Source organism: Mobula hypostoma, chromosome 19 (genome assembly GCF_963921235.1).
Source record: "Mobula hypostoma chromosome 19, sMobHyp1.1, whole genome shotgun sequence".
Taxonomy (NCBI): Eukaryota; Metazoa; Chordata; class Chondrichthyes; order Myliobatiformes; family Myliobatidae; genus Mobula; species Mobula hypostoma.
In genome coordinates this window covers 12,266,122-12,410,300 of record NC_086115.1, presented here as the reverse complement: position 1 = coordinate 12,410,300, position 144,179 = coordinate 12,266,122, and the positions used below count along the sequence as shown (strand labels likewise).

The following is a 144,179-nucleotide window of genomic DNA, read 5'->3' as shown; positions in this document are numbered from 1 at the left end:
CACCCAGCTGAAAATGGGTACTGGCAAAATGCTGGGGGTTAACCTCGTGTTAGACTGGCGTCCGGAGTCTCATACTCTCATTCGCTTCACGCCATGGAAACCAGCATAAGCACCGGCCTGATGAGCCTATAAGGCTCGGGACAGACTTTAACTTTAACAATACGCCTTCAGTGACTTTAGCTCGGCATTTAATATGATCATCCCTCAGAAGCTGGTGGGTAAACCATCATCATTGGGTCTCAACACCTCTCTCTCTAACTGAATTTGGACAGAAAGGGCACTGTCAGTCCACGTTGGCAGAAAGATCTCTAGTTCCATCATGCTGAGCACTGGTGTTCGCCAGGGCCTTGTTCTTAGCCCACTGCATTGCTTGATCCAGTTCAACGGGAATCATCAGGTTCGCTGATGACGCGACAGTGGGTGGCCTCAGCAAAATGACGATGAGATGGCGTATAGAGAGGAGGTGAAGTTGCCAGCAGAATGGTGCAAGCACAACAACTTGAGTCTCAAGGTGGACAAGACCAAAGAGATGATAGTGGACCTTAGGAAGGTACAGGTTGACTACTCCTCACTGCACATGAACAGCTCCTCTGTAGAGAGAGTTAGGAACACCAGATTTCTGGACAGTCTCATCTGGTCCCTCAACAACACCTCTTTAGCCAAGGAAGCACAGCAGCATCTCCAATTACTGAGGAGACTAAGGCGAGCAAAGCTTCCCCCTTCCCCTATTTTTACCAATTTTTGCAGGGGCTCTATTGAGAGTGTCCTGGCCAACTGTTTCGCTGTCTGGTATGGGGAATTACAAGGCATCTGACCACAACAAGAACTGCTGAGAGGATCATCGGGGTCTTCCTTGCACCCGTCAAAGATTTTAGGAGCGTGTATACACAGGATCTTTAGCAATGTCAATGATGCCTCCCGTCTATCGAACAATCTCGTTGACCCCTTCCCCCCTACCAGAAGGCAGGAGGTACCATAGCATTTGGACAAGAATTGTTACGAGGGGAAACAGCTTCTTCCTGCAGGCCGTAAGTCTACTGAACTCTCTGCCAGCACCCAGCTCTCATCACACCTGAAGTTCAAGTAGCGTTATGTTGTTTACTTTTTAACGTGCGATAAATGCACCTTAATATTAATGCAGTTATAAAGAAGGCAAGGTACTTCATTGGCAGTTTGAAAAGATTTGGTATGTCAACAAATACAGTCAAAAGCTTCTATAGTTGTACTGTGGAGAGCATTCTGACAGGCTGCATCACTGTCTGGTATGGGGGGGCGGGGCTACTGCACAGGACTGAAAGAAGCTGCAGAGAGTTTTAAATTTAGTCGGCTCCATCTTGGGTACTAGTCTACAAAGTACCCAGGACATCTTCAAGGAGCGGTGTCTCAGAAAGGCAGAGTCCATTATTAAGGATCCCCAGCACCCAGGGCATGCCCTTTCTCACTGTTACCATCAGGTAGGAGGTACAGTAGCCTGAAGGCACACACTCAGCGATTCAGGAACAGCTTCTTCCCTCTGCCATTTGATTCCTAAATGGACATTGAGTCCATGAACATGACCTCACACTTTTAATATATATTATTTCTGTTTTTGCGGGAGTTTTAATCTATTCAATATATGTATACTGTAATTGACTTACTATTTATTTATTATTATTGTTTTTCTTCTTCTATATTATGTATTGGATTGAACTGCTGCTGCTAAGTTAAATTTCATGACACATGTGGGTGACAATAAACCTGATTCTCTCTTCTTCTAATTTATTTCTGGCAATATTACTTTGTGTTATGTGCGTGAGTTATACAGTATATACTGGGTTGTGCACCTTGATCTGGAGGAATGTTGTTTTGTTTGTCAGTATACATGTATATGGTTGAATTACCATAAACTTAGAACATAGAACATAGAACAGTACAGCACAGTACAGGCCCTTCGGCCCACAATGTTGTGCCGACCCTTAAACCCTGCTTCCCATATAACCCCCCACCTTAATTTCCTCCATATACCTGTCTAGTAGTCTCTTAAATTTCACTAATGTATCTGCCTCCACCACTGACTCAGGCAGTGCATTCCACACACCAACCACTCTCTGAGTAAAAAAACCTTCCTCTAATATCCCCCTTGAACTTCCCACCCCTTACTTTAAAGCCATGTCCTCTTGTATTGAGCAGTGGTGCCCTGGGGAAGAGGCGCTGGCTGTCCACTCTATCTATTCCTCTTATTATCTTGTATATCTCTGTCATGTCTCTCATCCTCCTTCTCTCCAGAGAGTAAAGCCCTAGCCCTAGTTGAAACTTGAGCTTGAACTTGCTGGAAACCCACGTGGTCACAGGGAAAATGTACAAACTCCTTACAGTCAGCAGCAGGAATTGAACCTGGCTCGCTGGCACTGTAAAGCATTACGTTAATCGCTATGCTACTATGCTGCCCGAGCAAACAGCTGGAAGGGCTCAAGTGGATCCAGTACTGCGAGTGAGGAGGAAGAGTAGGGATTGTCAATGTCTCGGGTTGAAACCTCAGACTCATTCCTCCTTAGAACACCTGGAGAATAAAGACGCATACATAAGGCTCCTTTTCATTGACTACAGATCTGCCTTTAATACCATTATTCCAAATAAACTGATTCCTAAGCTCCGGAACCTCGGCCTTAGCACTCAGATCTCCAGCTGGATCTTCAACTTCCTCACAGACAGGACCCAGGCTGTAAAAATAGGGGACAAGCTCTCCTCCACAATCACTCTGAGCACCGGTGCCCCACAAGGCTGTGTACTCAGTCCCTGCTGTACTCATTGTACACCTATGATTGTGTAGCCAAATTTCCATCGAACTCAATATATAAGTTTGCTGATGACACCACAATTGTAGGCTGTATCTCGGGTAATGATGAGTTTGAGTACAGAGAGGAAATTAAGAACCTGGTGGCATGGTGCGAAGACAATAACCTATCCCTCAACGTCAGCAAGATGAAGGAATTGGTCGTTGACTTCAGAAGGAGTAGCGGACCGCACGACCCATTTACATCGGTGGTGCGCAAGTGGAACAGGTCAAAAGTTTTAAGTTCCTCGGGGTCAATAACACAAATGACCTGACTTGGTCCAACCAAGCAGAGTCCACTGCCAAGAAGGCCCACCAGCGTCTTTAATTCCTGAGAAAGCTAAAGAAATTTGGCCTGTCACCTAAAACCCTCACTAACTTTTATAGATGCACTGTAGAAAGCATTCTTCTCGGGTGCATCACAACCTGGTATGGAAGTTGCCCTGTCCAAGGTCAGAGGAAGCTGCAGAGGATCCTGAACACAGCCCAGCACATCACACAAACCAATCTTCTGTCCATGGACTCACTTTATACCGCATGCTGTCGGAGCAGTGCTGCCAGGATAATCAAGGACACAACCCACCCAGCCAACATACTTTTCGTCCCTCTTCCCTCCAGGAGAAGGCTCAGGAGCTTGAAGACTCATATGGCCAGATTTGGGAACAGCTTCTTTCCAACTGTGATAAGACTTCTGAACAGATCCTGACCCAGATCTGGGCCGTACCCTCCAAATATCCGGACCTGCCTCTTGGTTTTTTTGCACTACCTTACTTTCCATTTTCTATTTCTATTTATGATTTATAATTTAAATTTTTAATATTTACTATCGATTTGTACTCCAGGGAGCGTGAAGCGCAGAATCAAATATCACTGTGATGATTGTACGCCCTGGTATCAATTGTTTGGTGACAATAAAGTATAAAGTATTCATCCTTACAGTAATCTGTCCCACACTAATGTTAATTTACAGTTCCTGATTAACCTATATCATAGGATGTCTCCCACACGCTCTGATACTTATTGGCACATTGTAAATACACATGGTGCCACTGCCGGCGGTCTAAGGTCGTAGGTCAGAGGAACGTGTGGCGATAAAGATGGTATGTGCAGTAGGACTGTAGACTTCTGGGAAAGACAGGAGAGATGCAAGCTCGCCTAGCTCCACCTGAACTGGAAGGGTCCATCACCCTTTAGATATAGACTGTAAGACAAAGGAGCAGAATTAGGCCATTTGTCCCATCGAGTTTGCTCCACCATTCCATCATGGCTAATTTGTTATCCCTCTCAACCCCATTCTCCTGCCTTTTCCCCATAACCTTTGATGTCCATAGTCATCAAGAACCTATCAACCTCCACTTTTAATGTACCCAGTGATGTGGCCTCCACAATGAATTCCAAAGATTCACCACCCTGTAGCTAAAGAAATTCCTTCTCATTCCTGTTCTAAAGGGACATTGTTTTATTCTGAGGTTCTTTCCCTCTGGTTCTAGACTCCCCCATTATAGGAAACATCCCCTCCACATCCACTTGTCACCTTTCAATAATCTATAGGTTTCAATCAGATTCCCCCTGTCGTTCTTCTAGATTCAAATGAGTATAGGTCCAGGGCCAGCAGATGCTCCTGGGGGAGGTGTGCTCATGAAATGAGGAAGGGTTTAAATTCAGCAGCAAATGAGACACGGCAACACTTTCAGTACGCTGGATGAACTCAGCAGGTCGGGCAGCATCAGTTAGAAACGATGAGTCAACGTTTCGGGCCGGAACCCTTCATCAGGACTGAAGAATGAAAGATGGGAAGGATTTGAAGAATACTTGTAGCATCAGTTGAAAGACCAGTAATTTGAAAGACAAAGGGGTTCGGGAGGGGAAGGAATGACGTCATAGCCCTTGAAACGATGGGTGGTAGAAGAAGGAGGCGAAACCATGAGGGAGCTAGGGGAGGGGGTGGAGTGAAATAGGGATAGAGGAAGGGAGGAGGAGGGAATTACCGGAAGTTGGAGAATTCTATGTTCATACCAAGGGGCTGGAGACTACCTAGACAGTATATGAGGTGTTGCTCCTCCAACCTGAGTTTAGCCTCATCATGGCAGTAGAGGAGGACATGTATGGACATATCTGAATAGGAGTGGGAAGCAGAGTTGAAGTGGGTGGCTACTGGGAGATCCTGTCTGTTGTGGCGGACGGAGTGGAGGTGCTTGACGAAGCGGTCCCCCAATCTGCGTCGGGTTTCATCGATGTAGAGGAGGCCACACCGGGAGCACCGGATGCAATAGATGACCCCAACAGACTCACAAGTGAAGTGTTGTCTCACCTGGAAGGACTGTTTGGGGCCCTGAATGGTTGCAAGAGATGAGGTATAGGGACAGGTGTAGCACTTACGCTTACAGGGATAAGTGCCAGGTTGGAAGTCAGTGGGGAAAGATCAGATCTCCAACCTGGCACTTATCCCTGTAAGCGTAAGTGGTACACCTGTCCCTATACCTCATCTCTTGCAACCATTCAGGGCCCCAAACAGTCCTTCCAGGTGAGACAACACCACTTGTGAGTCTGTTGCATCTATTGCATCCGGTGCTCCCGGTGCGGCCTCCTCTACATCGGTGAAACCCGACGCAGATTGGGGGACCGCTTCGTCAAGCACCTCCACTCCATCTGCCACAACAGACAGGATCTCCCGGTAGCCACCCACTTCTACTCTGCTTCCCACTCCCATTCAGATATGTCCATACATGTCCTCCTCTACTGCCATGATGAAGCTAAACTCAGGTTAGAGGAGCAACACCTCATATACCATCTAGGTAGTCTCCAGCCCCTTGGTATGAACATAGAATTCTCCAACTTCCGGTAATTCCCTCCCCCTCCCTTCTTCTATCCCTATTTCACTCTACCTCCTCCCCCAGCTCCCTCATGGTTCCGCCTCCTCCTTCTACCACCCATTGTTTTCAGGGCTATGACATCAATGCTTCCCCTCCCCCACCCCTTTGTCTTTCAAATTACTGGTCTTTCAACTGAAGCTACAAGCATTCTTCAAATCCTTCCCCATCTTTCATTCTTCAGTCCTGACGAGGGGTTCCGGCCCGAAACGTCGACTCATCATTTCTAACTGATGCTGCCCGACCTGCTGAGTTCATCCAGCGTACTGAAAGTGTTGCTTTGATCACAGCATCTGCAGATTATTTTGTGTTTAAAATGGGACACAGGGTAGGTTTACAGTCAACCATAAAAGGATAGCTAGAATGTAGAACAGTATCAGCATAGTACTGGCCCTTCAGCTCACAATGTTGTGCCAACTTTTTAACCTAATCCAGGATCAATCTAATGCTTCCCTCCCACATTGTCCTCCATTTTTCATCCATCCAGGTGCCTACCTAAGGGGCTCTTTTATGTCCCTATGTATCGGCCTCTACCATCACCCCTGGCAGTACATTCCATCCACCCACCACTCTGTAGAAGAGAAACCTCTGACATCCCCCTTAGACTTTCCTCCAAGCACTTTACTGTAGGGTTATGAGTGACGCACACAGCTGCTAGAGGAACTCAGCAGGTCAGGCAGCATTTATGGAAAAGAATAAAGAGTCAACGTTTTGGGCCAAGACCCTTCACCAGGACTTGTTTTTCAGGAAGAAAAGCCACGATGAACAGTCTTGGCACGAAATGTACCAAACTCTTTATACCTCTCCATAGATGCTGCCTGACCTGTTGAGTTCCAACAGCATTTTGTGAGAGTTGCTTTGGATTTGTAGAATCTTGTTTCTTTACTTTAAAATTCTGCTCACTCAAGGACATATCCACCCCGGTAAAAGGTGCTGGCTGTCTTCTGAATATTTGCCTGTTATACATTGCTATCTGGACATGCTCATATTTATTCACTCCAAAGAGAAAGGTCCTAGCTTGCTGTACCGCTCCTAAGACATGCTCTCGAATGCAGGCCACATCCTGGTAAATCTGCTCTGCACCCTCCCTAAAGCTTCCTCCTCCTTCCTATAATGAGGTGACCAGAACATAACCACAAGACTCCTCATGCAATTCCCATACTGACTCGCATTTCTAATTCTTGTTTCTAGGCCTATAATACCCGGCGTTTGTTCTGGTCTCAGGAGATTGACACTGAAGTAGTTCCAGATTCAGATGGAAAGGAAGTCATCGGAGATACCCAAGTATGAATCCACCACAGGCAATCAACCCTGCCACCACATAGCACCCTCTACCTGCTGTCGAAAATCCTTTCACTCCCTGTCCTGCTCCTTCCTACTAACCCTACCTCCTCCCTTCAGCTCCAGGTGTAGAGGGAGCTTCACTCTGTATTTAATCTGTGCTATCTCTGTTCTGTGAGTGTGCGATGGGACAGTGTAGAGGGAGCTTCACTCTGTATCTAACCTGTGCTGTCCCTGTCCTGTGAGTGTGCGATGGGACAGTGTAGAGGGAGCTTCACTCTGTATCTAACCCGTGCTGTCCCTGTCCTGGGAGTGTGTGATGGGACAGTGTAGAGGGAGCTTCACTCTGTATCTAACCCGTGCTGTCCCTGTCCTGGGAGTGTGTGATGGGACAGTATGGAGGGAGATTCACTCTGTATCTAACCCGTGCTGTCCCTGTCCTGGGAGTGTTTGATGGGACAGTGTAGAGAGAGCTTCACTCTGTATCTAACCTGTGCTGTCCCTGCCCTGGGAGTGTGTGATGGGACAGTGTAGAGGGAGCTTCACTCTGTATCTAACCCGTGCTGTCCCTGTCCTGGGAGTGTGTGATGGGACAGTATGGAGGGAGCTTCACTCTGTATCTAACCCGTGCTGTCCCTGTCCTGGGAGTGTTTGATGGGACAGTGTAGAGAGAGCTTCACTCTGTATCTAATGTCTCTGCCCTGGGTGTGTGTGACATGATGTCCTTGTTCCTTGTTGAGAAGAGACTCTGTTTGGGAGAGGAGTAAGGACACGTCTCTAACTGGTGTCTCTCTCTGCTGCTTGATCTAGACCTGTCTTTTGCCCGTGGCGGAGGGAAAGCATCAGGATCTGAGATATATTACTGCTCAGTCAGTGAGTATCATTTGCACACAGAGCCACACCCGTCATTCAACAACCTCACTCATACAAAGTAGAACCATGCAGCATAGTACAGACCCTTCAGCCCACAATATTGTGCTGACCTTTACAAACCTACTCCATCATTGATGCATCCACTGCCAAGAAGGCAGGATGTCCCAGTGGGTCTCCACTTCCATTTGAGTTCCCATTCCCTTCCTGACGTGTCTGTCCATTGCCTCCTTTACTACCTTGATGGGGCCATTCTCAGGTTGGAGGAGCAATACCTCATATAGTCTCAAATGTGATGGCATGAACATTAACTTCTGGTACGTTCTCCCCTCCTGCTCTCTTTTTCCATTCCCTATTCTGATTCCCCTCTTGCCCCTTCTCATCTCCTCACCTCCCACTGGTGCCCCTCCTCCTTCCTTCTCTTCCATTGCTCACTCTCCTCTGCTATCAGTAATTCTTCTTCAACCCGTTATCTCTTCCAGCTACCCCCTTCCAGCTTCTCAATTCATCTCCCCTCCCTCACTCGCTCACTTTACCCCTCTCCTGCCAGCTTCTCTTCTCCCTCTCTCCTCCTCCTTAATCTGGCTTCTGCCCAGTCCCTTCCGGTCTTGATAAGGGGTCTCGGCCTGAAACATCAGGTGTTAATTCCCCTCCATAGAAGCTGCCTGACCTGCTGAGTTCCTCCAGCATTTTGTGTGTATTACCTTCCCGCCTACACAGCCAATAACCCTCATCTCCACACGTTCCCTTCACCATCTGTCCCCTTCACTTCTCTTTGCCCCCTCTTCACTCAACTACTGTCTCCATTCTTTCTTCATCCTCCCCCTTACTTCCGTTCCTGCTCTTCATTCTCCTTCACTCCCCATCCCACTTCAACCCTCCCTCACTGTTATTGGCCTCCTTCAAGAGGACTGTTCAAGAGCTGATAACAGTGCGATTGAAGCTGTCCTTGAGCCTGGTGGTACGTGCTTTCAAGCTTTTGTATCCTCTGCCCGATGGAAGAATGGAGTCAAGAGAATGTCTGGGCCGGGTGGAGTCTTTGACTGTGCTGGCTTCTTGACTGAAGCAGTGAGAAGTATCGATAGAGTGCATAGAGGGACGGCTGGGTCCTAAACCAATTATCAGTGACCAACTTTAGGGAGCAGATTCTCCACAATCTGTCTCATAATCAACATCATTTAAAATGTGGTCATTATAACTTCATAGTCCTTGCTGTGCATAGAATGGTGTTGTGTTTCTTGCTTGCTCCTCTCTGTCTATTTTCTCTCCTCCTGATCTACCCAGTTCCTCCTACATCCACCAAGCACTCTGTTTCTTTCCTCTAATCCATCCCCCCCATCATCCACACACACTCCTCCCACGGGGTTCCCTCTGCCCCTGTTCCTATCTACCCTCACTTGGTTCCATGTTCCACCTTCCTCTCCAAACAGATTCCACCATCTGCCCTTCGTCACCTCCACTTGTCATCTCCCAGCCTCTGTCTCTATTCCACCACCCCTCCTCACCTGGATCCACCCATCACCTCCCAGCCTCTGTCTCTATTCCCACTCCTCCCTCCTCCATCTACCCATCATCCCTCCTCACCTGGATCCACCCATCACCTCCCATCCTCTGTCACTACACTCATTCTCCCCTTAACCATCTGCCCATCATCTCTCCGCACTGGATCCACCCATCATCTACCGGTTCTTGCTGTCCATCTCCCCACCTCCTCTCACCTCTTTATACTGGCCATTTCCCCTCTATCATTCGGTCCTGATCAAAACATCAGTTGTCCATTCCCCTCCACAGATGCTGCACAACCTGCTGAGTTTTTCCGGTCTGTTCCTTCCTCTAGATTCCAGTCTCTGCAGTCCCTGGTGTCTCCGCTACTAGCCCCTGACTGTCTGTAAATGACCTTGGGGTTGACTTGGGAAACACCTGTTGCTTTGTGTGATGGAGCAGTGGTCTCACAGAGGCTCGGGGATGTTTTGCAGGTGGCAGCTTTGCTCGTTGGGGACTTTGATCATCTTATTGATGGCTGCATCATTGTGGATTGTCGTTACCCTTATGAATACGAGGGGGGGCACATTAAGGTATGTTGCTTACACGTGCACGCCGATTCGTGTACGTTAATGTGTGTATTTGTGCTCTTTGTAGGTGTGCGTGTGTGGCGTGAATGCATGAACTCTGCTTGTGTGTACATGCATATGGGCGAAGCGGCTAGTGTAACACTAATACAGCACTAGCAATACGGGTCAAATCCCACTGCTGTCTGAAAGGAGTTTGTACATTCTCCCTGTGATTGCTTAGGTTTCTTCCCAGTGCCCTGGTTTCCTTTCACATTCTGAGAATGAATGGGTCGGTAGTTTAATTGATCACATGGATATAAATGCAGGCTCATTCCCCTGGAAGTGCCCGCAATTATAAAAAATAAAAATAAACATTGGCTTTCCCCACTCTAACCTCTTACCTCTTCTCACCCGCCTATCACTTCCCCCTGTGTCCCCTCCTCCTTCCCTCTCTCCTTTGGTCCACTCGCCTCTCCTATCAGATTCCTTCTTCTCCAGCCTTTGATCTTTCCCACCCATCTGGCTTCACCCGTCACCTCCCAGCTAGCCTACTTCCCCCCACCCCCCCACACATTTTTATTCTGGCATCTCCTCCCTTCCTCCTCAGTCCTGAAGCAGGGTCCTCGCCCGAAACGTTGACTGCCTACTCTTTTCCACCGATGCTGCCTAACCTGCTGAGTTTTCATCCAGTATTTTGGGTCTGTTGCTCTGGATTTCCAGCACCTACAGACTTTCTCGTGTTTAGATACATGTAACCTTGTATGTATGTAAAGTCATAGATTACTACAGCACAGAAACAGGCCATTTGGCCCATCCAGTCCATGCTGACCTGATCCTTTGCCTCTGCTTCCCATCTACTTGCACTCATACCATATCCCTCCAATCTTTGCCTATCCATGTAACTATCCAAACCTCTTGAATGTACCAATTGAACCTGCATTGACCATTTCCTCTGGCAGCTCATTCCACACTTGCACCGCCCTCTGAGTGAAGCAGTTTGCCCTTAGGTTCCCTTAAATAGTTCACCTTTCACCCTTAAACTATGACCAACCTGAGGGGAAGAGGCCTGGATACACTCACTCTGTCTATACCCCTAATAATGTTGTATACCTCGATCAAACTTCCCCCCTACAAGATTTGCCTTCATTCTCCTACACTGTAGGGAAACGTGTCGCTCACGTCAATGGGCAACACCGTCCAACGATTCTGTTGGGGTCAGTCTAGAGGTGTCACCATGCTTCTGGCGCTAACATAGCAACCACACAACTCACTAACACTAACCTGCATGTCTTTGGAATGCGGGAGGAAACCAGATCGGCCAAAGGAAACCCAGGGGAGAACGTGCAGACATGTCACAGACAGGAACAGGAATTGAACCTGGCGCTGCAATAGAGTTACGCCAACCACTGTGCTACCATGCCACGTAAAACAGTAGTTCAAGCTGCATTAGTAGATGTCCTGTCTGGGTTAATTAAACTTTTTTTTCTAGGTCCTTTACTTTACTTTATTGTCGCTAAACAATTGATACCAGAACGTACGATCATCACAGCGATATTTGATTCTGCGCTTCCTGCTCCCTGGAGTACAAATCGATAGTAAATATTAAAAATTTAAATTATAATCATAAATAGAAAATAGAAAAGGGAAAGTAAGGTAGTGCAAAAAAACCAAGAGGCAGGTCCGGATATTTGGAGGGTACGGCCCAGATCCGGGTCAAGATCCGTTCAGCAGTCTTATCACAGTTGGAAAGAAGCTGTTCCCAAATCTGGCCATATGAGTCTTCAAGCTCCTGAGCCTTCTCCCGGAGGGAAGAGGGACGAAAAGTGTGTTGGCTGGGTGGGTCGGGTCCTTGATTATCCTGGCAGCACTTCTCTGACAGCGTGCGGTGTGAAGTGAGTCCAAGGACGGAAGATTGGTTTGTGTGATGTGCTGGGCTGTGTTCACAATCTTCTGCAGCTTCTTCCGGTCTTGGACAGGACAACTTCCATACCAGGTTGTGATGCACCCTAGAAGAATGCTTTCTACAGTGCATCTATAAAAATTAGTGAGGGTTTTAGGGGACAGGCCAAAGTTCTTTAGTTTTCTCAGGAACTTTAGTTTTCTTTAGTTTTCTCCTTTGAACAATAACCAGAAAAAAAAAGACAGAATCAAACACAAGTCCATGGCAGTGCAAGCGATGGTCCGTGGTATTCCATAGCTGAGGTACGGTTAGAGTTGTGCAGGTCGATTGAAGAACCTGTTGGATGTAGGGAAGTAGCTGATCCTGAACCTGGTGGTGTGGGACTTCAGGTTTCTGTACCTCCTGCCCGATGGGAGCAGTGAGAGGAGGGTGACCCTGGTGATGGGGATCCTTAACGATACACACCATGCTCTTGGGCCTGCACTCTATGTACATAGACGCTATCAGAGGTGGGTGTGGGGAGGGGAGGGTTGCCACAACTCTCTGCCTGATGCGGTGAGATGTGTTACAGCTTTAGACTCCTTTTCCATGATGGGACGGCCACCTGTGTACACCAAACACAAAATGTCCTTAGTTTTTTTTTGTTTTGCTTTTATCTTTCTGGCCTGTACTTAAAGGAATTAAACATCGGTGTTTATGTGGCCAATTACATGATGCCCAACCTGGCCAAACCATCTTGCAGCAACAAGGTGTGGTCACCGATGGAGGAAATACGACAGCTAATTTGCATAGCAGGCAACTCACTTGAGTCACGGAGTCACACAGCATGGAAACAAAATGCCCGTCTGATTTTGCCGGGATTTGACCCATGTCCCTGTAAAGCTTTCCTATCCATGTACCTGTCCACGTGTCTTTTAAGCATTGTTAATGTACCTGCCTCATCCACTTCCACTGGCAGCTCGATCCATTCACTGACCACCCTGTGCATGATGAAGTTGCCCCTCAGGTCCCTTTCCCCCCTCACCTTGAATCCATGCTTATAGTGTTTTGGTTTCCTTTCCCTGGGAGAAGACTGTGCCTTTACCCTGTCCGTGCCCCTCCTGATCTCTATAACACACTCCATAAGGTCGCTTCTCAGTCTCCTACGTTCCAAGGAATGATGTCTTAGCGTGCCCAACCTCTCTCTATATCCCAGACGCTCGGTCCCAGCAACGTTCTCCTAAATCTTCTCTGCACTCCTCTCAACTTAATGAAGATTTTCCTGTAATGGGATGACCAAAGGTGCACACAATACTCCGGGTGCAGCCCCAGCAATGTCTCGTACAACTGTAACAGAATATCCGGACTCCTGTAATCAGCCCCTGACTCTCGAAGGGCACTTACTTCTAGCCTGTTTGTTCACCTTTAACTTTATTTGTCACCCGTACATTGAAACATGCAGTGCAACGTCTTGCTTGTGTCAGATCAAATCAGCGAGGATTGTACTGGGCGGCCTGCAAGTGTCACCATGCTTCCGGCGCCAACGTAGCAGGCCCGCGACTCACGAACCCTAACTCATACGTCTCGGACTGTGGGAGGAAGCCCACGCGGTCACAGGAGGACGTACGGAGAGTGGTGGGGATTGAACTCGGGTTGCTGGCACTGCAAGATGTTACACTGCCGTGCAGGAAGTGATTTGCAGAGGCCGTGAGCTGTGGCCTCTGCGGTTGTGCCGTGCCCAACATCTCCCCCACCTAACCACACGTATAAATGTTATCTCTGGCAATGGAGGACCAGGCCTGCCCCCATTTCCAGCAGCATCCCGCACTTGATTCAAAGGTTTCAAAGGGTCAATCAATCACCTCCAAAGGCTGTGGGGTCAAATCTCACTCTGGAACTTGTGAGGTATGACTGCAAATGCTGCAGAAGGAGTGTACTTTCATTTAGGGGTCTAGCACAGTAGTAGACCCTTCTGTGCCAACGAGACCACGCCACTCAGTTAGACCCATGAGACCAATTAACCTGCTTACCCGTGTATCTTTGGAATGTGGGAGGAAACTGGAGCACCCAGAGGAAACCCAGGTGATCATGGGGAGAACATACAAACTCCTTGCATCCTCACTGGCACTCCAAGAGCGTTATGCTAACCGCTACGTTGCTGTGCCATCCCATAACATAGAAGGTCATAGGCATGAGATTTTCAACAGAGACCCCACTGGTCTTCAGTTAGACTTATGTGATGCCTTGGTACTTTTTTTGAAGGAGGATTATCCCCATTTATTCTGGTCTGTTCTGCAACAGTGCTAAAAGCTGTCATGAGCCCTGCAGGCCCCCGCGGTGGGCCTTAGAGTGTTGGGCTTCTCATTTCCTCGAGTAACTATATTTACTAATTGTTGTCTTAACTAGAGTCATTAAGCCCTTGTGCTTCCTGTTTAATCTTGTCATGTCAAACAGTGACTGGCACTGGTTTTCCATATTCTGTGATTATATTTAAAGTGAACTCCTGATTAGTAATCTTGTTTGTATTTCGAGAGTGATTCATCCCACAGTATCAATAGGTCAAGCCACCGGAGTTCAGCTGGAGTTCCGATGAATAATCTCTCGTTTCTGTCTCAACACACGAGTCTGTTGTTCCTCCGCACCTGAGTTTAATCATCTGTCAGCATACACCATGACAGAAAGCTAACAGTCTGGTCATTATCACTCTACTCCTTGTGGGATCATGTTGCGTTTCGATTGGGAGCTGGGTTTCAGGGACTCCAGGGCACCTCATCAACTGCAAGGAAGTTAGAAACAACTCCTTCCAAAGGCGCTATAGAAATGCAAGTTGATCTTTCTCCAGCAAGGAGAGAAATGCAGAATTCCTTCCATTCCGGGTTTCCATTTCACTCTGGGTCTTGTCTGCAGGGAGCACTGAACTTGTACACCGAGGAGCAGCTCATCAATACGTTCTTCCCACACCAGCGGTCACCCCAGCCAGTGAGGAGGCGCACTGTCATCATCGTTCACTGCGAGTTCTCCTCCCAGCGAGGACCCAGCGTGTAAGTGCCCCATACCTTCCCCTCTCCTCGCTACCACTCTCCGACTGACGAGCCACAAGTCCTTTAGCATCTTCGTCCAGCGATCTTACCCCAACCCTGCTTAATCCTAACGTACGGTATGCGCGAGTGTCCGCAGATCACACACACGCATATACACACATATGCACGCACACCACACCCATGCGCACAAGCACGCAAAGCATAACGATAAAGTTTACTTCATTTGTCAAATGTTCATCAGACTATCAGAACAAAGAGTGAAATGTGTTTATTTGCGTCCAAGCATGTGCTGGGGGCAGCCAGCAAGTGTTGCCACACTTCTGGTACCAACATAACATGCCCGCAACTTACTAACCCTAATGTGTACATCTTTAGAATACGGGAAGAAACTCGAGCACCTGAGGAAACCCACATGGTCACGGAGAGAACGTACAAGCTCCTTACAGACGGTACACATGCATATACACATCACACACACACGTGCACACAAATACACACACTCAAACATACACTTACCCAGCACACAGAAAAGACATACCCAGACATACAATGCACATACACAGCAAACAAGTGAGCATCTGCACACACACACACACACACACACACACACACACACACACACACTGTCATGTCGTAACAAACCATTCCCCGTGACAGGGCGGTGATCTCTTGTATTGCAATATCCTGGTTCACTTGTTCCTCCAATATTTTTCCAAGTATCTTACTTCCTCAGCTGCCGGAGCCTGAGGAGGATTGATCGGAATGTAAACCAGTATCCCAGGCTCTGTTTTCCTGAACTTTACATCCTGAAGGATGGCTACAAGCAGTTCTTCCAGCAGTTTGAGGTAACTCGATACAGATACCTAATTAACGGTCAATGCAACAACTTTGGGGCCAGGTGGATGAAAAGAGTTGTAAGGAAAGGTTGAATAGGTTAGGATTTTATTCCCTAGAGTGCAGGAAAATAAGGGAAGATTTGATAGAGGTATACAAATTATGATGGGTATAGATAGGGTAAATGTAAGCAGGTTTTTTCCACTGAGGTTGGGAAGGACTCAAACTAGAGGTCATGGGTTAAGGGTGAAAGGTGAAATATTTAAAGGGAACCTCTTCACTCAGAGGGTGGTGAGAGTGTGGAATGAGCTGCCAGTGGGAGTGGTAGATGGGGGTTTGTTTTCAACATTTAAGAGAAGTTTGGATAAGTAGATGGACAGGAGGGGTATAGAAGGCTATGGTCCAGATGTGGGTCAATGGGACTAGGCAAGAACTGGATGGGCCAAAGGGCCTGATTCTATACTGTAGTGCCCTATGGCTCTCTATCTTGTCCTCTTTTATCCCCCAATTCCCTATTTTAGTTCTTTAATGCTTCCTTTTTACATTACTCCAGTTTGGGTTCATCTTCCCAAACCTCTTTTCTTTTAGACTAAACTTAACACCTGGTAGTCCATGGTTCCTGGACCTTGTTGTCCTCACTTCTCACCCTCACAGTAACAAGTTACTCTCCTGAGCCCGAAGCAGCCGACTTCCCTCATGTCAGCTGTGGAGTTCCCTCCATTCCTTGTGACTGTGTGGGTTCCCCTTGGGCTGCTCCTGTTTCTTCACACGTCCCAAAGGTGCACAAGTTGCCTGCTGGAAATTCAGAATCAAAGTCGTGTTGACTGCACGAGGACATGTGTGCACAGGTGCAATCAAAAACTTACTTGTGGCAGCATCTCAGACACACAGCGTTATATAAACATAAATTACGCACTCTTTGTACAAGACGGAATGCAATTAGAACAAAAAATGAATTAGGTATAAAAGCTTCCAAAAAAGTGCAAGGTCATAATGAGGTAGATTGTATGCACAAGGTCAGGTCACTGGTCTGAGTGCTACTGGTACCATGTAACCCAGTACTACCTGTCGCATGGTCGGGTGGTCGGCGACTAAACCGGCTTCTCCACCAGGCTTGCCTGCTGAGGAGGGTGGCTAGACACCCTGCAGGACGATAAACAAGACTTGTCAAAGGGCGGATGAACCCTCTCGTAGGGTCAACGGCCATCTAGCAAACACGTGCCGTGAAGCGCGGAAAGGGCATCCCTCGCATCGAAGCTTGGTCTGGCCATTCACTGCAACAGAACTTCCCCCAGCCGTCTTGGGCCCCACCATGCTGCTGGATCCGGGAGGAGATGTCGAGAGGGTGGGTCTGCACCTGTGCAGCCCCCTACTCACCTAAAATCCACTCACGCACACGCTGTTCCTTTCTGAGGAGTGAGGGATCAACCCCACTAACTAACTGAAAGGAACCATCATGATCCTATGGGAGGGAGGGAGGGAGAGAGACTGACTGACTGACTGTACAGGTGCACTGAAATGCTTACTTGCAGCAACTTTGCAGGCATATAGCATCATATAAACAGCATGCACAAGGAAAACACAAACTAAACGTGAATATCCACAGTTATACAAGAAGTAACACAAATTAGAACAGAAACAAAGTCCATTTTGGTGCAAGGTGACCGAAGAGGTCGTAGGATTGTTAAACTGTAATGGTCAGGGTTGTGCTGGTTGGTTCAGGAACTGCACGGTTGAAGGGAAGTAGCTGTTCTTGAACCCAGTGGTGTGGGACTTCAGGCTTCTGTACCTCCTGTCCAGTGGTAGCTGCGAGAAGATGGCATGGCCAGGATGGTGATGGACGTTGGCATGCTGAGACAGCTTCTCCTGCGGGGAGGGATGTACCCGAGATGTATGTGGCTGAGTCCACTACTCTCTGCAGATTATCCCTACCCCTAGTGCGGAGGTGAGTGGTAGAAACTGAGAGGGGATTGATAGGAATCGGGGGGAGGTGGAAATGGTGGGTTACTATAAATGGTGCTTGATGGTCGGCAAACACTCTGTGGGCCAAAGGGCCTGTTTCTGTGCTGGATCTCCCTGTACACCGCTATAGGATAGAGAGATTCGCATTGAAAGGGAGTGAGAGATACAGCTGGGGCGATATAGAAAGTGGGGACAGAAGGGAGAGAGATCATGTGAAGTTCAGAAACGGAACGAGACAGGAGGAGGAAGAGAGAGCAAAATCGGATATAAAAGGCATTAAACATAGATTGAAGTGACTATTACGGAGAGAATGAGAGGATGGAGAGCAAACAGGAAGGAGATGCACAAACCCATGCAGGGAAAGGGAGTACTGAGGCCAAACTGGCCATGAAGGAGAGCTGAGAAAGAGAGCTCAAGGAGCCAAACAAAGAGAATTTGTAATAAGACTGTAAGGCATAGGAGCAGAATTAGGCCATTTGGCCCATCGAGTCTGCTGTGCCGTTCCATCAAGGCAGATTTATTATCTCTCTCAACTGGACTCTCCTGCCTCCTCCACATAACCTGTCGCACCTTTGCTAATCAATAACCTATCAAACTCCACTTTAAGTATACCCAGCGACTTGGTCTCCATAGCTGTCTTTGGTAATCAATCTACAGATTCACCAACCTCTGGCTAGGTGTTCATCCTCATCTCTGTTCTAAAAGGACATCATTGTATTCTGAGCTTGAGCCCTCTGGTTTCTGACTGCCCCACTATTGAGAACATCCTCTCATTGGCCACTCTATCAAGGCCTTTCAATATTCAATAGGTTTCAATGAGATCACCCATTCATTCTTCTAAAGTCCAGCGAGGACAGGCCCGGAGACACCAAAAGCTCTTCATATAATATCCCTTTCAATCCCAGGGTCATCCTTGTGAATCTCCTCTGCACTCTCTCCAATGCCAGCACATCCTTTCTTAGATAGGGCGGGGGGAGGGAACGTCAACTCAGACCATGAGAGGCCTGCGTCGGGCATTTTCATGCCTTACAAGGTGCAGATTGGAAGTCTGTGTGGGGCGCCACTCCTCACACAGACACTAGAGCAATGTGTGATTAAGTGCCTTGCTCAAGGACACAAACACACTGCCACAGCTGAGGCTCAAACGAGTGACCTTCAAATCACTAGCAAACGCCTTAACCACTTGGCCACGTGCCCAACACAATAGATAAGAGGCCTAAAACAGCCCACATTACTCCAAATACAGTCTAGCTAAAACCTTATAAAGCCTCAGCATTATATCCTTGCTCTTATATTCCAGATCCTTGAAATGAATGCTAACATTGCATTTGCTTTCTTTACAGCTGACTCAGCCTACAAGTTAACCTTAATTCTTTCTACCAAAGTATATGACCATACAGTTCCCTATTCCATCTGCCACTTCTTTCCTCATTCTCTTAATCTGTTCAAGTCATTCTGCAAACTCCTGGCATCCTCAACACTGCCTGCCCCTCCACCTATCTTTGCCCCTCCATCAACTTGGCCAGAAACCATCAATTCCATCAAATAATGAGAGAGATCATGGGAAATAGGGAGAGGGAGAGGCTTTGCCCACAGCAGCTTGGTGTGCTGTGATAAGGCACCTACGTGCTCGCACAGTGATGTTGCTGCCTTTCTCCTTGTTCCTCTGTCACGCAGATGCTCTGTGAACCGCGGGGGTACGTTCAGATGCACAACAAGGATTATAGGGAGGAACTGCTCAGCGCACGCAGAAAGGCACGACTGGTGTCCGGCCGCTGCAGGCAGAAGGAGCTGTTCAAAGCAGCAAATAGACGCTGAAGACAAGAGAAGGTTTCTGCTCTGGACCAGTGCCCGAGGAACCCGACGCCACCAGTGCTAACCTGTCAGGCAGCTACTCTCCATCACCCTATTCAGCATCTTTCCCTCAGTCCTTTTCAAAGTCCAGAAATGTTCTCCATTTCAGCCAGAACATCTAGTGCCCTATTGAACATTCCTGGATCAGGTACAGTGTGGTTAGATACAGAGTGGACCTCCCTCTACACTGTCCCATCACACACTCCCAGGGCAGGGACAGCACAGGTTAGATACAGAGTGAATCTCCCTCTACACTGTCCCATCACACACTCCCAGGACAGTGTCAGCACAGGTTAGATACAGAGTGAAGCTCCCTCTACACTGTCCCATCACACACTCCCAGGGCAGGGACAGCACGGGTTAGATACAGAGTGAAGCTCCCTCTACTCTGTCCCATCACACACTCCCAGGGCAGGGACAGCACGGGTTAGATACAGAGTGAAGCTCCCTCTACGCTGTCCCATCACACACTCCCAGGGCAGGGACAGCACAGGTTAGATACAGGGTGAATCTCCCTCTACACTGTCCCATCTCACACTCCCAGGCCAGGGACAGCACGGGTTAGATACAGAGTGAAGCTCCCCCTACGCTGTCCCATCACACACTCCCAGGGCAGGGACAGCACGGGTTAGATACAGAGTGAAGCTCCCTCTACGCTGTCCAATCACACACTCCCAGGGCAGGGACAGCACGGATTAGATACAGAGTGAAGCTCCCCCTACGCTGTCCCATCACACACTCCCAGGACAGGGACAGCACGGGTTAGATACAGAGTGAAGCTCCCTCTACACTGTCCCATCACACACTCCCAGGGCAGGGTCAGCACGGGTTAGATACAGAGTGAAGCTCCCTCTACACTGTCCCATCACACACTCCCAGGGCAGGGACAGCAGGGGTTAGATACAGAGTGAATCTCCCTCTACACTGTCCCATCACACACTCCCAGGACAGGGACAGCACGGGTTAGATACAGAGTGAAGCTCCCTCTACACTGTCCCATCACACACTCCCAGGACAGGGACAGCACGGGTTAGATACAGAGTGAAGCTCCCTCTACACTGTCCCAGCACACACTCCCAGGGCAGGGTCAGCACGGGTTAGATACAGAGTGAAGCTCCCTCTACGCTGTCCCATCACACACTCCCAGGACAGGGACAGCACAGGTTAGATACAGAGTGAAGCTCCCTCTACACTGTCCCATCACACACTCCCAGGGCAGGGACAGCACAGGTTAGATACAGAGTGAAGCTCCCTCTACACTGTCCCATCACACACTCCCAGGGCAGGGACAGCACGGGTTAGATACAGAGTGAATCTCTCTCTACACTGTCCCATCACACACTCCCAGGACAGGGTCAGCAGGGGTTAGATACAGAGTGAAGCTCCCTCTACACTGTCCCATCACACACTCCAAGGACAGGGACAGCAGGGGTTAGATACAGAGTGAAGCTCCCTCTACACTGTCCCATCACACACTCCCAGGACAGGGACAGCACGGGTTAGATACAGAGTGAAGCTCCCTCTACACTGTCCCAGCACACACTCCCAGGGCAGGGTCAGCACGGGTTAGATACAGAGTGAAGCTCCCTCTACACTGTCCCATCACACACTCCCAGGACAGGGACAGCACAGGTTAGATACAGAGTGAAGCTCCCTCTACACTGTCCCATCACACACTCCCAGGACAGGGACAGCACAGGTTAGATACAGAGTGAAGCTCCCTCTACACTGTCCCATCACACACTCCCAGGGCAGGGACAGCAGGGGTTAGATACAGAGTGAATCTCTCTCTACACTGTCCCATCACACACTCCCAGGACAGGGTCAGCAGGGGTTAGATACAGAGTGAAGCTCCCTCTACACTGTCCCATCACACACTCCAAGGACAGGGACAGCAGGGGTTAGATACAGAGTGAATCTCCCTCTACACTGTCCCATCACACACTCCCAGGGCAGGGACAGCACTTGTTAGATACAGAGTGAAGCTCCCTCTACACTAGGGGTCTCCAACCCATCGATCGTGATCAACCAGTCGATCTTTGAGACTTTCCCAGTAGATCCCGAAGAAAAATCAAAAATAAATACACAAATACTGTTGTAATGTGAGCATTATAAAAGTAAGTAATACTAATTTGGATAATGGTAATATAGCAATATTTTCACTGAAAAGCTGTTTGTAAAGAGAGATTGTTTCCGGGTTGTGGGGATTTAGTTCCATTCTTCCTGCCCAGTGCACATGTGTGTAGTTCCCCCACCATGCACCGTGTTTTCAGTGTAGCCTGTGCTGCATCAAAGCGACCAATTAGATTAGGTAACAGTACAGACTGTTGCAAACATCAATATACGGCAGTGTCCCCAACCACCGGGCTGCGAAGCTTGCAGGGGTGCAGCGGTAGTCGGGATGCACACAGCACATCTTTAAGTAAAAAAGCCGAAATAAACAAGCTAATTAATTAGATGCTGCCTGGCACGTAAATGTCGGCCCAGATCAGAGGCGACGCAATTGGCAATCGCTCGTGATATCCTGATAGCATAGCGGAGGCTTCACGAAAGAAGGCGAAAATATACAAATTCCATCCAGTATGGGAAGAGGGATTTCTATTTACCTTGGTGAAAGACAAGTGTGTATGTATGTTGTGCCACCGAACACAAGCACTGACTAAAAGAGGGAATCTGGAGCAGCACCACAACACCAACCACCAGGAATTTAAAGACATCTACCCCCCCCCCCCCCACAAAGTGCTCAATTCGTGCCTGGAAAGTTGAGCTGAAATCGGGGTTGAAGGCCCAGCAATCGTTTTCCACAAAACTTGCTACTCAAAATAAGTCTGCTATTGAAGCATCATTTCATGTAAGTCACCTTTTGGCTAAACACAAGAAGCCTTTTACAGATGGCGATTTATTCAAGGAAGCAATGGTCATTACCGCAGAGACTGTTTTTAATGACTTTAAAAACAAAAGTGGCATCACAACTGCAATACATAATATACCGCTTGGCCCTGCAACAGTGACAAGGAGGGTAGAGTCACTGTCAAAGGACGTGAATATTTTTCACTACAATTCGATGAATCCCTGGATGTAATGCAAACAGCTCAGCTTGTTATATTTGTCAGAATGGCTTTCCAGGATTTTACGTCAAAGGAGGACTTCCTCACTCTTTTGCAATTAAAGGAAAGAACGAGAGGTGAGGATATTTACAATGAGTTTAAAAAATATGTCCATGAAAATGGCATCCCCATTCATAAACTGGTGGCAATTACTACTGATGAGGCTGAGCAATGCGTGATGTGCACGTTGGTTTTATGCCACTAAAAGTCAGTGCCTACTTCGGGTCAACTTATCTATGTGAAATTGCATTTTCTCAGATGAAAATTATTAAATCTAAGTAAAGGAGCTGACTTACTGACAGACACCTCACTAGGGTTGCCAACTTTCTCACTCCCAAATAACAGAAAAAAGTAACAGTCAAATCCCGGGATATTTGTGTTTACCCCGAGAAAGACTACCATGACCATGAAGCCTTGCGCGGGCATCTGTGTGCGCATGTGCGATGTACCAATTTTTTTTTACTCCACGAATCGGTTTTGGCTTCATTTTCGTTATTTCTACTTTATATAGGCTGTGTATTTATCATATCATTCCTGCTTTTACTATATGTTAGTGTTATTTTAGGTTTTATGTGTTATTTGGTGTGATTTGGTAGGTTATTTTTTTGGGTCTGGGAATACTGAAAATTTTTTTCCATATAAATTAATAGTAATTGCTTCTTCGGCGTAAAGCATTTCAGCACGAAAGGTTTCAAAGGAATGTTCTACCTTAGCAGGGGAAATACGGGACGGTTGGCAACCCTACACCTCACAGACTGTCTCAGACTGGCTGTCTGTAGTTATGAGCCAAGTTTCAGGGAACTAGCAGAAAGTATTCAGCCCCAGTCATCACACTGAGTGCAACAGTCAATTTTTATTCATTTATTTTTCGTGTTGAAATAAAATTAAATAATGAAACTTAGAATTAAATGTGTGAAGTATTGTAAGATTCTTAAAGAAAGACAGCTATGGCCTGTTTGATATGCTAGTTACAGTCTTTTCTTGTTTGAATGAATTTGAAAGTTTGACAAAAGTATTTTGGGTAATTCAAATACAATTCACCCAAATAAAAGGCCTCAAATTGGAAGTACAATCTGAGCTGTTTTTTCTCTAAACGATTTAGTGGGTAGATCTTGCCTTTCACTGAGGTCAAGGTAGGGGATCTTGGGCTTACAAAGGTTGGTGACCACTACTCTACACTGTCCCATCACACACTCCCAGGACAGGGACAGCACGGGTTAGGTACAGAGTGAATCTCCCTCTACAGTGTCCCATCACACACCCCCAGGGCAGGGACCATACAGGTTAGATACAGAGTGAAGCTCCCTCTACACTGCCCCATCACACACCCCCAGCACAGGGACACCACAGGTTAGATACAGAGTGAAGCTCCCTCTACAGTGTCCCATCACACACCCCCAGGGTAGGGACTGTACAGGTTAGGTACAGAGTGAAGCTCCCTCTACACTGCCCCATCACACACCCCCAGGGTAGGGACCGTACAGGTTAGATACAGAGTGAAGCTCCCTCTACCCTGTCCCATCACACACTCCCAGGACAGGGACAGCACGGGTTAGATACAGAATGAATCTCCCTCTACACTGTCTCATCACACACTCCCAGGACAGGGACAACATGGCTTAGATACAGAGTGAAGTTCCCTCCACGCTGTTCCTGAACCTCTTTTCACTCCTAGTTTACTCCTGGAACTTGCTGAAAGCTCAATCAAACAAACAGCCAGGATAAGCCACCTACATAGTCATGGACCTTGCCCCACACCCCAATTATTCACTCTTATTCCCTCTCCTGTCAAGCAGAAGATACAAAAGCCTGAAAGCACATACCACCAAAGGGTCCAGAGGAGGTTCACAAGAATGAACCCAGGAATGAAAGGGTTAATGTATGAGGAGGATTTGATGGCTCTGGCCCTGTACTCACTCATTAGGCCTCTCCGATTTCCTCAATAGACTTACAGACCCAAGGGTTCAACCATTGGGACTGGCCCTCCAATTGACCTTCAGGCTTCCCTATTGACCCCAGAACTTGCCAATGGCGGGACCCCAAACTCCAGACTCACTGAAGACAGGGCCCAGAACTCCAGGCATTGAACTCCAGACTCACTGACGACAGGGCCCCAAACTCCAGGCCTTGAACTCCAGACTCACTGATGACAGGGCCCCAAACTCCAGGCCTTGAACTCGAGACCCACTGATGACAGGGCCCCAAACTCCAGGCCTTGAACTCCAGACTCACTGATGACAGGGCCCCAAACTCCAGGCCTTGAACTCCAGCCTCAGTGATAACAGGGCCCCAAACTCCAGGCCTTGAACTGCAGACCCACTGACGACAGGGCCCCAAACTCCAGACTCACTGATGACAGGGCCCCAAACTCCAGGCCTTGAACTCCAGACTCACTGAAGACAGGGCCGCAAATTTCAGACCTTGAACTTCGGACTCACTGATGACAGGGCCGCATACTCCAGGCCTTGAACTCTGGACTCGTGCAGTTAGAGGGTCACCAGCCCTCAAGCCTTTTGCACAGGTAAGTCGTGCAAAAGGAGAGCAAACAAATAGTGAGGTAGTCTGCATGGGGTTGGCAGAGGGTAAGGAGCTATTCCTAAAGCATTGAGCCTGGGCCCTCAGAAGTACCTCCTCTTCGGTGGTAGCAATGAGAAGAAGGCATGTCCTGGGTGATGGGGGTCCTTAATGATGGATGCCACTTTTCTGAGGCATTGTGTTTTGAAAATGTCCTTGATGCTGCGAGGACTAGAGCCATGACAAAGCTGGCTGAGTTTACAACTTTCTGCAGCTTTTTCTGATCCTGTGCAGTGACCCCTCCATACCAGACAGAGATGTGACCAGTTAGAATGCCCTCCATGGTACATCTGTAGAAATATATGAGCGTCTTTGGTAACATACCAAGTCTCTTCAGACTCCTAATGAAATATAGCCGCTGTCACGCCTTCCTTGTAATTGCCAAAGATAGATCTAGGCAATTTTGTTGGGCCCAGGATAGATCTTCAGAGATGTTGACACCCAGTATCTTAAAACTGCTCACCCATTCTACAGCTGATCCCTCAAAGAGGACTGGTGTGGTTTCCCTCAACTTCCCCTTCCAAAGCCCACAATCAATTCCTTGGTCTTGGTGATATTGAGCGCAATGTTCTTCCTGTGACACCAATCAACCAGCTGATCTATCTTGTACGCCTCCTTATTGCCATCTGAAATTCTGTCAACAATAATTATCTTATCAGCAAATTTCTAGATAGCATTTAGGTTGTGCCTAGGCACACAAAGAGAGAGTAGAGCAGTGGGCTAAGCACATCCTTGAGGTACGCCAGTGCCGATTATAAGAGAGGCCCAGGCATTGGGTACCCACTGATCTGGGGGGACTTATAATGAAAGAACAATTACTGAAAGTGGAGCGAGGGAGTAAACTAGTTCTTCTATTCCTTAGAACAACTTATGTACATACATCAGAATCCTGAATTTAATAACTTTATGGGAGCTTATCGTTATGTACGGTGTCCATGTCAGACATTTGGGGACAAGAGTACAAAGATAACATGTCTGTCTGAGAGACGATGGGTGTGGGAAATCTTTACACTTTGCAATTTTTTTGGAGATCACTAAACAATATTATATCCAAATATTTAATACAATTGAATCATTATTAATAAATACTTAATATAAATTAAAGCTGTGTGATATTTGTATATCGGATGGTTAAACATGGGTATTTATAGTGTTGTGGTGTTAATGATGTCTAACTGATGTTTGCCAAGGCTGGGATCCAACAACTGATCTGTATTTGTGCACAGACTGCTTATAATTGAAAGAATGATTAAAACATTCCTTATCTTAACTATGTTTATATTTTGAGTGTTGATGTGCACTGTAATTGTACTACAAAGGCAGCTTGGTGGTGTTGTAGTTAGCGTAATGCTGTCACAGCCTGGCTTCCACCACCACCCCTGAGTTTGCACATTCTCCCTGTGACTGTGTTATTTGCACATTGGCTGTTTGTCAGTCCTTGTCTGTTTATACACTGTATAGTTTTAGGTAAAATTCTGTTGCATTTCTTTTTCCGCCTATAAATGCCTGCAAGAAAATGAATCTCAAAATAATATATGGTAGTAAATTGAACTTTGAAGAGACATTGGCCATCACATCTGATTTTGCAGTATTCTCTCAGTATTGGAAGTGTCACTCATAAATTTGTTACCTTTTAATGCACAGTCCATACCTAACACCAACACAACACCTATATTTCCACTTGAGGGGAATCTCCAGTGAGGAAACATACAGTATGCAACAAACACAAGATGTTGAAGTAAAAGAGTAAACTCTTTTCCATTGATGCTGGCTGGTTTGCCGAGTTCCTCCAGCATTTTGTTTGTGTTGCTTTGGATTCCCAGCATCTGTAGATTTTCTAGAGATTGTGAACATACTGTATATTCAGTGGCCACTTTATTAGGTACAGGGATGGAACTCGGTGTGGTCTTCTGCTGCCATAGCCCATCCGCTTCAAGGTTCGAAGTGTTGTGTGTTCAGAGGTGCTCTTCTGCACACCACTGTTGTGATGTGTGGTTATCTGAGTTGCCATCAACTGTCTGTCAGCTTGAACCAGTCTGACCATTCTCCCCGACCTCTCTCATTAGCAAGGCATCTTCACTCACATTACGACCAATCACTGAATTTTTTTTTTTTGTTTCTCACACCATTCAATGTAAACTCTAGAGACTCCGTGTGTGAGAAAATATTGGGAGATCAGCTGTTTCTGAGATACTCAAACCACCCTGTCTGGCGCCAACAATCATTCCATGGTCAAAGTCACTTAGATCACATTTCTTGACCATACAAAGGTTTCAAAGATACTGTACATTTAATGTCAGAGAAATGCATACAATACACATCCTGAAATTCTTTTTCTTCACAACCATCCACAAAAACAGAGGAGTGCCCCAAAAACGAATGAGTTAAATATTAGAACCCTCATAGCCCGCTGAGCTCCCCCCACCCACACATAAGCAGCAGCAAAGCAACGACTCCCCCACCAGCCAAAAAAAAGCATCAGTGCCCCCATTGAGCACTCAAGCATGCAACAAAACATCGATAAAGACACAGACTTGCAATACCCCAAAGACTACTCATTCACCTGGTATTCGACATATCGGTGTGTCTCTCTCTCTCTCTCTCTCTCTCTCTCTCTCTATCTTTCTCTCTCTTCCCTCTTCCCCCCCCATAGGGGAAAAAGGGGTGTCCCTGTTTCACAGCGAGAGGGGAGACATAACAAGCAACTCGCTGATTTATGATGTTAAAAGTGTGTTGCATCACTTTTTCCGAGCTCTGTGCCTAAAGAGCTCGGGTCTCTGACATTTAGTCTGAACAACAACTGAACATCTTGACCATGTCTGCATGATTTTATATATTAGGTTGCTGCCACATGATTGGCTGATTAGACATGTGCAGGTGTAAAGGTGTACCTAATAAAGTGGCCACTGAAGGTATGTACAAGTTTTGGGGGTCGTCATTTAAACCTCATGTCTGCAAGGTGCTCTTCTCTGGAGCGTGGTGAATCTCTGGAATTCTCAGCCCCACAAGTTTGTGCAGTTTGGATTAATCGAAAGCTCATGGTAGTGAAGGCAATAGAGAACTGGGTCAGAAGAGGGGTTGAGAACTAGGGTGGATTAGGGAGGAAATTGCCTTTTAAACTCACGAGAGAGAACAGGCCATCAACTTTTTGTTGTTGATGTTTCTGTAGCAGGCAATTTCTTTTTTAACAGTCGACGCTCAACCCAGCACGGATGGAAAGCGTGCCTGGGGAGCCGGCTGGGTTCGAACTCGGGAGCTTCGCTCCGAAGTCCGGCGCTGATGCCACTGACCACCAGCCGGCCAGGGTGGATTAGTGATGGTCATATTAAATGGTATAACAGGCTTGATGGGCTGAGTGGCCTACTTTTGCTGCGCCTACTCCTTTTTAAAGGAGTTCTGATGAAGGGTGTCCGCCCAAAACGTCGACCGTTTATTCCCCCCCGCCCACTCCATAGATGCTGCTTGATCTGCTGACTTTCCCCAACATTTGATTTAGTTATCTATTTACTTTATGTATTGGGATACAGCTCCGAATAGACCCTTCCGGCCTGTCAAGCCGCGCCGCCCGGCAACCTCCCGATATATTCCTGGCCTAATCAAAGAACAAATTACAACGATGAATTAACCTACCAACTGGTACATCTTTAGACAGTGGGACGGCCACGGGGAGAACGTACAAACTCCACAGGCAGCAGCGGGAACGGAACACGGGCCACCAGCACTGTAAAGCGCTGTGCTAGGGGGTGGGGGGGAGGGGGGGAGAGAGAGAGAGAGAGAGAGAGAGAGAGAGAGAGAGACTGACTGACTGAATTTCCACCATCTGAAGAATCTTTTTTGTTCCCATTTTCATGAGTTCGTGTGTTGATTTGATCAGTTTTTCAACTGTTCATCCCCACCCTTTCATCCCAAACAAGGAGATTAACCGAAGATTAATACAACTGATTGATTGAGCATGTTTACTAGCTATTTTATGATCGTATCATACATGTGAGATTACGGCCTGGCTACAGAGTCGCCAAAACAAATCCTTCGCTCTCAATGGGTGAAAGTTGGTGATGCATCATAATCGGCAGTAATGATGAAAATGCTTTTAATGACATTTCGTTAGCGCTATTTGCGTAGACAATGCAGTTTATGTGCTTGCCGATTTGTTTCGGTGAAATAAAAATGCTTTCGGAGGTTTGTGCAGGAGGAGAGACTCCTGTATTTTCAGTGTGCGGCTGTAGCCCGTACTGTCCCTGTCCGTTATCCGCTCCGCACCGGCTGTCAGTAAATCCCACACACCCGCCTGACTCCGCGCACCACCGCACTGCAGAAACAGCCCAAACGTTCAGACACCGGCGATCACCTCCTCCAGCCAGATTTCCAGAGAAGGATTAAACCCACTCGACAAATATCACAGAATGTAGATGAAATAATTTACACGGATATGTCCCATCAATTGTGTGTGTGTGTGTGTGTGTGGGTGTGTATGTGCGTGAGACTGCGTGTCTGTAGGTGTTTGAGTGTACTACATGTATGCGTCTGTCTGTCTGTTTCTGAATGTGCCTGTATGTACGTTTGTATGTGTGTGTGTGTGTTGAGTATTGACATTTAAAAGTATTCAGAATTTTGTACAAAATCATATATTTAGATTAATGCGCAAAACATTATTTGCAGTAATGTGTTATAATTTAGTAGTTTGTAATTACATATTATAATCTACAGATGTCTCTGATTGGGTTGAGCTCTGATTGGGTTGAGTAAACTCTTTTCCATAGACGCTGCCTGGCCTGCTGAGTTCCTCTAGCATTTTGTGTGTGTTGCTTTGGATTTCCAGCATCTGCAGATTTTCTAGTTGTTTGTGAAGATACTGTATATTCAGTGGCCACTTTATTAGGTACAGGGATGGAACCCGGTGTGGTCTTCGCTGCCGTAGCCCATCCACTTCAAGGTTCAACCTGTTGTGTGTTCAGAGATACTCTTCTGCACAGCGCTGTTGTAACACATGATTATTTGAGTTACTATTACCTGTCTGTCAGCTTGTACCAGCCTGGCCATTGTCCTCTCACTTCTCTCATTTTCAGCCACTGAACTGCTGATCACTGGATATTTTTTCTTGGGTTTCTTGCACCATTCTCCGTAAACTCTACAGACTCTGTGTACGTATGAAAATATCAGATCAGCTGTTTCTGACATACTCAAACCACCCTCTCTGGCACCAAAAACCATTCCATGGTCAAAGTCACTTAGATCACATTTCTTTCCCCATTCCGATGTTTGGCTTGAACAACAACTGACCCTCTTGACCATGTCTGCATGCTTTTATGCAGTAGGTTGTTGCCACGTGATTTGTTGATTAGATAAATGCAGGTACCTAATAAAGTGGCCACTGAAGGTATGGGCAAGATTAGGGGGTCGTCATTTGAACCTCAAGTCTGCAGAATGTTCTTCTCTGGAGCGTGGTAAATCTCTGGAATTCTCAGCCCCCCAAGGTTGTGCAGATCGGAATACAGAGCGGTGTAAATAATTAATCAGCAGCTCATGGCGCTGAACGCGATGGAGAACTGGGCCAGAAGAGGAACTGAGAACTAGGGAGGATTAGTGATGGTCATTGAATGCCAGGTTAGGCTTGATGGGCTGATTGGCCTACTCCGGCTCCTATTTTAATAGGAGCTCTGATGAAGGGTGTCTACCCAAAACATCGACCGTATATTCCTCTCCATAGATTCAGCCTGACCTGCTGAGATTTCCAGCATTTTGTGTGAGTTGCTCTGGATTTCCAGCATCCGCAGAATCTTTTTTTGTTCCTATTTTCGTGTGTTCTTGTGTTGATTTGATCAGTTCACCCCCACCCTTTAATCCCAAACAAGGAGATTAACCGAAAATTAATATAATTGATTGATCGAGCATGTTTACTAGTTATTTTATGATCGTATTATACATGTGAGATTACGGCCTGGCTACAGAGTCGCAAAAATGAATCCTTCGCTCTCAATGGGTGAAAGTTGGTGATGCATCATAATCGGCAGTAATGATGAAAATACGTTTAGTGTCATTTCGTTGGCGCTGTTTGCGTAGACAATGCAGTTTATGTGCTTGCCGATTTGTTTCGGTAAAATAAAGATGCTTTCGGAGGTTTGTGCAGGAGGCAGAGACTCCTGTATTTTCAGTGTGCGGCTGTAGCCCGTACTGTCCCTGTCCGTTATCCGCTCCGCACCGGCTGTCAGTAAATCCCACACACCCGCCTGACTCCGCGCACCACCGCACTGCAGAAACAGCCCAAACGTTCAGACACCGGGGATCACCTCCTCCAGCCAGATTTCCAGAGAAGAATTAAACCCACTCGACAAATATCACAGAATTCACAGAATGCAGATGAAATAATTTACACGGATATGTCCCATCAATTGTGTGTGTGTCCCCCTGTAGCTGTTTGTGTGTACGTATGTGTCTTTGTGTGTGTGTGTGTGTGTGTGTGTATGTATTAGTCAGGTATTAACATTTAAATGCATTCAGAATTTTGTACAAAATCTGATTAAGATTAATAAGCAAGTTATTATTTACAGTTATATATTATAATTTAGTAGTTCGTAATTACATATTATAATCTACAGATAAGAGAAAATCTACAGATGCTGGAAATCCAAGCGACAGACACAAAATGCTGGAGGAACTCAGCTGGCCAGGAAGCGTCTATGAATTTCCATAGATGTTGCCTGGCCTGCTGAGTTCCTCCGGCATTTTGTGCGTGTTGCTTATAGTCTTCAACTGTCTCAGAGCGGGGCCAGTTTTCAGAAAGACACTCTCATTCTGCGTACGAGCTGCGGAGAGGTACATCACATGACTATAAATCGGTATATATCCCATCACGAAAGGGCGGTGGTGATGGTAATATTTCCGTGAACAATCCCATATTTAGTTAGCACTGGGCAGTCAGTCCCATTCGCTGTCAGATCTAGTGGAAATTACATTTGGAAATAGTCCCAGGCAGGTTATAGCTGTGTTCGTTATCCTTTCAGCAGGTGTGAGCGCTGCTGGTTTGATCAGTATTTCGTGCCTTTGAGAAGTTGGCGGCAAAGAGGTGTGCTGAACCATTGTAGTCCTTCCGGTGAAGACAGCACAGTCACATTGATTATCACTGATGTATGTTGTAAAATGTGTTGTTCTGCTACAGTGATATAGAGCAATGCACGAAATATTTTTAAAAAAATAATTAGTGCAAAAAGACAGCAAAATATGTTCATGGACTAGTCAGGTACCTGATGGCAGAATGGAAGAAATGTCCATAAAATGTTGTTTCATTGGGCTCCTGTACCTCCTCTTTGATGGTAGTAAAGAGAAGAGTGCATATCCTCTTAATGATGGACACCCATCACCCGAAAATGCAGCCCCTTTGTGGCATTAGTTCTTTTTTTGAAGATACCCTTGATGGCAAGGAGGGTTTAGCCTGTGATGGAGCTATCTTAGTTTACAACACACAGCAGATTTTCCGATCCTGTGCCTGGGTGCCTCTGTACTAGGAGGTGATGCAACCGGTCAGGTTGCTTTCCACAGTACACCCGTAGAGTCTTTGGTGACATAACAAACCCCAACTCCTAATTAAATAGAGCTGCTGGCGTGTCTTCCTCATAACGGCATCAAGATGCTGGGTCCAGCATCTGAATGAACAGTACTGAAGATCTTTTCCATCGTATCTTGGTGCATGTCACAGTATTAAACGAATTCAACGCAAGACATTTTGCAGTTGCTGGGAATTTAAGCAGCATTTTGTGTGTGTTACTCAACCAATTCCATTTCCAATTAGACCACAAAGCACAAGAGCAGAGCTGGGCCATTCAGACATTGAGTTTGCTCCATTTATTTTCCCTCTCAACCCCCTTCTCTTGGTAATATTTGACACCCTTACTAATCAAAAACATATCAACCCCCTTTTTAAATGTACCCAATAACTTGGCCTCAGTATTCCCTTAAAAAAAAAACAGCTGTATGGACCAACCATGGCTCTGAGCAGGATATTTTTGTACGACCTGAAAACTGTGCGGCACTTTAAATGTGTTTTTTTTTTGTAATATGCATATCAATCACACAACCACAACTCACAATGCAAGTAAACAATCTTCACTACCATCTGACTAACGAAATTCCTCCTTATCTCTATCGTAAAGGGGCACCCTACTATTCTGGGACTGTGCCCTCTGGTCCTAGACTCCTCTACTATATGAAAGATCCTCTCCACGTCCATCTATCTAGGCCTTTCAATATTCTATGTTTCAATGAAAATCCACCCCCCCCGTTTTTCCAGACTCCAGCGAGTCCAGACCCAGAGCCATCAAACACTCCTTATACATTAACCCTTTCATTCCCGGAATCCTTCTTGTGAATCTCCTCCGAGTCCTCTCCAATACCAGCACATCTTTTCTTAGATTAGAGGCCCAAAACAGCTCACAAATACTCCGTGTGGTCTGACACCACAGCTTTATAAAGCTTCGGCTTTTATAAAACCTTGCTTTTCTATTCGTCTTCTGGAAATTATTGCTAACATTACATTTGCCTTGCTTACCACTGACTCCACCTGCAAGTTAACCTTTAGGGAATCCTGCACAAGGACTCCCAAGTCCCTTTGCACCTCATATTTCTGAATGTTCTCCCTGTTTAGAAAATAGCCCATGACTTTTCTCCTACCAAAGCTGGTACAATTCCCGCATCCTGCCTGATGTACTGTACAAATAACGCAGTGCTCGCTTTATTAGATACACCTGTACCCTGCGTGTTGATGCAAATATCTAGTCAACCAAACCATGTGGTAGCAACTCAATGTATAAAATCATGCAGACATTATCATGTGGTTTAATTGTTGTTCAGACCAAGCAACAGAATGGGGAATAAATGTGACTTCACTGACTCTGACCATGGAATGATTGTTGGTGCCAGACGGGGTGGTTTGAGTATCTCCAAAACTGCTGATCTCCTGGGATTTTCACGCACGACAGTCTCTAGAGTTTACACAGAATGGTGCTAAAACAACAACAACAAAAAAAATCAACGAATGGCAATTCTGTGGGCGAAAATGCCTTGTTAGCGGGAGAGGTCAGAGGAGAACGGCCAGACTGGTTCAAGCTGACAGTGAAGGCGATAGTAACTCAAACAACAGCATCTCTGAACCCACTGCACGCCGAGCTTTAATGGGGATGGGCGACAGCAGCGACGAACATACTCAGCGGCCACTTGATTAGGTACAAGAGGTATTTAACGATCTGGCCAGTGAGTACAAGTTATTAACTGACTGTGTGGCTTATATAGTCCAATCTAGCTATGTGCTGTAAAATCGGGTTCTGAAAGTCACCCTGAGCGGTTACGTGCAGTCTCGGTTTGCGCTGATATTATAGACGCAAGGAGGCGGGTTAAGGAAACGCAAAGGAAAGTGATCGGCGAGGTATAAATAGGAAGAAGGAGTTGTGGGAAATAGGATTAGCGGAAAGAGAGAGGATCATCTTCTTTCATCCCCTGCGGAGAGATGGCGGCTCACAGGCTGGTGCTGATCCGGCATGGCGAAAGCACTTGGAATCAAGAGAACCGCTTCTGCGGCTGGTTCGACGCCGACCTGTCGGAGACGGGCGCGCAGGAGGCGGCGAGGGGTGCCCGGGCTCTGAGCGACGCCGGCTACCAGTTCGACATCTGCTACACCTCGGTGCTGAAGCGGGCGATCCGCACTCTGTGGGCGGTGCTGGACGGCATCGACCAGATGTGGCTCCCCGTGGTGAGGAGCTGGCGGCTCAACGAGAGGCATTACGGCGGCCTCACCGGCCTGAACAAGGCGGAGACCGCCGCCAAGCACGGGGAGCAGCAAGTGAAGATTTGGAGACGATCCTTCGACGTCCCCCCTCCTCCAATGGAATCCGATCATGACTTCTATTCCATCATTAGCAAGGTCATTATATACAGAGCGTATACATACTATATATACATTATACATACATTAGTACAAAAAGAGGGCAAAAATAGCGAGGTTGTGTTCACGGGTTCGTTCTCCGTTCAGACATCTGGTGGCGAGGTGGGGGTGGGACGAAGCTGTTCCTAAAATGTCGGGAGTGCGTAATCTACCGCCTCGGCCTGCAGTAGGGAAGGCCAATGCATTGCCAGCATTCGTTTCCAGAGGATCAGAATGTTAAAAGTAAGGATGTAGTGCTGAGGCTTTAATAGAGACTGGTCGGACCACACTTGGAGTATTGAGCAGTTTGGAGGTTCATTAGAATGATACCGGGATTTAAGAAGTTAATGTATGGGGAGCGTTTGATGGCGCTGGGGCTGTACTCGCCGGAGGTCAGAAGACTGCGAAGGTGGGTATCTCAGTGAAACCTATTACATTTTGAAAGGGCTAGACAGGGTGAGTGTGGAGAGGATGCTTCCTATACCGGGAGAGTCTAGGACCAGAGGGCATAGCTTCAGAATAGAAGGACGTCTCTTGAGAACTGAGATGAGAGTAATTTCTTTGGAGGGTGGTGAATCTGTGGAACTCATTGCCACGGACCACTGTGGAGGCCAAGTGTAATTAGTAAGGGTTAAATGTGACAGATAATGGGCCGGATAATGGGGTTGAGGAGGGTAATAAACAAGCCATAGTGCAACAGACTCGATGGGCCGAATGGCCCAATTCTGCTTTTATATCTTGTAGAAAGAATTAGGGAGGAATAAACAGACAAGAGGTGTAGAAGGGGAAAGGTTTGGGTTGGAATTCAGTGTCGGGGAAGATTTGGTTTGAATGCAAGGCGGGAGTATATTCTTTCCCGGAAACATCAGCCTGCCTGTTCAACTCTGGAAGCAAGGGTGGAATGCAGGTTTGATTACAAAGTTTGACAGCTACATGGATAGAAGGAGCATGAGGGATTGTGGTCCAGGTGCAGGTCGACAGGACGAGGTAGAAGTTCAGACTCTACGGGCCAAAATTCCCGTTTGTTTGTCATGGTGTGCACCGGCATTGGCTGGAGCCGTATGTGAAGGAAAGATGGTCTGTACTGTAGACAAGGCGACCAGGGCTTATTCGGAAGAGTTCCGCTAAAATATCGGCTGCTCGGTCCAGCGACACCGCCCAGACGTAACCTTCTCAAAGACAGCAGCCCGCGATAAACTATGAAATAAAACAGTAACACAGAATCCCCGAGCCAATCAAAATAAACAATACAAGGTTAAGCAATTAACGACTCGTAAAACAGCTATTAATTAATTAAGTAATTAATTAACCTCAGCGCCCATTGCTCGCTGGCGCCCCCAGCAGGCCCGGAGACCTCATTACGCTGTTTCTCTGACGTGACTAAATTCACGGAATGATGAAGCTGTCAATCTGTAACGGTAAATGCGTTCATTGTATCATGCTAGTGCATCAATGTGTCTAGACTGGAGAGCATAGGTACTGAAAAAAAATCACGTTAGTTTTAATACATCAGTGTTTAACTGTTTATAGTTCACTAGAGTATAAATATTCACAAGTATCTTTAGACGCTATGTATTCAAGATACTGTTTTATGCACACTGAATGCTTGCGTACAGACAACAAGGCTGCATTAAATTGATTCCTCATGAGCCTCACGGCAGTGTTTAGGGTAGGTGGGGAAAACAGAGGGACATAAATGCAAAGAGTGACTGACATGGCCTCTGGGTGTAAAAGACTGGGACTCTGAGAGATTCATGCTGACAGCCGGACGTGCAAAATGGAAATGGGGGGGGGGGAGAAATTCAGTCGTAGACCAGCATCAATTCCAAACAGCTCATCACTTTGACTGGGAACTAAACAAAGAAACATGCAGCACCGTTTTTGCAAGTACCTTCTGAACCTTCTATCGTTCTTGTGAGCCTGAAGTTAGACCAGAAGATGAAGGAGCAGAATTAGGCCATTCAGCCCATTGGGACTACTTCACTATTCAATCATGACTGATTTATTTCCACCCTCATTCTCCACCTTCTCTCTATAACCCTTAACTAGTCATTTCTGTCTTAAATATACACCCAGTCCTCGGCCTCCAGAGCCCTCTTTTGCAATGAATTCCACAGATTCACCACCCTCTGGCAACAGAAGTCCTCCCCTTATCCCAATTTTAAAGGGATATGCCTTTATTCTGAAGCTGTGCCTTTGGAACTGGACTCTCCCACTACTAGAAACACCCTCTTCACGTCCACTCCATCCAGGCCATTCAGTATTTGGTAGGTTTCAATGAGGTCCCCCCCCCCCGTATCCTTCTGAATTCCACCGACTCTATCGATCCTTTATTGCGTAGCTGCATCTTACTGATATTTTGTGCTTGCTACTTTTGTTTTGCTTACTAAGCACCTAGGGACATCCAATGCGCTTCATGTGTTAACCCTTTCACTCCTGGATCATTCTTGTGAACCTCCTCTGGACCCTCCCCAGGGCCAGTAGATCCTTCCTCAGATACGGGATCCAAAACTATTCACAATATCCTAAATGCAATCTGACCAATGCCTTATGAGGCCTCAGCATCACATCCTTGCCTTTATATTCTAGTCCTCTCGAATTGAATGCTAGCATTGCATTTCATAACTACCTGCAAGTTAACCTTAAGGAAATCCTGAACAAGGACTTCCAAGTTCTTTTGCACCCCTGATGTTCTCCCTGTTTGGAAAATAGTCCACACCTTTACTCTCCTGGATGTGCTGACAATGGAGAAGTTCAGGAGCAGTTCACCAGAATGTTTCTGGGAATGAAAGGGTTACTGATTGATGGCTCAGGGCAAGTACTCACTGGAATTCAGAAGAAAGAGGGGGCATCTCTTTGAAGCATTTCAAATGTTGAAAGACCTTGATAGAGTGAATCTGGAGGGGATGTTTGGAGGAAGGAACAGCCTCAGAATGGAAGGATGTCTGTTTAGAATGGAGATGAGGGATTTCTTTAGCCAGAGGGCAGTGAGCCTGTGGAATCTTTTGCCACAAGTGGCTGTGAAGGACAAGTCATTGGGAAGATTTAAGGCAGAGGTTGATAGGTTCTTGATTAGTCAGGGCATGAAGGGTTATGAGGAGAAGGCAGGAGACTGGGGGTGCAAGGGAAATGGATCAGCCTTGATGATGAAACCACCTGGTTCCCTTGGCTGTCCACGTCTTGGGAGTACACACTCCGGTCCCACCAAACCCGTGAGATTGAAACGGCTCTCCCACCCCAACGCTGGTGTTTGTGGATGCTGTGTGATTTGCTACCCTGTTACAACTCAGTGCCAAGAAATAACAGACAGCACACTGCATACAATTTAAGGAATTATATTTGTGAATCTTAACTAAAGGGTTAGTAAGGAAAATAAAGAAAAAGAACAAAAAGAGCCCATTATAATTAAACATTCAAATGTGTGCAAGTTGGAGCTCAACTCTTCCAAAAGCCATATTCTCCAATCCTCGTGGACCCTGGCACCTTGCTCCACTGAATCACGGTCCCCCACCGGGTCGAATCCTACGACCGGTTCTCTCCAGCATCTTCTCTCTTCATCTCCCACTGAACAAAGGATCCAGCTCACACCGGTGTCAGGCACACAACACAAAAGCACACTCCCCTCTTTGGATGGCTTACGTTCCAAAGCACCCATTATCTCTAACCATAAGCCAAACACTGCTTCTACAGAAGGACCATTACGTTAGCAGTGGAACCTTTCCCAGGGTGTTACAATGAAATTGCAGAACAGACTCTTCAGTCCTGATGCAGGACCTCGGCCTGAAAGGTTGACTGTTCATTCCTCTCCACAGCTGCTGCCTGACCTGCTGAGTTCCTCCAGCATTTTGTGTATGTTGCTATGTCGTTCCAGTAACTGCAGAATCTGTTGTGTTTATGGGGTCCTGTTTAGCAGCCTTGTCTATGGCACCTTGTCAAAGGCCTTCTGAAAATCCAAGTAAATAACACCCATTGACTCTTCTTTGTCTGACCAATTTTGTCAGATGTGTCAAGTTGTGCTTGTTTCCCGTAGGACCGTCGGTATAGTGACCTGTCAGAGGACCAGCTGCCCTCCTGTGAGAGCTTGAAGGATACCATTGCCCGTGCTCTGCCCTTCTGGGAGGAGGAGATTGTACCGCAGATCAAAGCGGGGAAGCGGGTACTCATTGCAGCTCACGGCAACAGCCTGAGGGGAATCGTCAAACATCTGGAAGGTAAACTGGTCCTGGTGTGGTCCAGCATAGCGACCGACTGTCGCCTCTTGAGTTTACATTCAGCAGGCCTGTTGGGGCGGGGAGGGTGGTTTGTAAAGCACTTGGATGCTTCCCGTGATGGTGACATGCGCTATTAAAATGCAAGTCAATTCCTTAACCCGTTCACTTGACGATTATCAAGTCAAGTCGCATCTATGGAGAGGAATAGAGCAATGCCATATGACAGATTCTTGAGCTGGTTCACTGACTCCCCAGCCACCTGCTCGTTCTGTGACCGGGAGGAGTGTCAGTGTTCGTATCGGCACGGAGTGCGAGAGGTTGCACCCTCTATTTGAACATCTGAAGGGGCTGCTCCTCGGTTTCTAGCTGTCCTTCAGCCCCAGTGCTCCTGATCTATGGCAGCCTGGTGCAGGGGGAGGAGGGTTGCTAGGGAGATCTCCCGGGCAGTCTGCTTCTGGTCCGAGCCAAGATGTCCATTCAGGGTCCAGGCGGCGGGCAATTGAGCCAACAGCCTGCCCCTTCTCTGGGGTTATGTCCGTGCCTGGGTATCCATGAAAAAGGAGTACATTGTCTCCATGGGCATAATGGGGGATTTCCGGGAAGAGCGGCCTCCGTAAGGGTTCGAGTGCATATTGGATAATAATCAACATGTTTTACTTTAAAATTGTAAATAGCTACGATGGCTTAATCTTGTATTGTGAGAGAATAAACTTCCTTAAGGAAAAAAATACAGAGAGGAATTATCAGTTGCTGTTTCAGGGCCAGGACCCTTCATCAGGACTCGACCCAAAACACTGACGGTTTATGCAAACGATGCATGTCACTGGTGTTTCAATGTCCATGTGACAAATAAAGGTAATCTAATCTATTCTGAGACCCAACCTTCACATGGATTGGGAGCCTGAGTGCTTCCTGATCTTAACTCAATCAAATTGAGTTAGAAGTAGAATTTTTTTTGTTGTTCCACTTCATTTTTCAAATCTTTTTATTATCAATCCAAAATTAACAAGAGTACATCAAAGTAAACATGACTTACAATGCCTCAAAGAGAAGAGAAAAAAGAAGACATTCATATTAAAAGATAGAAAACTTCTTTGTGACAAAAAGAAAAAAACTCTACTAAAGGAAAAAAAAGGTGAGAGAGTAAAACCATTGGGTGTTCTACAAGATAATGTGACGTTAATATTTCTAGTTGATGTGGAGGGAAATAATATTGTTTTTTGAGGAATAGGTTGGATTGTCCTGGTTATTATGGATTTGTTAGAAATCCTGGAAGAGTCAACATTCAGAAAAGATGAAGATGAGCTTTATTTGTTGCATGTACATAAAAACATCAAGTGAAATGTGTCCTTTGTGTCGAGTCAAATCAGCAAGGATTATGCAAGTGTTGACACGCTTCTGGCACCAACACAACATGCCCGCCACTCACTAACACTATCAGTACGTATTTGGAATGTGGGAGGAAACCTGGGTCACAGGGGGATCATATAAACTCCTTCCAGACAGTGGTGGGAATCAAACACTGATCTTACGGCTAGCACTATAAAGCATTGTGCTAACTACCTTAATTCATTAGGACATTGTATAGATAAGTACACAAAAGAATTTAAAAGGCAAAGGGAGTTGGAATATAAATGGAGGAAATTATTTTTCTTTATTAAAACCTTACTAAGATCACGTGTAGAATATTATAGTGAGTAAGGGTGTTGGATCACTGCAAGGACATACTGACCTTGGAGGAAAGTGAGATTAACCGAGGCTGACCGAATTAACTGATGAAGAGACAAGTTGCCTTCAGTCAGGAAGATTAATTGAGGTGTTGTGAGATGACTGAACCATTCCCTGTTCAGACAGCCGTTGCCTCAGGGCAAGATGGCAAAAACTTAAAATCAGCAGTGATGTCAGGAACAATTCTGTGTACAACAAAGAGCTCTGAAAGTCTGGATGCTTTAGTTGTACAGCACAGAAACAGGCCCTTCGGCCCAACTCGTCTATGCTAAATTAAATGAAATTGTCTTCAGTTCTGGTCACCTCATTATAGGAAGGAAGAGGAAGCTTCCGAGAGGCTGCAGAGAGCATTTACCAGGACGCTGCCTGGATTAGAGAGCACGTCTTAGGAGGAGAGGTTGAGTGAGCCAGGGATTTTTCTCTTTGAGAAAAGAAGGGTGAGAGGTGGTGTGATAGTGGTGTACAAGATGATTAGGGGCATTGATCGAGTAGACAGGTAGAGGGTTTTTACCAGAGTGGAAATGGCTAATATGAGGGTGCATAATTTTAAGATGATTTGAGGAAAGTACAGGGGGTGTGTCACAGGTAGGTTGTTTATACAGACTGGTGGGGGCATGGAATGTGTGGCCAGGGTTGATGGCACAGGCAGATACATTAGGGATGATTAAGGGATTCTTAGGCTCATGGATGATGGAAGAAAGGAGGGCAATATAGGAGGGAAGGGTTAGATTTCTGGGCAAACTGAAAGGTCTTAAGGTGGATAAGTCACCTGGGCCGGATGGACTACATCCCAGAATCCTGAAAGAGGTTACTGAGGAGATAACAGGTACATTGGTCATGATCTTTCAAGAATCACATGATTTTGACATGGTCCCGGAGGAATGGAAAATTGCAAATGTCACTCTACTCTTTAAGAATGGAGGAAGACAAAAGAAAGGAAATTGTAGGCCAGTTAGTCTAATCTCAGTGGTTGGGAAAGTGTTGGAGTCTATTACTAAGGATGAGGTTTCAGAGTACTCGGAGACTAATGATAAAATAAGTCAAAGTCAGTATGGTTTATGTAAAGGGAAATCTTGCCTGACAAATCTGTTGGAGTTCTTTGAGGAACTAACAAGCAGGGTGGACAAAGGAGAAGCAGTGGATGTTATTTACTTGGATTTGCAGAAGGCATTTGATAAGGTCACGCACACGAGGCTGCTTAACAAGATAAAATCCTATGGTGTTACAGGAAAGATACTGGCATGGATAGAGGAATGGCTGACAGGCAGGAGGCAGCGAGTGGGAATAAAGGGGGCCTTTTCTGATTGGCTGCCAGTGACGAGTGGTGTTCTTCAGGGGTCAGTATTGGGACTACTACTTTTCACTTTGTTTGTCAGTGATTTAGACAGTGGAATTGATGGCTTTGTGGCAAAGTTTGCAGATGATATGAAGATAGGTTGGGGGGGGGAAGGGAAGGTAGTACTGAGGAGGCAATGCAATTGCACCAGGACTTAGACATATTGGAAGAATAGGCAAAAAAGTGGTAGATGGAATACAGTATGAAAATGCATTTTGGTAAAAGGAACAATAGTGCAGACTATTACCTAAATGGGGAGAAAATTCAAACATCAGGGGTGCAAAGGGACTTGGGAGTCTTTGCGCAAGACTCCCAGAAGGTTAATTTACAGGTTGAGTTTGTGGTAAAGAAGGCAAATGCAATGTTGGCACTTATTTCAAGGGGAATAGAATATAAAAGCAAGGAGATAATGCTGAGGATTTATAAGACACTTGTCTGGCCGCACTTGAAGTATTGCCAACATTTTGGGCCCCATATCTCAGAAAGAGTGTGTTGTCATTGGAGAGAGTCCAGAGGAAGTTCAAGAAGATTATTGTGGATATGAAGGGGTTAACATATGAGGAGCTTTTGGCAGCTTTGGGCCTGTACCACCTGGAATTTAGAAGAACACGCGGGAATCTCATTGAAACCTACCGAGTGTTGAAAGGACTAGATAAGGTGGATGTAGAGAGGATGTTTCCTATGGTGGGGGTATCCAGAACTAGAGGGCACAGCCTCAAAATTGAGGGACAACCTTTTAGAACAGAAGTAAGGAGTATTTTTTTAGCTAAAGATTAGTGAATCTGTGGTTAATTCACAGGTTGAGTATGTGTAAAGAAGGCAAATGCAATGTTGGCATTTATTTCAAGAGGAATATAATATAAAAACAAGGAGATAATGCTGAGCCTTTATAAGACACTAGTCAGGCCACACTTGGAGTATTGTCAACAGTTTTGGGCCCCGTATCTCAGAAAGGATGTGTTATCATTCGAGAGTCCAGAGGAGGTTCACGAAGGTTGGGGTTAGGGACTCTGCCACAGACTGCAGTGGAGGCCAAGTCTGTGGGTATATTTAAAGCTGAAGTTGATAGATTCCTGTTGGTTCAGGGGCATCAAGGGATATGGTGAGGGGGCAGGTGTATGAGGTTGAATGGTATCTGGGATCAGCCATGATGAAACGGTGGAGTGGTCTCGATGGGCCGAATGGCTAATTCTGCTCCTGTGTCTTATGGTCTTATGCTCTTGTCTTAGAGTAGGTTAAAAGGTTAACACAACATCTATACTGTGCTGTAATTGTCTATGTAAACTGAGGTTTGGGAATTTAATAAAACTGAGATTGATGCGATAGATGGATTGTACGTCTTTGTGGGAGGATGTGAAACAGAGCACAAGAAAATAGGAACACAAGTAGGCCACTCGGCCCCTCTGGTACATCCTACTATTCAAGGAGATCATGACTGATCTGCCCCAGGCCTCGCCTCCTCTATGACAGTAACAGTCTGACTGAATGGTGCAACAGGTTCAAGAGGCTAAATGGCTGACTTTGGTTGCTATGCTCCCATGTCAGGCTAGGGTCTAACAGATTACCAAACCAAGGCAGGTGGTTGGAACTGGGATAAGGATCAGCTGTATTCTCAGTGAATGGTATAGAACAGGTCTAAGAAGCTGGAGTCCTGTTCCTGATTCCTGCTTTCCTCTTTTCTCTTTGATTGGTAGGCATGTCCGAGGAAGCCATCATGGAGCTGAACCTCCCAACAGGGATCCCCATCGTGTATGAGCTGGACAAGAACCTGACGCCAGTCAAGCCCATGCAGTTCCTGGGAGACGAGGAGACCATACAGGCCGCAATGGCTGCCGTGGCAGCCCAGGGGAAAGCTAAGAAATGAGGAATGGTGCTGAGCGAGTGTGGAAGGATCGCAAGAATTCCATAATGTAGCTTCTCGAAAAAATATTTATATAGATGGTTCTGGGAACCATGGCAGCATCTAGCTCCCAGTTGCATTACCTACCTTACTCTGTGTTGACTGAGCCTACTCAATGAGCCCTCTACATCCCTTTCTGTATTCTCTCTCTCCTTTTCACCTCTCTTTTCCATCTTCTCCTTTGTCCATTGTGACTTATTGTGGAATTACCTATTAGCTTACAGATTCACTGGATCAATCTTCATGCCTGGCCAATCAGTAGAACTGTTCCTGTGTTGGAAATATATTTAAAGGATGTATTGATAGTTCTTCTGAATTTGGAGACCCACTTATTCCAGTTGAAGGCACAGATTAATCATCACCTTTCCCATTTATAGGATAATAGATGGTTACAGAACAGGTTAATATTACAGAACAGTATGACTAACTAGCTTCTTTCGGAATCAGGTTTAATGTCACTGACATATGATGTGAAATTTGTTTTTTGTGGTCGCAGTATACTAATACACACATATATATATTTATATAAGTAGCACAAAAAGAAAGCAAGAAAAGTGAGGTAGTGCATCTGGATTTCATTGTCCCTTCAGAAATCTGATGATAGAAGGGAAGGAGCTGCTCCTGGGTTTCATTGTCCTAAAATACGAATGTTGTTTCTTCAAGACTTTGCCTCTAAATTGACAATCTTGCGTTGAGCCTGTTCCAGTCAGGTTGAAATATCCGCAATCTGACATTTCGATTCTTTAAGCTGAGTATTCAGGGAAAGAATATTTTCCTCAATAGTCTGTAAACTCTGTCGGAACGACTTCAACTCAGAAGTGTTACTATCCATTTCATTATCGAGATCCATCAACATACATTCCAAACGCTCAGCCCAGGCAGGCACGTCTTCTGATTTTTCTTCGGAAGTTTTTCCCTTTCTGTTGCTGGGTTCAAAAGGCTGTTTTCCACTTCTTAAAGGATACGACATAATAACCGCTATTTCCCACCAAGATCCAGAAAATAAAAGTTGAATAATTCAAGGATTAAACTGGGGAAAAGGAGGAATTAAAGGCAGCCACAGGATTTGTATGTTACTCCGTTGAGCAGCAGGCTGAACTCCCCTGGGTTTCATTGTCCATTCAGAAATCTGATGGTAGAAGGGAAGGGGCTTCAGGGCTGCTCCACCTCCTCCTTGAGGGTAACAGTGAGAAGAGGGCACGTCCTGGGTAGTGGCACTGTTACTACATGGACAAGACAGTAGAATTATAGACCAAGGGGTGAAATGTTTAAGAGTTATTCTGAAAGTTGGCATTGGTGTGAAAGGAGGTAGTGTTTACAGAAAGGATGAACAGATCTCAAGCTGCACTGAAGTGAGTATTTAAATGTTAATTGGCACGGTAATGTTAACCACTGGGGCATGGGGACACCTGGCTCGATACCTTGACAAGACCATCCATCAAGGTCACCAATGACCCCCGAGCTGTACCCGCCCTGACGGCGAGTCGCGTCACGGTAGTGTGACGCTGCGTTACAGGTCAGGGTGTTGGAGTTCCGCGTTCAGTTCCAATGTCACCTGTAAGGAGTTTGTACATTCCTCCCCGCGAACGCGGAGGTTCCCTCCAGGCGTTCCGGTTTCCTCCCACATTCCAAAGACGCGCCGGCTGATGGGTCACTGTAAATTGTCCTGTGATTGGGTTAGGGTTAAATAATTGGGTTGCTGGGCAGCACGGCTCATTGGCCAGAGGGCCTGTTCCACACTGTATCTCTGTATAAAATAAATCAACCTAAAAGGGAATTCAAGTGAGATTATTTTACCCAGTGAGCAGTCAGACTATGGAACTCGCTAGCATAAGGTATGCTTAGAGGGAAAATGAAAGATGTCAGTCATTTGATGTAGTGGGAAATGCTCTGATGGAGTGGAAAGAGCTAGGAAGAGGTGTAAGGAATCAGGACAGTGTAATGATAGTGAGGAGTAAGAGTCAAGTGAAAGAACGATAAATATTGATGTGGACAACCAATTGCTTACTCATTGGAGAATCACACTTTCACTTAAACTAGTGTATGCGAGAAACATTAGTTGGGCTATTTCATGAATTAAGTAGCAGAGTTGAAAATGCAGTTCAACTCTCTCATGGTAACTGGGAGGTGTAGTGTTAGTTTTTTAAGATGTTGAAAAGCCAATCACCAATGGGATAGCCACGGAGCAAATGAATTACAAGGGCAGTTAAAACCGTTGCTCTAAAGCAGTATTGAAGGACTATCCTTGGTCTTGTAAGTTCTAGAACCTAAACCCATCATCAGGCTTTGTATCTGTAGCAAGGAGTTAGCAAAGTAACCCTCAATCACAGCACTCTGGTAGGAAGTATAAGCACCAGATGTTTTGAGGAACGCTGGAAATGCAGAGCAACACACACACAAAATGCTGGAGGAGCTCAGCAGGTCAGGCAGCATCTACAGAGAGGAATGAACATTGAATGTGGCAGGCCAGTACCTTGCACGAAGGATTGTGGCCCGAAATATCAACTGTTTGTTCCTCTCCAGAGGCACTGCCTGATCTGCTGAATTCCTCCAGCATTTTGTGTGTGATACTTTGGTAAGAAACCCTGCTCTAAAGGCAAAGCAGAAGCGGTTTCCTAGAATTAGTTTCACAGAGTTGAAATTGCTGTTCATTTTAGTGTGTCTGTGTGCTTCCCCTCTCTCTGCTTCCATCATTAAGCATACCTGAGTATCGTTATCGTTTCCCCTTCTCTCTCACACCCCCTACTATCTCCCCCCAACCCTTTGCTGCATGAGGGTGGTTGTGGAGCACTGCAATATGGGACCGATGATGTCCCAAACGCACGCTGGAGCCCAGCGTATGTACACCTTTACATTCCAAAACCTTCTGTAACACAAACTGGTGAATAAATGTGCCTCTGAGAACACTGTTAGCCTGTCCATTATTTTGATCTTCACAAGGTTCCTTTCTGACTTGAGATATTAGCTCTGCTTTGATCCCCACAGATGCTGCCCAACCTGCCGAGTGTTTCCTCCTTTTATTTCAGCTCTCCAACATCTGCAGTATTTTAGTTTCAAGATTCAGATTTAGTTCTCACTTGTCCATTGAAGCCTACAGTGACTGGACCGTTTGCGTTAATGACCTTAATGACCAACCCAACCTAAGCATGTGCTGGGGGCAGCCGGTGAGGGTCACCACACATTGCACCGCCATCTAGCGCTAATGCCCACAATGCGGGGAAAGTATGAAACATTACAAAGCCCAATGGAAGCAATTTCTCCGTCTGTTGAAAAGTCAGATGTTAATTCAATTTCTCTCTCCACAGATTCTGCCCGACCTGCAAGGTCCTCAGGGATGTTCTATGTTTGGCTTCAAATTTCTAGCACGGTATTTTGCTTTTGGTCACTGGATCACAGCTGCCGTTCTTGCTCAGATTCAGATTTGTTTATTTATCGACATATACAGTGAAAAAGTGTCATTTGCATTAACGAGCGATATAACCCAAGGATGTGCTGGGGGCAGCCTGTAAGTGTCACCATACATTCTGGCGCCAACATAGTAGTCCCACCATACTTGACAGAACAAGGCAGAACAGAGCAAGCAATAAAACAACAACAGCAAAGCAAGCCCTGTATCCTCCCTCCCACCCACCCATACACACAGACAGTACTCCCAGTTTTCTATCTGGGTCATGGAAAGTAAGTTTGGTTCTAAAGGATTTTTTTTAAGGTTCATCCCTCCCCTTATTCTCAGTCACCTCTCCCATTTCCTTTGCCCCCAGTTCTTCAACAACTTATCCCGTGGGCTTGTCAACGTTAACCTCCATTCTCTTTTCTCCCTCCCTTTCTCGTCGCTCCATAAATGAAGACCTAGTAATAGGCAGTAATTCCTTTCCTGCAGATTCAGATTTATTTATCACATGTACATCAAAACATACCGTGGAAGGCGTCATTTGTGTTAACAACCAACACACCCAGGAGTGTGCTGGGGGCAGCCCACCAGTGTCACCACGCATTCCGATGCTAACGTAGTATTTGCACAGGGTTCAGCAGAACACAAAACAACGGCCAATCAAGCCCTTCCCACCCGTGCACGCATGCAATCCTCTCGCCCCAAGACAGACCATCTTCTTTGGCTTTCAGCCTCCATCGATTTCAACTTGGAGACACAGATACTGGATCTGCTGCACCATTATCTGGGACGTGCCAGTCCATCACAGGCAAAGCCCTCCCCATCACTGAGTGCATCTACAAGGAGCAGCCACCATCATCAAGGACCCACGCCAGGCAGACCGTGGTCTCTTCTTGCTGCTGCCCTTGGGCAGGAGGTACAGGAGCCTCAGGTCCCACACCGCCAGGTTCAGGAACAGCTATTGCCCCTCGACCATCAGGCTCCTGAACCAGCGTGGATAACTTCAATCACCACTACTCTGAATTTACTCCACAACCTCTGGACTCATGCTCAAGCACTCTACAACTCATGTTCTCAGAATTATTTATTTAGTTATTTATTCTTATTATTTATTTGTATTCGCACAGCTTGCCTTCTTCTGCACACCCGTTGTTTGTCCGTCTTTGTCTTTGGTCTTCTGTTGATTCTATTGTAGACTTTGGTCTGCTGCAAATGCCGGCAAGAAAATGAATCTCAGGATTGTATTTGGTGACAGATATGTACTTTGATAATAAATTTACTTTGAACTTTGGAATGTACGTGTTGAGTGTACAGTGGAGGAAAATTGGACTTAATTAAGAGAAATTTACAGGCGCTGGGTGTTAAGAAAAAGGAAGATTTAATTGGAAAGAGTTAACATGTGGCTGGGCAGATATTCTGCTTTGTGCAATCTTATGATGACTCATTACCTCTAGAAGGCACGGGGCTTGGTTTCCTGAGATGGGCTAATGCTTTACTAAAGTGCTCAGCATTCATCCTTATGTCCAGTGTATAATTGTCAGAAGAATTCATCATCACTTTAGCGAGGTAATGGCACAGATAAGTTCGATTTGTTCCCTCCCACAGTTCACTCACAGTACCTAGTAGCACTTTTGAGTCACTACCTCAGAGTGACCTTTGCTCTCCAAATGATCATCACCAACTACTTCCTTAAATTCCGCTCAGAAACAACAGACGTGAATGAGTATTATCCAGACGCTTGCTGGACGTAAAGATGCTGTTCCCCACACTTCTGTTGTAGCAGAAACAAAATCAGGGTTACAGGTATTATCATTGACATGTCATGATATTTGTTATTTTGTGGTAGGAGCATAGTGCACTCTGTAAAAAATTAGTATGTTACAAAAAGAAATATAAAAAACAAGTAGTGTGGAAAGTGTGCAGAATGCAGAGGTGTGAGACAGACGTGGTGGTCTGTCTCAGCCCTGCTCCCTGACCTGGAAGATTTTTCAAGACTCACAGCACAATAACTGGTGCGCTGCCCAATTACACCCGTGTGACAAATTAACCTGTGACGTCTTTGGACTCTGGGAGGAAAGCAGAGCACCCGGGGGAGACCCACACAGTCACAGGGAGAACATGTAAACTCCTCACTGATTGTACCAGAATTGAACCCCGGGCATTAATAGCATTGCATAACTGCTATACCACCGTGGCACTCTACAACAGCAGAAGATTGTACTCACTCATGGGCCTCAAGTGATCACACCAAAACCCCTCAACATGAAAACCTGAAGTGATTAGAGTAATCTCGAGAGCCTTAAAGTCATCCCCAGTTCAGCTCTTACCCGTCTTTTCAATTATTGCTCCCCTCAGATGCAGCAACTTACAGAGAAATAACTTAAAAAAACAACCCAGACATTTGCCTTCACGGGGATCTTTAAGGCGTCCAAATCCAACACACAGCCTCAAAGAAAAACCCCTTTAGATCGTGAACTCAGATCTTACTGCTCCTCCAGACCAAAGAATCCTTGAAGGCAAGTTAAGGCAGAGAATACAATCAGCAACTTGTATTTGTTTCAACAAAATAATAACTCTTCTTCAAACTAACTGTTTCACTCTATTCTCCATTTTGGTATTGTGTGGTAAACCATAGATATAGGTTATAACTGGGTTACCTGTCTGGACGTGCCCCTCTGCTGACTGCCCCTGTGGCTCCTCCCACAGATCCCTGAAGAAAGGCGATTGTGCCATTGCTCCTCCTCTCAGTCCAGGGCAGATACGAGACCCATTTTACTGTTAATAAAAGCCTTTCAGTATTTCCTCTACTTCCAGTCTTTCGCAGTAATTGGTAGTACATAATATTGCTTTTCTCTTGTATGAACTCAGCTCCGGAGACAGAGAGTGAGACCAGGCCAGAGGATCGAGGTTGGGGGCCCGATATCCGTGGGTTTGAGAGTCGAGGCCGAGGACTGGTGGTTTAGAGGTGCCCTGCCCAGGGTGGGAGACCCGAGTGTGTGAGGGATAATAGGGTGGGATAAGGGCCTGTTTTGTCCTCTTGTTGCTGCTGCTGCTTGTGTTGTTCTGTGTTTTGTGTCGTCGTTGCGTTCAGCATTGTGGGCATGCACTGTTGGCACCTTAAAGTGTGGTGACACTTGCCCCCAGTGTATCCTTGGGCGTGTTGGCTATTGTATGTTTCGATGTACATGTGATAAGCCTGAATGTGAAGTCTGTGATGAGGTTATTTGTATAGACAGCAGGGAAAACAAAGATTTTCTACTTTACCTCACTACACACAACAATGATAAATTAATTTACTGAACAGCAAGTAGATAACCAAACTAGAGAAGGATACCTAATCCATAAGTGATATTTTTAAACTTCACCTGACTATAACTGTGTATGCATAATAACGACCTGCTCCTTGTGCTATTCAAGTTTATTTATCATGCGTGCATACGTGTACCTGTGCAAATGATACAATACTGTAGCATAGCAGCTAGCGCAAAGCTACTACAGTCTGGAGCGTTCCTGAGTTCGGACGTCAATGCTGGTGCTGTGCGTAAGGAATTTGGACGTTCTCCCTGTGAACCATGTGGGTTTTCTCCGGGTGCTTCCATTTCCTCCCACAGTCCAAAGATATACTGGTTAGTAGGTTAACTGGTCATTGTAAATTGTTCTGTGATTAGGCTAGGGTTAAGAAGATGTGTTGCTGGCTGGTGCAGTAGGGTCTGATTGGCACTGTATCTCTATGTAAATAAAAGAAATAAGTAAGAATAATAAGCACGCACGCACGCATGCACAATTGTCCGTAGCTTCAACTGCATCACCATTCATAGTAGCATTTATCTCATTTTGAAATTCGCTTTCATTTCACCCTCCCCCCCAATTTTTTTTCCCACCACCCCATACTTTCTATTCTTTTTCAGGCAATCCACCTGGAAAGCACCATAGGTCTGTTAAAACAAAAACTTCACACCGTCCTAATATCCCAGACAGTTAATCTGATCAACCGTTCATTAGCCTCCCTCACCCCCTCCATCTTACCTCAGCCACTGTACTGTACAATACTGTTTACATTGTAAACAGACTCATGCTGGTAGTTATGCACATTTTATACCATTTCCAGAATTTAATTTTATACAATTTCCATCTTTTATATCATTATTTATTCTTGAAAATTGTTGAATTTTTTTTTGCTGCACGTCACTCGATGACCAGCACACTCTGAGCCTGACAGCCGGAGGGAAGGGGCTGTTACCCAGTCTGGCAGTCCTAGTCCTGCTGCTTTTGTAGCTCCTTCCTGACGGTAGTGGATCAAAGAGATTGTGGGATAAGTGGCAGGGATCCTCTACAATGCTCTAGGCCCTTCATCTGCAACACTCCCGGTGCACTACATGCATTTGAGTTATATGTTATTAATTTATTTATGCTAATATTTTGATTTATATGCTGTGCATAATATAGGTTTTATGGGTCCACTGTGGTCTGGAGGAATGTTGTTTCATTTGGTTGTATATACGTACAGTCAGATGATAATAAATTTGAACCTGAACCACGGTAAATTCTAATACATGTTTATATATAGGCATCTGTTAGTCTCATGAGACAATGGATTTGTGCCTTGGAAAGTTTCCAGGGTGCAGGCCTGGGCAAGGTTGTATGGAAGACTGGCAGTTACCTATGCTGCAAGTCTCCCCTCTCCATGCCACTAATGTTGTCCAAGGGAAGGGCATTAGGACCCATACAGCTTGGCACCAGTGTCATTGCAGAGCAATATGTGGTTAAGTGCCTTGCTCAAGGACACAACACGTTCCCTCAGCCAAGGCTCGAACTAGCGACCTTCAAATCACTAGGTGAATGCCTTAACCACTTGGCCACGCACTCGATATGATGAATCAATTTGATCCTTGACCCTTGACTTGTTCCTTGGTTCAAGGATGATTTGCTAAGGGTATTGAAAGCTCCATGTGGGATCCACTGACCCTGTCAAAGTTGTGTCGGTTCGAATGTCAGGCCCTTCTTCGGCTTGCTTCTCTTCTCCTCAGAGAATCGTCACCTTGTTGTGGTGGAGAGACTTCTAAGTTCCTGAGATCCCCAAGGAACTAGAGAAATAAAGCCAGGATTAGCAGGAGATCTGATTCAGATTTCATATTTTTCTATCACATGTACATTGGAACACACAGTGATATGTATTGATTATGTTAACAATCAGCACATTCAAGAATGTGCTGGGGCAGCCCGCAAGTGCCAATGGTTCAATTCAACATCGGAGAACATGGACAGTATACAACCTGAAATTTTTACTCTTTAGTCATCCACGAAACAAAAGAAAAAACCTAAAGAGTGAATGACAGAAAACGTTAGAACCCCGAAACCCCTTTCCCCTCCCACGCACAATCAACAACATAAGCATCACTATATATTCCAGTTCCAACGTATGCCCACCGTGTTCATCAGAGTAACACACACAACGTGACAAAACAACAACAGCTGAACCAGCCCACTCACTCTCACACACAGACGGTGAAACTTGGAAACTCAGCGTTCATCCCACTGAGCGGTAAGCTGAACCACACAGAATGAGGTGTTCTTCTTGCATTTTGCATTTGACCTCTCCATGACAAGGACAGATAAGTTAGTGAGACGGTGGAAAGGACAATTATAAAGCCAAGCAACTAGAAGCCCAGGATGAACATTGCAGACAGAGCACAGGTGTTCCCTAAAATAGTCACTTAGTTTTTCCTCGATTATTGCGGAGTGAAAATGTCCAAGCACTTTCTACATCTTGCCTTGATGGAGCTCCATGTGGATTGCTTGCTTTCAGAGTTTTTTTATTAACCAGAATAAACTTTATTCATATTTACAAGTATACACCGTGCAATGCTTTTTTCCCCTTACATTGTTGTGTTAGATTACGTTGTTTTAAACCAATAGCACCATTGCCACTCATGTGGTGCCCTCGAGGTGGAATACTACTACAATAACTGAGGGGCTTCCTCACGCCACCCAGCTCCTCCCTGTCCTGTAATGGAAGAACCCTATACCGTGGTCCTTCTCCACCGAGCCGTTGGGATGATTGCAGCGAGCTGCGGTCCACCCTCAGCACATACTGTGCAAAGTTGGTGGCAGGAGCGTAGAGGACTGGTGTCCCAATGCTAGGCTTGGTAACCTGAATCAGCGTTGTGTCTCCAACTGTCAGTCTACAGATCTGTCAATAGGTTTGAAGGATCTTGTGGAGACTGTGCTCGTGGTACTCCTTCATGGCTTTGTTGGTCCTGGCGCAATTCTTTAAATTTCTCCCTTTTGGATAGCTCAAAGCATTTTCTTCTTCTCCTTGAGAAGTTTCACGGCAGTTGGCAGACCAACATAAGGTGCATTACCAACTTGTACTAAGTTGGAGTGTGGAGCAAAAAGCTCCCTCCCCCCAAAAAAACTCACATGGTTTCAAAAAGTCTAATATTTCTGTGAAAGTCAAGCATGCACGTATACTGTATGCATTACAATGGTAGTTTCCATGTCACACTGTTCTGTCCTGAAGATTACAATTTAGCAATTAGATGTGTCCTTTGGACCTCATAGGAAATGCACTCAAACATTATGTGCTGAGAAGTGCTCTCCCTACAGCTGCCCGTATCATGCATATTAATTCTGAACATGGAATTATTCAGCCTAAGTATGTACAATACGTAACTTGTAAGCATAACCTCTTCCCCCTTTTATACCCTTCTCCCAGATGAATTCCCTCCATCCTCTGAATTTTATAGAAATGCTGTCCTTTCTTTTCCCAACTCTGTTACCACAATGATTGAATAGACTTTTTATTTATGGCTCTCAACTTCCCCTTATGCAAAGGCACTGTTGTAGCGTGGATGAAATTACCGGAGAGACAGTCACTGGTAGATACAAAGCAGCTTCTTTATTCGACACAACAAGGTACAGCAGGCATCATACGGACGGAGACGCTTTCCGCAGAAAGATCTGCTAGCTCAATGTGGGCTCGATATTTATATGCTAAACACAAAGGCAGTCGCTACTTTAAAAGTTACGGACAATGCATAGACAATGCTTCCTTTTGAAGTCACAAACAAAACATCACATCACCCTTTCCTTCCGATGCCAACATGTCTGGGTTGGTATCCACAGCCTTTGGCGTTTTACGTGCTAACATAGAAGACAATTAATATTTATAATGTATAGATACTACTGTCTTTGAAACTACAGCATTAGGTCAAACTACGGCGCCAGAAGCATCTGGTATGCACACTGTTTTAGGAAGCCCATTGTGGTGGACTCAATCCACAGTACTTTGTCAAGTAGGAGTCTGGTGGATAAAGTCATTTAAGTGTAAACAAATCATCTACCCAAAAAAACTTACTCAGTATATTTACATCCTTAATTAAGTGATTGCTTAACTAGAAGGTCTGCCACCTCGTTTCCTTCAGTAACAACATGGGCAGGGACACATAAGCCGATACCCTGCAGCTTCAAGTGCTGTCCAGTCTCAAGAAGATTTGGCCGATAATTTGAAATACCTGACGTTGAAACAAGAACAAATCAGAGCCCAGAAGTACATAATCAGGGTGTACTTCTTCAACCCATTCCAGGGCTAAAATGAAAGCAACTATCTCAGATGTGGGTACCGATACATTGTCTGATAATCTTTTCTTAATAGTCACGTGAAACTTTATAAAATAAGCGGAAGTGCCCTTACGACCTATCACTGAATCTTTTGAACCAGCTGTGCAGACATTTAAGAAGCCATAATATCTGCATTGCATTTATTGCCAAACTACCTGTGTCACTCCTCATCTTGATCTTTCCTGAAGTCCTAAATTGACCACAGGCAAAGGGACAAACTATGAAGGAGTGGCAGAAAGGGGTACCCTGGGACCATAATCCACATTAAACCCTGAAAAATTTGTGCCCATTCATTTCCCACCCTCCCAAAGCTGAAGACCTTGTCAATACAGTGCTTCCAACACTGTGATATTGGAAGGGTGCTCTGGCCTTGCACAGTGTATGAGCCCCCCCATGAACACTAGAAGGTATTGAGAGGAAAGTTAGCAAGCTCCTGTGGAGATGGCTAGGGATTCCTCCATGTTTTTCTTCAGTAGGGCTCTACGTAAGATCAGGCTTGCTACAGCTGCCGTTGTCATCGGTAGTGGAGGAGTTCAAGGTGGCAAAGTGTAGAGTTGTGTTAACACTGAGGGGCTCCAATGACAAGCTAATACATCAAGTAGGAGTCTCAACAAGGTTGGGCAAAAAGTAGGCCACCAACTCGGCCACAGGCCGGGCAGTGAGCTCTCTGCAATTGAGGGACATCATCGGCAGCCCATGCCTGGGACGGCAAGGCCTCAGCTCTGCACACTTCCAATGATGGGAGAGTGCAAGTGCAAGGGATGGGTGTGACATGGTCCAGGCAGAGATACGGAACCGCGAGAACCGAAAGCCAGGTGTCAAAGGCAGTGGAGTTGGGGTAACAGAGCGCCTGTACAAAGTGGGATCTTCCGAAGTGCAAGATCTCTTGGGCAGAGATTTGGAGACTGGAGCCCTTCCACATTTCTTTCCTCCTGCGGTCTGTGTGTGACACTCTCCCTACACCATTACAACTGGCCACATGGGGGCTGAGAGAGGACCCTAACAGCAAGCTTTGTGGTCGGCAGAGTACACTGGCACACACACTGTCAGGATACAGAAGGCTTTGACACAAGGATGGTATAGGTCCTGCTGTCCCTTGCTGACACACTGGAGTGGGAGGGGTGTAAAAAGAGTCAGCTGGCACAGGGCAGTCATTTTCATCAAGGAGAAGGCCACACCAGTCATATCAAAGAGGCCTAAATCCCATCTGCTCCAAACTCCAAACTATGGAAGATGAGGGTTGATGAAGCTGCAGTTCCTGAAGGTGGTGCAAACCACACTTCAACCAGACATGGTACTGTGGCCCACTGAAGGTAAGAAAACCAGACTGGTGGAGCTCACAGTACCCTGGGAGGAAGGATGCAAGGAAGCTCACAAGAGGAAGGCCCTGAAGTACCAGTCCTTAGTCCAGGAGTGCAGGGACAAAGGATGGCAGACGTGGCTATTCCCTGTGGACATCGGCTGTCGAGGGCTCCCGGCAATGTCGGCATGGAGGTGGCTGTCTGCGTTGCGCTCTGTTGAAAACAGCAAGAAGCAAGCACTCGCAGGATGGAGGAGGAAGCGGAAAGAGCCTCTTGCTGGATATGGAGCAGGCGAGAGGAGTTGAGCTGGAAGTCAGGAGCAGACGGGCAGTGACCTGGCCGCCACTGCTGATCCACCAACTGGACAGTGGAGTGGTCACGGGTTGAAACACTCTATGAAGGTTGGGCACATTTACCCCTGGCCAAAGATTACAGTTACCTCATCAGGTAACTGAAGAGAGCACCCTGGTGTGTGATGCAAGCAAGACCCACCCACCCAAAGCTGAAGACCTTACCAATACAGTGCTTCCAACACTTTACTGATGTTGCTAATATTGGATGACCAACTTTATGTCCTCTTACTGTAAGTTAACCCATTACTTACTGTAACCTGTGTATATGTAAAGGTACTTCACCCATTTCTACCAGTAATGCTGAAATTGGGGATGATTTAATAGCACCACAACATAATCTCAATGATTGAGCTTAAACTTTATATAGAGGTTGTAAGACCATTGGTGAGGCTGACCCATAAGCAGCATATCCACAATCAAAGATAGATCTGATTAAAGCAATATATATATTTGTTTCCAACTCAAACTCCAGTCACACCCACCTCACCTGAGCACATTCAGTCCTTTTTCACACTTCTCTAGGATTTTATTCATGTTCACTTTCCATGTTAGCCCTGTGTCCATCCACATCCTGAGAAGCTTGGCCACTGAATCTTGTTTAAGAGATTTACCATATATCTTGAGATCATTTGTGGGTGCAATGATCCTTTTAGAAAAACAAATCACCTGAGTCTTTGCAACAGAAATTTTAAACCCCCACCCATGTCCCCATTCCTCTACTTCATTAATAGCCGTCTGCATTTTCCTAACTATATAGTTTATATTCCTGCCTCTCTTCCACACTCACCATCATCATCATAGAACAATGAGCCAAGATTTAAGAAAATATCATTAATCATAATATTAAAAAGGAGTGGGCTACACACACTCCACTGTGGAGTCCCATTCTCTATCTTGGGTAGAGTGCGTGGAATGGGCTATCAGCAGCGGTGGTGGAGGCGGAAAAAATAGAGTCTTTAAAGAGTCTCCTGGATAGGTACATGCAGCTTAGAAAATTAGAGGGCTATGGGTAAGCCTAGGTAGTTCTAAGGTAAGGACATGTTCAGCACAGCTTTGTGGGCCGAAGGTCCTGTATTGTGCTGTAGGTTTCTTTCTATGTTTCTATCTCATACTCCTGTTGTTCCCTCCCTAACCTGTATCTCCCTATCACAAAAAATTGGATCTAATTCAACATTCTACCACCTATTCCCATTTTTTCCAGTTGAAGCAGCGAGCTTTGTGTCTGTAACATATCATAAGCTTTCTCTAAATCAAAGAAAATTGCTACCATTGATTCTTTACGAACTTGGGCCTTACAAATACCAAATTCCAAACTTACACCAAGTCCATGGTCTTTCTCCCTTTACAAAATCCAGATTGGTATACAGCTAATTGTCCACTACTTCCCACAAAGTAAAAAAGCCTTGCTAATGCCACTCATTCCATTATCTTATACCCATGTGAAGTTAACAAAATAGCTCTATAATTGGGAAGCTCTATTTGATCTTTACCAGATTTTAATATAGGGATAATAATCACTAATTTCCAGGAAGCAGGAAGTTACCCTTCAATCTATATTGTAATTAAAGAATTTCAAAACCAACATAATATTCAAATCCAATAACCGTGTAAATGTATTATAACACAAACACGAGAAATTCCACAGATGCTGGAAATCCAAAGCAACACACACAAAATACTGGAGGAACTCAGCAGGTCAGACAGCATCGATGGAAACAAATAAATAGTCCTCGTTCCAGCCAAAGCTCTTCTTCAGGACTCGAAAGGAAAGGGGAAGACACCAGAATAAAAAAGGTGGGGGGAGGGGGGATAGCTAGAAGGTGATAGGTGAAGCCAGGTGGGTAGGAAAGGTAAAGGACCGGAGAGGTAGAAGGGTCTTGGCCAAATGTCAACTGTTTATTCTTTTCCACAGGTGCTGGCTGACCTCCTGAGTTACTCCAGCATTTTGTGTGTGTTGCTTTGGACTTCCAGCATCTGCAGATTTTTTGGTGTTTGTGATTTATTAATGTTCCTAAAAACTTTATTCCGTTCCTTCACAGCTCTTTTACATTTATTAGCCCACCAGGGAACAGCTTTCCTTTTACTATCTCCCAACGATCTGGGAATTGATCCCTTAGCGATTGAGTTGAGTACAAAGCACAGGTATGTACTCAACTCAACCGGATATCCTCCAAAACCAAGTGATCTGGAAATCCAGTTTCACATATTAATCAAGTACATCCCAGCTTGCATTTTAAAAACTCTATATGGCGATGTGAGAACGTTCCCTCTGATTAATTGTAGTCCATTGATACTTCAGCGGTTGTCAATTAAAAAGCCGGTGGACGTGATTGGCTGGTTAAATGAAAATAACGTTACGATTGGACGAATATATTGATTTCCCCGAAGCCAATTAGCTGTGGACGTTAGCCTGCCCTTGAACTAATGTAGTTTCGATTGGATGAGGCTGAGGAAGCAGCGGTTGATTGAAAAGTTGACAGAACTTTTATGCAGTTGATTGGAAAAGCCAGGCGCAGTTGATTGGAGGAGATAGTGAAGTTGGGGACGTTGATTTGACAAGGTGAGGCAGTCACACGAGGTTAATCGGGCAAAGTTATGAAACCAGGCGTAGTTGATTGGAAAAGGCAGGGAAGTCGGGTGCAGTTGATTGGAGGAGGCGGTATAGTAGAGCGCAGTTGATTGGAGGGGACGGGATAGTCGAGCGTAGTTGATTGGACAAAGGAGGGACACGAAGTTGACAGGGTAGTTGAGCGGAGTTTCGTTTAGTTCTGAAACTCGCCCCATGACTCGGGCGTGACGGGAGGGTGCGCGCTCAGGGACGCGGGGAGAAGGGCTGGAGTGCGACTGTGGTGGACACGTTCCCTTCAGACGTGTGTCTCTCGGGGAACCGACAGTTTCTGGTTTGAAAGCTGGAAGCGGGTGGGTGCAGGGCAGTAGGGGCCCCCAGGGTAAATTAGCATTAGGGTGTTTGGGATCCGGTGTCGGGGTCGTGTAATTCGTTCCGAAGATATTCCAATGGAAGGCTGGATGTTTGGGATCCATCTGACTACTGTGTAATTGGTTCTTGGGTATATTCAGTTCTGGGGAAATTACTGTGGTCAGGAGGTTACATTCGGATGATTGGGGAGTGGAGTTTGACATCAGGTGAGGATACTGAAAGTTTCAGAGATGAAGTGTCTCCTGATTGCCGGTGAGAGTGCGCAGGTCCTCTTTTACTGGACGGACAAGGATTTTGAAGTAAAGCTGAGACAGCGATTTCAAAGCATGGGACAACACGGAGAGGTAAAGTGGAAATTACCATTGTCTGTGGACAATTTGAATGAAGTGCCATTACACTAGAATGTGGTTTGTCTTCACATGTGAGTTTAGAGCATTTCTGATCGGGCAATAAGGGTACCAGGCTAGGAATATGAATTTTTCCATTGAAGACCAAACTTGTGTGTGTTGCCTCCAGATGGCATAAGAGGTGGTTTTATAAAGTAGTGTTGATCACCTCTGTGATCAGGGTTGGGTGGAGGGGAGTAGCCTGTTACATCCAGCGTGCCTTGATTTTGATCATTCTTAATACAAAAACAAACTGGTAGATGGAGCAAAAACCATTGCTTGAGGAACTTAATAGGTCAAGCATTACCTGTGGAGGCAAAGGACGGTTGACATTTTGAGGTGAAGAGCTTGCATCAGTATGCTTTGATGTAGTTTCTCTTGTGTGCAGTAGATGGAGTTAGGAGACTATCTTGCATGACTGGGTGGTTCAGGAGGGGCTGAAAGACCTCCTTCAATATTTTCTTGTGTAACTCTCTCCCTCCCGCCAGTGGCTTTTCCAGTTGCTGCTTCTTTAGGCAATGCCGTGAGTGCTAACTTTCTATTTCAAAAAAGGCTGCTTGGTAATGAGAAGGCCAGCTTTGCCCTCAAGTCAGGAATTTGGCAAAGATTGAGGTTCTTCCTTGCTCAGTAGTTCTGATGTTCAGGTGGTCTTTGCTGTTTTCCTTGCACTGTATGTGATTTTTTTTCTCTCTCTCTGTTTAGAAGCAATTGGTGCTTTAGAAATCTACATTTCTTCTGGGAAATGTGATAAATAAACTCGCTAAAACTCTGCTTAGGCCACACTTGGAATATCGTATTCAGATCTGGTCGCCTCATTGGGGGAACATTGTACTCACTTTAGGGGAGATTTACCAGAATGCTGCCTGGAGTAGAGAGTGTGTCTTGAGGTTGGGTTGAGCGAGCGAGGGCTTGTCCCTTTGGAGTGATGAGAATGAAAAGTGACTTGATAGAGGTGCAGAAGATGAGAGGCATAGATAGCCAGAGATGTTTTCCCAGGGTGGAAATGGCTAATGCGAGGGGGTATAATTTTATGGTGGTTTGTTTGTAGGAAGTATGGAGGGGGGTTGTCAGAGGTAGGTTTTTTTTGTAGAATAGTGAGTGTGTGGAACGTGGTGGTAGAGGCAGATACATTAGGGACATTTAAGAGGCTGTTATATAGACACATGGATGATGGAAAAATGATGGTCTCTGTAGAAGGGTAGGGTTAGATTGATTGAGTAGGTTACAAGGTCAGTGTAGCATTGAGGTCTGACGGGCCAGTATTATGCCGTGAATTTCTATAATCTAAGGAGTAATCATATCATGTATGGAAGTTGGTGAGGGAAAGTAACATCTTAATTGTTTTTGAACCTATGGGATTGATATTAGGAAGAGAGAATGTCCTGAATGGATGGAGCCTCTGATTTTGCCGGCTGTGTTACGGAGGCAGTGGGAAGTATGGACCAGAGTCCCTGGAGGGGAGGCTGGCTCCCATGATGTGCTGAGCTGTGTTCACAGCACTGTAGCTTCTTGAAGTCAGGTGCGTAGCAGATGCCATATCAGGCCATTGTTCATCTAGATATATGGTGCATCGATAACATCTGGTAGGTGATCAGAAATTAACGGAGGTTTCAGCGCAGAATCTAGCTCCCTCCGCACTGGCTAAGTTACCATCCTTCCTTTCTGGCATGATGCTGCAACAAGAAAGCAGTATCCACCATCAACCACCACCATCCAGTCCACGATCTCATCCATCATCAACCCCCACCATCCAGTCCACGATCTCTTCCACCATCCAGTCCACGATCTCTTCCACCATCCAGTCCACGATCTCTTCCACCATCCAGTCCACGATCTCTTCCACCATCCAGTCCACGATCTCTTCCACCATCCAGTCCACGATCTCTTCCACCATCCAGTCCACGATCTCTTCCACCATCCAGTCCACGATCTCTTCCACCATCCAGTCCACGATCTCTTCCACCATCAACCCCCACCATCCAGTCCACGATCTCTTCCACCATCCAGTCCACGATCTCTTCCACCATCCAGTCCACGATCTCTCCACCATCCACCATCCAGTCCACGATCTCTTCCACCATCAACCCCACCATCCAGTCCACGATCTCTTCCACCATCAACCCCACCATCCAGTCCACGATCTCTACCACCATCCAGTCCACGCTCTCTTCCACCATCAACTCCCACCATCCAGTCCACGATCTCATCCACCATCCAGTCCACGATCTCTTCCACCATCCAGTCCACGATCTCTTCCACCATCAACCCCCACCATCCAGTCCACGATCTCTTCCACCATCAACCCCCACCATCCAGTCCACGATCTCTTCCACCATCAACCCCGACCATCCAGTCCACGATCTCATCCACCATCAACCCCCACCATCCAGTCCACGATCTCATCCACCATCAACCCCCACCATCCAGTCCACGATCTCTTCCACCATCAACTCCCACCATCCAGTCCACGATCTCATCCACCATCAACCCCCACCATCCAGTCCAAGCTCTCTTCCACCATGAACTCCCACCATCCAGTCCACGATCTCATCCACCATCCAGTCCACGATCTCATCCACCATCCAGTCCACGATCTCATCCACCATCCAGTCCACGATCTCATCCACCATCCAGTCCACGATCTGTTCCACCATCCAGTCCACGATCTGTTCCACCATCCAGTCCACGATCTGTTCCACCATCCAGTCCACGATCTGTTCCACCATCCAGTCCACGATCTCTTCCACCATCAACCCCCACCATCCACTCCACGATCTCTTCCACCATCAACCCCCACCATCCAGTCCAAGCTGTCTTCCACCATCAACCCCCACCATCCAGTCCACGCTCTCATCCACCATCAACCCCCACCATCCAGTCCAAGTTGTCTCCCACCATCCAGTCCAAGCTGTCTTCCACCATCAACCCCCACCATCCAGTCGAAGCTGTCTTCCACCATCAACCCCCACCATCCAGTCCACGCTCTCATCCACCATCAACCCCCACCATCCAGTCCAAGTTGTCTTCCACCATCAACCCCCACCATCCAGTCCACGATCTCATCCACCATCAACCTCCACCATCCAGTCCACGCTCTCATCCACCATCAACCCCCACCATCCAGTCCACGCTCTCATCCACCATCAACCCCCACCATCCAGTCCACGCTCTCATCCACCATCAACCCCCACCATCCAGTCCACGATCTCATCCACCATCAACTCCCACCATCCAGTCCACGATCTCTTCCACCATCAACCCCCACCATCCAGTCCACGATCTCATCCACCATCACCCTCCACCATCCAGTCCACGATCTCTTCCACCATCAACCCCCACCATCCAGTCCACGATCTCATCCACCATCAACTCCCACCATCCAGTCCACGATCTCATCCACCATCAACCCCCACCATCCTGTCCACGATCTCATCCACCATCAACCCCCACCATCCAGTCCACGATCTCTTCCACCATCAACCCCCACCATCCAGTCCACGATCTCTTCCACCATCAACCCCCACCATCCAGTCCACGATCTCTTCCACCATCAACCACCACCATCTAGTTCACGCTCTCTTCTACCATGAACTCCCACCATCCAGTCCACGATCTCTTCCACCATCAACCACCACCATCCAGTCCACGCTCTCTTCCACCATGAACTCCCACCATCCAGTCCACGCTCTCATCCACCATCAACTCCCACCATCCAGTCCAAGATCTCTTCCACCATCAACCCCCACCATCCAGTCCACGATCTCATCCACCATCAACCCCCACCATCCAGTCCACGATCTCATCCACCATCAACCCCCACCATCCAGTCCACGATCTCTTCCACCATCAACCCCCACCATCCAGTCCACGATCTCTTCCACCATCAACCCCCACCATCCAGTCCACGCTCTCATCCACCATCAACCTCCACCATCCAGTCCACGATCTCATCCACCATCAACCCCACCATCCAGTCCACGATCTCTTCCACCATCAACCCCCACCATCCAGTCCACGCTCTCATCCACCATCAACCTCCACCATCCAGTCCAAGCTCTCTTCCACCATGAACTCCCACCATCCAGTCCACGATCTCATCCACCATCCAGTCCACGATCTCATCCACCATCCAGTCCACGATCTCATCCACCATCCAGTCCACGATCTCATCCACCATCCAGTCCACGATCTCATCCACCATCCAGTCCATGATCTCATCCACCATCCAGTCCACAATCTCATCCATCATCAAACCCCACCATCCAGTCCACAATCTCTTCCACCATCAACCCCCACCATCCAGTCCAACCTCTCTTCCACCATCAACCCCACCATCCAGTCCACGATCTCTTCCACCATCAACCCCCACCATCCACTCCACGATCTCATCCACCATCAACCACCACCATCCAGTCCACGCTCTCTTCCACCATCAACCCCCACCATCCAGTCCACGATCTCTTCCACCATCAACCCCCACCATCCAGTCCACGCTCTCTTCCACCATCCAGTCCACGATCTCATCCACCATCAACCCCCACCATCGTCCACGATCTCATCCACCATCAACCCCCACCATCGTCCACGATCTCATCCACCATCAACCCCCACCATCGTCCACGATCTCATCCACCATCAACCACCATCCACGATCTCAACCACCATCAACCCCACCATCGTCCACGATCTCAACCACCATCAACCCCCACCATCGTCCACGATCTCATCCACCATCAACCACCACCATCCAGTTCACGCTCTCTTCCACCATGAACTCCCACCATCCAGTTCACGCTCTCATCCACCATCAACTCCCACCATCCAGTCCAAGCTCACTTCCACCATCAACTCCCACCATCCAGTCCACGATCTCATCCACCATCCAGTCCACGATCTCATCCACCATCCAGTCCACGATCTCATCCACCATCCAGTCCACGATCTCTACCACCATTCCAGTCCACGCTCTCATCCACCATCAACTCTACCACCATCCAGTCCACGCTCTCTTCCACCATCAACCCCCACCATCCAGTCCACGCTCTCATCCACCATCAACCCCCACCATCCAGTCCACGATCTCATCCACCATCAACCCCCACCATCCAGTCCACGATCTCTTCCACCATCAACCCCCACCATCCAGTCCACGATCTCTTCCACCATCAACCCCCACCATCCAGTCCACGATCTCATCCACCATCAACCCCCACCATCCAGTCCACGATCTCTTCCACCATCAACCCCCACCATCCAGTCCACGCTCTCATCCACCATCAACCTCCACCATCCAGTCCACGCTCTCATCCACCATCAACCCCCACCATCCAGTCCACGATCTCATCCACCATCAACCCCCACCATCCAGTCCAAGTTGTCTTCCACCATCAACCCCCACCATCCAGTCCACGCTCTCATCCACCATCAACCTCCACCATCCAGTCCACGCTCTCATCCACCATCAACCCCCACCATCCAGTCCACGCTCTCATCCACCATCAACCCCCACCATCCAGTCCACGCTCTCATCCACCATCAACCCCCACCATCCAGTCCACGATCTCATCCACCATCAACTCCCACCATCCAGTCCACGATCTCATCCACCATCAACCCCCACCATCCAGTCCACGATCTCATCCACCATCCAGTCCACGATCTCATCCACCATCCAGTCCACGATCTCTACCACCATCAACCCCACCATCCAGTCCACGATCTCTTCCACCATCAACCCCACCATCCAGTCCACGCTCTCTTCCACCATCAACCCCCACCATCCAGTCCACGCTCTCTTCCACCATCAACCCCCACCATCCAGTCCACGATCTCATCCACCATCAACCCCCACCATCCAGTCCACGATCTCATCCACCATCAACCCCCACCATCCAGTCCACGATCTCTTCCACCATCAACCCCCACCATCGTCCACGATCTCATCCACCATCAACCCCCACCATCCAGTCCACGCTCTCATCCACCATCAACCCCCACCATCCAGTCCACGCTCTCATCCACCATCAACCCCCACCATCCAGTCCACGATCTCATCCACCATCAACCCCCACCATCCAGTCCACGCTCTCATCCACCATCAACCCCCACCATCCAGTCCACGATCTCATCCACCATCAACTCCCACCATCCAGTCCACGATCTCATCCACCATCAACCCCCACCATCCAGTCCACGATCTCATCCACCATCAACCTCCACCATCCAGTCCACGATCTCATCCACCATCAACCCCCACCATCCAGTCCACGATCTCTTCCACCATCAACCCCCACCATCCAGTCCACGATCTCTTCCACCATCAACCCCCACCATCCAGTCCACGCTCTCATCCACCATCAACCCCCACCATCCAGTCCACGCTCTCATCCACCATCAACCCCCACCATCCAGTCCACGATCTCATCCACCATCAACTCCCACCATCCAGTCCACGATCTCATCCACCATCAACCCCCACCATCCAGTCCACGATCTCTTCCACCATCAACCCCCACCATCCAGTCCACGATCTCATCCACCATCAACCCCCACCATCCAGTCCACGATCTCTTCCACCATCAACCCCCACCATCCAGTCCACGATCTCTTCCACCATCAACCCCCACCATCCAGTCCACGATCTCTACCACCATCAACCCCCACCATCCAGTCCACGATCTCTTCCACCATCAACCCCCACCATCCAGTCCACGATCTCATCCACCATCAACCCCCACCATCGTCCACGATCTCATCCACCATCAACCCCCACCATCCAGTCCACGATCTCATCCACCATCAACCCCCACCATCGTCCACGATCTCATCCACCATCAACCCCCACCATCGTCCACGATCTCATCCACCATCAACCCCCACCATCGTCCACGATCTCATCCACCATCAACTCCCACCATCCAGTCCACGCTCTCACCCACCATCAACTCCCACCATCCAGTCCAAGCTCTCTTCCACCATCAACCCCCACCATCCAGTCCACGATCTCATCCACCATCCAGTCCATGATCTCATCCACCATCAACCCCCACCATCCAGTCCACGATCTCTACCACCATCAACCCCACCATCCAGTCCACGCTCTCTTCCACCATCAACACCCACCATCCAGTCCACGCTCTCATCCACCATCAACTCCCACCATCCAGTGTCCAAGCTCTCTTCCACCATGAACTCCCACCATCCAGTCCACGATCTCATCCACCATCAACCCCCACCATCCAGTCCACGATCTCTTCCACCATCAACCCCCACCATCCAGTCCACGCTCTCATCCACCATCAACCCCACCATCCAGTCCACGCTCTCATCCACCATCAACCCCCACCATCCAGTCCACGCTCTCATCCACCATCAACCCCCACCATCCAGTCCACGATCTCATCCACCATCAACTCCCACCATCCAGTCCACGATCTCATCCACCATCAACCCCCACCATCCAGTCCACGATCTCATCCACCATCAACCCCCACCATCCAGTCCACGATCTCATCCACCATCAACCCCCACCATCCAGTCCACGATCTCTTCCACCATCAACCCCCACCATCCAGTCCACGATCTCTTCCACCATCAACCCCCACCATCCAGTCGACGCTCTCATCCACCATCACCCTCCACATTCCAGTCCACGCTCTCATCCACCATCAACCCCCACCATCCAGTCCACGATCTGATCCACCATCAACTCCCACCATCCAGTCCACGATCGCATCCACCATCAACCCCCACCATCCTGTCCACGATCTCATCCACCATCAACCCCCACCATCCAGTCCACGATCTCATCCACCATCAACCCCCACCATCCAGTCCACGATATCTTCCACCATCAACCCCCACCATCCAGTCCACGATCTCTTCCACCATCAACCCCCACCATCCAGTCCACGATCTCTTCCACCATCAACCCCCACCATCCAGTCCACGCTCTCATCCACCATCACCCTCCACCATCCAGTCCACGATCTCATCCACCATCAACCCCACCATCCAGTCCACGCTCTCATCCACTATCAACTCCCACCATCCAGTCCAAGCTCTCTTCCACCATGAACTCCCACCATCCAGTCAACGATCACATCCACCATCAACCTCCACCATCCAGTCCACGATGTCATCCACCATCAACCCCCACCATCCAGTCCAAGCTGTCTTCCACCATCAACCCCCACCATCCAGTCCACGCTCTCATCCACCATCAACCTCCACCATCCAGTCCACGATCTCTTCCACCATCAACCCCCACCATCCAGTCCACGATCTCTTCCACCATCAACCCCCACCATCCAGTCCACGATCTCTTCCACCATCAACTCCCACCATCCAGTCCACGATCTCATCCACCATCAACTCCCACCATCCAGTCCACGATCTCATCCACCATCAACCCCCACCATCCAGTCCACGATCTCATCCACCATCAACCCCCACCATCCAGTCCACGATCTCATCCACCATCAACCCCCACCATCCAGTCCACGATCTCATCCACCATCAACCCCCACCATCCAGTCCACGATCTCATCCACCATCAACCCCCACCATCCAGTCCACGATCTCATCCACCATCAACCCCCACCATCCAGTCCACGATCTCTTCCACCATCAACCCCCACCATCCAGTCCACGCTCTCATCCACCATCAACCTCCACCATCCAGTCCAAGCTCTCTTCCACCATGAACTCCCACCATCCAGTCCACGATCTCATCCACCATCCAGTCCACGATCTCATCCACCATCCAGTCCACGATCTCATCCACCATCCAGTCCACGATCTCATCCACCATCCAGTCCACAATCTCATCCATCATCAAACCCCACCATCCAGTCCACAATCTCTTCCACCATCAACCCCCACCATCCAGTCCAACCTCTCTTCCACCATCAACCCCCACCATCCAGTCCAAGCTGTCTTCCACCATCAACCCCCACCATCCAGTCCAAGCTGTCTTCCACCATCAACCCCCACCATCCAGTCCACGCTCTCATCCACCATCAACCCCCACCATCCAGTCCAAGTTGTCTTCCACCATCAACCCCCACCATCCAGTCCACGCTCTCATCCACCATCAACCTCCACCATCCAGTCCACGCTCTCATCCACCATCAACCCCCACCATCCAGTCCAAGCTGTCTTCCACCATCAACCCCCACCATCCAGTCCAAGCTGTCTTCCACCATCAACCCCCACCATCCAGTCCACGCTCTCATCCACCATCAACCCCCACCATCCAGTCCAAGTTGTCTTCCACCATCAACCCCCACCATCCAGTCCACGCTCTCATCCACCATCAACCTCCACCATCCAGTCCACGCTCTCATCCACCATCAACCCCCACCATCCAGTCCACGCTCTCATCCACCATCAACCCCCACCATCCAGTCCACGCTCTCATCCACCATCAACCCCCACCATCCAGTCCACGATCTCATCCACCATCAACTCCCACCATCCAGTCCACGATCTCTTCCACCATCAACCCCCACCATCCAGTCCACGCTCTCATCCACCATCACCCTCCACCATCCAGTCCACGCTCTCATCCACCATCAACCCCCACCATCCAGTCCAAGATCTCATCCACCATCAACTCCCACCATCCAGTCCACGATCGCATCCACCATCAACCCCCACCATCCTGTCCACGATCTCATCCACCATCAACCCCCACCATCCAGTCCACGATCTCATCCACCATCAACCCCCACCATCCAGTCCACGATATCTTCCACCATCAACCCCCACCATCCAGTCCACGATCTCTTCCGCCATCAACCCCCACCATCCAGTCCACGCTCTCATCCACCATCACCCTCCACCATCCAGTCCACGATCTCATCCACCATCAACCCCACCATCCAGTCCACGCTCTCATCCACTATCAACTCCCACCATCCAGTCCAAGCTCTCTTCCACCATGAACTCCCACCATCCAGTCCACGATCTCATCCACTATCCAGTCCACAATCTCATCCATCATCAACCCCCACCATCCAGTCCACAATCTCTACCACCATCAACCCCACCATCCAGTCCATGCTCTCGTCCGCCATCAACCCCCACCATCCAGTCCACGCTCTCATCCACCAACAACCCCCACCATCCAGTCCACGACCTCATCCATCATCAACCCCCACCATCCAGTCCACGATCTCTTCCACCATCAACCCCCACCATCCAGTCCACGCTCTCATCCACCATCAACCTCCACCATCCAGTCCACGATCTCATCCACCATCAACCCCCACCATCCAGTCCACGCTCTCATCCACCATCAAGCTCCACCATCCAGTCCACGATCTCTTCCACCATCAACCCCCACCATCCAGTCCACGATCTCTTTCACCATCAACCCCCACCATCCAGTCCACGATCTCTTCCACCATCAACTCCCACCATCCAGTCCACGATCTCATCCACCATCAACTCCCACCATCCAGTCCACGATCTCATCCACCATCAACTCCCACCATCCAGTCCACGATCTCATCCACCATCAACCCCCACCATCCAGTCCACGATCTCATCCACCATCAACCCCCACCATCCAGTCCACGATCTCATCCACCATCAACCCCCACCATCCAGTCCACGATCTCATCCACCATCAACCCCCACCATCCAGTCCACGATCTCATCCACCATCAACCCCCACCATCCAGTCCACGATCTCATCCACCATCAACCCCCACCATCCAGTCCACGCTCTCATCCACCATCAACCTCCACCATCCAGTCCATGATCTCATCCACCATCAACTCCCACCATCCAGTCCACGATCTCTTCCACCATCAACCCCCACCATCCAGTCCACGCTCTCATCCACCATCAACCCCCACCATCCAGTCCACGATCTCATCCACCATCAACCCCCACCATCCAGTCCACGCTCTCATCCACCATCAACCTCCACCATCCAGTCCATGATCTCATCCACCATCAATCCCACCATCCAGTCCATGATCTCTTCCACCATCAACCCCCACCATCCAGTCCACGCTCTCATCCACCATCAACCCCCACCATCCAGTCCACGATCTCATCCACCATCAACCCCACCATCCAGTCCACGCTCTCATCCACCATGAACTCCCACCATCCAGTCCACGATCTCATCCACCATCCAGTCCATGATCTCATCTATCATCAACCCCACCATCCAGTCCACGATCTCTTCCACCATCAACCCCCACCATCCAGTCCATGATCTCTTCTACTACATCAGGCACAAGATTAAGAAGCCTTCAGCCCCATGTCACCACGGTCAGGGACACTTATTACCCTTCATATTATTACCCATCAGGCTCCTGAACCGGTGTAGATAACTTCACCAATACTCTGAACTGATTCTACAACCTACAGACTCACTTTCAATCACTCTGTACAACTTATATTCTCACTCTTTTTATTAAAAACAAAGTTGCACAGTTTATCGTTTTTTGCTGCTTGGTTGTTTGTTAGTCTTTGCTTATGTTTTTTTTTCATAAGTTCTATTGTATTTCCTTATTTTCCTGTAAATGCTTGCAAGAAAAATCAATCTCAGGGTCATATATTGTAACATATATGTACTCTGGTAAGTTTAACTTGAATTTTGATTTCAGTGTCGGCTCAGTTGAACACAAGTCCCCTGGCCTCGTTTCAAAGTTGGTAGTTCTTTGAAGAGGTTGACATGTTTTGCAAGAGCAAGTTATTTAATTACGCTTTGTTTCCGTGAAGATCGTGAGCACTCGAACGATAGGAGGAAACACTGGACATTTTTAACCACACTCGGTTAAAGTACCTTTGAGCAAGAACGTCTCAGTCCTTTACAGCTAACACATTTTAGTAAAGGGCGGGTACTAATTAGGAGGGATGTTTTGCATGGATTAAGTCCCACTGGTGAGAGAGTTGCTAATCAGGCCATCAGCTGATTAAAGATTAGCTTTATTTGTCGGTGAATGTGTCACTTGTCTTGAGCAGCTCGGAAGTATTGCCGTGCCTCTGGTGTCAACATGGCATACCCACAACTTGCTAACCTTCTGCGGTTTTGGAAGGTGGAGGAGGCAGAGAAAACTCGCGTGGTCATGAGGAGAATTGAACCCTGAGCTTGCATCTGGCTCTGTAAAGCACCACACTAAACACTACACCACCGTCTGTCCCTTTCTTTGAAGTTTCGGCTCCCTTGGGAGATGACATGGATTTTAAAGGAGACCCAGGACAGTTGGCTCATATTTTACGATGTATGAGTCCACCAAATGCGCCAGCAGATCTTTTCCATTCTGTCATGAACATCGAACAGCACAACACATGGAGAGGCCCTTCAGCCCACAATGATGTACTAACCTAATTACCCCTAATCCCTCCTGCCTGCACAGGGTCGCTATCCCTCCTTTCTCTGTACATCCATGTGCCTACCTAATGTCTGTTGTATACCTCCCCACCACCAATTCCGCCGACGTATTCTAGGCATCCACAATTTCCTGTGGGGGCGGGGGGGAGGAATCTGCACAACCTATCTCCTTTGAACTTTTCCATAAAACATTGGAACAGAATTAGGCCATTGAATCTGCTTTGCCGTTTGATCATGGCTGGTTTATTTTCTCCCTCAAATGCATTTCCTCTAATCTTGCACATCTTGACCCTGGGAGAAAGAGAACAGCTCATTATTGATGCCGTTTGTAGTTTTATAAACTTGTCACATCTCCCCTCAGTCTCTGCTACTCCAGAGGGGAAAAAACCCAAAATGTGTTCAACCTAGGGTTGCCAACTCTCTCACTCCCAAATAAGGGACAAAAGCAGCAGTCAAATACAGGACACTTGTGTTTACCTCGCGAAAGACTACCATGACCATGAATCCTTGCGCAGGCACCTGTGTGCGCGTGCGTAACGAGTGCATACATGTATATGCTTTTTTTTCTCTCTACAAATCGGTTATGGCTTAATCTTCCCGATTCTGATACACTGTACATACATTATTTCTATTTTATATAGGCTGTGTATTTAGCATATCATTCCTGCTTTTACTATATGTGTTATTTTAGGCTTTATGTGTTATTGGTATGATTTGGTAGGTTTTTTTTGGGTCTGGGAACGCTCAAAAATTTTCCTATTTAAATTAATGGTAATTGCTTCTGCGCTTTACACCATTTTGGCATGAAAGGTTTCATAGGAACGCTCTACCTTAGCAGGGGAGATGTGGGACAAGGGCATTCTCGTATGGGACAAACCAATTTATCCCAATATATGGGATGTCCCGGCTAATATGGGACAGGTGGCAACCCTAGTTCAACCTCTCCTTGTAGCACGTGCCCTCCAATTTAGACAGGTGGGCATCTCTGTCCATTCTCCCCGTGGACTGCAGAGGGGTTTTTTTTTGGGCCTTTCGGTTTCCTCCCACAGTCTAAAGACGTACTGTTTAGGTTAATTGCTCATCGTAAATTGTCCCATGATGAGGTTAAGGTTAATTGGGTTTTGCTGGGTCAGTGTGGCTTGAAGGACTAAAAGGGCCTACTCTGTGCTGTATCACTATTTGAAATAAACAAACAAACAAACATGCCTCTTTGTATCCTCTCCATAGCATCCACATCCTTCCTGTAATGAGAGACCAGAAATGAATGTCATACTCCAGATGTGGCCTAACCAGAGTTTTTCAGATCTGCAACATAATTTCCTGAACCTTGAACTCAATTCCTCACGTAGTAGGCCTTCTCTACCACATCTCTAATTTTGTGGCTTTTTTTTGATATGTTTTTTGTTTCTAATCGGAACAAAACAGACAAAACAGCACCTTTATTAGGAGTTTGTAAAGATTGCACATGCAACCGAAACTTTGACAAACTTTGATAGATGCACAGTGGTTGCATTTGCTGCCTGGAGTGGAAACACCAATGCCCTGGAACAGACAGGTCAACGGAAAGTAACGAATACAACATAGTCCACCACAGGCAAAGCCCTCCCCACCAGAAGAAAGCAGCATCCGCTATCAAGGACCCCTGTTACCCAGGCCATGCTCTCTTCTTGCTACTGCCATCAGGCAGGAGGTACAGGAGTGCTAGGTCCCACACCCACTGGGTTCAGAACCAGTTATCACTCTACAACCATCAAGCTCCTGAACCAGTGTGGATAACTTCACTCACCACAACTCTGAGTGAATTCTACAAACTACAGGCTTACTTTCAAGGACTCTTAACGACTTGTAGTCTCAGTATTATTTTGTTTCTTTTGCACAATAGTTTGTTAACCTTTATAGTTTTTCATAAATTCCAGTGTATTTCCTTATTTTCCTGTATATACCTGCAAGAAAACAAATCTTAAGGAAGTTTACAGTTATGTGCTTTGATAATAAACTTTGAGATAGATTTGATAGTTCCATATTCGTCAACAATGTGTCTGCCTCAGTTATGTGCGGAATTGTACAGCGGGGATTCCAACTCACAAATTACTCATGTGGAGTGTGCTGTCACTGAAAGGGAAATAAAACATTTTCAAACACTAGTTAGACTCTGCAATATGGCTAAACTGTTCCCTGTGTTTGCAGGCTCATGTCCCGGCCTTTGAGGACAGCATAAACACTCTATTTGCGCCTCTGCTCATTTCCTGCATCACTCTGAATGAGAAGGTCTCTGATACGTACACCTCCTTTGTCAGTGAGAACAACTACCTCTTCGCAGTTCGCCAGGTGGGTTCAAGACGTTTGCTTCAGCTGCGTGCTATGGTTTCAATGCCTGATGAATTTCACAAATAGTTTTGGGTCAAACGTGTTTACAAAACAGTATGTTCATAAACCTAAGAGACTTCAAGTCTCCGATCTGTGCTCAAAGGCTTGCAATATGGATGAAGGACATAGTCATAGAAAAGTTCAGCACCGAAACAGGCCATTTGGCCCATCTAGCCTGTGCCGAACCCTTTTTGTTAAAGGAGTGTCTCTTTTCAATATTTTTATTATTAATTTCTACATAGAAGAATACAGAGTACAAGAAATATATAAGTCAAAAAAAGATAAAATAATACCAATACATATTTGAATCACACTTGCAACCTCATTACTCTATATTCATGTCAATTAAATCAAATCATAATATTGAAATAGGATAATTTTATTATACAAAAATAATCTAAACCCACTACCAAGATTGAAGCTGCTTGCTAAAGAAAGAAAGAAGGAAAAAAAACCCTTATCATATAGTGAAATGTTATTAGCCAATATCTGTACTTTACCAACAAATCAAAGATTTTGAAAATAGTTCAAAAATGGCCCCCACAATCTGTGAAAGTCTTGGCTAGATTCAGAAATTGAACAACGGATCTTTTCTAAATTTAAACATGTCATAATATCATGTAACCACTGAGTGTGAGTGGGTGGAACAACATCCTTCCATTTAAGCAAGAGTATCCTCCCAGCTATAGGAGAAATAAAAGCCAAAATGTGTAAATCAGACATCTCCAGAATAATATGGTTTTCTCCAACAAGACCGAATAAAGCAGTCAAAGGGTTAGCTTAAAATTTACTTTGAGAAGTACAGAAAAGGTTTGAAATACTTTCTTCCAGTATTTCCCAAGACTTGGACATGTCCAAAACATATGAATTATTATTACATCTATCACAAAAGGGAGATATGTCTGAATAAAAATGAGATAGCTTATCCTTGGTCATGTGGACCCTATGGACCATGTTAAATTGTAAGAGGGAGTGGCAGGCACATAACGATGAAGTGTTAACCAATTAGAAAATTTCATTTGGAGTTTCCTCAGAAATTGAAGTCTGTAAATCTTGTTCCCAAAGATGTGCCGAACCATTTAAACTGCCTACTCCCATTGACCTGCACCCAGACCATAGCCGTCCATACTGCTACCATCCACGTACCTGTCCAAATTCCTCTGAAACGTTGAAACTGAGCTTGCGTGCACCACTTGTATTGGCAGCTCGATCCACGCTCTCACGACCCTCTGAGTGAAGAAACTTTCTCTCATGTTCCCCTAAACTTTTCACCTTTCACCGTTGACCCATGACCTCTGGTTGTCGTCCCACCCAACTTCAGTGGAAAACTCCAGCTTGCATTTACCCTATCTATATCCCTCGTAATTTTGTATACCTTTGTGGATGTTGGGCTGTCATAGGTCAGTGGGTCCTGGGTTCAGGTGTCTGTGTGAGCAGGAGGTACGAAGGCTGGTGAGCCGGCAGGCTTGGCACTCGGGGTCCTATCATTGGCTCGTCCTGAAGTCGATACTGAAGGTCAAGGCCCAAAGGGCGATTGGAAGTTGAGTCCAGTGGCTGAAGCTTGGAGACTGCATACTGGAGTCCTGCGTTTGGAGGACTGACTGTGTGTGTGTGTGTGTGTGTGTGTGTGTGTGTGTGTGTGTGTAAAGGGGCTTGTTCTGCTGCTGTTGTTTTGTTACTTGTGTTCTGTTGAACATTGAGGATATGCTATGCTGGTGCTGACGTGTACTGACACCTGTGAACTGCCCCCAGCGCATAATCAGGTTGTGTTGCTTATTAATGCAAATAATGCATTTCGATATGCATGTGCTAAATAAATAAACCTGACTCTGAGATAAACCCATAGCTGTGGTTCAGTGATCAAAAGCAAAGTTTTCATTGCTGGAAAGGAAAACACAGTGACCTGAGTACCTTGCAGGTCAGGCAGAATCTGTGGAGAGAGAAATTGAATTAATATCTGACTTTTCAACAGATGAAGAAGTTGTTCCCATTGAACCTTTGATGTTCCATACTTTCCCCTCATTGCCTTTCCATCTTTTCAAATTAAATTTGAGAGCAAACAGGTGATACTTAAGTCTCTCCATTGTTACTTCCTCAGATTGTCACCTTTGGAAGATCTGCTAGTGGGTTACTTGTAATCATCTGTGAGGTACAGTATTTACACATCAGGACCTGATGAAGGGTCACAGCCCAAAACATCAGTTCTTTAAAGATTTGAAGTACATTTATTATCAACGTATGTAGTGTACAACCCTGATAATCTTCTTCCCACAGACAGTTACAAAAGACAGAAACACCATGGAACCTGTTCAAAGAAAGCATCAAACTCCCAAAATGCGAAAAAAAAACACGAATCATGCAAACAGCAAAAAGAAGAAAAAAATATAAAACATCAAAACCACAGAATCCTTGAAAGAGTCGAGGAATGTTCAGTTTAGTTCCGTTCTGTTCTGTGACTTTCATTGACTGCAGGCCGTAGAACCAGACCATCCTGATCAAAATCACACACAGTAACAATAAAGAAATGTGTAACCAGAAACATGTATAACGTGAACTGCAGAGCCAATCCACAAACTGCATCGATTAAACCTACTGCAGACTTGAGCCTCTCGGAGGAGAGAGGGAGAGGGCGAAAACCCTCCCCCCAAAAATGCTCCATCCACTGGCAGCGGAGAGAGAGAGAGAGAGAGAGCAGTCACCCGCAGGCAGATAGTGCCGAACACCTGCTCACCTTCTGCTGTTGTCCTCATGGATTTGAATCTTGCTTGAAACTCTAATCGGGAGATTGTTGAGAAATGGAGTCGATGGTGCTCTCATGACCAACCTCCAGGTTTCTTGGCCTTCAGGCCACCCACTCCGCTCCAAACCTGATCGAACCCCCTAGGAGACAGCAAAGCGCTGGATCACTCAATCAGCCTTCGAAATGTAAATCTCGGGTTTCAATCACACTTCGCTTAATAGCAGAATCATATCTGAAAGAGGAGATGTAGTAGAAGAAGTAGTTTTGTGAACTGGCTGGAAGATGTCACCATTGCCTTCAGAAGATTCTGTTCCTCTCCAAAGTTGCTGCTGAGTTCCTCCAGTATTTTGTGTGTGTTACTCTGGATTTCCAGCTTCTGCGGAATCTCTTGTGTTTGATTTCCTATCCAGACATTCTCTCTTCCCCCTCTTGTAGGGCAGAAAATACGAAAGCCTTAATGGATGTGCCTCCAGGTTCAAGGACAACTTGTGCCACACTGTTATAGGACTATTGAGCAGTTTCTTAGTACAAAAAAGCAGTCTCTTGACCTGGGAAATTACCTCGTTGTAGCCTTGCATCTTATTGTCTGCCCACACTGCAATTTCTCTGTAACCGTAACACTCTGTTGTTATTTTCCCTGGTACTACCTCAGTGCTCTGTTGTAATGAACTGATCTGTATGAGTTGCTTGCAAAACTAAGTTTTTTCACTGTACTTTGGTATATGTGAAACTAATAAACCGCTTTTCCAAATTTAGATAATTGCATTTCTGATTTGTAATGCCATTGGAATCAACTAGCGATTAACAGTTGATGGTGCAATTGAATGCTGGTAAGTCTCCAGCTACCCAAGGTAGTGTTGGTTTAAAATGAATCATTATCTGCTTAAAAGTTTAAAAGAATATCTGAGAATGAAGCTCCATCCTTAACCCACGCAACACACACAAAAAATGCTGGTGGAACGCAGCAGGCCAGGCAGCATCTATAGGAAGAGGTACAGTCGACGTTTCGGTCCAGGACTCTTCGTCAGGACTAACTGAAAGAAGAGATAGTAAAAGATTTGAAAGTGGGGGGGGGGGGGGAGATCCGAAATGATCGGAGAAGACAGGAGGGGAAGGGTGGATCTAAGAACTGGAAAGTTGATTGGCAAAAGGGATACTCAACTTTCCAGCTCTTAGATCCACCCCTCCCCTCCTGTCTTCTATCATTTCGGATCTGCCCCTCCTACTTTCAAATCTCTTAATATCTCTTCTTTCAGTTAGTCCTGACAAAGGGTCCTGGCCTGAAACGTCGACTGTACCTCTTCCTATAGATGCTGCCTGGCCTGCTGCGTTCCACCAGCATATTTTGTGTGTGTTGCTTGAATTTGCAGCATCTGCAGATTTCCTCGTGTTTCCATCCTTAACCCAATCGTGTTTCTTTTGGATTTCAGTTTGGTGAGTGCACTTATATTGCTGTGAATGGAGACGGGTCAGAGAATGAAGATGACTTGAGACGGAAGATTTTTGTGCTGAAGAAGATCATAGATTTGCGTTTTGGGTTGGTGACTTTGGATGCTACCATCCTAAAGAAAATGTATGTAATAGTGATTTTTCTTGATTCATTTTTTTTTCCCATCAACTTGCAGATGTTCTTTCTCTCCTTTTGTCTGTTGGAGTGTTGTACACTCAGTGGCCACTTTATTAGGCACACCCGCTCTTTGATGTGAATATCTAATCAGCTAATCATGTGGCAGCAGCTCAATGCATAAAAGAATGCAGACACAGTCAAGAGGTTTGGTTGTTGTTGAGTCCAAACATCAGAATGGGGAAGAAATGTGATCTAAGTGACTTTGACCATGGAATGATTGTTGGTGCCAGACGGGGTGGTTTGAATATCTCTTGAATTGCTGAATTCTCCTAGAATTTTCATGCACAGCATTCTCTAGAGTTTACAGAAATTGGTGCGATAAACAAAAAAAAACACACACACACACATCCTGTGAGTGAAAATGCCTTGTTGATGAGAGAGATCAGAGGAAAAAGGCCTGAGTGGCTCAGGCTGACAGGAAGGTGACAGTAACTCAAATAACGACACGTTACAACAGTGATATGCAGAAGAGCATCCCTGAATGTACAGCACGGTAGTGTAGTGGTTAGCACAACACTTTACAGTACCAGTGATCTGGGTTCAATTCCCCCCACCGCCTGTAAGGAGTTTGTACATTCTCCCTGTGACCTTGTGAGTTTTTCCGGGTGCCCTGGTTTCCTCCCAAGGTCCAAAGGCGTACCGGTTGGTAGGTTAATTGGTCATTGTCAGTTGTCTCGTGATTAAACTAGGGTTAAATCGGGGGTTGCTGGGAGGCGTGGCTCGAAGGGACAGAAGGGCCTGTTCCGTGCTGTATCTCAATAAATAAATAGATGTCCATCCCTCCCCCTCCTGTTTTCTCCTATCATTTTGGATCTCCCCCTCCCCCTCTCACTTTCAAATCTCTTACTAACTCTTCCTTCAGTTAGTCCTGACGAAGGGTCTCGGCCTGAAACATAGAAACATAGAAAATCGGTGCAGGAGTAGGCCATTCGGCCCTTCGAGCCTGCACCGCCATTTATTATGATCATGGCTGATCATCCAACTCAGAACCCTGCCCCAGCCTTCCCTCCATACCCCCTGATCCCCGTAGCCACAAGGGCCATATCTAACTCCCTCTTAAATATAGCCAATGAACTGGCCTCAACTGTTTCCTGTGGCAGAGAATTCCACAGATTCACCACTCTCTGTGTGAAGAAGTTTTTCCTCATCTCAGTCCTAAAAGGCTTCCCCTTTATCCTCAAACTGTGACCCCTTGTTCTGGACTTCCCCAACATCGGGAACAAACGTCGACTGAAACTCTGCCAATAGATGCTGCCTGGCCTGCTGCGTTTACCAGCAACTTTGATGTGTGTTGGTTAAATAAATAGATGTGTTCAATTTTGAAGTGAACGGGCCATGTCAGCAGAAGACCATGAACATGCACTCAGTAGTACCTCCTGTACCTAGTAAAGTGGCCACAGAACATGTACAAGTCAAGGCTGAGTTGAAGTAAACTAATAAGCAATTGAAGACATTGAAGCTGAGTTGACTTTTGTTTGCTGCCAGTAAGCATTGTGGGAAAGCCACTGGGACACTGAAGCTTGGTGGTCTATTTTCTCTTTCACTATTGGCAATTGAGTCAATAAAGCTTGCACAAGCCAGTATTTGAGTTTGGATCTAACTGGACTGCATGGCTTTGTCTGTAGTTAGTAATAAACTTGGTGAGGTATCCAAGGGTTTGGTGATTTATTCTTTCTTTGGGGAGGGGAGGGAACGTCGACTCAGACCATGAGAGGCCTGTGACGGGCATTTTCATGCCTTACAAGGCGCAGATTGGAAGTCTGTGTGGGGCGCCACCCCAGAGTATTATTTCGTTACTTTGTGTTTATTTAGTGATACAACACAGTAATGGGCCCTTCCAGCCCAATGAGCCCCTGCCATCCAGTTACACCATGTGACCAACTAACCTACCAATCCGAGTGCCTTTGGAACGTGGGAGGAAATTGGAGCACCCGGAGGAAACCCGAATGGTCACAGGGAGGACGTATGAACTCCTTACAGAGAGTGGTGGGATTTGAACCCGGACCGCTGGAGCAGTAATAGTGTTACGCTAACCACTACACCATCGTGCTCAGGAATTGGAACACAGAGTGGTTGGGATAAATTTACAAAGCACAAGTGCTGGGAGTCTCTTTGGACAAGTGTCTCAGCCAATTTCAGTAGCCTTCTGCATTTGGTCTGAATATAGAATTAATCCAGGTACCTTCCGAAGTAAAAGAGGCTCTCAGTTACATTGGCACTACAGCACAGAAGCAGCTCCTCTACGTTAATAGCCAAGTGCTGGTGTTTATGTTCCGTGTGAGCTTCCTTGCTGGCCTTGCGGTGTGAGGAATCAGGATCAGGTTTATTATATTGACAGTGATGTGAAATTGGTTGATTTGTGGCAGCAGTATGGTGCAAAGGCATAAAAATGTATAAATAGTCAAAAAAAGGAATAACAAAGTGGTGTTGATGGACCATTCAGAAATCTGATGATAGAGGGAAGAAGCTGTTTCTAAATCGTTGAATGTGGGTCTTCAGGCTCCTGTCCTTCCTCCCCAGTGGAATGACAAGAAGAGTACATGTCACAGATGATGAAGGTTTGTATTGATGGATGCTGCCTTCTTCAGCACCACCTCTTGATTCTACGTAAATGCTCTTTTTGAATATGTATCGAGGAAGCAAAACTAAAGAGCCAAGCTGGCCTTGAGGAAGTATTTCAAAGGTGTAGTGGCCACAGAAAGTTGTCAGCTCCATCATGGGTACTAGCCTCTGTATTATCCAAGTCATCTTCAAGGAGCGGTGTCTCAGAAAGGCTGTGTCCATTATTAAGGACCCCAATCACCCAGAACATGCCCTCTTCCAAACAAGAGAAAATCGGCAGATGCTAGAAATGCTGGAGGAACTCAGCAGACCAGGCAGCGTCTGTGGAAAAGAGTACAGTCGACACTTTGGGCTGAGACCCTTCAACAGGACAGTGTGGGTCTCGGCCCTAAACGTTGACCGTACTCTTTTTCCATAGGCATGCCCTCTTCCCATGCTTATTGTCAGGAAGGAGATACAGAAATCTGAAGGCACACACTTAGTGATTCAGGAACAGCTTCTTCCCCTCTGCCATCCGATTTCTGAATGGACATTGAGCCCATGAACACTACCTCACTTTTTTCTATTATTTCTGTTTTTGCACAATTTTTAATTTAACTATTTACTGTTCATATATATACTTGCTATAATTGATTTTTAATTGCTATATTATCAAGTATTGCATTGTACTGCTGCTGCAAAGGTAACAGATTTCATGACAGTCATGTTAAACCTGATAAGGGAAACCTTTTGCTTCTAATCAAACTTTTGAAGATTTGGGATGTGGACAGCATCGATATGACCACAAAACAATGGGCAGCAGTGGTTAGTGTTATGGTACTAGCTGTAAGATGAGGGTTCGATTCCCGCCACTGTCCATAAGGAGTTTGTATGCTTTTCCCCCTCATGATCTTGTGGGTTTCCTCCGGGTGCTCCAGGTTCCTCCCACATTCCAAAGACATAAAGATTAGAGTTAGTAAGTTGTGGACATGTTATTCGTGAGCAAGTAAACATTTGCAGGCTGCCCATGCTAAAATTGTCCCTGATAGGATTTGATGCAATTGACACAGGTCACTGTATGTTTTGATGTACAGTGACAAGTAAAGCTTAATCTTAAAACATTGGAGCAGAATCAGGCCATTCGGTCCATTAAGTCTCCTCTGCCTTTCAATCACGGCTGATTTATTATCCATCTCAACCCCATTCTCCTGCCTTTTTGTAACCTTTGACACTCTTGGTAATCAAGAAACTATCAACCTTCCCTTTAGATATACCCAGTCACTTGTCCTCCACAGCAGTCTGTGACAACGAATTCTGATATTGGGTGTCGTCTATTCTTTTTTACCTTGCTGTGATTGAAAGTCAGTCATGTAGTACAGAATTGTCAAGCTCTTAGAACAGGCCCTTAGCCCATGATGTTCCAACCTTTTTAACCTACTCTAAGATCAATCTAACCTCCCCTTTCAACATAATCCTCCATTTCTCTTTCATCTATGTGCCTATCCTAGAGTGCCTTAAATGTCGGTAATGTATCTGCCTTTACCACCACCCCGGCAGCGTGTTCCACACCCCTGCCACTATCAGTTTGGGAGGGGGGAGAACTTGCCTATACTTTCTTCCAAACACCTTGAAGGTATGCCCCCTGGTGTTAGCCGATTCCACCCCAGCAGAATAGCCTCTGGCTATCCACTCTATCAGTACCTTTTAACATCTTGCGCATCTCTATCAAGTCACTTCTCATCCTCCTTTGCTCTAAAGAGAAAAGTCCTAGCTCACTCATGATATACTCTTTAATCCAGGCAGTATACTGGCAAATCTCCTCCACACCATCTCTAAAGCTTCCACATTCTTCCTATAATGCAGCAACCAGAACTGAACACAATATTCCAAGGGTAGTCTAACCAGGGTTTTATCGAGCTACAACATTACCTCGCAGTTCTTGAACTCAATCCCCCGACTAATGAAGCCTAACACACCATAGGTCTTCTTAACCATTCTATGAACTTCCGTTGCATCTTTGAGGGATCTATGGTCAAGGACACCAAGATTGCTTTGTTCCTCAACACTGTTAAGAACCCTACCATTAACCCTGTATTCTGCCTACATTCGTCTTTTCTCAGCCCAGCACCTATCATGTCCCATTGACAACCTTCTGCACCATCTACAACACCACCAACCTTCATGTCAGCTGTAAGCTTACTGATCCACCCTTACACTTCCTCAACTAAGCCATTTATAAAAATATCAAAGAGCAAGGGACCCAGAACAGATCCTTATGGAAGACAACTGGTCACCGACCTCCTAGGCAGAATACAGTATACTATATAAGCTACCACCCCCTGCCTTGTGTAGGCAAAACAATTCCTAATCCATACAGCCAAGTTTCCTGGTTCATTACTAAAAGCTCAACAACCTTTCCCATTTGTTTCCCGAAGTAGCCTGTGGTAGATCTCACACAGCCCTGGCTCCTTACTAATGCTTCTTCCTGTTCTCTCAGGTTGAGGCCCCAAGACACTGAGCAACGTTGTAAGGTGTGGAAGATGCTTCAAGACCTCCTGATCACATATAGTCACCTGAGGGCAGAAGACCAGAGTTTCCTGGTGGAGGTAATGAAATATTACTGTGCAGTGACGTTTTGCATCCTAAAATAGTTAATGGAGTTGTTGTCTTCCAGGCTTTTTAGGTAATGTTTTGTATGGAAGAACACAATATACCACATTGCCAGCCTTAGTGAACAAGGTGACTCCTCATTATATGCAAGTTGTGGAAGTTTAGAGAGGGTGCAGAGGAGGTTTGCCGGGATGTTGTCTGGATTATGGAGCATGCCTTATGAGGAAAGGTTGAGCGAGCTCGGGCTTTTCTCTTTGGAGTGAAAGAGGATGAGAGATGACTTGATGGAGGTGTACAAGATAAGCGACACAGAGAGTTCCCAAAGTGGAAAGGGCGTAATTTTAAGACTGGAGGAAGGCACAGAGAAGATGTCGGGTGGATTCTATGCACAGAGTGGTGGGTGCGTGGAACCTGCTGTCAGGGGTGGTGGAGGCAGATGCATTAGGGGCATTTAAGATGGGCAAATTGATGAAAGAAAATGGAGGGCCATGGAGAGGCAATGGTTAGATTGATCTTGGAGTCAGTTAAATGGTTGGCATAACATCGTGGATCGAAGGTCCTGTACAGTTCTATGTTCATTGAAAGTCAGGAATATTTGGGGATCTTGTGATGAGGAGCTTGGCTCTGATCTACATCTGCATGGTCTAGTGATAGTTTTTTTAAAAATAATATTTTAATTGAATTTTACATATATTTCACATATACAAATAAACAATAATAATAATTAAACTAAATAGTAAAACACGTCCTCATATTTTTCACAATCATCAAAGGAAAAGAGATATAACATTTCACATACTTCACATATTTAATAAAGAAATAAAATAAAAACACATCAGAAAAAAAACTGTAGAAGCACTCAACCACACACAGCTATTTCAAAATGACTGTGCACTTTGACGTCCAAGAAACTCCAGTAAAGGTTTCCACACGTTTTCAAATTCTCCTGCCCTTCCCCTGGTTATGTAAGTCAGTCTCTCCAATACAATACAAGCTGCCATCTCCTTCACCCATACAAGTATCGAAGGTATATCCATTTTTCTCCAAGAAAAAGCTATCATCTTCCTGGCCTGGAAGAGTCCAAAGTCAATTAAAATTGACTGTTTTGGACTAACAGTGAAGTTCTTTGTATAGATACCTAGCTCACACATTTTTGCTTGGTGAGGCACCTTTACTCCAACAATCTCAGATATAGTCTGAACAACTGTTTTCCAGTATTTTTTAAATTTTGGACAGTCCCATACACAGTGAAACAGAGAACCGTTTTCTTCTAAACATTTAACACAAGTGTCCGGGATGTCAGGGGATCAATGGTTCAGTTTGACCAGGGTAATATAAGTTCTCATTAACCATTTGTATTGTAGTAGCTTCATTATCATATTAATCGATTGTTTTTGGGATTCTAAGCATGCCATTTCCCACTCAGTTTCTTGTATGTCCTCTTGAACATCCAGTCTCCATGCCTCCAGTCTGTCAATGGTGGACTCCTTATCATATGACGTCAAAGCTGTAGCGAATAAAGAAATCTGACTCCTCCCCTTTAGGTTTGGAAGTGTGAGATTTTCAAGAGGTGATAGTGGTGGTTCAGATATTAAATGCTTATATTTTGATAATATGGAATGTCTCAGTTGCAAATATTTTAAAGTATTTTTTTTTAGGAATATGGTATGTCTGACACAATTGATCAAATGTAATAAGATTACCATTTATATAAAGGTCCTCTATTTTCTGCACACCTTTGGCTGCCCAGATTCTGAAACCACCATCTGCTCTTCCTGCCCTGAAGTATGTCTTGCCCCATATTGCGGAAAAGCGAGAGATGGGAGGAGTATCTTTGATATGCTTTGTACCAGATGTCAATAGTATATTTGAGGAAAGGGTTCTCAGTTGTTCTTTTCAGATTTCTTGGATCTGCAGAGTATAGATAGAGCTTTAATTGGAGGTTTGGTACTGATGCCTGTTCAATATTCACCCAGGCTGGAAGGGCCTCCACTGAGAAATAAAACATTGCAGAACGTAACTGAGCAGACCAATAATACCATTTCAGGTTTGGTAGCCGTAGCCCTCCCCTTTCATAAGGCAGGTCTAGCAGCCTAAGTCTCAGTCTAGATGTTTTATTATTCCAAATGAATTTACTGAAAATACTACTAAGCTTATCAAAAAATGATTTTGGTAGTGGGAGAGGAAGTGATTGAAAAAGGTATAGAAATTTTGGTAATATATTCATTTTGATCATGTTTATACGGCCAATCATTGATATGGGCATTGTTATCCATCAATCCAATGTCTCCTTCGCTTCGTCCACTAGTGGATCATAGTTTGTTGGGACGATCGTTTTAATTTCAGGGGCAATTTTGACACCAGGGCAGGTAAATCCTTCCTTTGCATTTATAAATGGGGTTTTTATGACTGGTTTCAGTCTTTCTTCTTTGTTCAAAAATAGTATTGATGATTTTGAGTTGTTAATGTTATAACCAGAGAACTGCCCAAACAATTCAATCTGTTGCATTAAGTTTGGAATACTGATGGATAAATTTGTTTAAAAAAAAGAATCATGTTGTCAGCATATAAGGATATTGTATGTTCCTGTTCTCCTAGCTGGATGCCTGACAGGCCGGTCTGCGTTCTTATCGCCACAGCCAGGGGGTCTATGGCCAATATAAACAACATCGGTGACAAAGGACATCCCTGGCGAGTAGGTTGCTCCAAGATGACTGGTTTAGAAACTATACTATTTTTTAAGACATTGGCAATTGGGTTTGTATATAAAATATGAATCCATTTAAGGAAGTTCTTTCCAAATCCAAATCTAGGCAATACATTAAACAAATATGGCCATTCTGTTCTATCGAAGGCCTGCCAAGCATCCAGTGAAAATACTGCTGTGTCTTTAGTGTCAAATTTTTCATGAATTATGTTAAGAAATCTTCTAATACTATGAAATCCTTGGCGTTATTGCACAAAACCATTCTGATCATTATGAACTAGATGTGGGATATAAGGATCTAATCTTGCTAAGGCTTTACACAGTGGTTTTGTGTCTGATCCAATTAGACTTATCAGTCTAAATGAGGAACATTCTGTCGGCGGTTTGCCTGGTTTCAAGATCAGCGTTATCATTGCCAGCCTTAAGGCAGGTGGGAGAGTTCCATTCCAGTAAGATTCGTCATACATATTGAAGAGTGGGACTAGTAATTTTTCTTGAAATGTTTTGTAGAATTCAATTGGTAGGCTGTCAGGCCCTGGCACTTTACCACTGTTAATATTTTGGATAGCTTGTGATAACTCTTCGATCGTTATACCTCTATCTAACTCCTTTTCTTCATCTTCTGTCAGTGTCTGGAATTGAAACTGATCAAGAAATGTGTCCTGTTCTTCTGAGGCTTGGGGGCATTCTGATCTATATACATGTTCATAAAATTCTCTAAAACTGTTATTAATTTCCAATGGGTCTACTGTTAGGCTTCCTGAAGAGTTTACTATACTGTTAATTGCTCTATCAGACTGTATTTTTTTAATTTTCCATGCAAAAAGTTTCCCAGCTTTTTCTCCTTGATCGTAATAAGATTGCTTCAGCCACATTAAACTTTTTGCAGCTTTATCAGCAGATAATTTATTATATTTGGCTCTTAAAAGTAGCAGATCTCTTTGTTTTGTTGGATTATCCCTTTCATTTAAGTTCTATCTCTGAAGATTTGTTTTACCAAAGTTTCCATCTCTATTTTTTGTTGTTTGGCCTTGGAGCTTGTATAACTGATGACTTCTCCTCTTAATATATGCCTTGCACGCCTCCCATCTCATGCTGGCACTAGTTTGATCTGTATTTAACTCAAAATAACTATCTATTATAGTTCCCACAAATTTAACAAGGTCTAGGTTTTGTAGCCATTTCACCTGAAATCGCCATTTAGGGGGACTGTGAATAAATTTCTCTTTATGAATACTTAATGAAATAGCAGCATGGCCACTTATTACTATGCTATCATACCAGCAACTTTTAATCTTTGATAAGAGCTCTCTTGAGACAAGAAAATAATCAATACGAGAATGAGATTTACATGAATGACAAGAGTATTATATTTTGCCAGGGTTTTGTTCTCTCCATACTTCAGCCAAATTTATTGTTTAAGTAACCAAATGTGTTAGAACATAGAACAGTACAGCACAGTACAGGCCCTTCGGCCCACATTGTTGTGCCGACCCTCAAACCCTGCCTCTCATATAACCCCCCACCTTAAATTCCTCCAGATACCGTACCTGTCTAGTAGACTCTTAAATTTCACTAGTGTATCTGCCTCCACCACTGACTCAGGCAGTGCATTCCACGCACCAACCACTCTCTGAGTAAAAAACCTTCCTCTAATATCCCCCTTGAACTTCTCACCCCTTACCTTAAAGCCATGTCCCCTTGTATTGAGCAGTGGTGCCCTGGGGGAAGAGGTGCTGGCTATCCACTCTATCTATTCCTCTTAATATCTTGTATACCTCTATCATGTCTCCTCTCATCCTCCTTCTCTCCAAAGAGTAAAGCCCTAGCTCCCTTAATCTCTGATCATAATCCATACTCTCTAACCCAGGCAGCATCCTGGTAAATCTCCTCTGTACCCTTTCCAATGCTTCCACTTCCTTCCTATAGTGAGACGACCAGAAATGGACAAGGTACTCCAAGTATGGCCTAACCAGAGTTTTATAGAGCTGCATCATTACCTTGAAACTCTTAAACTCTATCCCTCGACTTATGAAAGCTAACACCCCATAAGCTTTCTTAACTACCCTATCTACCTGTGAGGCAACTTTCAGGGATCTGTGGACATGTACCCCCAGATCCCTCTGCTCCTCCACACTACCAAGTATCCTGCCATTTACTTTGTACCCTGCCTTGGAGTTTGTCCTTCCAAAGTGTACCACCTCATACTTCTCTGGGTTGAACTCCATCTGCCACTTCTCAGCCCACTTCTGCATCCTATCAATTTCTCTCTGCAATCTTCGACAATCCTCTACACGATCTACACCACCAACCTTTGTGTCGTCTGCAAACTTGCTAACCCACCCTTCTACCCCCACATTCAGGTTATTAATAAAAATCACGAAAAGTAGAGGTCCCAGAACAGATCCTTGTGGGACACCACTAGTCACAACCCTCCAATCCGAATGTACTCTCTCCACCACAACCCTCTGCCTTCTGCAGGCAAGCCAATTTTGAATCCACCTGGCCAAACTTCCCTGGATCCCATGCCTTCTGACTTTCTGAATAAGCCTACCGTGTGGACCTTGTAAAATGCCTTACTAAAATCCATGTAGATCACATCCACTGCACTACCCTCATCTATATGCCTGGTCACCTCCTCAAAGAACTCTATCAGGCTTGTTAGACACGATCTGCCCTTCACAAAGCCATGGTCCCTGATCAGACCATGATTCTCTAAATGTCTATAGATCCCATCTCCAAGAATCTTTTCCAACAGCTTTCCCACCACAGACATAAGGCTCACTGGTCTATAATTACCCGGACTATCCTTACTACCTCTTTTGAACAAGGGGACAACTTTTGCCTCCCTCCAATTTTCCGGTACCATTCCCATAGACAACGAGGACATAAAAATCCTAGCCAGAGGCTCAGCAATCTCTTCCCTCGCCTTGTGGAGCAGCCTGGGGAATTATCTGGCCCTGGGGACTTATCTGTCCTAATGTATTTTAATAACTCCAACACCTCCTCTGCCTTAATATCGACATGCTCCAGAACATCAACCTCACTCATGTTGTCCTCACCATCATCAAGTTCCCTCTCATTGGTGAATACTGAGAGAAGTATTCATTGAGAACCTTGTTCACTTCCATAGCCTCCAGGCACATCTTCCCACCTTTATCTCTAATTGGTCCTACTTTCACTCCTGGCATCCTTTTTTTCTTCACATAATTGAAGAATGCCTTGGGGTTTTCCTTTACCCCACTCGCCAAGGCCTTCTCATGCCCCTTGCTCTTCTCAGCCCCTTTTTAAGCTCATTTTTTGCTACCCTATATTCCTCAATAGATCCCTCTGACCCTTGCTTCCTAAACCTCATGTATGCTGCCTTCTTCCACCTGACTAGATTTTCCACCTCACTTGTCACCCATGGTTCCTTCACCCTACTGTTCTTTATCTTCCTCACCGGGACAAATTTATCCCTAACATCCTGCAAGAGATCTCTAAACATTGACCACATGTCCATAGTACATTTCCCTGCAAAAACATCATACCAATTCACACCCGCAAGTTCTAGCCTTATAGCCTCAATTTGCCCTTCCCCAATTCAAAATTTTCCTGTCCTCTCTGAATCTATCCTTTTCCATGATAATGCTGAAGGCCAGGGAGTGGTGGTCACTGTCCCCCAGATGCTTACCCACTGAGAGATCTGTGACCTGACCTGGTTCTTTACCTAGTACTAGATCTAGTATGGCATTCCCCCTAGTCGGCCTGTCCACATACTGTGACAGGAATCCATCGTGGACACACTTAACAAACTCTGCCCTGTCCAAACACTTGGAGCTAATCAGGTGCCCGCCAATCAATATTAGGGAAGTTAAAGTCACCCATGATAACAACCCTGTTATTTTTGCCCATTTTCCCCATGCGTATGATGGAGCAGATTTAATATTTGTCTCTAGTTTGAAGTCTCAAATAATCAAGAGTAGGTAATTATTGTTCAGTTCCTATAAATATGAGTGCAAGGTGGCAGTCTGACTTGACTATGTTATTACCATTTTCTCTTTCCTACTCATGACCTCATCATTGCCAAATTAAACCTGACTTGTGTAATCCCGGAAGGAAGAATGCTCTTTCAGCTAGAAGTAATTATGTGCAATCAGCTGATTTGGAAGATTGGGTTATGGCCTACAGATTATAAACAAAACCCGTTGGTTGTACTGAAGTATAACTTGATTTAACACAATGTGCATTGCCCTCCAAATGCAGTGTTGGCAGTCAGATCTTTATAAAGGAGTTAACTAAATTAAAATAGTTAAATGTAAAATTGAGCCTGGCAGGCAAGGAGATATTTTGCACATGCATTATAGGAGCTAGAACCATTTTAATTGTCTCTGGTTTCTCTGGCTCAGCTGGTCAACTGGATTCTGAGATTAGATGCATCTAGCAGAAAAGTCACCTGGAAGCAGTTGCATCCTTTAGATTGTGCACCGCAGAATTGGTCAGTCAAAAGGAAGGCGCTAATGAAAGGGACAAATGTCGGGATCCATAGAGTATTGTTGCAGGACCTTCGACCATTGGGCCTGCCCAGCAGGTATGAGGTATGGCAGCTAGTGGGTGCATAAGACCGCTGACAGGTTGACCACATTGGCCACGGAGGACAAGGAAGGTGGGTAACATGGGATTGTTTTACGGACTGAGAAACACAGTGGGAATAAAATGATTGTTTGAATGGGAGGTTATACTGGGGTGCGGCAGGGACTGGTACTCTGGCTGTAGCTGTTCACAATCTAAACGAATGATTTAGAGTAGAGATTGAAGTGCAATATGTTCAAGGCGGGTCGTACCAAGTGAGCTGCTACTGTTAGTTGTAAGGAAAATGCGGAGAGACTTCCCAGAGACTGAGCATGGGAATGATCCTTGGAATAAGGGTCAATGTAAGAGTGTTTGATGGCTCTGGGCCTGTACTTGCTGGACCTTAGAAGATGAATGGAGAACTCATTGAAACCTATTGAATATTGAAAACCCTTGTTCTGGTCTAATTCTGCTCCGATGTCTTGTGTCCTCTTCTGTTGAGAGAACAAGGTATATATAGTTGGTGTAAGAAAGTGACATTGAGGTTAGTGATCAGTGATGAACTTGCTGTTTACTGTAAAAAGGGGGTGGGACTGCTGGTTGGCTTACTTCTAGTCATGCTCTTGTGTTAATGTTCCAAAACAAAACCAATAGACCAAAGATCCATATGCAGAACTGGTGGTACCAGTGAGAGATTGTAACATGCTCAAAAGGAATGGAGGATAAAGTTGCTCTACTTTAAAATTAATGTTTTCTTTTGTTGTTAGGCTGTGGAAAGCCTGGTCCACACCCAGCTGTCGAGGCAGTGCATCGAGTTTCTAGACCGCTACGTTGTACAGCAGATAAACAGCAGTTTGGAGAGGGGTAATGAAGAGGTAGTTCATGCCTTCATCCTGGTACACACCAAGCTCCTGACTTTATTTTCAAGGTGACATGGTTTGTGATTAATTTTATATTCTCATTCTAAAACATGTATTTTTGTTAATCAGATTACAGTCAACAGTTGCATCATGTAGACTGAGTTTCCGTTTATGACCTGTGTCAAGTTCACTTATTTATAGTTTAGCTACAGCAATGTGTTGCTAATACAGAACTTGCAAAGGTCTCTTTCCATTGCTGCCATTTAATAACTCTTGCTCAAAGTGTACCAGTGTGGCTCTTGGTGAGGCAATTGCTAAAATTGTCTTTGATAAGCTTGACGATTCTGCATTCAGGTTCATAGTGCGGGGGATAGTGTTAGAGAGTGGAATTGAGATCGCATCTCATTTCATGGCAGTGCAGAGTCAAAGGTCAACCCCACCCCCTCACCAGATTCTGAGAAGCTCTGGATACTTGCTAAATCAATTACACTATCAAGTTTCACCACCCTTAACCATACATCCTTGGAATGTGGGAGGAAACTGGAGCACCCGGAGGAAACCCACATGGTTACAGGGAAAACGTACAAGCTCCTTGCAGACAGTGGTGGGAATTGAACCGTGATTGGTGGTCCCTGGCACTGCAAAGCGATTGTCTTAACAGCTACGCTACTATGCCACCTGGGAATTCATTGTTGCTAAGGGTCGGTTGTTGTCTGCTAAAGTGCTAAATTTTGAAAGATTCATTTTGTTTTTACGCTTTACATTTTGAAAAGTTGTTAGGAGAAGGTTAGACCATAAAACAAAGGAGTAGAATTAGGCCATTCAGTCTAAGTCTGTTTTGCCATTCCACCTCGGCTGATTTATTTTCCATCTCAGCTGCCTTCTCTCTGTAACCATTAACACCCTTACTAATCAAGAGCCTAACAACCTCCACTTTAAATATACCCAGTGACTTGCCCTCCGTAGCCACATGTGCCAATAAATTCCAAAGATTCCCCATCCTTTGGCTAAAGACATTCTTCCTCCTCCTCCTCTCTATTCTAAAGTCTTATTTTTCCGAGGCTGTGCCCTCTGGTCTGAGATTCCTGCACTACAGGAAACATCCCCTCTCTGTCAACTCTATCTAGGCCTTTCAATATTCAATAGGTTTCAATGAGATCCCCGCCACTGTTCTCTAAACATCAGCAAGTACAGGCCCAAAGCCATCATACATTCTTCTTATGATAACCCTTTCATCCCCATGATTGTACTTGTGAGCCTCTTCTGGGCACATCCTTTCTCAGGTGACCTGCTCACAATACTCCAAGTACGATCTGACCAATTCATTTTAAAACCTCTCTGTAATCTTCAGCCTTGGGGTTAGTGTCGGATCATAATGATGTGCTCTTCAAAAGAAAGTAAATTTGTCACTTTGGCAACCTGTTTAAATTGGGGGGGGGGGAATAGGAAATCTTCCTCTTAGATCCTGCTTCCAAGGTTTGCCAACATGCAAATAAACTTGGCTCCACCTCTACAGTTTCAAATCACAAACAAAAGAAAACCTGCAGATGCTGGAAGTCCGAGTAACACACACAAAATGCTGGAGGAACACAGCAGGCCAGGCAGCACCCATGGGGGGGCGTTGGGGGGGGGAGTGCAGTTGATGTTTCAGGTCGAAACGTCGACTGTACATCTTTCCATAGATGCTGCCTGGCCTGCTGAGTTCCTCCAGAATTTTGTGTGTGTTACTGTTTCTACAATTTCAATTCACCTTCCTCTGAAGGGTTAGATACTAGGGAGTGATTCTGCAGCTCTCTTACTGTATCTTGGCTTTATTATGTGAGCTTAAATTAGACACTTCAATTAGGTCTCTGTTCAGACAGCACCGCTGTTTTCTCCCTTACCTCCCTCATAGTTCCGCCTCCTTCTACTATTGTTCTCCTGCCAATCACCTCCCTGCTTCCCCTCCCCCACCCCTTTGTCTTAAAAATTACTGTTTTTTTCAACTACCAGCATTCTTCAAACCCTCCCCAAAGTTCTTCCTTCAGTCCTGACGAAGGGTTTCGGCCCGAAATGTCGACTAATCTTTTCAACTGAGGCTGACTGACCTGCTGAGTTCCTCCAGCGCATTGTGAGTGTTCCTTTGACAACAGCATCTGCAGATTATTTTGTGTTTGCTGTTTTCTCATCCCAGGTCCATGGGTTAATGTTCACTCTGTGCTGTGCTTCATATTATTTACTCCTCCCAAAGCTCAAAGTTAAATGTGGTGTTGTGTTTCTTAACCCGCTGAAGTAAGTTAACTCATTACAGGCTCGTTACAATTGAGCTGTGAACGCTCTGTGCAATTGATTTAATTTTTTTTAATTGACTGGTAGAAAACAAGAACCAATACCACACTATGTATTTCATCTCCCAAGTCGGAAAATTGGGATAGCCTGCATGACTGTTGGTTGCATCTTTCTCTCAAAGACACACCTGGCAATCAATGTATGATTAGTAATTGTGATTTAGAAAGACTACCTAAGCTTCAGATGTTATAACTCTGCCATTTTTTTTTCCTGTTCTTTTTGCCTCTGCAGTCATAATGTCAGTTCCATGAAGCCTTCAGACTTGCTGTCACTTATTTTGATTGTTCAAGATATGTACCCGAATGGTGACAATCTGCAAACACTAACTGACAAGGTAGGCACGAGAGAGACTGCAGACGCTGGAGATCTGCAGCAGCACATAAGGGAGCAGGATGGACATGGGTAGTCAACATTTCGGGTCAGGATCCCCCATTCTTCGAGGTAAAGAGACCCAACCCAAAACTGTCCATTTCCCGTTGTGGATGCTGCCTGACGCACTGAGGTCCTCCATCTCCTCTGTCTGTTGGCAGGACACGGATTCCGATCATTGCTCAGCACTTCAAGACATGGGGCGTAGAAATGGAAAAAGCAGCAAAAGTAACGACAATAGAAAATTATTTCACACTTTGAGTTACAAAAACAAAATGGTAGAAACTGCAGACTCTTTGTGTCCTCCTCTGAAATCTCCTTCTCACTGAGGTAGTGTCAGCGAATTTGGTTGCAGTAAATTGGGTCCTTTTATCTAACTGTCATTATCATTAACATTGACCGCAAACTGTTATTTAATCACTATCTTAATCTAAATTTTAGATAAATTCTATCTAAATTTACTCCTATTATAGCCCTCATTATTACCCTGTAACTGCACTTTAAACCACTTTTAATGCTGTTCACGGTGTAAATGTATGCTCTTATTGACGGATTTATGCACATTTTATCCCATATCATGGCTTTGTGCGTGGTAGGTCATTTTTGACCAATCTATTGGAGTTTTTTGAGGAGGTTACCAGGAAAGTGGATGAAGGGAAGGCAGTGGATATTGTATACATGGACTTCAGTAAGGCCTTTGACAAGATCCCGCATGGGAGGTTAGTTAGGAAAATTCAGTCGCTAGGTATACATGGAGAGGTGGTAAATTGGATTAGACATTGGCTTGATGGAAGAAGCCAGAGAGTGGTGGTAGAGAATTGCTTCTCTGAGAGGAGGCCTGTGACTAGTGGTGTGCCACAGGGATCAGTGCTGGGTCCATTGTTATTTGTCATCTATATCAATGATCTGGATGATAATGTGGTAAATTGGATCAGCAAGTTTGCTGATGATACAAAGACTGGAGGTGTAGTAGACGGTGAGGAAGGTTTTCAGAGCCTGCAGAGGGACTTGGACCAGCTGGAAAAATGGGCTAAAAAATGGCAGATGGAGTTTAATACTGACAAGTGTGAGGTCTTGCACGTTGGATGGACAAACCAACGTAGAACATACAGGGTTAATGGTAAGGCACTGAGGAGTGCAGTGGAACAGAGGGATCTGGGAATACAGATACAAAATTCCCTAAAAGTGGCGTCACAGGTAGATAGGTTCGTAAAGAGAGCTTTTGGTACATTGGCCTTTATTAATCAAAGTATTGAGTATAAGAGCTGGAATGTTATGATGAGGTTGTATAAGGCATTGGTGAGGCCGAATCTGGACTATTGTGTTCAGTTTTGGTCACCAAATTACAGGAAGGATATAAATAAGGTTGAAAGAGTGCAGAGAAGGTTTACAAGGATGTTGCCGGGACTTGAGAAACTCAGTTACAGAGAAAGGTTGAATAGGTTGGGACTTTATTCCCTGGAGTGTAGAAGAATGAGGGGAGATTTGATAGAGGTATATAAAATTATGATGGGTATAGATAGAGTGACTGCAAGCAGGCTTTTTCCACTGAGGCAAGGGGAGAAAAAAACCAGAGGACATGGGTTTAGGGTGAGGGGGGAAAAGTTTAAAGGGAACATTAGGGGGGGCTTCTTCACACAGAGAGTGGTGGGAGTATGGAATGAGCTGCCAGATGAGGTGGTAATTGCGGGTTCTTTTTTAACATTTAAGAATAAATTGGACAGATACATGGATGGGAGGTGTATGGAGGGATATGGTCCGTGTGCAGGTCAGTGGGACTAGGCAGAAAATGGTTCAGCACAGCCAAGAAGGGCCAAAAGGCCTGTTTCTGTGCTGTAGTTTCTATGGTTTCTATCTGTACTCACACCTCCAACTTTATTTTTATATAGTCATAGTCATACTTTATTGATCCCGGAGGAAACTGGTTTTCATAACAGTTGCCCATAAATAATAAATAGTAATAGAACCATAAATAGTTAAATAGTAATCTTCAACGTGTTACGGTGAGAAAAAAAATACAACAAATAATTAAGTTAAAAAGTTTAAAAGTAAGAAACTACAGAGCAACTATAACCGGCTGTATGCACGACCGGCGCATGCGCACAAACAATAATTTATTCTTTATAATTATTGAATGTTGCTTTTTTTTTGGTTGCATGTCATGCCCTGATCAACACCACAAATGAACTTGATCCTTGATTCTTGAAGCCATTCCAACTAATTCCCGTGACGACCCACTTGGTCAGAACCTGCCAACTGGAAGATGACCATTTATCTCCCAGCTGCTTTCTGTTAGTTAGTTATCCATACAAGTGTATCGTCTCCAATACTATTACAGGTCCTCCTCTGGCCTGTGAATTGTTTGTAATCAGGACAATTTGCAAGTCATAAATTGGAATTTATGTACTGAGATACTTGTCTTGCAGATCAATTTGTTTCACTGCATTGAGGTAATACAAGGTAAAACACGAGCCATACAGAATGAAGTGCGGTAGATGCAGAGAGAGTGCAGTGCAGTCAGCCAATAAGGTGCAAGATCAGAATGAGGTAGATTGTGAGATCAAGAATCCATCTTACCGTACCAGGGAATCATTCAGTAGTCTTATAACAGGAGGGTAGAAGCCATTCGTGAGCCTGGTGGGATGTGCTTTCAGACTTTTGTACCTGCAGTCTGATGGGAAAGGGGAGAAGAGAGAATGTCCAGGGGACTGCAAACAGAGTCCACATACAGCAGAGATGTCTGGAGTCCCAGAGCAGCCAGCAAATCATCCCGTCAATTTCCCAAATGTATGTATGGGTTATACGTAGTGAGACGTTCATGGCTGGGGTGGATGTATACGTCTTAAACAATAAATCTTTCTATATAAGAAGGTCTGCAGATGCTGACACACAAAGCAACACACACAATAGACAATAGGTGCAGGGGTAGGCCATTCGGCCCTTCGAGCCAGCACAGCCATTTATTGTGATCATGGCTGATCATCCACAATCAGTACCCCGTTCCTGCTTTCTCCTCATATCCCTTGACTCTGCAATCATCAAGAGCTTTATCTAACTCTTTCTTGAAAGCATCCAGGGAATTGGCCTCCACTACCTTCTGAGGCAGAGCATTCCACAGATCCACAACTCTCTGGGTGAAAAAGTTTTTTCCTCAACTCAGTTCTAAATGGCCTACCCCTTATTCTCAAATTGTGGCCTCTGGTTCTGGACTCCCCCAACATCGGGAATATGTTTCCTGCTTCTAGTGTGTCCAATCCCTTAATAATCTTCACACACAGAATGCTGGATGAATTCAACAGGTCAGGCAGCATCTGTGGAACAGAGTAAACAGTTAATGTTTCAGGCCAAGACCCTTCTTCAGGACTGAGAAGGAAAGGGGAAGATGCCGGAGTAAAGGGGTAGGAGAAGGGGAAAGGGGCTAGCTGGAAGGTGATAGGTGAAGTCAGGTGGGTTCTAAGGTGCCTTTCCTACAGCCTCTTGGAAATCTAATTAGGTAGAATGTACTGATTTTTCTTTCATCGTATCACAGTTCCTGTGTTTAACTGCGTTGTTTCCTGTTGCCTCTTCCTTAATCGATTCTGCCTTTTTCCCCAATTCCCAATTTCAGACTAACCAAATTTGAGGTTTTGCCTTCCTATTTTCAATATGGGCATTAACTCTGGAGAACTGTGAATCACAAAGGTAGTGTTCCATGTTCTATAATGACCATTATGAAAATCCTAAAATAATTAGTGAAAGTACAAAGTAACTGGAAAAACCTGAAAGAAGAAGCGTAGTGTGGCAGATATTCAGCATGTTCGCACTAACCTAGAGAGATGGGCTGAAGGGCCTGTTTCTGTGCTGTAGTGGTCTATGACATTATGAATGTTTCAGGTCAAAGACCTTCCATCACAAACGGGAGATTTTAGTTTTCAAATAAAAACGAAGGCAGTTGTGACTTGATTTGGAAATCTGAAGATTTGTTCCAACAGAATTCGGAGAAAACTGCGGAAACGAAAGGATTTGATACCACTGGGCGGTCACCTGCTGCACAAGGAGAAGGTATGTTTGGAGCAGCTCGTACAACAAATCTCTGTCAGGATCTGCTCTCCATTGTGTTGTGTGCTTTGCCTTGAGGACAGCCAAGCAGCCATCCCACTTAATTTTGGAAAAACTTTTATCTATTTAGCCGTCACGCAGAGCAGGCTTTTCCAGAGCAAGGAGTGGTGGCGCCCAGCACCCCCCTATTTAACCCTAACCTAATCACAGCGTAATTTACAATGACCAATTAACCTACTAACTGGTACGTCTTTGAACTGTGAGAGGAAACCCACACTCTCACAGGAAGAACGTACAAACTTTCCTACAGAGGATGCCAGAATTGAGCTGCGAGCTCTCTCGCCTCAAGGTGCAATAGCGTTGTGCTAACCGCTATGCTCCTGTGTCCTCCTCTTCTATTCTTTTTACCTTATCCCGTGGAGCCATCATCGCCTTACTCGGGCTCAGGCACCAACTCTCGCTCAAATGTTCATCCTCCAAGCAACTGTCTGTGTGGAGTTTGCATGCCTCCTTCCTGTGACTGTATGGCTGTCTTCCCACATCCCATAGGAATGCAGGCAGACAAATTAATTGGCCACTAAAAGTTGCCCCTAGTGTATCGGTGAGTGATAAAATCTTGGTGGGTGGGTGAGGGAGGGGGTGTTTTTAGGAACTGTGTGGAGAATAAATTAAGGTTAGTTTGGATTTTGTTTTAAGATTGGGGTGAATTCCCAACACTGTCTGTAAAGAGTCTGAACGTTCTCCCTGTGACTGTGTCGGTTTCCTCCGGGTGCTCTGGTTTCCTCCCTTATTCCAAAGATGTGTTAATTAGAATTATTTGCGCACAATCCTATTAGGCAGGCTAAACTGGCGCAGGATGCATGTTGAAAATTGCAGGCTGCTCCCAGCCCATCCTCGGACTGTGTTGGTTGTTGATGCAAATGATGCGTTTCATGGTATTGTGTGTGTTGATGTACATGTGACAAATAAAGCCATTAAGGATTAGTGTATGTGAACATTGGGCACAGACTTGATGGGCTGAAAGACCTTTTTAGTCTTGTGTGACTGACACGCATTCTATAATGCAGAACTAATGTAGAACTAATTTCATTGGACTGTATGCATTGATGTACGTATGACAAATAAAGCCAATAAGGATTCGTGTAAATGGATATTTGGCACAGCCTTGATGGGCTGAAGGGCCTTTTTAGTCTTGTGTGACTCTGCATTCTATGAGGCAGAACTAATATAACCCTCTAGTTTGACTGCAGCAAAATTAAAATCTGAAATTAGCCTAGTTAGCACGACTGTCACAGTTTCAACAAATGTTCTGTGACCGCTCTCTTCACATAGATGGCAGCAATGTTCAGAATTGAAGCAAAGCTGCTGGAGCCATGAGAGAGCAGCTCTCCCATCTGTATCACAGTGCTGCCCATGTGGAGAATAAGGTCTTGGTGTCTGTGATGTTACTGTGGACAGCGCCTGTGCATGGCGATGATGAGATTGTATTTGGCATCATTCCTCTTCTGGATGAGTTGGCTGACTGAAAGTTATTTGGAGGATACACATTTGGGTAAGAGTCAGTGTGACGGTGTAAGGAATTGATAGATGCATGAGCTGAGCAGGAAGGTAGAGCAAAGATGTACTCCTTCACTGCTACATTGTGAACGACGGGAGCTGGCTCGTGCCTGCTGTCTCGTTTTTACCAATAGGACTGGGAGTTTATTTTGGTAATCCCCAGGCTGCAATTTATCTACAGTACCTATAGAAAGTATCCACTCCCGCTTGGAAGTTTTCATATTTTATTGTTTTACAACATTGAATCACCGTGGATTTAATTTGACTTTTTTGACACTGATCAACAGAAAGGACTCTTTTGTGTCAAAGTGAAAACAGATTTCTACAAATTGGTCTAAATTTATTAATAATTAAACACAAAATAATTACTCACCCCCTTCAAGTCAGTATTTAGTAGATGCACCTTTGGCAGCAATTACAGCCTTGAGTCTGTGTGGATAAGTCTCTGTCAGCTTTGCACATCTGGACACTGCAGTTCTTCCCCATTCTTCTTTACAAAACTGCTCAAGCTCTGTCAGATTGCAAGGGGATCATGAGTGAACAGCCCTTTTCAATTCCAGCCACAAATTCTCAATTGGATTGAGGTCTGGACTCCAACTTGGCCCCTCCAGGACATTGACTTTGTCGTTAAGCGACTCCTGTGTAGCTTTGGCTTAATGCTTGGGGTCATTGTCTTGCTGGAAAACACATCTTTTCCCAAGTCACAGTTCCCTTGCAGACTGCATCAGGATTTCCCTGTATTTTGCTGCATTCATTTTACCCTCTACCTTCACAAGCCTTCCAGGGCCTGCTGCAATGAAGCATCCCCACAGCATGATGCAGCCACCACCATGCTTCATGGTAGGGATGGTCTGTTTTGATGATATGCAGTATAGCATTTAGTCTGATGGCCAAAATGCCTAGTCTAGTCCCCTTGCTTGGTCACTCCGTTTTTGAGGACGGCCTGCTCTAGGCAGATTTACAGCTGAGCCATATTCTTTCCATTTCTTGATTGACTAAACTGTACTCCAAGGGATACTCAGTGACTTGGAAATTTTCTTGTATCCATCTCCTGACTTGTGCTTTTCAATAACCTTTTTGCAGAGTTGCTCGGAGTGTTCTTTTTGTCATCTTGGTGTAGTTTTTGCCAGGATACTGACTCACCAGCAATTGGACCTTCCAGATACAGGTGTATTTTTACTACAATCAATTGAAACACCTTGACTGCACACAGGCCTCCAAAACCAGATCTCCATTTAACTAATGTGACTTCTAAGACCGATTGGCTTTAGAATTGTGATGAATTTAGAATCACAAATTTAGAATCAGTGATGATTTGGCGTGTCACATTAAAGGGAGTGAATACTTATGCAATCAAATATTTTGTTTATATTTGTAATTAATTTAGATCACTCTGTAGAGATCTGTTTTCACATTGACCAGAATCTGTTTCTGTTGATCAGTGTCAAAAAAAAAGTCAAATTAAATCCACTGTGATTTAATGTTGTAAAACAATAAAACATGAAAACTTCTGGGGGTGGTGGGGGGGTGAATACTTTTTTATAGGCACTGTAATACCTTGTCTTGTTTCTAATTGGATTAGTTTTTCTTTATCACACATACACTAAAACATAGAGAAATACATCATTTGTGTCAAGTTAAGTCAGAGAGGATTGGGCTGGGCAGCCTGCAAGGGTTACTACGCTTAAAGCACCAACATAGCATGCTCACAACTAACTGGGGGCCTTTGGAACGTGGGAGGAAACTGGAGCTCCTGGAGGAAACCCATGCGGTCATGGGGAGTACGTACAAACTCCAAACAGACAGCAGCAGGAATTGAACCGCAGTCGCTGGCGCTGTAAAATGATGCGCTAACCGCGACACCCCTGGGGCAAGTAGTTTGACTTACCGGTACAGTTTCCCAGATTCTCTTCATGTAGTGAAAATGCTTTTGTCAGTGGGATAAATTGTGTGTATTCTTTGTTTATTAGTTTTCCCCACATTTTGCTTGGTCTTTTTAAAGATTTAGATATACATTCTGGATTATTACTGTAGCTTTTTAAACAGGGTTTTTACTTTACCCTCTACAGGAGGCTCAGTGGGAAGTAGTTCACAGCGATTCACAGACCCAGTGGTACAGGTAGGCAGTAACAATTTACTTACAGGTGATCATCCAGCATCTCACTGTTATTTGAGCTGTCAGGTTGCTTGACAATGGATAACATGATAGTGCTAGATTCTACATTAAGCAGCTCTCTTCAATGGGTCCTTGGCACCTACAGACATTTTACCAGTTTGAAGTGATTAACAGAGCAGCTAGAAACAAGGAGAGGCAAGATTGTTTTGGATTTGGGGAAAAATTTTGCATTTTAAAAGCTCTTTTAAAACATAATTTACTTTGTTATTGAAGTAGCTGGCACGTGCAATTACAGTATAAGAACTAAGATTCAGTACATCATAAATGTTAGTGGCTTTTCTCTGCATATTTCAATAAGGACAGCCGTAAAAGCTGCCTTAGTTTCCAGTTCAAAGTAAATTTATTTTCAAATTAACTGTATGTCACCACATTCTACCTTGAGATTCGTTTTCTTACAGGCATTTGTAGAAAAATACAGACATACTATAGAATTTATATTAAAAAATACATAACAAAGACTAGCAAACATCCATTGTAAAATAAGGCAAATTAGGCAAATAATAAAGAAATAAGTGATAAAATAAACATTTCACACTTTATGTCAACCCATTAATCTTCAGCCCATGCTATATGGGCTAATATTATTCTGTGATTGTATGTGCAGTGACTATATGTACAGTGTTTTGCTCCTTGGAATGATGTTTTGTTTAACTCTATATGCTTGAATGGCAATAAACTTGAAATAAAGTAACATAGAAGGAAACCATTTGGCCAATAATGTCCATGTGATTCCTTTCCCTCTCCATATTTCCATGTACCTGTGGAACATGTCGTCCTAATAAACTCATTACACTGCCCCCCCACCCCCAATCCTGCCTTTTGATCTTGTTTTTCATCAACCTATGGTAGGGGAGAGTTTACAGTAGGAGATCCGCATGGTCTTAGGGGAATATGCAAGCTTCACACAGCACTCAAGATCAGATTGGAGCAAGGGCCAATTCCTGGAACTGAGGCAACAGTAGTTAATGCTTTGCCACCCTGCTTACCCAATGGCCTTATGGCAGTTCTGACTTGACTTGATAATGAAGGGGCTGCTACAGACAGAAGTAAAAATGGTCAGGTTCTTAATAAAGATTCTGCAATTGCTTGATATCTTGAGCAGCACACACAAAAAGCTGGGGGAAGGTCACACAGCATCAATGGAGGGGATTAAACAGCTGATGTTATGAGTTAAGGCCCTTCAAGTTCTTGATGATTGGCCACTCCATGAAGTCCTATGTTATGATGCTACAAATATTTGCCATTCTTTAGTCTCCAATCATGTGGTTTTCTTTTCATTGAGTGTTAATCTGTACTTTGACAAAATAGTGAACTTCACACGATAATGCCTTGTTTCCTGATGCTTAGGTTGCAAAAGGTGCCCCGCAGGCTGTTCAATCATCGCCTTCAGGGGTTTCTGCTCCCCTAAGGGTTTTCCTGGAATCCAGTTCAAAGGATAGTTATTGCCCCGTGATGCCCTACAACATGTACTGTATTTCCCTTTGGTTTGGCATCTCTCTGGTGCTGCTCAGTAAGGTAAGGACAAAGATCAAGATTAACTTTATTGACCAAACTCGTGACCAACTTTATTGACCACAGAAAAGACTGCCTGAACAGTGGGTGGAAACAACAAAACTTGCTACACTTAATCTGGTATCTAAGAGAGCCATAGACTGCTGACCTATGGATCAATATCTGGGAAGTGGCTTTATCCTAAGATTTGTTTATAGCTGGTGCGAATGTGAAGGGCTAAATGGACTATCACTGAGATAATTGGCTTTTTACACAATGATTGGTTCATTCAGAGGATGGACAGTTTAAAGATTAGCTTTTTTTTGTCACGTGTACATTGAAACATACAGTGAAGTGCATCGTTTGCAACAATGACTAAGACAGTCTGAGGATGTGCTGCGGACATAGTATGTCCACAAGTTACTAACCCCGACCTGTGCGTCTTTTGGACCTGACGAAGTCCTGACAAAGAGTCTCAGCCTGAAACGTCGACTGCACCTCTTCCTAGAGATGCTGCCTGGCCTGCTGCATTCACCAGCAACTTTGATGTGTGTTGCATGTCTTTTGGAATGTGGGAGGAAACTGGGACACCTGGAGGAAACCCAGGCAGTCATGGGGAGAGCTTACAGACTCGTTACAGACAGCGATGGAATTGACCCTCAATCTTCCAATTGTTCCTCCAAGAGGACAGGACCACAGCCTTGTTGTTGGGTTTTCCTCAATGACCCAGAAAGCTATGTTGGCTGGAGTTCGGGCTTTATGCCTTGGCTCTTGGTAGGACCACCCAAGCCAAACAGTAGAGGGCAGACAGAGAGTGGTCCACCAGACCTCCAGGTTTGGGGGTTCAGCTCAGGGCCAACAACCCTGAGTGGTAAAACAAAATTGTAACGGAAACAGCAATGAAGAATCTTTCTACATCTGAGTGCGACACTATTCCTGAGTCTCCACCCGGGACTTGCGTGACTGACTGTAGTGAAAAACAAGAGGAAGCCACTGACATGATGAAGGAAGCCCTGAACAACACCAGAGATGGAGGACCTTCATTGCTGCCCTAAATGCCAGCGGTGTATCAGGCAGAGTCCATCCTTCCAACTGCAGGCGCTGTAAAGCATTACACTAACTGCTGTGCTGCCTGTAACCTAACCATAATATATTAAATTTAGTGCATGTAATTTTGGGCAATGCCTCTTAGAAACGATCACTTTAGCCATAAATTTTCCTGCCACGTTTGTGTTTCTTCAGTAATGCTCTAGATCAGTGATGTTTTTAACTGAATGACGGGCAGCCTTGAGGGGCTTGGTAGCTCTGGCTCCAGCTTACTTGTGTACTACTTGTAATATTGAGATGACCTTATGGTTCCAAGGAATGCCCGCTATTTCATGGCATTGAGTTCAAGAATGCAATTCTGCAGGTGCGGCAAATCTTGAGCAAAGCGCACACAAGATGCTGGAGGAACTGGGCAGATCAGGGATGGAGAGGAATATACAGTTGACGGTTTTGGCCGTGACCTTTCATCAAGAGTTAAAGATTCTGGAGATTACGTTGTAAAAACCTCGTCAGGCCTTATTGTTGGAAGGGTGGCGAGGCTTTGGAAAGAGTACAGAAGAGATTTTATTAGGATGCAGTTTGGATATGAGAGCATGTGTTGTCAGAAGTTGGATAAACCTGGGTTGTTTTCCCTGGAGTGCTGGAGGCTGAGGAGAGTTCTGATAGAGGTTTATAAGATTTTGAGGGGCATCGATGCCACGTTCCAATGACATACCCGTCAGTAGGTTAATTGGTTAGTGTAAAATTGCCCTGTGATCATGCTGGTGTTGAATAGGTGGGTTGCTGGGTGATGTGGCTCGTTGGGCTGGAAGAGCCTGTTCCATGCTGTATCTCTAAATAACGTAAAGTAAATTTAAAAAAAATTTAGATAGCTGGTATTTTTTCCTGAGGTTGAAATGTCTAGTACTGGAGGACATACATTTAAGCTGAGATGATAACTTTAAGAACTTGACACAACTTTTTTTTATACACAGTGGTGGGTGCCTGAAATGTACGGCCAGAATTGATGCTGGAGGCCAATATGATAGAGGTGTTCAAGAGGCTGTTAGATAGGCATGTGGATGTGGAGCAAATGGAGGGATATGGATATTGTGCAGGCAGAAAGGATTAGCTTAGGTAGCCATATAATTAAGAGTTTAATTAGTTCAGCAAAATAGTGCGGACAGAAAGACCTGTTGTTATACTGTTTCATTCCCCAACTTCTGCTCAGAGAACAGTGAGCTGAACCTTTCATTCAAAGTTCAAAGTAAATTTACTATCAAAGTACATACAACCCTGAGATCCCTTTTCTTGTTGATGTACTCAATAAATCTATTGAATAATAAGCATAACGGAGTCGATGAAAGACCGTCCAACTACAACGTTCAACCAGAGCGCAGAAGACAACAAACTACGCAAGTACAAAAATAAATAATAAATAAATAATACATATTGAGAACATAAGATGAAGAGTCATTGAAAGTGAGTTCATCTGTTGTAGGAACATCTGAATGATAGGGCAAGTGAAGTTAGGTCAAGGTATCCCCTCTGGTTCAAGAGCCTGATGGTTGAGGGGTAATAACTGTTCTTGAACCTGGTGGTGTGGGTCCTGAGACACTTGTATCTTCTTCATGATGGTAGCAGCGAGAAGAGAGCAAGGCCTGGATGTTCTTGATGATGGATGCTGCTTTCCAGTGACAGCGTTTCACGTAGATGTGCTCAATGGTTGGGAGTTCTTTACCTGCGATGGACAGGGCCCGTATCCACTACTTTTTGTAGGATTTTCCATTCAAGGGCATTGGTGTTTCCATACCAGGTTGTGAGGTAGCCAGCTAACATACTCTCCACTACACATCAATAGAAGTTTGTCAACGTTTTAGATGTCTGCTGAATCTCTGAAAACTTCAGGGGAAGCAGAGGTACTGATGTGCTTTCTTCATAATTGCACTTGCGCACTTGGCCCAGGAGAGGTCCTCTCAAATAATAAGACCTGGAAATTTTAATTTGCCAACCCATTTCACTGCTGATCTCCTGATGAGGACTGACTCATGGAGCTCTGGTTTTCTTCTCCTGAAGTCTATAATTAGCTCCTTGGTCTTGCTGACATTCAGTAAGAGGTGGTTGTTGTTATGACAGCACTCAGCCAGATTTCAGTCTCCCTCCTATATGCTAATTCATCACCACCTTTGATTCAACTATGACAGTAAACTTGAATATGGGATCGGAGCTGTGCTTCGCCACACAGTGTCCTGCTCTACTCACTTTATACTTATGACTAAGCACACAGCCTTGTGGTGTACCTGTGCTGATGGAGATTGTGGAGATGTTGTTGCCAATCTGAACTGACTGGGATCGGCAAGTGAGGAAATCCAGGATCAACTGCGCAAGGATGTATTGAGGTCAAGGTTTAGAAGCTTATTGATTCATTTTGAGGGGATGATGGTATTGACTGCTGAGCTATAGTTGATAAAGACTTTGCTGTCCAGATGTTCCAGGGTTGAGTGAAGAGCCAGTGAGATGGTATCTGCTGTGGACCTGTTGCTCCAGTAGACAAATTGGAGCTTCTCAGGTATCCCTTCATTAACGTAGTGCTTTTCACCTTTCCATGTGGTTATGGCATTAGCAACAATGAATACTGAAATGAGCCAGGGTTTTATAAACAAACATAAACATTTATTAAACTCTGCTCAACAACAGCGAAAAGTATTCAGACAACTAACTTAACAGGAAGTTAACTGCTATACGGCAACTCTGGAACAGTTCTTAAAAGGGTAAAATCGAAAACAGTTCTTAAAGTGGTAAATTCAAACACAGTCTTAAAATGGTAAATTCGAAAGTCCAAGTGATTTACACAGTCAATAAGGAGAGACTTCTCTGGAAGCGGATTTCTTCGAAGACGTGACGTTACTGCTGGTTCTCTAAAGGATTCACGACGAAGGAAACGAAACGGCTTAAAGGAACTACCTTTTTCTGGCGAGTGAACACTGCACAAACTTCCCTGCTCTTGCAGGAGTTATCTCAGATACAGGTCACCACTTCTGAGCGAATCCTCAATAAGGTCGATTCTTCATTAAACCGCCGAAAGACTCCAACTTTATTCCGATCCTCCAGGTTCCCATCCTTCAGTAAGGTCTTCACTCTCCAATACTACTGTAAAGGTAAATCAAAGATACACCAACAAAGCTGGCAGCAATTGGTGAAACTGCCGGCGCAATGATTTTACCTTAGATTCAAGATTCAAAAGATTTAAAAAAAACTTTATTGTCATTCTAACCATACATCAGCTCTGCAGGGCAGAATGAGACAGCGTTTCTCAGGGGAGAAATAGAATAGAATTGTAGAATTCTATTGTAGAATTCTTTCTACAATAGAAAGTAGAACTCTAAAACAAAATTGCATCATGAGACGAATACGCAGCATAATGGAGTAACTGACGAACTAAACTGAAAACTAACTGAAAACCAGCTGCATCACAACAGGGGTTCTCCTTTTATACCTGATGTGAACATCTCATCACGTGACCTCACACTGGTGGGAAAATTACATCACTCCACCATCACAAGACAATTACATCATGGTCATAAGACAGTCACAGGATGCCCATGAGGTATGTAACAATGTTCAAAATGATTCGTGAAATTCTTGAAGGTTGTTCCTGCCACTGCTGCTGCCAAACACCTGTCTCTAATCTGCCAGACTTCCTGATTTTACTGTATTAAAGGCTCTATGTAAATACAGATTATTTTTATTATCACCTGATGACACATGAAGATTATGCAGCCTAATTAGTCCACGCTGATGTTTATTCTGCTAGTCTGTGGTGCACTTGATCCCTGTGCCTGGCCAGTTTATTCCTCTTTGCTCTTACTGAAATAAACTTGTCTGGCACATCATTAAGATGAGATGTGATAGTTTAAAGAAGACGTGCAGCAAATCATAAAGAGAAGAGATTCTGCAGATGCTGGAAATCCAGAGTAACACACACAATGCTGGAGGAACTCAGCAGGTCAGGCAGCAACTGTGGCAGAAGTTCTTAACCCTTTTTCTGCCATGGACATAAGTCGAGGGATAGAGTTTAAGAGTCACGAGGTAATGATGCAACTCTATAAAACTCTGATTAGGCTGCACTTGGAGTACTGTGTCCAGTTCTGGTCGCCTCACTATAGGAAGGATGTGAACGCATTGGAAAGGGGACAGAGGAGATTGACCAGGATGCTGCCAGGTTTAGAGAGTATGGATTATGATCAGAGGTTAAGGGAGCTAGGGCTTTACTCTTTGGAGAGAAGGAGGATGAGAAGCGATGTGATAGAGGTATGCAAGATATTAAGAGGAACAGATAGAGTGGACAGCCAGCGCCTCTTCCCCAGGGCACCACTGTTCAATACAAGAGGACATGGCTTTAAGGTAAGGGGTGGGAAGTTCAAGAGGGATATTAGAGGAAGGTTTTCTACTCAGAGAGTGGTTGGTGCGTGGAATGCACTGCCTGAGTCAGTGGTGGAGGCAGATACACTAGTGAAATTTAAGAGACTACTAGACAGGAATCTGGAGGAAATTAAGGTGGGGGGTTATATGGGAGGCAGGGTTTGAGGGTCGGCACAACATTGTGGGCCGAAGGGTCTGTACTGTGCTGTACTATTCTATGTTCTATGACTTCTACTAATGGGTCCGTGAACCCCGGCTTGGGAACCCCTTGATCTATGGAGAGGAATAACCAGTTTATTCCTCTCTTGTCTGACCTACTGAGTTCCTCCAGCATTTTGCATGCGTTACTATGCAAGACAAGTGTTTTTTTTCTACACAGAGTGATTGGAGCCTAAGTCGTGCTGCCAGGGAAGACAATAGAAACGGATCCAACAGCAGTGTTTAAGAGGCATTTGGATAGGCACATGAAGAGACGGGGAAGCGAGAGATGTGAAATAAGTGCAGGCAGATGAGATGAGTTTAGATTTCAAGGTTGATGTAGACATGGTGGTCCAAAAACGTCCACACAGTGAATAACATTACAAAGATATTTTAAAATTATTCTTCATATTTTCTTGTACTAGATGCTGCCCTTAAGTGCATAAAACATGGGTGCGTAATTAACCCATTGAGTCTGCTGCACCATTCAGTCATAGCTGATCTATTTTCCCCCTCAACCCCATTCCCCTGGATTCTCCCTGTAACCTTTGATGCCTTTACTAATCAAGAACTAATCAACCTCTGCTTTAAATATACCCAATAAATTGGCCTCCACAGGCTTCTGTGGCAGTGAATTCCACAGATTCACCATTGTCTGAAGAAATTCCTCCTCCTCCTCTATTCCAAAAGGACATCCTTCTGTTGTGAGGCTGTGCCCTCTGGTCCTAGACTCTCCCACTATTGGAAACACCCTTATCACATCCACTCTATTTAGGCCTTTCAATGTTCAGTAGATTTCAGTGAGACGTCATAGAAATGTACAGCACAGAAACATGCTCTTTGACCCAACTAGTGTGTTCTGAACCATTTAATCTGCCTACTCCCATCGACCTGCACTGGGACCATTGCCCTCTGTACCCCGACCATCATGTACCTTTCTAAACTTCTTTTATTCTTCTGAACTCCGTCAGTGCAGGCCCAGAGCCATCAAACATTCTTCATACATTAACTCTTTCATACCCAGGTTGATTCTTGGAAATCTCTGGACTCTGCAATGCCAGCATGTTCTTCCTTGGATACAGGGCCCAAAACTGCCTGCAATACTCCAAATATGGTCTGTCCAGTTTCTTGTACAGCCCCATCAAATGCTCCTCATCGGAGCTACCTCCCTGTTGTCTCAATGTCTTCCCTATGTTTGGTGCTCAAACTGACCTCGATAATAAGCACCAATCTGTTCCTTCATGCTTGTACCACTGGGCTCAGTCTCGTCCCAGGTCCTGAAATCACATCTGGTCTAACAGTCTTATTCATACAAAGCTGTTGAGCTATTTAAAAGAAAAAATGAACACGCTCAAAACACATCTGGAAGCAAAATGTCGATTCTGAAGAACAGTACCTAAAAACTGAAACATTTACATTCTGCGGCTAATTGATCTGCTATATATCTTTCTTTAGTGTAAGCTTTCTTTCCAATATTCCTTTTATCCCTCTGTAATGAGAGATAACAAACTGAGTTCTCTTCTCTCAGACTTCATGGCAGTGCTTCCCGAAGAGTGCAAGATGTTATGGCTCGGATTAACTTCCAAGCTAACTTGTGGAAGTACTTCAGCTTCCAGTCTGATATCTTGGTGACATGTGAAAGCAAAGAATGGAGAAGTTAGTTATTCAGGAAACAGTAAGGATCAATGTGAGAAAACAAAACATTTGATATGCAATTATTAGTATAATGCTTTGCTTTATTCCTTGTTCTATCAGGTGACCGCACCAGTCAAAGTAAATTTATTATCAAAGTGCATGTTACCATACACCTTGCAGACGTTTACAGGAAAGTAAAGAAAAACAGTAGAATTTATGAAAAACTATACATAGAATACTTAGAAATAACCAACTTACGGAAGAAGACAAATAAAACATAATACTGAAACGATCGGATGTAAAGTCTGCAAAAGCGAGGCTGTAGGTTGTGGAAAGAGGTCATTGTTGAGGTGAGTGGCATTGTCCATGTTGGTTCAGCAGCCTGCTGGTTGTAGGGTAAAACTGTTCCTGAACTTGGTGGTGTGGAATCTAAGGCTCCTCTACCCATAACTGTAGCTACTATCCTAATGATAGTTGCTACAATTGTCTCTACCAGCTGGTATTATTAAGTCAGATAGGCAATTAATTATATAGCTAAAGCCTTCATTAAAAATCAAAATAACACTCCTGTGCTGTACTGATAGTGCCTTTAGTTTATTGGGTTTTAAATTTAAACTTTGGAGGGCTGTAATGGAATGTGCTCTGAAATTAGACCTAATTCCTGCAGAAAGTGCTCCCTGGACCTTTCACAAATTTAATCCCAGTGAAAGGATTATTTTATTGTCACTAACAAGTTCATTTAATTTCTTTACTGGCAGGTTCCTAACAGTCAAGTTGCAGTGACCTTGTATCATCTCCTGGATGCATTCAGTGTGCTGGAGGCCAGACTGAGTGAGGGACAGGAGCTCGGACACTCTTCTCGTGTTCATCCCAACTTGTCAGATCTAAGGCAAAAGATGGATAAGTTCATAAAGGCTATTGGAGTCCCAAAGCAGCAGGTAATAGAGTGATGTGATATGTTATTGATAAAACTTGGGAGAGGAAGACACTTAAATCTTTAGCTTTATTTGTCACGTACATCGAAACACAGTGAAGTGAGTTATTTGATTCAGTGACCCCCCACGTTCCGAGAATGTGCTGGGAGGGGGCGCCCACATGCTTCTCTGGCACCAACACTGCATTCCCATAACTTCCTGACTTGTACGTCTTTGGAATGTGGGAGGAAACTGGAACACCCAGAGGAAACCCACATGGCCACACTGGAAACTTTGAAACTCCTTACAGATTGTGGCAGGAATTGAACCCTGATTGCTGGTGTTGTGCACTTCTGTGCCATTCTGAACCTTGACCCACAGTACAGATGTTGCAGGTAGGTAGGGGCTAGGACCTTGGCAGTCAGAAGCCTGAAGCACGATTTTCCTCCGTGGCCCCAACAGGTCTCACCTGAGGCCCCTAGCCTAGGTAAATATACAGGTGTGGACTGTGGATGATGAGCCAACTTTAGTTCTATTTGACTTGGGTTTTACACTATCTGGAGCACTAAATAGTAACCAATGTGTGTTTCTGATGTTTACTGCAGTTACAGTCTGCCTGGATAGACTTCAAGAACAAAGCATTTTCTAAAGGCAACACTGGAAATCCTCAGGAGTGAGAAAACATTTCTTTTCAATGTCTTTCTGAGCCTGTTTCATCCCGTGTGCATTAAAATATACAATGAGTACGTGCAAGACAGGAATTCTTTCCTGTGCAGTATGCTCCAACCACGTGCACATAAACCATAAAACCATATAACCATATAACAATTACAGCATGGAAACGGGCCATCTCGGCCCTTCTAGACTGTGCTGAACTAAAGTTGATGCTCTTCTGGATGTTCCAAACGCTGACGCTTTTCCTGCACCCACCTAATACCCACACTTTCCCGAATGACTTAATGACTAGTAACGAAGGTCGGTAACCGAAGTGATTTCATTCTATTCCAGGCTCCTTGTGCCTCATGATATGCCCTTGTTATTTATTCTGACTCAAATCAGTACTGGCGGGGACATTCTGTGGGGTGGGCATAGAATATAGTTACCACTACAGCACAGAAACGGGCCCTTTGGCCCAACTAGTCTGTGCTGGCCTGGGTTTCTGACTAGTCTAGGGGTTCCAACCTTTATTATGCCATGGACCAATATCATTAAGCAAAGGGGTCCATGGGCTGTAGGTTGGGACTCTTGTCCCACCTACTGTACCTACACCCAGATCATAACCCACCTGTAATTCAAAACAGGTTTGAACGGAGTCTGAGTTTTTTTTTATTTTGGAAATTAAGCCTTCAGTTATTCATTGTGAAATATTTGGACTGTTGTTTACCTATCGCTGAGTGGTGTTTGGTTTGAGTGTTGGGAATTGTTCCATCTTGATTTGTTCTGTTGCAGTCTGTTGCAGGCATGTCGGAATGTGAAGACCCAACTATGCTTGGTTTATCAGCACTATTTCCTGGTAAAACCAGCAGGAGGCTCTCAGCATTTGACTATCGACTTGCAGACCAAAATGCAAAAAATTGTCCAGTACGTATTACTATTAGGCAGAAGAATAAATAGAATGGATTTGCCTTGTGTAGTTCCTCCTGAACCAGTCTGGCCATTTTCCTCTAACCTCTCTCACTAACAAGGTGTTTTTGCCCACAGAATTGCTTTTCACTGGATATTTGTGTTTTTTGCACCATTCTCCATAAGCTCTGGAGACCATGCGGGAAAATCCCAGGAGATCAGCAGCTTTTGAGATAATCAAACCACCTTGCCTGACACCAACAATTGTTCCGTGGCCAAAGTCATTTGGATCACATTCCTTCCCTGTTCTGTTGCTTGGTTTGAACAACAGCTGAACCTCCTGACGATGTCTGCATTGAGTTGCTGACACATGGTTGGTTGTTAGATATTTGCATTAACAAAGTGTACAGGTGTACCTAATAAAATGGCCACTGAGTGTCTTTGCCGGACATGATCCCTCAGCTGGTGTACTTCCACTTGTAAAGTAGGTGACTTCAGCCTGACGGTTGAAGTGTTAGTGGAAAAATGGTCTGAACTATTAATCCAGTCACTTCACGTCACTATTGTATACAGTATGTACTATCAAGTTCGAAATAGTTTTTATTTCATTGAGGATTGCTGATGACAAGATGATGGGTATTGGCTACGGTGTTCAATAAAAGGTTGTAATGTAATCGTCTACAAACGAGAAAATCTGCAGGTGTTGGAAATCCAAGCAGAACACACAAAATGCTGGAGGAACTCAGCAGGTCAGGTAGCATCCATGAGAATGAGAACAGTCATTGTTTCGGGCCAAGACCCTTCCCAATATAATCATCCTGTAGTTATTATATGAAAATCTGCAGAAATTATAAAAGTCGTTCAGAGATGGATACTTTAATGATCCCAAATGAAATTATGGTGTCACAGTAACATTACAAGTGCACACATATATTAGAAGAGAAGTAAGAAAGAATAAAAAATAAGTTACTTCAGTCTAACAGGAGGCTATAGGTTGACTCATTATAGAGCCTGATGACTGAGGGTAAAAACGACCTCGTATGGCGCTCTTTGGAGCAGTGCAGTTGTCTTAGTCTATTACTGAAGGTGCTCCTCTGTTCAGCCAAGGTGGCATGCAGAGGGTGAGAAACGTTGTCCAAAATTGCCAGGATTTTCCGCAGGGTCCTTTGTTCTAGCACAGCCGCCAGAGTGTCCAGTTTGACTCCAATAACAGAGGTAGCCTTTCTAATCAGTTTATTAAGCTTGTTGGCATCACCCGCGTTGATGCCATTGCCCCAGCACACCACTGCATAGAAGGCTGTAGTAGTGACAACAGACTGGTAGAACATGTGAAGGAGAGTGATGCATAGACTAAAGGACCTCAGTCTCCTTAGGAAGTACAGGCGACTCTGGCCCTTCTTGTACGCAGCCTGTGTTGGTGCTGCACTCAAGCCTGTCATCCAGGTGCACCCCCAGGTACTTGTAGGTTCTCACCACATCCACGTCCTCACCATCAATAGTAACAGGGAGCAGTGCAGGCTTAGTCTTCCTAAGGTCCATCACCATCTCCTTTGTCTTACTGATGTTGAGCTGCAGATGATTCAGTTTGCACCATTTAACAAAGTCCTCCAGCAGGGCCCTGTATTCATCCTCCAGCCCTCCCTTTAGATACCCAACTATTGCTGAGTCATCAGAGAATTTTTGCAGATGACATGACTCAGTGTTGTATCTAAAGTTCGAGGTTCACAGGGTAAACAGGAAAAGAGCCAATACAGTCCCCTGTGGGGCCCCAGTGCTGTTTATAGCCATGTCTGACACACAGCTCTGAAGCCACACAGACTGGTCTGCCAGTCAGGTAGTCCATTATCCAGTTACAATGGAAGTGCCAACCTGTATTGAACAGACCTTTTCTCCCAGCAACGAGGTATTGAAGGCACTAGAAAAATCAAAAAGCATGATCCCCAGAGCTGTCCTGCTTATCCAATTGGGAGTAGACTCTGTTCAGCAGGTAGATGAGAGCATCGTCAACTCCAGTGTGCTCCTGGTAGGCAAATGGCAGGGGGTTGGGGGCTGATCTGACCAGGGGTCAGAATGAGCCAGGACCAGCCTCTCTAGGGTCTTCACGATTTGTGTGGTCAGGGCCATTGGACTGTAGTCATTCAAGACTTTTGGTTGGCTGTACTTGGATACTGGGACAATATTGATGTTTTCCACAGTCGGGACCCTTTCTAGGCTGAGACTCAGATTGAAAATGGGCTGGAGAACTCCCCACAACTGCTCAGCACACTCAGTCAGGACCTTGGGGTTCACACCATCCAGCCCCAATGCTTTGCCGCATCTGAGTTTCCCCCAGAACCCTTCTTACCTGCTCAGTAGTGAGGGTGAGCCCATGGTGACTGGGGAGTTGGAGGGAGGTGACGATTGGGATGATAGTAGTTGGAATGTGGAGGTGTGGATGGTAGGTGCAGAGAAAGGAAAGGATATTGACAGTGATAGTACCCTGTGCTGAACAGGAGGGGAGAGGCATCAGTGCTGAGGGAACATTGGGTGGCTCGGCACCTGGACTGGTGTGTTGAGGGATGACAATACAGGATTAGTTAATATAAAAACATAACTGTGGTTGGTATTAGGATTATTGGAGTTGGTTTATTATTGTCTCATGTACTGAGGTACAATGACAAACTTGTCTTGTGTATTGTTTTACAGATCAATTCATTACACAGTGCATGGAGGTAATACTCGGGGAAACATTAACAAAGCAGAATAAAGTGTGTAGAGAATGTGCAGTGTAGGTAAACTGACATGCAAGATCATAATGGGGTTGATGGTGAAGTCAAGAATCCATCTTATTCTACAGGAGGTCCATTCAAAGTCTTAAAACAGCAGATGAGAAGCTTTCTTGAAGCTGGTGGTGTGTATGTTGAGGCTTTTGTATCTTCTGCCCGATGGGAAGGAAGAGAAGAGAGAAAAGTCTGGGATGGGTGGGGATTTTGATTACATTGGCTGTTTTACCGAGGCAGCGAGAAGTAAAGATAGGGTCCATGGAGGGCTGGCTGGTTTCTGTGATGTGCTGAACTCTGTCTGGTTTCCTGCAGTCACAGGCAGAACAGCTGCTGTGCCAAGCTGTGATGCATCCAGGTAGGCTGCTTTCTGCGGTGCGTTGATTCAACCTCTGAAACAAAAGCTGACTCTGCTGGAAATGCTTTTCAGGTTCATCCTCTTCTTGTTATGTTCTTCACAGATGGAACTGACGAGCTGACCGCTTGCAGCAATCAGCTTACAGATCAGTGGCCAATTAGAAACCAAAATGGGTCACATTTTGGGACTCTCTGTAAATCAGCGAAATGGAATACATGTAGATACAAAGAGACACTGTTCTGAGTCACATTTTTAATGTTACAATGGTTTTTCTCTGTTCCCTGTAGGGAGAAACTGATAGACTGGAAGGATTTCCTCTTGGTAAAGAGCAAGAGGAATACCACCGTGATCTCATATCCTTGTTGGCTATTAAAGATGATTTCTTAAAAATCAAAGTTCTACAGATGCTGGAAGTCTGGAATAAACATGCTCAAGACACTCAGCATGTCAGGTAGCACTCTGTAGAGAAAGAGTTAATGTTTCATGGCAAGGAAGCTTCTTAAGATTATGCCTCTTTGCAAATTTAGAGAAAAGTAATCTTTTGCACAAAAGGCATTTATGCCAATTTCAATAATGTTAATGTATGATTTGCCCAACTTGTTCTCTGTATGTCGTACTTATTTAGAGGCATGGAGGCATCTTAGCTGGAGCTATTTGAAAGGGAGAATAAATCTAAGGATCAAGCTCCTGGTCATAATTTGAGGCTTCCTGTTATAAATGACTAGCAAAGACACAAAGGGGCTTCTTTCAATACCTCCACCATCCAGGCCATGCTCTGTTCTCATCGGGAAGGAAGTACAAGAGCCTTGGGTTCTACACCACCAGGTTCAGGAACAGTTACTACCCTTCAACCATCAGGGTGCTGAACCGGAGTGGAAAACTTCAGTCACCTCAACTCTGAATTGATGCCACAACCTACAGACTTACTTTCAAGGACTTCACAACTCAGCTTTTTAAAAAATTTGCACAATTTGTCGTCTTTTGCACATTGGTTGAATATTTTTTTATAGGCACTGTTAATGATTACTTAAGTGGCCTGTTAAAACGGGCATAGTTTAACTACCAGACCAAAGGGCTGAGGCTGTAATCCAGGCTGGCATTCCATCGCGCCATTTCCAGAGATGCTGTCTTTCAAACAAGTCATCAGTTAGAGGTCCCGTCTTTCCCCTTGGGTGGGTACAAATGATCACAAGGCATTATGGAAAAAAATGCATGGAGGTTCTTCCTACTGAACTGGTTTCTTGACCCTGTCCTTCAAGCAGTGTCACGAAGGCGTTTGATGATTATGGTTTTATCATGTTTTGTGGGAGCTTGTAGAAAATGGAATAGTACAGGCTCTTCCGCCATAATTCTGTGCTGAAGGTCAATCCAACCATTCCATCCGACATAGCCCTCCACTTCTCTTTGATCCACATAGAGTCCCTTAAACGTCCATTATGTACCTGCTTCTGCCACCGACCCTGGCAGTGTGTTCCATGCACACACCGCTCTGTGTTTAAATAAATAACTAAAAATGAATCCTCCTTCTAACGTTCCTCCTATACTTTCCTCCAATCACCTTAAAATGATGCCCAACTGTTAGCCATTTCTGCCCCTGCAAAAAGGTCTCTGCCTGTCCTCTTGATCTATGCCTCTTATCATCTTGTCACTTCTCATTCTTCTTGTCTCGAAAGAGAAAAGCCCTCAGGTCGCTCAGTTTACCCTCATAAGACATGCTCTTGAATCCAGAGAGCATCCTGGTAAATCTCCTCTGCACCCTCTCTAAAGCTTCCACATCATTCCTATAATGTGGTGACTAGAACGGAACACAATACTCCCAAGTGTGATCTAACCAGAGTTTGGTTGTTACTGTTTTATCACATGTTTTGTGGGAGCTTGTTGTACAAATTTTAATTGTTTATCCTACAACTTGTGACTAATCTTGAAAATCACTTCACTGGCTGGAAAGTGGTTTGGACTGTTGTTTAACTGTGAAAGTTGCTACAAATTATTCTCTCATACTGAGTTACATTGAATTTAGTTGTAGCTCCAGAACATTAAAGCAGAAACAGAAAGATTGCCTTCAATGTTATCACTTGATGATTGGTAATCTTTTAATCCTATGTTCTGTAAATGCTGTGCATTTGGTTGACCTTGACTTTGACTATACCTATCTGCAAGACTTCCCAGGACTGATCCATTTCATTTACGTGGACAGGACAATGGGCCAAATGATTGCACCTTCCTTAAATACTTCAGAGAAGTCCACAGAGCTGGGGAAAGGACCACTGGCTACATTCATTAAAAGCAAGGTACAGTAAAACTGCGATCATCTGCCATCCTCATGACTATGGTGCTGGAATGGCAGATTTTCCGGACTATTGGATATTACTCCTATTTCCCAAAAGGCTTTTAAATTGTAAGACCATAAGACACAGGAGCAGAATTAGGACATTTGGCCCATCGAGTCTGCTCTGCTTTTCCATCATGGCTGATTTATTATCCCTCTGAACTCCATTCTTCTGCCTTCTCTCCATAATCTTTGACATCCTTGCTAATCAAGAAACTATCATAAGACCATAAGACAAAGGAGCAGAAGTTGGCCATTCGGCCCATCGAGTCTGCTGTGCCATTTTATCATGAGCTAATCCATTCTCCCATTTAGTCCCACTCCCCCGCCTTCTCACCATAACCTTTGATGCCCTGGCTACTCAGATACCTATCAATCTCTGTCTTAAATACGCCCAATGACTTGGCCTCCACGGCCGCCCGTGGCAACATTCCATAGATTCACCACCCTCTAACTAAAAAAATTTCTTCGCATCTCTGTTCTGAATGGGCGCCCTTCAATCCTTAAATCATGCCCTCTCGTACTAAACTCCCCCACCATGGGAAACAAATTTGCCACATCCACTCTGTCCATGCCTTTCAACATTTGAAATGTTTCTATGAGGTCCCCCCTCATTCTTCTAAACTCCAAGGAGTACAGTCCAAGAGCGGTCAAACGTTCCTCATATGTTAACCCTGTCATTCCCGGAATCATTCCAGTGAATCTTCTCTGAACCCTCTCCAACATCAGCACATCCTTTCTTAAATAAGGAGTCCAAAACTGCACACAGTACTCCAAGTGAGGTCTTACCAGTGCCTTATAGAGCTTTAACATCACATCTCTGCTCCTATACTCTATTCTTGCATCTCAGAACTTTGAATTCTCTCCCCATTTAAATAATAGTCTGCCCGTTTATTTCTTCTACCAAGGTGTATAACCATACACTTTCCAACATTGTATTTCATTTGCCACTTCTTTGCCCATTCTTCCAATCTATCCAAGTCTCTCTGCAGACTGTCTATTTCCTCAGCACTACCGGCCCCCCCATCTATCTTCGTATTATCAGCAAACTTACCCACAAAGCCATCTATTCCATAATCCAAATCGTTGATGTACAACGTAAAAAGAAGCAGCCCCAACACGGACCCCTGTAGAACACCACTGGTAACCGGCAGCCAACCAGAATGGGATTCATTTATTCCCACCTTCTGTTTCCTGCCAATCAGCCAACACTCTATCCACGTATGTAACTTTCCCGTACTGTCGACCTCAGTTCTAATTATACCCAATGATTTGGCCTTCACAGCCATCTGTGGTAATGAATTCCACAGATTTACCACCCTCTGGCTAAAAAGTTCCTCCTTATCTCTGTTCTAAAGGGACATTCTTCTGTTCTGAGGCTGTCCCCTGTGTTCCCAGACTCCCTCACTATAGGAAATCTCCTCTTCGTATCCACTACGTAGGCCCTTCAAAACTGCCCGCAATACTCCGTGTGGTCTTACCAATGCCTTATAAAGCCTCAGCATCACATCCTTGCTTTTACATTCTAGTCCTCTCTAAATGCATACTATCATTGCAAAAGCCTTCCTCAACACCAGCTCAACCTGCAATTTCACCACTGGGGAATCCTGCACAACGCTCACAAGTCCTTTTGCCTCCTATTTCTGACTTTTCTCCCATTTAGAAAATGGTCTACGTCTTTATTCTTTCTACCAAAAGTGTATGACCATATACTTCCCTATATTGTATTCCAATTGCCCCTTCTTTGCCCATTCTCCTAATCTAAGTCCTTCTCCAGACTCCCTACTTCCACACCACTACCTGTCACTCCACCTATCGTTGTATCGTCCGCTACCTTGGCCACCAGGCTCTGAGTGATTATGGGATCTTTTCCCTTGACGATGCACTTCCTGTCCTTCATCATTGCTGAGTTTGAATTCCAGAAACCCTTCCCCAAACATTATGTACAGCATCTTCACTACAACAGCTGTGGTATTTCTCAAAGGTACTGTATCTTCTCACAGGCTGTTAGAGGTGGGCAGTAAATGTTGTCCCTACCAAGCGAAAATGAAAGTCTCTTTTGAAGTAATGATCTGGTCGATCTTGAATCCATCACTCAAACTTCATTGCTGTGGGGGGAGCGGGGGGGGGGGGAAGAGAATAAACTCCCAATTTCTAAATACTTCCCTTTCAGTTGAAGCTCCACATAGAACATAGAACAACTACAGCCCAGTGCCACATGATCAACCTCGTTATTCTCCCCCACATCCACGTGCCTATCTAAGAATCTATTAAAGTATCTGCCTCTACCATCACCGCTGGCATTCCATGCACTTAGCACACTGTGTGTGTCTCTTGCCTCTGATATTACCCCCTCCCATACTTCAATCACCTCAAACTTACATCCTCTCTTATTAGCAATTCTCACTCTGGGGTAAAAGTCCCTGGCTATCCACTCTATCTATGCTTTTGATCATTTTATACACTTGCATTTATTCTTTCAAGAAAGAGTTAGATAGAGCTCTTAAAGATAGCGGAGTCAAGGGATATGGGGAGAAGGCAGGAATGGGGTACTGATTGTGGATGATCAGCCATGATCACAGTGAATGGCTGTGCTAGCTCGAAGGGCTGAATGGCCTACTCCTGCACCTATTGTCTATTGCATCAAACCACCTCTCATCGTCACTCCAACGACAAAAGCTCTAGCTCGCTTAACCATTCTTCAGAAGATGTGCTTTCTAATCCAGGCAGCCTTCTGGTAAATCTCTGCTGTACTCTCTCTGAAGCTTCCACATCATTCCTATAATGAGGCAACCAAAACTGAACACAATACTCCAGGTGTGGCCTCCAGAGGACCATAAGACATGAGAGCAGATTTAGGCCGTTTGCCCCGTCAAATGTGCCCCACCCTTCCACCATGGCTGATGCATTTCCCTCTCAACCCCTTTCTTCTGCCTTCTTCCTGTGACCTCTCATGCCCTGACTAATCAAGAACTTAATCTGAGGCTGTGCCCTTTGGTCCTAGACTCCCTCACCAAAGGAAACATCTGCTTTATATCCACTCTGTCCGGGTCTTTCACTATTCAATCGGTTTCAATGAGATTTCCCCCCCTCATTTTTCTAAATTCCAGTGAGTACGGGCCCAGAGCCATCAATCACTGCTCATACGTTAACCCTTTCATTCCTGGAATCATTGTCATGAACCTCCTCTAAGTACATCCTTCCCTAAATAAGGGACCCAGAACTGCTCTCAATACTCGTGAGGCCTCATCAATGCCTTAAAAGCCTCAGATTTACATCCTTGCTTTTATATTCTACTCCTCTTAAAATGAATTGCGTTTGTTTTCCTCACCACCAACTCAATCTGCAATTAATCTTCAGGGAATCCTGCATGAGAACCCCCCAAGTCCCTTTAGATTCTGGATTTTTACATTTTCTCCCCATTTAGAAAATAGACTGTGGCTTTTGCGCTCCCAGCGCTGTATCCCATGAGCCTCCTCTTTGCCTGTTCACCTAATATGTCCAAGTCCTTCTGCAGTTTCTCTGCTTCCACAACACTACCTGTCCCTCCACCTACCTTGGTATCATCCACAAAACTGGCCACAAAGCCATCAATTTCTTCACCCAGTCGTTGACATACAACATAAAAAGAATCAGTCCCAACACAGACACCTGTGGAACAGAACTAATCACCAGTAGCTAATCAGAAAAAGCTCCCTTTATTCTCACTCTTTGCCTCCTGCCAATCAGCCAATGCTCTGTCCATGCTGGTATCTTTCCTGTAATACACTGGGCTCTTATCTTGTTAAACAGCCTCATGTGTGGCACCTTGTCAAAGGCCTTCTGAAATGCCAAGTACAAAACATCCACTGATTCTCCTTTGTGTGTCCTGCTTGTTATTTCTTCAAAGAACTCCAACAGGTTTGTCAGGCAAGGCTTTAATTTCTGGAAGCTATGCTGACTTTGGCCTACTTTGTCATGTGCCTCCCATTATCCCGAAACCACATCCATAATAATCAACTTCAACATCTTCCCAACCAGTGAGGTCAGACTAACTGCCCTATAGTTTCCTTTCTTCTGCCTCTCTCCCTTCTTGAAGAGTGGAGTGACATTTGCAATTTTCCAGTCCTCCAGAACCATGCCAGAATCTGTTGATTTTTGAAAGATCATTTCTAATGCCTTCATTAATAATGTTGGAGCCTCTTTTAAATATCAGGTCCAGGTCATTTATCTGCCTTCAGAACTTTGTTTTCCAAGCACCGTCTTCCTAGTATTAGCAACTGTAGTCACTTCTGCCTCTTGATACACTGGAACCTCCAGTATGCTGCTTGTGTCTTCTACAGTGAAGACTGATGCAAAATATGTAGTTACTCCACCATTTCCTTGCTCCTGTTATTATCTCTCCATTGTCATTTTCCAGCTGCCCAATATATACTCTGAACTCTCTTTGAGTCTCTATGTATTTAAAAAAAAACTTTTGGTATCATTTTTGATGTTATTGGCTAGCTTACCTTCATATTTCATCTTTTCATCCTTGTGGGGTTTTCTTAGTTGCCTTCTATTGTTATTTTAATTTCCCAATCCTCCAATTTCCACTAATTGTCACTCTATTACATGCCCTCTCTTTTGCTTCTGTGTTAGTCTTGACTTCTCTTGTCAGCCACTGTTGCGTCATCCTGCTTTTAAAATGCTGCTTCTTCAGGATGTCTGGTGTATGGAAAGTTCCTATTTTTAATATACCCCTCTGATCAGTACTATCGTTGCTATTGTATTTATCTAAATGTAATTTGATAAACTTTTTATTTCATTACATAGGCTTATACGACAGTATTTTTCACTGAAGGTTTTCTAATCTTGCTAGGTGTGGTCTTTGGTTGGTATGGGCCTGAGATACTTACAGAAGGGGTATACCACTCTGACATTCCGTGACGGAGATTACTACTGCTGTTACTTCCTCTGGTTTGAGAATAATGATGTAAGTATGTTGTATTTTAAGTAGGTGTTCAAAGGAATAATTGATATAGACTCAATTTATATAGCCAGGGCTGTACAAGATATAGCTCAGGTTACACTGGAAGCGAGGGAAGAGATTGTTGAGCCTTTGGTAATGATCCTGGGAAACTTGGCTATATGGATTAGGAATTGTCTTGCCTACACAAGGCAGAGGGTGGTAGTTCATAGTATACTGTATTCTGTACACCTCAATAATGAAAAAGGTCTAATCAGACAATCATGTGGCAGCAACTCAATGCATAAAAGCATGCAGACGTGGTCAGGAGGTTCATTTGTTGTTCAGACCAAACGTCAGAATGGGGAAGGAGTGTGATCTAAGAAACTTTGACTGTGGAATGATTGTTAGTGCCAGATGGGTGGTTTGAGTATCTCAGAAACCGCTGATCTGGGATTTTCACACACAACAGTCTTTACTGTTTAGAGAGAATGGTGTGAAAAACAAAAAAAAATCCAGTGAGTGGCAGCTTTGTGGGCAAAACCGCCTTGTTACTGAGAGGTTGGAGGAGAATGGCCAGACTTGTTCAGGCTGACTAGAAGGTGACGTCACTCAAATAACCACACATAACAGCAGTGTGCAGAAGAGCATCTCTGAACGCACAGAACGTTGAACCGTGAAGTGGATGGACTACACCAGAAGGCCATGAACATACACACAGTAGCTGCTTTATTAATTACAGGAGGTACCTAATAAAATGACCACTGAGATTGTAACGGGGAAAAGAAAGATGGCATTGAACCTGGGGAAACACCAGTCCACATTTCCCTCCAGCCCGACGTCACCACCATTCTTGTTACTGTCCTTTACCTTCCTCCCTATGCTCCTGCAACCCCTTGAATTGTAAGTGCTATAATCTTAATGACAAGTTTGTTATTTGCCCTTTGAAAGTTCATATGGACCACCTTAACCATATTTTCCTCAATGACCTCCTGGAACCTCATTTTCTATCAGATTAGTTAAACGTGATTTGCCTTGACAAATCCTTGTTGCCTTCCTCGATTAGCTTTATTTGTCGCATATACAATGAACTATATAATTTTTGTCAATGACCAACACAGTCGGGAGATGCACTGGGGCCAGCCTGCAAGTTTCGCCATGCTTCTTCCGTTAAGATAGCGTGCCCACAACGTACTGATCCTACCCCGTATGTCTTTGGAATGTGGGAGGGAACTGGAGCACCCAGAGGAAACCAGTGCGATCACGGGTAGAATGTTCAAACTCCTTAACGACCGCGGTGAGAATTGAACTCCAGTCACTGACGATGTAAGGCATTGTGCCAACTTCCATTTATCCATGTGATAGCTAACACTATCCCTATTTAATATAACTGCAATAATTGAGAGTGATAGGAAATGGAACCATAAGCCAGTTTTGCTGACATGAGTTTTGGGGAATGCATGGAAATATTAATCAGTAGTAACTGTCCATGAATCAGTGTTCTATATCACTCCTGATTGGCTGTCCTTTCATCTTGCCTTTATGTGCCTCTAAAGATTCCTGGATCCCCTTTTGCTGTGTTAATTTTTGTTATTTCATTCTCCTCCTTTGCCACCCTTTATTTCTTGCTCACCCTTTGTATTTTCATTGTTGTATTTTGTATTAACTTTGTCTTTGCACTGTACTTCTGCCACGAGACTACAAATTTCACGCTGTATATGTACATAGGACCATAGAACACTACAGCACAGGAAACAGGCCATTCAGCCCTTCTAGTCTGTGCCGAAACATCATTCCGCTAGTCCCATTGACCTGCACCCAGTCCATAACCCTCCAGACCTCTCCCATCCATGTATCTATCCCATTTATTCTTAAAACTTAAGAGTGAGCCCACGTTTACCACGTCAGATGGCAGCTTGTTCCATACTCCCACCACTCTAAGTGAAGTTAGACCTTTCCCCTTTCACCCTAAAACCATGTCCTCTCGTATTTATCTCTCCTAATCTAAGTGAAAAGAGCCTACTCGCATTTACTCTGTCTATACCCCTCATAATTTTGTAAACCTCTATCAAATCTCCCCTCAGTCTTCTACGCTCCAAGGAATAAAGTCCTAACCTGTTTAATCTTTCCCTGTAACTCAACTCCTGAAGACCCAGCAATATCCTAGTAAATCTTCTCTGCACTCTTTCAATCTTACTGATATCCTTCCTATAGTTAGGTGACCAGAACTGTACACAATATTACAAATTTGGCCTCACCAATGTCTTATACAACCTTCCCATAACATCCCAACTCCTATACTCAATATGGGTGATAAATCTGATACTCATTTTATACTTGGCTTTAATTTGACAATTGTTGTGTGTCCTTTATCCTACTTTATAATTCCAGCCATTCAGGAAACTTGGGCTTTCATAACCTACTTTCCTCTTTTGTGTGAATGTGCACGAGCTATCTCCTCCAGAAATACTACCCAATGCTTAGTTTTGCTGAGTTGGCAGCTTATAGAGAACACCCTGTGATGTGAGGTCAACTCTACTGAGCAACCCCACCAGGCTAAATTTTTCCACTGATTACCCTGGACCATTCTTCCTTTTCATTGTTACTAATACTGTAATATCCTCAATCATACGGACCCAATCCTACATCTGTTTATCTCCTTCCTTAATTTTCCTGAATATCTTCTGGAATGTGAAACAGTACAGCACAGTACAGGCCCTTCAGTCCACCGTGTCGTGCTGACCTGAATCTACTCCAAGATCAATCCAACTTTTCCTTCCTACATCATCCTCCATGCTTCTATCATCTAAAAATTTCTTACATGCCCCTAATGTATCTGCCTAAACCACCACCTTTGGCAATGCATTCCACCAACCCACCACTCTGTATATATTAAAAAAAGGTAGCTGATATAACCCCTGCCAACACCTTTAAAATTATGCCCCTTGTATTAGCCTTTTCCATCCTGGGATAAAAGTTCTGCCGTCCACTCTATGCCTCTTATCATCTTGTACACATCTGTCAAGTCACCTTTCATCCTCTTTCACTCCAATGAGAAAAGCCCCACCTCGCTCAGCCTATCTTCAAAAGACATGCTTACCAATCCAGGCAGCATCCTGGTAAATCTCGTCTGCACCCTCTCTTGTATCATGCGGTGCGTGGCAAAATCCAACATGGTTAACTGCGTGAAAGATCTCCAATCTGGTTTTGTGCTTTTATGTACGTACATTTACGTAAAAACTACTGTATCTTAGAGCTGCTTACTCTCTTCATTAGGGATACAAGTTACCAGTCATAGAGCTGCCAGTGCTGTCAGATGACTCCGCTCCTGTCGGGATATTGACTGGAGATTATTACAGGTACAGTGTGGCTGCAAGACCTTCTTTAGCTCTGAAGTCTAAAGTTGAGGTACTGGGGAAGGGTAAAGTAGTTGGTGGGAAATCTGAAGCAGTTGCTCTACACTGAAATGTAAAGTGCCAATGCTGGTAATCTGGGGCATTGAGGTTGAGTACTGAGGGTAAAATGTGGGCTGGGACCATGGTGCTGAATTTGTGCCTCTGCTATACTATGATAGAATGGCAGGGCAGACAATGAGCTGAGTGGCCTAATTCTGCCCCTATGTCCTATGGTCTTATGAAAAGCAATGGTCAGAGTCTAGCTATTTCCGCTTTTGCAGTGCAGGGAAGTTTCTTCATCTTGAAAGTCTTAAACTAATACAGATCCTCCCCCACTTATAGGCATCCAACTCAACTCACTGAGTATATTTAAAGCACAGGTAAGGCCATAAGACATAGGAGCAATATTAGGCCACTGGGCCCAGTGAGTCTGCTCTGTCATTTCACCAAGGCTGATTTATTATCCCTCTCAACCCCATTGTTCTGCTATCTCCCAATCACAGCTGATGCTCTTACTAACCAAGAACTTATCAACCTCTGCCTTAAATATATTCAATAAATTGGACTCCACAGCTGTCTGTGGCAATGCATTCCACAGATTCATCACTCTCTGGCTAAAGAACTTCCTTAATCTCTGTTCTAAATGGGCAGCCCTCTGTTCTGAGGCTACCCTCTGGTCCAAGAATCACCTACTCTCGGAACCGTCCACTCTGCCTGAGCCTTTCAATATTTGATAGGTTTCAATGAGACCCCCCCACGCCCCCCCCAACTTCATTCTTCTAAACTCCAACAAGTACCGGCCCAGAACTATCAAATGCTCATGTGTTGACCATTTCATCTCCTCTGGACCCTCTCCAATGCCACCACATCTTTTAGATAAGGATCCAAAACTGCTCACAATACTCCAAGTGCAGTCTTATAAAGGCTCAGCATTACATCATTGCTCTTCCAATCCTTTTGAAATGTTTGCTAACATTGTATTTGCCTTATTTACCACTGACTCAACCTGAAAGTTAACCTTTAGGGAATCCTGCACAAGGACTTCCAAGTCCCTTTGTGCCTCAGGTTTTTGTATTTTCTCACCATTCAGAAAAGAGTCAACCCTTTCATTTCTTCTACCAAAGTGCATGATCATACACTTCCTCACACTGTATTCCATCTGCCATTCCTTTGCCCATTCTCCTAAACTAAGACCTTCTGTAGCTTCTTTACTATTTCAAAATGACCTGCTCCTCCAACTTTCTTCATATCGACTGCAAACTTTGTAACAAAGCCATCAATTCCCATCATCCAAATCATTGACATGTAACATAAACAGAATCGGTCTCAACACAGACCCCTGTGGAACACCACTAGTCAATGGCAACCAACCGGAAAAGGCTCCTTTTATTCCCACTATTTGCCTCCTGCCCATCAGCCACTGCTTCATGCATGCTGGAATCTTTCCTGTAACACCATGGGCTCATAGCTTGTTAAGCAGACTCGTATGGCACCTTGTCAATGGCCTTCTGAAAATCCAAGTAGAAAACATCCATGGATCCTCCTTTGTCTATCCTGCTTGTTATTTCTTCAAAGAATTCCAACAGATTTGTCAGGCAAAATTTTCCTTTAAGGAAGTTGTGCTGACTTTGGCCTTTGTCATGTGCCTCCCATTATCCCGAAACCACATCCATAACAATTAACTCCAACATCTTCCCAACCACTGAGGTCAGACTAACTGCCCTATAGTTTCCTTTCTTCCTGCCTCTATCCCTTGAAGAGTGGAGTGACAATTGCGATTTCCAGTCTTCCAAAACCATTCCAGAATCTAGTGATTCTTGAAAGGTCATTACTAATGCCTCCACAATCTCTTCAGCTACCTCTTTCAGAACTCTGTGGAGTACATTGCCTGGTCCAGGTGACTTACCTACCTTCAGACCTTTCAATTTCCCAAGAACTTTCTCTCTAGTTATGGTAACTTCACATACTTCATGACCCCTGACATCTGGAACTGCCAGCATACTGTTAATGTCTTGAAGACTGATGCAAAATACTGATTCAGACCATCTACCATTTCATTGTCCCCCATTATAACCTCTCTAGCATTGTTTTCCAGTGGTCTGATATCCACTTTTGCCTCTCTTTTACACTTTATGTACCTGAAGAAACTTTTGGTATCCTCTTTAATATTATTGGCTAGGTTACTTTCATATTCCATCTTTACCTTAATGAATTTTTAGTTGCCCTCTGGTTTTTAAAAGCTTCCCAACTCTCTAACTTACCACTATTTTTTGCTCTGTTATGCCCTCTCTTTGGCATTTATGTTGGCTTTGACTTCTCATTAGCCACAGTTGTGTCAACTTTAGAATACTTCTTCCTCTTTGGGAATTGTATATCCGGTGCCTTCTAAATTGCTTCCAGAAATTCCAGCCATTGCAGCTCTGCTGTCATCCCTGCCAGTGTTCTTTTCCAGTCAGTTCTGGCCAAATCCTCTCTCATGCCTCTATAATTGCATTTACCCCACTGCAATACTGATACATCTGACCTTAGCTTCTCCTCCTCAAATTTCAGGGTGACATTTATCATATTATGATCACTGTCCTCTAAGGGTTCTTTTACCTTAAGCTCTCGAAGCTTAAGCTTACCTTAAGCAATTCTGGATTGGGTGTTATGCAATGAACCAGAGTTGATTAGTGGGCTCAACCACGAGCTGCCCTTAAAAAGCCATCTCGTAGGCATTCTAGAAATTCCCCTTCCTGGAATCCAGCACCAAGCTGATTTTTCCAAAAATCTACCTGCATATTGAAGCCCCCCATGACTGTTGTAACATTGCCAATTGGCATGCGTTTTCTATCTCCCATTGTAATATGTAGATCACATCCTTGGTACTGTTCAGGGTTCGTATACAACTCCCATCAGAGTTTCTTTTAGCCCTTGAAGTTCCTTAGCTCTATCCACAATGATTCATCACCTTTTGACCCTCTGTCACCTGTTTTTAATGATTTGATTTTAATTTTTTTTACCAACAGAGCAAACCACCCCCCCGCCTTCCTGCCTATCTTTTCGATACAATGTGTATCCTTGGACATTAAGCTCCCAGCTATAATCCTCTTTCAGCCATGATTCAGTGATGCCCACAACATCATACCTGCCAATCTGCAACTGTACTGTAACCTGTCTTTGTACTCTCTGCAAAGTTGACCACAAAGCCATCAATTCCTTATCCAAATCATTGACATATAATGTGAAAAGAAGCAGTTCCAACACCAACACCTGAGGAACGACACTTGTCACCAGCACCCAACCAGAATAAACCCTAGGTTTATTCTGACTTGATTTGACAAATGACCTGACTTGGTCCAACCAAGCAGAGTTCACTGCCAAGAAGGCCCACCAGCACCTTTACTTCCTGAGAAAACTAAAGAAATTTGGCCTGTCCGCTAAAACCCTCACTAATTTTTATAGATGCACTGTAGAAAGCATTCTTCTAGGGTGCATCACAACCTGATATGGAAGTTGTCCTGTCCAAGACCAAAAGAAGCTGTGGAAGATCCTGAACATGGTGCAGCACATCACACAAACCAATCTTCCGTCCTTGGACTCACTTTACACCGCGTGCTGTCGGAGCAGTGCTGCCAGGATATTCAAGGACACGACCCACCCAGCCAACACACTTTTCGTCCCTCTTCCCTCCGGGAGAAGGCTCAGGAGCTTGAAGACTCGTACGGCCAGATTTGGGAACAGCTTTCCAACTGTGATAAGACTGCTGAACGGATCCTGACCCGGATCTGGGCCGTACCCTCCAAATATCCGGGCCTGCCTCTCTGTTTTTTTGCACTACCTTACTTTCCATTTTTCTATTTTCTATTTATAATTTAAATTTTTTATTTACTAATTTGTACTATTATTAATAATTTTAATATTTAGTATTTGTAATCCAGGGAGTGGGAAGCGCAGAATCAAATATCGCTGTGATGATTGTACGTTTTAGTACCAATTGTTTGGCGACAATAAAGTATAAAGTAGTCCATCTGGTCCAGGAGACTTGGCTACCTTCAGACTTTTTAGCTTCCCAAGCACCTTCTCCTTGGTGATAGCAACTACACTCACTTCCTCCCCTTGACACTCTCAAATATCTGGCATACTATTAGTGTCTTCCACAGTAAAGACTGATGCAAAATGCATATTCAGTTCATACACCATTTCTTTGTCCCCCATTACTACCTCTGCAACATCAATTTCCAGCAATCCATTTTACTCTTTATCTATCTGAAAAAACTTGCTTTCATCTTTGATATTTTTGGCTTTATATTTCCTTCATATTTCATATTTTCTCTCATTTATTTTAATTGCCATCTGTTTGTTAAAAAGCTTCCCAATCCTCTAACTACCCTCTCTTTTGCTTTTATGCTGTCTTGGATTTCTCTTGCCACCCATGGTTGGCTGATCCTCCCTTTGGGGTACATCTATCCAAATTGCCCCAGAAACTCCAGCCGTTGCTGTTCTTCCATCATCTCTGCTAGTGTCCCCTTCCAATTAACTTTGGCTAGTTCCTCTCTCATTTCTCTGTAGCTCCCTTTACTCCACTGTAATACTGGTACATCTGACGTTGTCTTCTTCCTTTCAAACTGCAGGGTGAATTCTGTCATATTATGATCACTGCCTCCCAAGGGTTACCTTACCTTAAGCTCCCTAATCAAATCTGGGTCATTGCACAACACCCAGTCCAGAGTTTTATTTCCCCTGGTAGGCTCAACTACAAGCTGCTCTAAAAAGCCATCTTGTAGGCATTGTACAAATTCTCTCTCTTGGGATCCAGTACAAACCTGATTCTCCCAATCTACCTGCATATTGAAATCCCCCATTATTACCTGCCTTTTCTATTTCTCATTGAAATCTATATCCCATGTCCTGGCTACTGTTCAGGGGCCTCTATGTAATTCCCATCAGGGTCTTTTTACCTTTGCAATTTCCTAATTCTACCCACATTGATTCTGCATTTTCAAATCCTTAGAAAGAGGTGACATCAGATCAGATTTCATATTTTATCAATTGAGCCATCCCAGCACCTCTGCCTACTTGCCTGTCTTTTCGATACAATGTCTTGTCCCTGGATGTTAAGCTCCCAACTGTGATCTTCTTTCAGCCACGACTCAGTAATGCCCACATCATCATACCTGCCAATCTCCAACTATGCTACAAGATCACTCCCTCTACCCTATTCCGTATACTGGGTGCATTTGAATATAACACCTTCATACCTGTATTCATCAGCTTTTCAATTTTGGCCCTACATTATACTTCACCTCATCTCACCAACTGCATTTTCACTCTTATCATCTGCTGACGGCCCTCAGTCTCACTGCACATTACATTGACTTCTGCCAGCTGCCCTATCCTCAGCCCCATCACTCCAGTTCCTTCTACCCTGCCAACTTGGTCTAAACCCTCCCCCACACGTCTGTCAAATCTGCCCACAAGAATAATGGTCCCCTTGCATTCAAGTGTAACCCATCCTTATTGTACAGGTGTTACCTTCCCCAGAAGAGGTCCCAATGATCCAGAAATCTGAAATCCTGCCCCCTGCACCACCACCTCAGCCACACATTCATCTGTGCTGTTATCCTATCCCTGCTTTGACGAGCATGTGGTGGAGAGTGGTACTTGGAGATCCTGTTCCCCTAAATCCCTACACTCACTGTGCAGGGTTTCTTTTCCCCTCTCTACATATGTGATTGGTGCCATTGTGCATCACCATCTCTGGCTGCTTACCCTCCCTCTTGATCTTCTGCAGCCACTCTGAGACGTGCTGGGAGGCAACACACCATCCTGGCTTCTCTGATGCGGCCCCTAACTATTGAGTCTCCTATCACTACCGCTCTGCCTGACTTTGCCCTTCCCTGCTGAGCCTCAGAGGCAGCCCACAGTGGCCCTGGCCTGGTTGCTGCTGTTTGCTGTGCCCCAAAAGGGCATTGTCTCACACCCAGCAGTATCTAAAGGGGGATACTTGTTGCTGGGGGGTGGGGGATGGCCACAGGGAAACCCTGCACTGACTGTTTACCGCCCTTGCTTCTCCTGGGGGTCACCCATCTCCTATCTGAAGCCTGCACCCTGAGTGTGACCACCTCAGTAAAAGTTCTCAGCCTCCCAGATTGTCCTGTGTGCGTCCAGGAGCTGAATCTGGGTTCACTTCCTGCAGATGTAGTCATCAGAGACTGCTAGGTACCCTGAAGTGCCACATCTCACAAGAGGAGCATTCCACTACCTGAACTAATATCCAGCATCACTTGCTGCCTCTAACCTCTCAAGACTTAATTTGTAGCCTGTGTCTGCTGATCCAAAGCCTGGCCACTTTAACTCTGCTCACTCTAACAGTGGCCACTCCAACGATGGCTGTTCTGCTCAAACCCTGTTTCTCTTTATTGACCCTTGCTAATTAACACTAGTTACTATTAACCCAGGCAATCTCCCACTCCGCACGTGTTCCTACAGGCCCTACTCACTCGCTTTTTATAACTGGCACGTGAAGTTCATGAGGAACTGTCGCCATCTCTGTGATATGCTGTTCGCCAAGAAAGGTCCTGTGCTCTGCAGACAAGTGATCAGTGAGGATGTCAAAGATTACGGGAAGAAGGCAGAAGAATGGGGTTGAGAGGGAAAATAAATCTGCCGTGATGGAATGCGAGCAGACTCGATGGGCCAGATGGCCTACTTGTGCTGCTGTGTCTTATGGTCTTATTAAGAATCCCCTGAGTGTTGTTATTTTTTTTCTCTCTCATGACTCTCACCTTCTCCTCCCAAGCCTTAGCTGCGTGAAGGTGGTTCTGGAACACTGCAGTAGGGGACTGGTGATGTTTCAAGCGCACCCTGGAGCCCAGTGTATGCGCACCTTTGCATTCCAAAGCCTTCTGTAACACAAACTTGTGATGAAATGGTCAGACTCGATGGGCTGAATGGCCTAATTCTGCTCCAATGTTGCGGTATTTTGTACAGCTGATTTGACTGCTGCAGGGCAGGAGGCATCCACTGCTGCCTGGGAACTCAGTTTGTATCAGCATTTCCAACTTACCAACTGCTTGAATATAACCTGGTCAGGGTCTGTAATGAAGGACATTGAAATGTTGCAGGTTGATCCTGAGAGTTATAGGAACTTCCAGCGAAGATAATAAAATTCTTGAAGTAGGAGCTGAGAGTAAGGAGAAGTTCATAGAAAATAGAATAGTACAGCACAGTACAGGCCCTTTGGCCCACATTGTTGTGCCGACTCTTAAACCCTGCCTCCCATATAACTCCCCACCTTAAATTCCTCAATATACCTGTCTAGTAGTCTCTTAAATTTCACTAGTGTATCTGCCTCCACCACTGACTCAGGCAGTGCATTCCACGCACCAACCACTGAGTAAAAAACCTTCCTCTAATATCCCCCTTGAACTTCCCACCCCTTACCTTAAAGCCATGTCCTCTTGTACTGAGCAGTGGTGCCTTGGGGAAGAGGCACTGGCTGTCCACTCTATCTATTCCTCTCATTATCGTGTACACCTCTATCATGTCTCCTCTCATCCTCCTTCTCTCCAAAGAGTAAAGCCCTAGCTCCCTTAATCTCTGATCATAATGCATACTCTCCAAACCAGGCAGCATCCTGGTAAATCTCCTCTGTACCCTTTCCAATGCTTCCACATCCTTCCTGGTGAGGTGACCAGAACTGGACACAGTACTCCAAGTGTGGCCTAACCAGAGTTTTATAGAGCTGCATCATTACCCCACGACTCTTAAACTCTATCCCTCGACTTATGAAAGCTAACACCCCATAAGCTTTCTTAACTACCCTATCTACCTGTGAGGCAACTTTCAGAGATCTGTGGACATGTACCCCCAGATCCCTCTGCTCCTCCACACTGCCAAGTATTCGGCCATTTACTTTGTACCCTGCCTTGGAGTTTGTCCTTCCAAAGTGTACCACCTCACACTTCTCCGGGTTGAACTCCATCTGCCACTTCTCAGCCCACTTTTGCATCCTATCAATGTCTCTCTGCAATCTTTGACAATCCTCTACACTATCTACAACACCACTAACCTTTGTGTCGTCTGCAAACTTGCCAACCCACCCTTCTACCCCCACATCCATAGAGGTCCCAGAACCAATCCTTGTGGGACACCACTAGTTACAACCCTCCAATCCGAATGTACTCCCTCCACCGTGACCCTCTGCTTTCTGCAGGCAAGCCAACTCCGAATCCACCTGGCCAAATTTCCCTGGATTCCATGCCTTCTGACTTTCTGAAGAAGCCTACCGTGTGGAACTTTGTCAAATGCCTTACTAAAATCCATGTAGATCACATCCACTGTACTACCCTCATCTATATGCCTGGTCACCTCCTCAAAGAACTCTATCAGGCTTGTTAGACATGATCTGCCCTTCACAAAGCTATGCTGACTGTCCCTGATCAGACCATGATTCTCTAAATGCCCATAGATCCTATCTCTAAGAACCTTTTCCAACAGCTTTCCCACCACAGACATGAGGCTTACTGGTCTATAATTACCCAGACTATCCCTACCACCTTTTTTGAACAAGGGGACAACATTTGCCTCCCTCTAATCCTCCAGTACCATTCCCGTGGACAACAAGGACATAAAGATCCTAGCCAGAGGCTCAGCAATCTCTTCTCGCGCCTCGTGGAGCAGCCTGGGGAATATTCTGTCAGGCCCCGGGGACTTATCCGTCCTAATGTATTTTAATAACTCCAGCACCTCCTCTCTCTTAATATCAACATGCTCCAGAACATCAACCTCACTCATATTGTCCTCACCATCATCAAGTTCCCTCTCATTGGTGAATACCGAAGAGAAGTATTCATTGAGGACCTCGCTCACTTCCACAGCCTCCAGGCACATCTTCCCACCTTTATCTCTAATTGGTCCTACCATCACATCTGTCATCCTTTTGTTCTTCACATAATTGAAGAATGCCTTGGGGTTTTCCTTTACCCTACTCGCCAAGGCCTTCTCATGCCCCCTTCTTAAGCTCCTTTCTTGCTACCCTGTATTCCTCAATAGACCCATCTGATCCTTGCTTCCTAAACCTCATGTATGCTGCCTTCTTCCACCTGACTAGATTTTCCACCTCACTTGTCACCCATGGTTCCTTCACCCTGCCATTCTTTATCTTCCTCACTGGGACAAATTTATCCCTAACATCCTGCAAGAGATCTCTAAACATTGACCACATGTCCATAGTACATTTCCCTGCAAAAACATCATCCCAATTCACACCCGCAAGTTCTAGCCTTATAGCCTCATAATTTGCCCTTTCCCAATTAAAAATTTTCCTGTCCTCTCTGATTCTATCCTTTTCCATGATAATGCTGAAGGCCAGGGAGTGGTGGTCACTGTCCCCCAGATGCTCACCCACTGAGAGATCTGTGACCTGACCCGGTTCGTAACCTAGTACTAGATCTAGTATGGCATTCCTCCAGTTGGCCTGTCAACATACTTTGACAGGAATCCATCCTGGACACACTTAATGAACTCTGCCCCATCTGAACCATTGGAACTAATAAAGGTGCCCGCCAATCAATATTAGGGAAGTTAAAATCACCCATGATAACAACCTGTTATTTTTGAACCTTTCCAAAATCTGCCTCCCAACTTGCTCCTCGGTATCTGTGCTGCTACCGGGGGCCTATAGAATACCCCCAATAGAGTAACTGCTCCTTTCCTTTTCCTGACTTCCACCCATACTAACTCAAGAGGTTCCTGCTACATTACCCACCCTTTCTGTAGCTGTAATAGTATCCCTGACCAGTAATGCCACCCCTCCTCCCCTTCCCCCCATCCCTTTTAAAGCACTGAAATCCAGGAATATTGAGAATCCATTCCTGCACTGGTGCCAGCACGGTCTCTAATGGCCACTACATCATAATTCCATGTATGTATCTAAGCTCTCAGTTCATCACCTTTGTTCCTGATGCTTCTTGCATTGAGGTACACACATTTCAGCCCTTCTACCTTACTGTCTTTACACCATTTATTCTGCTTCTCTTTCCTCAAAGCCTCTCTGTATGTTAGATCTGGCTTTACTCCATGCACTTCTTTCATTGCTCTATCGCTCTGGGTCCCATCCCCCTCGCAAATTAGCTTAAACCCTCCTGAACCATGCTAGCAAACCTACCTGCAAGGATATTTCTCCCCCTCGAGTTCAGGTGCAACCTATCCAATCTGTACAGGTCTCACCTTCCCCAGAAGAGATCTCAATGATCGAAAAATCTAAAACCCTGCCCCAACTCCTCAGCCACGCATTCAACTGCCATCCCCTCCAATTCTTACCATCACTGTCACGTAGCACTGGCAGCAATCCTGAGAATGCCACCCTTGAGGTCCTGTTCTTCAGCCTTCTGCCTAGTTCCCAAAACTCACACTTCAGGACTTCATGTCTTCTGGTTGCTTTCCCTCTCATACCAGGATGTCGTGCACCCGGTCAGAGACATCCCGGACCCTGGCACCCGGGAGGCAACAAACCATGCGGGTGTCCTTCTCACGTCCACAAAATCTCCTGTCTGCTCCCCTGACTATAGAGTCTCCAATGATGACAGCTCTCCTCTTCTCCATCCCACCCTTCTACACCACAGGGTCAGACTCAGTGCCGGAGGCCCTGCCACCGTGGCTCACCCCTGGTCGGTCGTCCCCGCCAACAGTATCCAGGACGGTAAACTTATTATTCAGGGGAATGGCTGCAGGGGTGCTCTGCACGACCTGTCTGCTCACCTTCACTTTCCCCCCCTGACTGTCACCCAACGACCTGCTTCCGACAGCCTAGGTGTGACTACCTCCCTGTAGCTCTCATCTATGACTGCCTCATTCTCCCTTATGAGTCGAAGGTCAGCCATCTGCTGCTCCAGATTCCTTACACGGTCTTCCAGATCACCCAGCCACATGCACTTCTGGCAGATGTGACCCTGCAGGAGAGGGGAGTTCCCCAAGCCTGGTTTATACTTCAGCGTTAACTGGACGCCGTAACCTAGGCAAGTGGCCTACGCACGTTGAGCATTTATACTTCTGCGTTGGTGTGTCTGCGTCGTGTTGCAATTCGCGCACGTCACGCATGCGCACTCACCTGCCCGCGCAAGGCTTCGTGGTCATGGTAGTCTCGGGGTAAACAAGACGCGAGCGTCTTTATTCGTGCGAAATGCGTCCTCCATAATTTCGGAGGTCTGTAAAGCTTTATGGAAAGCATTGCAGCCAGAGTTCCTTCCCTACCCTTCAGTCGGTCAATGGGAAGCTATTGTAGCGTAGGATGACATGCGATGCTACCAAGCGGACCAATCACAGCTGCTGCAGTCTGCGTTGCCGCGACGCGCGGTTACATTTTGGGAGAGGTGCGCGTCGCGGCAACGCAAGCTCACGCGTAGGGTTCCACGTCAGCCTTGCATAGGGTTTGCGGCGACGCGTTGACGCAGAAGTATAAATCAGCCGTAAGACCGCCACATCTCACATGAGAGGCACATCACCGTCTCAGGAGGCATTGTAAAGCCTAACTTGGAGCAAGCTCATCCTCCGCCTCTTCTCCTCAAAGCTCCACTCCTTCACTGGCCACTTTGCTTGAGCTACCCCTCTTTATTTGTTTGAGATTTTCAAGCAGCTTGGTCACCGGACCTTGATTGCCCAATCAGCTGTCTGTCTGCTGAGTGAGCCATTCAGATCTTGATCGACTTGATTGCTGAGAAGTAGATTTATGAGAGGTGAAGTCTCCAACTCGTTTACCAGAACCCTTTTGGGGAAGTGAGCTTTATTATTCTGTGTGCTTGTTCTGAAAGGTGATTTTTCACTGAATAATGGAGGAAGGAGACAAAAGTAGAAGAAAGAAAGGTCAAAGTGGAGTTTATTGTTATTACAGAAGTACATGCGCAGTATGTACATGTATAATGGGAAAAATTGCAGCAGCATTACAGGTTAAACTTGAATTATACACAACCTTTATAAGGAAGTGCATGACTAAAAGAAAAGGAAACACAGTCCATTATAGTGCACAGTGATCCAAATTGTCATAGTATTGTTAAATTGTGGTGATTAGGGTGGTGTCAGAACTGAGTGGTTGAAGGGTAGCAGCTGTTCCTGAACCTGTCCTCTGTACTGCCTGCCTTGTGATAGGATGGCATGGCCTGGATGGTGGGGTCAGTGATGATGGGTGTTGTCATCTTGAGGCAATGCAAGGAAAGACTTCTAAATTTAGGCTTCTGATCTGCTGACTAAAGTTGGAAAGTCTGGAGCTCTTTAGTCAAGGAATAAAGGGTTATGTTAAGTATTCAGGACTTTAAAGGGATCAGACAAAAGTGGAAGAGTGCAGCGCAGGAACAGGCCCTTCAGCCCACAGTGTGTTTGTTTGTTTATTCGGTGTGCAATCGGCCCTTGAGCCATGCTGGCCAGCAATATCCTGATATAATCCTAGCCTAATCACTGGACAATGTATAATGACCAATTAACCTACCAACTGGTCTTTAGACTGTGGGAGGAAACTGAAGCACCTGTCAGAAACCCTCGTGATCACGGGGCGATCATGAAAACTCCTTATAGGCAGAGGCTGGAATTGAACCCTGGTCTTCTGTACTGTGAAGTGTTGTGCTAACCACTGCGCTACTGCACCAACAAGCTGAGTTGTTGGACCGAAGGGCCTTTTCTGTGCTGCATAATTCTGACTATGTTCTGTAAAATCCTGGGGATTTGGCCTCAAGGCTTCAGATGAGGAAAAAACAATATGCAAGTTTTGTTTTTATAAAATTTGTTGATTGAGAACCACTGCTGAAGCCGACGTTCATGGCCAGTTCTCATTGCTGCTGAACCGAGGCTCCTGCCAGACTGATTCAGTGGTCAGCCACTGCTGGGGATGGTGGCCAAGGCCTGAGAACATGGAGCTGCACAGGTGCTGCCACAACCTCTTTCTATGCTGTGGTTCTGATTTTGTGTACTGTCGTAGTAGATACCAGTAAAACAATTCAATAAATATCCAGTCAGCGCATCGTTCAGAAGTGAATATACCAGGGTTAAATTCTGAGCAACATCCATTGCTTTTGGAACTGAAAAGGACATCCGTAGGATTAATAACTTAAGAGGAAGTTGTATTAGGGTCACATATCAAATATTCGTTGGTTCACAACTAATAACAAATCATAGTATATTTAGTGGGATAATCTTGTACTTAATAATTATTATTTATAAATAGCACACAGCTTAATTATATTGTGTCCATTTTGATGTTGGAAGAGACTTCACGGCACTTTTACAAAAAGGACAATGATTTATAACTGATGTCATGGCTGATGTTTATTCATCATCTAATAGTATATTTAAAAAAATGATGAGGGTGTAGATGGGGTAAATGGAAGCAGACTTTTCCCACTGAGGTTGGGTGGGACTACAACTAGAGCAGGGGTTCACAACCTTTTTTTATGCTGTGGACCTTTCCCATTAACTGAGGGGTCTGTGGACCCTAGGCTGGGAACCCCTGAACTGGAGGTCATGGGTTATGGGTGAAATATGAAATGTTTAAGGGGAACATGAGTGGGAACTTCTTCACTCATGAGGGAGGTGAGTGTGGAACAGGCTGCTCGAAAAAATGGTCACTGTCAGTTTAATTTCAACGCTTAAGGGAAGTTTGGATCGGTACATGGATGGGAAGTGTGTGGAGGGCTATGGTCCAGGTGCAGGTCGATGGGAGTGGGCAGGATAATAGTTTGACGTGGACTAGATAAGCTGAAGGGCCTGTTTTTGTGCTGTAGCGTTCTATGACTCTGTTAGTGTAAAATGGTGACAGTAAAAGTTGTTTTATAATTTCGAAGTGATTTAATGCAGTGTTCGTCTTCTCCCCAGGAAACTGATACGATACTGCGGCAAGAACCACGGCTTGGAAATGATAAAATGCTTTGAGCTCTTCACTATCCATCTTGGTGTCATTCCTACAGAGTTTATCATTCAGCAGTGCTGTAATCTAGCACGCAAGTTATGGGAGCCCTCTCATATCCCTCTGTTCTAAAGCAATACCAAAGAAGGATCATTCGGAAGTCAGGAGAAAGTTTTCTGTTGGTGGACATGGCTGGCCCTCTGTAAATTTGCTTTCAATTTGAAATGGCTGGATACTTTCTGATTTTCTACCCCCCCCCCCATCTGTCATCAGATAGCTTGGCTTCAGTTATTACTGAGCATACAGGCTCAGTATTTATGTTGAGATACTAGAAAGTGGGGGTAGCTGAGGAACAGTGCAGATTCTGAGTGGGTGGGTGTGGATGTTATGAATGTGCTGAGCAACAATGACAACGGGGCAGTCGGAATAACCGTCATAGCTGAGGAACGTTAGCCACAGTACACACTGGGCAACTTAGTGCGGGCGTGACAAACCAAGCCTGCCAAGATAGAAGTGTGCGCCCGGAAGCCCGCACTAAAAGAGAGCCCTGCACGTTTAGGAGGTCCAGTCGATTCACCGTGCTATCAATCAGCCACATGCACGGTTGCCATGTTCTCCCAATTGATCTGATGTGGTTCAGTGGGGATGACTGATTGGTTCTTTTCCCACATAACCCCAGCTCCAGATTCTGGGCAAGGTGAAGGATGATATTGGATCCTGGATCAAAGGAGCGGCAAATGCAGAGTGGAATTAGCTACCAGATGTCCTCGTGTGTGGGCAATTGCCCCAGCCTGTTGTTGGCAGAGGCCAATCAAGCTGAGTTTGGGTCAGATGAGCTGAGTCTGGGTGTCTGATCTGTATATTGTATCTGAGGGACAAAAGAGGTAACTACGATTGAAAGAGTGCAGAGAAAATTTTCAAGGATGTTATTGGGATACGAGGACCTGAGTTGTAGGGAAAGCTTGATTAGGTTAGGACTGGACTGCAGAGGAATAAGGATAGATTTCATAGAGGTATACAAAATTAAGGGGTATAGATAGGGTAAATACAACCAGACACTTTCCACTGAGACTAAAATTAGAGATCATAGGATAGGGCGATGGATAAAATATTTAAGCAGAACCAGAGGGGGAGCTTTTCATTTAGAGAGTGGTGTGAGTGTGTAGTGAGCTGCCAGTGAAAGTGATGTATGCAGGTTCAACTTCAACATTTAAGGGAAGATTGGATATTTGTATGGATGAAAGGGATGTGGAGAGCTATGGTCCAGTTGCAGTCCATGGGAGTTTAGCATGGACAAGATGGGCCAAAGGGCTTGTTTCTGTGCTGTATGATTCCAGCCTTCTCTGCTTAATCTCTACCCCCCTCCATGCATTTCTTTCTCTCACACCTATCCACCCCTCCACTCTTCCTCTTCTGTCAATGTAACCATTGCCCAGTTGAAAAGTATTGCAGGGACCATTGTAAATATGTCACATCAACGGTGGTCGTGCAGGTTGTCGTATGGAGTTGTCTACTCATTAATAATAGTTTCAGTTCTGTCAATGAATAATCAATAAACCTTTGGAACCAGCACCGCTGCTTGTGAACGGGGCTGCTGCTGAATACCTGAGACTGGTTATTTTGATGAAATAATCGAGTATTTTTGTATGTCAAAAGATGGTGATTAAACACAGTGCTCTTCACTTTGATTGCAACTCTTAATGACATTTGGTTGAAATTTTGTGCACAAACTTGATGGAAATTGTAAAATAACAGATTTATTTAACTAAAACAAACTGATTAGGAGAAGTGAGGTCCTGGAACCAGGAAGTAAATGAAAAATAATTTTAAAAATGCAGTTTCTAGAAACTTTGGTATATGCTGGAGAGGTGCTCCACCTCAAGTGTTTTAGATTTGGGGAGGGAAATAATTTTGAAAAGCTCAGCCCGGATTACTGGACGAGTTACCTGTCAGTCTGAGAATCCCGCGGGATAATCTACTGTTGCTCGAGTGACAATATCACTGAGTGGCCTGGGGCAGGGAAATGGAGGAGGGGCGGGCACGAAGACTATGTGCGTGCAGCCATGCCGAGCATGTGATGAGGGAACAGCATCTCGTCCGACTGCACCCACGACGACGCTTCAATAAAATGCATCCTCAGTATCGGTGAGGTGCGTATTCAATATTGACCTATTGTGGGCGTTACCAATATTCCTTTCTGATAGTGTTCTGCTCCCTCAATACTGTCCCTCTTAATTAATATTGTTCCTCCTC

The 144,179-nt window shown here is 45.2% G+C and overlaps 3 protein-coding genes across 4 annotated transcripts in view; all 3 read left to right on the top strand.

Moving 5' to 3' along the window:
- cdc25d (cell division cycle 25 homolog d) overlaps nucleotides 1-19,924 on the top strand; it is a 36,344-nt gene extending 16,420 nt beyond the window's left edge. Inside the window, exons 7-12 of the mRNA XM_063071364.1 lie at nucleotides 6,874-6,966; nucleotides 7,774-7,836; nucleotides 9,810-9,908; nucleotides 14,671-14,804; nucleotides 15,538-15,649; nucleotides 19,278-19,924. Coding sequence (XP_062927434.1) covers nucleotides 6,874-6,966; nucleotides 7,774-7,836; nucleotides 9,810-9,908; nucleotides 14,671-14,804; nucleotides 15,538-15,649; nucleotides 19,278-19,418 — 642 coding nt within the window. The 3' untranslated portion in view covers nucleotides 19,419-19,924. The remainder of the gene's footprint in view (nucleotides 1-6,873; nucleotides 6,967-7,773; nucleotides 7,837-9,809; nucleotides 9,909-14,670; nucleotides 14,805-15,537; nucleotides 15,650-19,277) is intronic.
- A 14,561-nt stretch (nucleotides 19,925-34,485) lies between these two features.
- LOC134358826 (phosphoglycerate mutase 1) lies at nucleotides 34,486-47,150 on the top strand. The gene is made up of 3 exons (XM_063071362.1): nucleotides 34,486-35,045; nucleotides 39,076-39,256; nucleotides 44,015-47,150. The coding sequence occupies exons 1-3, from the start codon at nucleotides 34,632-34,634 to the stop codon at nucleotides 44,182-44,184; spliced, it is 765 nt and encodes a 254-aa protein (XP_062927432.1). The 5' UTR covers nucleotides 34,486-34,631; the 3' UTR covers nucleotides 44,185-47,150.
- A 12,471-nt stretch (nucleotides 47,151-59,621) lies between these two features.
- On the top strand, nucleotides 59,622-143,615 carry hps1 (HPS1 biogenesis of lysosomal organelles complex 3 subunit 1). 2 transcript variants are annotated; one of them, XM_063071360.1, is made up of 17 exons: nucleotides 59,622-60,167; nucleotides 74,753-74,893; nucleotides 79,103-79,245; nucleotides 84,338-84,446; nucleotides 92,476-92,636; nucleotides 95,128-95,230; nucleotides 99,237-99,306; nucleotides 102,930-102,979; nucleotides 104,384-104,551; nucleotides 112,567-112,746; nucleotides 113,328-113,395; nucleotides 114,172-114,303; nucleotides 117,690-117,755; nucleotides 119,552-119,693; nucleotides 124,572-124,685; nucleotides 127,935-128,017; nucleotides 141,896-143,615. In XM_063071360.1, the coding sequence occupies exons 1-17, from the start codon at nucleotides 60,054-60,056 to the stop codon at nucleotides 142,056-142,058; spliced, it is 2,007 nt and encodes a 668-aa protein (XP_062927430.1). In that variant the 5' UTR covers nucleotides 59,622-60,053; the 3' UTR covers nucleotides 142,059-143,615. The 2 variants fall into 2 exon arrangements, with proteins under 2 accessions (XP_062927430.1, XP_062927431.1); XM_063071361.1 differs by lacking the exon at nucleotides 127,935-128,017.
- Nucleotides 143,616-144,179: the final 564 nt, after the last annotated feature.

Coding starts and splice junctions, on each gene's coding strand:
- hps1 (XM_063071360.1), top strand. CDS start 60,054: ATGAAGTGTCTCCTGATTGCCGGTGAGAGTGCGCAGGTCCTCTTTTAC. Junction 102,980..104,383: donor TCACAGACCCAGTGGTACAG/GTAGGCAGTAAC, acceptor CCTGATGCTTAG/GTTGCAAAAGGTGCCCCGCA. Junction 117,756..119,551: donor AGGAATACCACCGTGATCTC/ATATCCTTGTTG, acceptor CTTTGACTATAC/CTATCTGCAAGACTTCCCAG.
- LOC134358826 (XM_063071362.1), top strand. CDS start 34,632: ATGGCGGCTCACAGGCTGGTGCTGATCCGGCATGGCGAAAGCACTTGG. Junction 35,046..39,075: donor TCTATTCCATCATTAGCAAG/GTCATTATATAC, acceptor TGTTTCCCGTAG/GACCGTCGGTATAGTGACCT. Junction 39,257..44,014: donor AATCGTCAAACATCTGGAAG/GTAAACTGGTCC, acceptor TTTGATTGGTAG/GCATGTCCGAGGAAGCCATC.